Here is a 106,910-nt window from a genome sequence, read left to right as displayed (position 1 = left end):
AGGTGTAATATACTAGGGGTGTCTAATCTTCAGGTGTAATATACTTGGGGTGTCTAATCTCCAGGTGTTCCTATGTGTTTTCTTTTCAATTTGGAATGGGTGGGGGGGGGGTATGACGTCAGAATGCTTGAGAATACGTCATTGTGTGTCAGTGAGAAAAGGTAGACAAGTTCTCTCACCTGGTGTATAAAGGTGAGGCTTCCACGTAAGAGTGTGTGCTGGTGGCTACTGACGGAGGTATGTGGCGTAAGGGCAGGTCGCTCTTGAAGGTGGTGAGGGAGGTGGTAGTGGCGGCGGCCTACTGACCTTCTCCTCATGAATTGTAATAGTTGTAGTAGTGGTGGTGGTGGTGGTGGGACTAGTAGTAATAGTAATGGTAGTAATAGTGGTGATAGTGGTAGTAGTTGTTGTTATAGTTGTTGTAAGAATGCTGATGAAAGTAATATTTGTAGTTGTAATTGTGGTAGTGGTGATGATGATACTGGTAGTAATAGTAGTTGGGAATTGTGGTCGTAGTAGTAACAGTAATTGTCTTTGTGGTAATAGTGTTGTAGGAACAGTTATAGAAGTTGTTTTTATAATAATTGTGGTAGTAGTAGTAGTAGTAACAGAACGAGAGCATCGGCCCCAAAGCCGACAACAGCTGCAGATATTGACTATGGGACAACAGTCACTGAATGCCGCATAGATCTGCGGCTCAATTAACTCAACACAGCTAGGGTAGCTACTTATGTATTAGGATATTTAATTTTAAGGTAATAAAATGGTGGCGAAGGTGTGGCTGTTGGGGGAGGCTGGAGGCCATTTAAAAAAAGCAAGTAGCGACAGTAGTAGTAGCCTTAATACCACTCGTAATAGTAGCGGTGATAATAATAACGGTAGTAATAGTAGCAATAGTAGTAATAATAGTAATAGTAGCATTAATACCACTCGTAATAGTAGCGGTAATAATAATAACGGTAGTAATAGTAGCAATAGTAGTAATAATAGTAATAGTAGCCTTAATAGCACTCGTAATAGTAGCGGTGATAATAATAACTAGTAATAGTAGCAATAATAATAGTAATAACAGCAGCATCAGTCAGGTAACAAGATAAAACACTACCTGCTTGTAAACTCCCGGATGCTCTGTATCACACGAGCCTCCTGGAGGTGGGTCTTGACTTATTGGTAAACGGAAGCTGCTCTAACTGGTCCGGGTGTGCCCTATGAACCTCGGAAGGTGAACGGGACGAGGTATTTGTAGTGGTGGGGGGGTAGGGGATGGAGGGGGGTTGTGGGCTGCGGAGGGGGGAGGGGTGGGGTCGGTGGGGGTGGCAGAAGGCGATGGTTTGGTAGGGGGGGTTGGTTGACCTCCGTCCACTCCGAGCCTTTCATCTCAACCTTGGTTCAGTACTTCCCTTACCTGGTTTTTGCTGGTGAGTTTTATTATTGATGTTTATGTGAATCATGACAGCCGTCCGTCCGTCCAGCCCCTTCCTTCCCCCCGCTGCTGTCCATGTATGGTGAGGGTAAGGGGATGGTGGTGGTAGTGGTCATCGTAGGGGGGATGGTGGTGGTAGTGGTCATCGTAGGGGGATAGTGGTGGTACTGGTCATCGTAGGGGATGGTGGTGGTAGTGGTCATCGTAGGGTGATAGTGGTGGTATTCTTAGAGGGGTGATGGTGGTAGGGGGATGGTTGTGAGGGAGAGTTATTGAACCAGTTAGATGTTGATATGATGCTCTTACGAACCTAACCTAATTTGAACCTCAACCTCCGCCACTTCCTTGACCTCTGAGCGGCCTTCAGTACCTGCAAGGTCTCATTCCATGTCTTCAACTACCTCCTCGCTTATTCTTGTTACCTCGTGACCTCTCCCAGTAACTCTCTGGGACTCGCTGTGACCTCTCACTCCTTAAATAAGGCCTAGCACTCTCCCTATCACATATCACCCTTCCTACGGCCTCTCACTCTCTCTACGGCCTCTCATTCTCCCTACGGCCTCTTATTCTCCCTACGGCCTCGCACCCTCCCCACGGCACCTCCCTGGGGCCTCGCACACGGCACCAGGGGTTGTGTCTCCCCCGGCGCGGCGTTAAGACGAGGTACACCTATGTGTGTTGTCGGTAATTAACATTCTTGGCGTCACCTGGCCTGGTCCAGTATGGTGTGGCTTGGTTCAGCATGGTGTGGCCTGGTCCAGTATGGTGTGGCCTGGTCCCTGGTCCAGTATGAATGACAACAGTCCCAGCATGGTGTGGCCTGGTCAGTATGGTGTGGCTCAGTCCAGTATGGTGTGGTCCAGATGGTGTAGTCTGGTCCTAGGATGGTGTGGCCTGGTCCAGCATGGTGTGGTCCAGATGGTGTAGTCTGGTCCCAGTATGGTGGCCTGGTCCAGTATGGTGTGGCCTGGTCCAGCATGGTGTGGTCCAGATGGTGTAGTCTGGTCCAGTATGGTGTGGCCTGGTCGGTATGGTGTGGTCCAGATGGTGTAGTCTGGTCTGGGATGGTGTGGCCTGGTCCAGCATGGTGTGGCTGGTCTGATGTGGTCAGATGGTGTAGTCTGGTCTAGGATGGTGTGGCCTGGTGGTATGGTGTGGGGTCCAGATGGTGTAGTCTGGTCAGTATGGTGTGGCCTGGTCAGTATGGTGTGGTCCAGATGGTGTAGTCTGGTCTGGGATGGTGTGGCCTGGTCCAGCATGGTGTGGCCTGGTCTAGTGTGGTCCAGATGGTGTAGTCTGAATGCTGGGATGGTGTGGCCTGGTCTGGCATGGTGTGGCCTGGGTCTAGTGTGGTCCAGATGGTGCTAGTCTGGTCCAGATGGTGTGGCCTGGTCCAGCATGGTGTGGCCTGGTCTAGTGTGGTCCAGATGGTGTAGTCTGGTCTAGGATGGTGTGGCCTGGTCCAGCATGGTGTGGCCTGGTCTAGTGTGGTCCAGATGGTGTAGTCTGGTCCAGATGGTGTGGCCTGGTCCAGCGTGGTGTGGCTTGGTGTTCGTGGGGTTAGTGTGGCCTAGCTTTCTTTGGTCATTGCCTTGGAGGGTGGTGGCGGCGAGCGACAGGTGGCTTGAAGACTTACCTGGGTGAGAGTCTCTACCTGGGTCCCGGTAGTGTGTGAGTCTACCTGGGTCCCGGTAGTGTGTGAGTCTACCTGGTCAGGTTTCTTCACCTCCCAGCTCAGGTATTGATGAGTCTGTTTACTCACTCGCTCACTAACTCACCTTCACTCCCTCACTCATTCACTCTCTCTCACTCACTCACTCACTCACTGACGGAGAAAAACCATGGCTCTTTCCAACGCTGGGGAGATTTACGCGTTGTTATATTATTTCGTGCGTGAGAGTGAGGGAAACTTGACGTGTATTGTACGTGTTGGTGTCACTGACCTTGCCGCGACTTTCTCCACACCCGCTGAAGGTCACATACTGTGGGTTGCCCCCTGGCGTGGGTTTGCCCCCTTAGCGAAAAGTGTAGGGTAGGTCGTGGATCTTGTAGTTGACTGCCCCGCCCCCCACGAGTTACGAGTTTACAGTTCATGTAGTGTCGCTGTGGGTCGCCCATGAGTGTGGGAATGGGTTTCTGTGGGCACCTGGGGAAGACTATGGGTGTTGTGTCTCAGTATGGGCTCCTGAGGGTTGGCGTGGGTGTCTGGTCCCGCCCCTGAACGATTCCTGAGGTCATCTGGTGTCAGTGACCTCCTCTTGAAGGTCAGTGTTGACCCTTGACGACGTGTGTGTGTGTGTGTGTGTGTGTGTGTGAGGGGCGTGGGTCTAGCAACATCGTCATTTGCATTAAGCCGCATCATTGCAGTTGTGGGGGGGCATGTCTGACGTCTGTTGGGTAGTGAGTGAGTGAGTGAGTAAGCGAGTGAGTGAGTGAGTGAGTAAGTACCTGAAGTCAGACCATAACAATATCCCTCTACACCTGTTCTCACCTGTAGCTCATTAACCTACCATACCTTGTTGCTCAGGTGAGTACAGCCAACACCTCACATGTGTACTAAACCCCCTTAACTATCTATTAAACCATCTTCTTAATTATGTAATCCAAACTCCTAATTAACTATGTATCTAACCTTTTTAGCTGTGTGTGTGTGTGTGTGTGTGTGTGTGTGTGTGTGTGTGTGTGTGTGTGTGTGTGTGTGTGTGTGTGTGTGTGTGTGTGTGTGTGTGTGTGTGTGTGTGTGTGTGTATTGATGCTACCGTTACGTGTCTACATCAGCCTGATCGTTCTTGTTTATGTAGCGACGGAGTTATTTATTGTATTGTTTTGTAGATATTCTGTATAAGGACTAATTGGGTGATGGTGATAGTGATGGTGGTAGTTGTGGTAGGTGGTGGTGATGGGAGATGGGTATTGATGGTAGTGGTGCTGGTTGTGGTAGGGAAGGTTGTGATGGGGGGTGGTAATGGTGGTAGTTGGTTGTAGTGGGTGGTGATGCTGGTTGTAGTAGTTGTGGTGAAGATGGTGGTTGTGGTAGTTCTGATTGTGGTAGTGGTTATGGTTGTGACACTAAAATTGGTGGTGTTGGTTGCTGGTTGTGATAATCGTGGTTGTCAATAGTAATGGTGCTGGTGCCAACATGACTACAGTGCCAACATGACCACAGTGCCAACATGACTACAGTGCCAACATGACCACAGTGCCAACATGACTACAGTGCCAACATGATCACAGTGCCAACATCAGCACAGTGCCAACATGACCACAGTGTCAACATGACTACAGTGCCAACATGATCACAGTGCCAACATGACCACAGTGCCAACATGACTACAGTGCCAACATGATCACAGTGCCAACATCAGCACAGTGCCAACATGACCACAGTGTCAACATGACTACAGTGCCAACATGATCACAGTGCCAACATGATCACAGTGCCAACATGATCGCAGTGCCAACATCATCACAGTGTCAACATGATCACAGTGCCAACATCATCACAGTGCCAACATCATCACAGTGCCAACATCATCACAGTGCCAACATCATCACAGTGCTTAACATGATCACCCAGTGCCAACATGATCACGGTGTAACATGATCACAGTACCGCATCATCACAGTTACAACATCTCGTACGCGGTATGCCAACATCATCACAGTGCCAACATCATCACAGTGCCAACATCATCACAGTTACAACATCATCACAGTGCCAACATCATCACAGTGCCAACATCATCACAGTGCCAACATCATCACAGTGCCAACATCAGCACAGTGCCAACATCAGCACAGTGCCAACATCATCACAGTGCCAACATCATCACAGTGCCAACATCATCACAGTGCCAACATCATCACAGTGCCAACATCATCACAGTGCCAACATAGGAAATTTTAGAGTATGATTTAAAGGTCAGATGAAACAGGCAGGTGTTCGGATGTGAGTTATGAACTTATGAGTGTCGCAAGTGCCAGACTGACTCACACACTCACACACACACACACACACACACACACACACACACACTTTTACACACACACACACACACACACACACACGCACACACTCCACACACACACACACACACACACACACACACACACACACACACACACTTTCACACACACACACACACACACACACACACACACTCACACACACTCACACACACACACACACACACACACACACACACACACACACACACACACACACACACCTTGTTTATAGACACGATGACTACGCAGTTTCTTCCCTGATGTTCCTTTTATGTTTTGGTATTGAATGTAGATATTATTATTATTATTATTATTATTATTATTGTTGGTGTTGTTGTTGTTGTTGTTATGTTGTTATTTGTATTATTATTAGTTATTATTATTATTATTATTCTCTCTCAGGTCGTAGGGTATATACAGCTGTCATTAATACACATAGGGACATCATTTGCACCTTTCAACAACACTAATTATCGTCTCTTCTTCCACAGGTAAACCAGGCGACACCTCTCCCTTCTAGACCACATCATCATGAGAGCTAACTCAGGCGCACCAGCCACAGGTACACACACACACACACACACACACACACACACACACACACACACACACACCTGTAACTATTTCTGCCCTTGACACATAAACAGCACTACTTATTTAAATATTAAGACATTTGGTTATATGTTTTTCTGTATTTATCATTTTATTGTGTTGTGTGTGTATGAGAGAAAGAGAGAGAGAGAGTCCTCATCAGCTCAGCGATGTGGGAGTGAGGGGGTGGTGGTGGAGGAGGCAGTGGTGTTGGAGCAGAGTGGAGGGTGCTGGTGGGGGGAGGGGGAGGGAGGCACGGGCCACTGCTCACTGTAATGGTAATAGCAGGTAATCACACACGCGGCCTCGGCGTTACCCACCCCCCTCCTTCCCCTCACCTCACCTGGCCGCCTCCTTATCGGCCTCCTACTTGTCTCCTTCGCCTCCTTTTGGCCTCGTAAACTTCCTTTTTATCTCCTTGTTGGTTGCATCCTTCATTTCTTAATCGCGTCCTCCTGGTCTCCTCCTTCTCCTTCTGTCTTCCCCTTCTCCTTCTAGCCTCCTCCTCCTCCTTAACCCTTGTAGGAGGCCTCTCTTTCACCTCCTCAGTTTGTGTCTTGGTAACTAAATGTATTCCTCCAGCCTCCTCCTCTTGAGTCACCCTCGAGCTCTCACCTGGCGTCCTCCTCCTCGACTTGATGGTCTCCTGGCATCAACTTCCTCGACCTCACCCCGGCCTCCCTTGACGTTACCACCGCCTCCACGGTCTCCCCCCTCCCCCTCCCCCCTCCCCCCATCGGCGTGTTTTCGGGCCAAGCCGTTGCCGTCATGAGGGTCGCGCCTGCCGGAGCTGTAAGTCTAGGTTTAGATCCTCAAAAATTCCCACGTTGAATTTCCCTCATAGTTGAAGAACATACGCGACTCTGACGTAAAGTACATGATTAAGGTCCAACGTGTCATCAGTGTTACAATAAAAATGAACCTTAACGCCACACGTCTGTTTATCACCAGTTAGGAGACAATATTTACTTTGAGTCTTTGTCAACCACACTCCTCGAGTTGAGTTCACAAAGGTTCATACGTGTCTTGTAACTGGACCTGTGAGAACCTCTGGCGAAGCACGACACGAGGCTCACTGCTAAGGTAACCCCGACTTTATACCTTGAAGGAATAGATTTATCTTATCTTCTGCTGCGGGTAAAATAATCTGTGAGTCTGTTAGTTTAGAAAGGCGTTCATAGGGCTGACTAACGTAGCTGACAACCTGAAGGTCTTGGAGACAGGAGACGTAGTGTGGTCGAGGTTCTTCCTGGGGCCACCAGCAGGGCCACACACGTATATGTACTGTATAGGATACGAGTTCCTGGTCACCTGGGCCCCTGTCCTCTCCTAACTTGACCTACGTTAACCGAACCTTTAGTATAGGGACCATTAGGACTGGGGTCCTCTTAACTGGAAGCAATAATAACTAGATCTTAACTAAAGATTAGGTTTGGTTTTTGTTGGGGCCTAACCGTAGTGGTTACAGGGTTAGGTAAGGTTAGGTTAAACTAGATTAGGTTAGATTTGTCCCTCCCAGCAAATCTTTGTGTGTGTGTGGGGGGGGGGGGATATTCTGGAACCGACCGGGGCGAGACGAGCACCTGCCCAGGTATACCTTGTTGGTCCCTCTCTCACCACCACCTTGCTGGACACACCTTGGTCCAGGAGGCGGCAGGTGGTAGGCAACGGCGAAGGCTTTGTTGTGTGTTGGGTCAGCGGATGTCTCCCCATGCATGACCCGAATATTTAATGTTGATGCATTATATTTTTTGGTCCAAACTGAGGATAAGATAATGCAGGTAGTAAGGTAAGGTAGCCTCGGCGGTAAGGTATAGCCTCTGTGTCAGGGCTATCACAATGTACGGGCTATCACGTCTCGTTGTAATGGTCAATGATCTCTCCTGGAACACACATTTACTTCATCTCTTAAAACCATCTCTATATTCACGTCATCTTTCAGAGTATAGCTGTAGTTTACCTCCCGTGTTTAATTACTTATATACACCCGTTCATTCTCACCTCCCTGACAGTCCTACACACAACCATAATCCTTTACCTAGACTGTTGAGGGTGTCTTAGCCTCCTCATTTGTCTCTCTGTGTCGGAGCTGAAGTGAGACAGTTAACTTCGTTCTCACTTCACTTTCACTCGGAATAAAAACTTAACCTAGAAACCTGAGGTAAGAAGGAAAGAGAAGACAAAGGGGGGGGGTGAAGTGAGAGACTTGCCTGGATTTGAAACCTATAGTAAGTGTCTTCTGTGTTGGTGGGGGGAGGGGTAAAGAAGGCAAGAGATTAGGTGTATTGTTTTGTAATAAAGAACTCTCTCTCTCTCTCTCTCTCTCTCTCTCTCTCTCTCTCTCTCTCTCTCTCTCTCTCTCTCTCCGGAACAGTAACAAGGTCCTGGTTCTCCTGTGGTGCAATAATTAGATCCTTCCTTCCTTCCTTCCTTCCTTGCACGGGGCGAGAAAATTGCGCCTTTTACCCAAGTTACCCTTAAAAGCTGCTTCCGGTCCACCACTCCGTTCAGATCACTTCCTTTCCCACCAGTACTGAGAGTGTTGGAGGGTGAGCTTCATCTTCCTCGAGTGAGTGTCACCTGGAGTCCTCCTCGATAAGCCGCTATCTGTAATATATCGAGATCTTCCTGTAGTAGTAGTAGTAGTAGTAGTCGTAGTAGTAGTAGTAGTAGTAGTAGTACCGAAGGACCTTTACCGGACAGGATCATCTCAATCTGGTGCAATCTCTTCCCCCTTCTTTTATGCCCCTTTTACCCCTCTTACCCTTTCTTGCCCTTCCTTCTCACCCCATGCCTTCCCCCCTCCAGGAAGTGACCAGCAGTGGTTCCTTTAGCCCTTCACAGTATTAATACCACGGGGGGGGAGTCTGGAGATGACCACTGTACCTTTCTTACACAGCTACTGCCTGATATCTCTCCCCCCCCTCCTCTCTCTCTGTCTGTAAGGTGACCACGGACGGTCCTCTCCCTTCTTCCTGCGCGTCCGCTCTCCTTCCTCAGCTTATCACGTACAACCTCCTACTTCCCCTCTTCCTCCAGGTGACCACGGACGTTGCCTTCCTGCCTCCCCTGGTCAGTAATCACGGACAACCTCTTCCTGCCTCCTTCCTCAGGTGGAGACAGCCCCCCCTTCAAATCATGAAATAGACAGTACCACAACAACTGATCTAAGAGAGGAAGTTAATGTAAACCTGTTTTAGAGAATTAACAAACAAATACTTCAGGATTTTCGTTATGCAATTTTCTTTTGTCTTTAGAGATTAACTAAAGCCGGGTTATAATACTTTGCTATGCTGTTGTGAGATAAAGGGTAGGAGCACTATGAACCGGTCCTGACGATGTTGAGGTGGTCAGTTTGGGTGGTGGGTTGTGAGTGACCATCCTGCTCCCCCCCCCCCCTCATGTGGCTGGTGACCTGGACAGGGTTGGTGGGGCTCTTTACCTGTGTGTAAGGCGTCGTCCACCTGGCGTCCGTTCGTCCCCGCTGGCGTGTGAGCTTCCGTCGTCAGCGCCTCTTTGTTGACGACTCCGACCTGGCGCCTCACGCTTTGTCTCCTCCTGTTGGGGGTCAGTGTTTTGCCCAGGTTCTTCCTCCTCCTCCTCTTCCTCCTCTTCTATGGTTGTGATGGTTCTTTTACCGGCACAACACCTGCCTCACACCGGCCAAGAGAGCTAGTGTGCTCATAACATCTGCTGTTCCGTGTGTGTGTGTGTGTGTGTTAGGAATTCCGTTGGGTGCTGAGAACACACCTTTCACTTCTGCTGCTGGTGTTGTATTGGTGGGGGTCCCTGTAGACTTTGTTACGTTAAGGGAGGCTGAGGTAGTCTTGGTTGTGCTTGGTGTTGGTGAGGGCCATGGTGGTGAAGGTGATGATGGTGAAGGCCAAGGTGGTGATTGTGAGGGCCAAGGTGATGGTGGTGATGGTGAAGGCCAAGGTGTAGACAGAAGGCCATGTGGTGGTAGATGGTGACAAGGTGGTGATGGTGAAGGCCAAGGTGATGGTGGATGGTGAAGGCTGGAAGGTAGGATTGTGAGGGCCAAGGTGGTGGTGGTGATGGTGAAGGCCAAGGTGATGGTGGTGATGGTGAGGGCCAAGGTGGTGATGGTGAAGGCCAAGGTGACAGTGGTGGGACAGGAGGGCCAAGGTGATGTGGTGATGGTGGAGGGGCCAAGGTGGTGATGGTGGTGGTGTAGGAGGTAGCTGATCCTAGCAGGGTAAAATCTCCCGACACTCAGCACTAGGTCATTATTTGCCAGTTAGCGGTGGCCACCTTCCGATACTGCGCTGCCCAGACGACTTCCGCTGCACCGCTCCCCTACCTCCATGTGACCTGCACCCTCCCTGCCTTCATGTGACCTGCACCCCCTCCCCTGCTTCCATGGCCTGCACTCTCCCCTGTTTCTCCATGTGACCTGCACCCTCCCCCATGCTTCCACAGGACCTGCACCCTCCCCATGCTTCCTGCTGTGACCTGCACCCTCCCCCTGCCTCCATGTGACCTGCTTCTCCCCTGCCTCCATGTGACCTGCACCTCCCCGTTTCCATGTGACCTGCACCCCCTCCCCTGCTTCCCATGTGACCTGCACCCCCTCCCCCTGCCTCCCATGTGACCTGCACCCTTCCCCCCTGCCTCCATGTGACCTGCACCCCATCTCTAAGCCTTTATGTTCCCCCTTCTTACCTTCTCTCATTCTCTCTTCATCCCCTTAGTCATTCCTCCCCCTACCCCGTCCCCCGTCCCCCTGCACCCTCTTCCTCCCCCTCCTCCCACCTCTTCCTCCCTCTCCCATTCCCTTCCACCCTCTTCCTCCCCCTTTCCATGGTTTGAGTCGTTAACGTTTGCACAATTAACCTTTCATATTCTCGCGGGAAGATAAATGCGTGATATTTGTGGTCATGTGTGCGTGAAGCTTCTCTTGAGTGTGTGCGTGAAGCTTCTCTGATGATGATGATAGTACTGGTATTAGTAGAATGGTAGTGATGGTGGTTATGGTGGTGGTGATATGGTGTTATTTTTTATGATTTAGAGAGAGAGAGAGAGAGAGAGAGAGAGAGAGAGAGAGAACACGTGATCAACGAGACTGTGGTGTCTTACTCCTCTCTCTCTCTCTCTCCATTCACCCATCCTCACGTATCTTCTTTCCTTTTCCCTCCCTTCCTTTCTCCTTCCTTCCTTTCCCTCCCTCTCTCCATAGAAGACATGTCCCCGGGAGGAGGGTGGTGAGGTGGTGTTGACTTGACCTTCAACTAGCGAGGTGTTACCTGCCGTCACCAACCGTCACACCTTCAGTCTCCTTACCGTAACACCTCCTCCCTACCCCACGCTTCTGGTCACGGCAACAGTAAAAGGGGGATCTGGAGGGGGAGGTGTCGAGAGGGAGGGGTGGGGGAAGAGGAGGAGGGGGTGTGGAGAGAGAGAGGTGGGTGGGAGAGAATATCAAACTAACAGATAGTTAAGAGTAATATCAACAGTAATACAACAGAAACAAGATTAACGGTAACTACAACAACAGAAACAAGATTAACGGTAACTACAACAACAGAAACAAGATTAATTTAAACAGCAAAGACCAGTTTAAAGGGAGAATGAACAGGGGCAGCAGTAAGAGTATAACAGCAGGAACACCGCAGCTGCACCAGACCATACAACTGTGATGGGTGGCCTGGCTTGGTGGGTGGGTGGCTTGTAGGTGGGTGGCTTGTGGGTGGGTTGAGAAGCAGCAGTCAGCCAAAAACCTCAAGGAGAAGAAAGCTGTGTGTGTGTGTGTGTGTGTGTGTGTGTGTGTGTGTGTGTGTGTGTGTGCGTGCGTGTGGTAGTTCCCGATGGTTTAGTCTCAACCTCAGGGTCATTAACATTCCCCTAATTGGCTTAACTACAGTGACATCTGGTTCTGCACCTTACTGGTTAGACGGATCCCCCCCACAGCCACGTAGGGTTTATTAACTAACCTGTGTTATGGTATGTATAATTGGGAATCTCTTACAAACACGTATACACACATAAGGGTATAACTATATGTATGTATGTATGTATGTATGTATGTATGTATGTATGTATGTTTGTATGTATGCTGATAACCACATAGGCAACAAGAAAACATATACATGGATCACGCGCACCTACAGTGATATATATGTATGTATGTATGTATGTATGTATGTATTCATGGGGTCATCAGCTGTACACACACACCTGGGGTCAGCCACCACCTGCTTCTCTGTCCACCCAACTCACGCCTTCTCTTACGGTGTGTGTGTGTGTGTGTTTCACGGTGTGTTGGTCAAGAGGAACCATACCAACACAACCAACCAGCGGCCACAACAATGACCTGGTTTGGCCCCCCTCCCCTCCCCCACGGTTACCACCCCTTAAGAAAAACATTCATCATTCACTACTACAAACATTTCCTTCCACATCATCAACTTTCTTTAATGTTTTCCCAACACTCATCACTCTTGAGTCATTCACGAGGACTCATTAATTACTCATTGTATTTCTCATTTACCTGTTATTTTTCTCATAAGTACAATGTTTATAATGATTAACCCTAAGTCATTGTAATGTTTAATTGAGTTTATTTCACTACGTGGGAACTCCTTATTACGGCATAATGAAGGAACTATTAGGTTGCATTCCTCTAACAATGGAGCTTAGTGAAAGAACAAGTTAAATATGTTTATCTTTTGTGTTTATGGCTGTTTGAGGGCGTCATTGTGTGCCCGGCCTGGTGAGGTGCTCTTGACCCGCCCCTCTACCTGATTGGTCGCCATGACGAGTCCAGTTCATAGCTAGAGGCACGTGATTGGTCGCTAAAATGAATCCTGTTAAGTGGTGGTGGAACATTATTGGTCTATGAGAAGTGACCTCCCAGGTGACTCGTGGACGTGATTGGTGGAGGTACTCTCAGTTGACCAGCAACAACACGTGATTGGTGGAGGTCCTGAGTCCTCTCTGTTGACCAGCGACAGCACGTGATTGGTGGAAGTCCTCTCAGTTGACCAGCGGTAGCACGTGATTGGTGGAAGTCCTCTCACTTGACCAGCGGCAGCACGTGATTGGTGGAAGTCCTCTCAGTTGACCACGTCATTGGTTGGTGGCCCCGGAGGTTATGTTGACACAGGTTGGCTCGCTTGGCCGGGGTTCCATAGTGGGGTTGTGTGTGTTTTATCAAGTGGAAGGTTTTATCTGTGTGATGTATTACAGAAACACCTTTGTTACCTCAGTACAGACGTGAGGTGAGGCAGTGAAAGGCACCTGCTCCACCCCGGCACGGAAAGCCCCGGCAACGTCCACTCCTATTGGTCCATGGCGCTTCCGGAATGGTGTTTAGTCAGTGAAAGGAAGGTTTTGATTGGTCGACGAAAAACTTTTTGTTTTTTGGATCACCCGAAGATTTAACTTAATTAAATTACCTAAACTAATTAACCTAAACCACCTATAATATTAGTGTATAGGTTTTTATCATCAGGTGAAAATAGTCTGGGGTGCGTAATCTTCAGGTGATTCAAATATTGTAATCGTTGTAGATGGTTGGTAGATGAAAGAACGACGGTGATTGGCTGGTTTGAAGCTTTAGATGTCGTCAATGGCCAACAAGACGAATTACAAGATAGTAAACCAAACCTGTATCCTACACTAAAAAACCGGAGCTGATTGGTAGACAGAAGACGACGCTAATTGGTGGACCAAAGCTAAAGTCTGTTTGGTAGGCAACAGAAGAACGCTGATTGGTGGATCAAAATGAACGCTGATTGGTCAAGTAATGACGAAAGCCGATTGGTCAGAGGCAAACACAAGCCAGCAGTGTTTGATGATCTAACACAAATGTTGTGCAATTGTGACTGCGTTTTCTTTATCTCTGTGATGGAATGAAGAATGATTGATGATTGATTAATAAAGTTTACAGATATAAGAGAGGCGGAACTAATGTAGCGGGTCAGGGCGTTCCTCAAAAAGGAACCTCTCTCTCTCTCTCTCTCTCTCTCTCTCTCTCTCTCTCTCTCTCTCTCTCTCTCTCTCGTGTCGTGTAAGACAGTTGAACGTGTGAGTCCGATATCATCCTCTGTGTTGTTTATTTGATCCCACCGCTGCCACCCACGACCACCAACTACTGCCACCCACCACCGCCAACTACTGCCACACCACCGCCAACTACTTGCCACCATCGCCAACTACCACCGCCAACTACTGCCACCCACGACCACCAACTACTGCCACCCACCGCCAACTACTGCCACCCACGACCACCAACTACCGCACCCACCCGCCAACTACTGACCACCAACCACTGCCACCCACCACCGAACCACCGCTAACCACTACTGCCACCTGCCCCGCCCACTGCTGCCCACCCGCTGCCACCCACCACCGCCGACCACCGCCACCCACCAACGCCAACCACTGCCGCCCACCAACGCCAATCACTGCCACCCACCAACGCCAACCACTGCCACCCACCACCGCCAACCACTGCCGCCCACCAACGCCAACCACTGCCACCACCACCGCCAACCACTGTCACCCACCACAGCCAACCACTGCCACCCACCACCACCACGCCAACCACTGCCACCCACCACCGCCAACTACTGCCATCCACCACCGCCAACCACTGCCCACCAACGCCAACCACTGCCACCCACCACTGCCAACCACTGCCACCCACCACCGCCAACCACTGCCGCCCATTATCCATCTCTAAACATTATATTAACACACCACCTTCGTCTTGTTAACATCAATGACACTTACCTGCACCGTTACCACCCACCCACCCACCCAGCAAGACACCCACCCCGCCCACTGACACCCACCGCCCACTCAGTAAAACATCCATTCACTACCTACTCACCAACACCCACCCACCCACCCAGTAAGACATAGAGCTACCTGCCACCCACCCAGTCAGACACAGAGCTACCTGCCACCCACCCAGTAAGACACAGCCACCCACTCAACACCCACCGCCCAACCACCCACCAGCAGCGCCTCAACAGTGGTCACCCTCGACTACACACTGGTGAGAACAAAGGTGAATCACCAATTTATTTGCTGGCCTCAAACACCGAGTTTAGGCCGGGGCCAACACTCCCGAGGTGCTGCCGACGGTGGTATGGGTGCTGCCGACGGTGGTATGGGTGCTGCTGACGGTGGTGTGGATGCTGCCGACGGTGGTATGGATGCTGCTGACGGTGGTGTGGCTGTAAGTGTTCGTGAGAGTGGTGTTGACGTATATAGCGTGGGTGACGGTGAAGCGGTGTTGGCGATGGTGAGGTTGGTGATGGTGAAATAGTATGAGTGATGGTTAGGTGGTGATGGTGAGGTAGTGTTGATGATGGTGAAATAGTATGAGTGATGGTTAGGTGGTGATGGTGAGGATGGTGGTGAGATAATGTTGGCGATGGTGAGGCCTGGTACCACTGTGTTGGAGAGGCACTTGTGCGGGCAGCCAATAGTGAGCGAGGCTGGAGGTCGGCCGCTTAAGAAACTGTCGGTAATTTTAATGTGTTCAAACAATGTAAATAAAGGCAGAAAAAATCACTTGTTTTGGTTAATTTTTGAAGCTGTGATTGTGGTTGATTGTTGAGATGTGTGGATGGAGAGTTGAGATTGTGGTTGATGGTCGAGGTTAGGTTAGGTTTTATGGTGAAGATGAAGGAATAGTAGAATCAGTCATTATTCTTATGTGATCATTAGGTGATTCTGTCTTCACCGTCCACCAAGGTCACGCCCGTCCAAAGTATGTGTGGCGGGGGGGTTTTTCTCAGGTGTATCAGGAAAACAGAAGAAAATTTTCGGGGGTGAGGACCACTGGTACTGAGACATGTTGCGCTTATCGCTGTTGTTATGTTCTCTCTTGGTGCCCCCCCCCCTTACCCTTAGTCTCAGTGGGTGCAGGAAGTGGCTCCCTCATAACAGTATAACCCACAAGGTGTGTATCCACTATGGTGCTAACACAGTCCTTGCGGGAAGTGCAGGTACCTATTATTCCAATGTGTGTAGAAGGTTGTCTTACTGTGGGGTGCGTGCAGGAGGGGGTGTTGGCTGTGGGGGTGAATGCTTGCAGGAGGAGGTGGTGGTGGTGGGGCGCCACAGCCGAGTGCTCGTCCAATATGAGGAGAGCTTCCTCTTGGTGGCGGCGGGGTGGTCGGGGTCACTTTGGGCAGTCACGGTGAACTAAGCCAACACTGGCCCACCTGGGTCCCGTCCGGCCCTGTTTGTTTCCTGCCGGGCCGAGGAGGGGGGCGGCCACCTGCTGCTCTCACCCTCCCCTCCCTCAGGGCCCTCCTACCTCTTGCTGCCACCTCACCTGAGCTGCTTGAACACTACTCGGGAGCTACCGGTCAAGGGCTTGTATCACCTGAAACAGGGCCAGTGAGGGGACGCAGGAGTGCACGGTGGGTGTTCCCCGGTATGTGCAGATTTGACACATTTGTTTCATGTGTGTGTGTGTGCAGCACTCCTTGCTGCTGGTCCTGGAGACCTTGCGTGCTTCAAGGTTTCCACACGGCACCAGGGGAGATAATCACCAAGTATTACAGACTAGATGAGCGTCAAAATACCTGTGGAAGGAGTTGAGTGTCCTCCACGACTCCTGCAGACCACGGCGGAGCCCAGCACCGCCTCCATCAGGCATCCTCAAGCACGGTGAAGCCCACGCCCGGGGGGAGGGGGGGGGGAGAGAATGTATCTATAGCAGGTGAAGTAGAATACACAGCGGCAGGAATCTCTCACCATACTACTCCCTTCCCGGCACACAGTCACGTCGCGTTAAACAAGATCGAGTTTACCAAGAGCGAATTTTGAGTCCGGACGGGGAGCGGGTCGGTCACGCACACCTGTCCGGCACCTGATGGTTTCACACCTGGTAGTCGCCGCTGTATCAAGGCTTCGCTCGTTCTTCAAGCACAGAAGGTCGACTCTGGGTTCCTGGTTTGCTCCTCCAGTTACCCAGAGCGGAACAGAGAGGAAGCTGTTCAGGGGCGAGGGACCATGTGTGTTAGTCCTTTGTTGTAGTGTCTTAAGTCAGGTCCCTAAATGGTGTTTGTTGTAGTGTCATAAGTGAGGTCCCTAAATGGTGCGTGTTGTAGTGTCTTAAGTGAGGTCCCTAAATGGTGCTTGTTGTAGTGTCATAAGTGAGGTCCCTAAATGGTGCTTGTTGTAGTGTCTTAAGTGAGGTCCCTAAATGGTGCTTGTTGTAGTGTCATAAGTGAGGTCCCTAAATGGTGCTTGTTGTAGTGTCATAAGTGAGGTCCCTAAATGGTGCTTGTTGTAGTGTCATAAGTCAGGTCCCTAAATGGTGCTTGTTGTAGTGTCATAGGTCAGGTCCCTAAATGGTGCTTGTTGTAGTGTCATAAGTGAGGTCCCTAAATGGTGCTTGTTGTAGTGTCATAAGTCAGGTCCCTAAATGATGCTTGTTGTAGTGTCATAAGTCAGGTCCCTAAATGGTGCTTGTTGTAGTGTCATAGTCAGGTCCCTAAATGGTGCTTGTTGTAGTGTCATAAGTGAGGTCCCTAAATGGTGCTTGTTGTAGTGTCATAAGTGAGGTCCCTAAATGGTGCTTGTTGTAGTGTCATAAGTCAGGTCCCTAAATGGTGCGTGTTCTAGCAATACAAGGTCTTATGATAGTAAATTATGCTTGAGTTACTTCGCGTGATAAATTGTAATCTATAGGACCCTCACTGGCTAGAGAGACCCTGGGTGATGGCACTGTTAACAGTGCCACGCCAGACTTACAGTGCCATTCCTTCACTGTACACAAATAAATGTAAACATCTTTGTCATTAGTGAAGAATAAGTTTGAGTTATTCAGTTTCTATGTTACTTAGAAAATTAATGTTTTTCTCCGTCAGTGAATAAACGATTAAGGACACTATCTCCGTCATTTAGTGTGTGAGTTAGTTGAGAAAAAACACATACAGAGCTGCTGACACAACTAATGGAATTATAGTTATTTTCGGCATTTGACAAAAAGTGCCACTGTTGGTAGAAGGCGAGCGATCTTTCGTCTGGCGTAGGTGCCAAGATGGTGGAATTACAAGGAGGGTAACGCCAGACACAGTTGATTGCCGGCGCAGGCGAAATGTGTGTGTGTGTGTGTGTGGAGGACCATTATCTCAAGAGGCGGGAAGACGTTGAGTATTTTTAGTACTGTGTCTCCTGTGAGTTCTTCCTGGCTCTTCTTCTTCTTCTTCTTCTTCTTCTTCTTCTTCTTCTTCTTCTTCTTCTTCTTCTTCTTTCCTCTTCTTCTTCTTCTTCTTCTTCTTCTTCTTCTTCTTCTTCCTCCTCATTGACTACAAAGGATCACTTCCCTTACCTCAATTCACCTGTTCCATTTACCTGTGAAAGCCTATTTTATACGATCTCTCTCTCTCACACACACACACACACACACACACACACACACACACACACACACACACACACACACACACACACACACACACACACACCGTTACTGGAGTCTTTTAAGTGTGTTTGCATGAGTGTTTGTGTGTGTTCTCGGTAGGCATCGTAATTGACCTTGTGTGTGTGTGTGTGTGTGTGTGTGTGTACCTGTTCATTCTTATTGTTTGGGTAATTCATCTTACTAATTAATAGACTCGAGTTGTCTTAAACAATAGCTTGAAGACTTTAATTGACTTGTTAGAATGAGTCGTTATTGGAGACTTTAATTGACTTGTTAGAATGAGTCGTTATTGAAGACTTTAATTGACTTGTTAGAATGAGTCGTTATTGGAGACTTTAATTGACTTGTTAGAATGAGTCGTTATTGAAGACTTTAATTGACTTGTTAGAATGAGTCGTTATTGAAGACTTTAATTGACTTGTTAGAATGAGTCGTTATTGAAGACTTTAATTGACTTGTTAGAATGAGTCGTTATTGGAGACTTTAATTGACTTGTTAGAATGAGTCGTTATTGAAGACTTTAATTGACTTGTTAGAATGAGTCGTTATTGAAGACTTTAATTGACATTAGAATGAGTCATTTGTAGAGGCTTTATTTGACTTGTTAGAATGGAATTGTTGGAGACTTTAATTGACTTGCTGGAATGAGTCTTATTGGAGCTGGTGACTTGAATGAATGGTGACAAGACTTTAATTGACTTGTTGTTAGAATGGTGTTGTGAAGACTTTAAATTGACATTAGAATGAGTCGTTATTGGGAGCTTTAATTGACTTATTAGAATGAGTCGTTGTTGGAACATAGTGACAATAGAATGTAATTCATTATTGAAGACTTTAATTGACTTGTTAGAATGAGTCGTTATTGAAGACTTTAATTGACTTGTTAGAATGAGTCGTTATTGAAGACTTTAATTGACTTGTTAGAATGAGTCGTTATTGGAGACTTTAATTGACTTGTTAGAATGAGTCGTTATTGAAGACTTTAATTGACTTGTTAGAATGAGTCGTTATTGAAGACTTTAATTGACTTGTTAGAAGGAGATGTAACGCTGTGCATCTTGGAGACTTGAGTAATTCTCTCTGTTAAATACAGTGGATTAATTATCGCCTATGGTTGATGTCGTCATGTTTGGTTCTTGTTCATTATGATGGCGTCGCGGTTGCCATGACGACGGTGCAGGTTCAAGAGAAGACGATGTTGCAAAGAGTAAACATTAGTAGAAACGGCCTGTGTGTGTGTGTGTGTGTACAGTAAGTGATACATACATTCATCTTAGATACATTCATGTCTGCACCATCAATTATATAACCCGTATTATCAATGTTATATAAACCGCGACATTATTTTTTTTATATAACCCAGCACGGCCATTCTGTCTCCTCCCCCCCTCCCACCACCAAACACCCACTACACCCCCCTCCCCCGCCTCCCCCGACCCAGCCGCTCCAGATGGAACCGTGACCTTAGTGTGACCTTTCCGGGGGTGACCTTTTGCGCGACGCAGTAACCGGTCACGCCCAACGTGAAGGTCGCAGGTCAATAGTGTGTTTGTCTGCTGCCTCCCTGCTGCTGTGCCTACTACTACTACTTTTTTCTACTACAGTTACTACTACTCCTGCTACTACTTTCACTACTACTTCTACAAATTCTTCCTCCTCCTACGACTACTTTTTTTTTTTACGTGGCCTCCAGCCTCCCCCAATAGCCACATCTTCGCCGCCATTTTATTACCTTAAAATTAAATACTACTACTACTACTACTACTACTACTACTACTACTGATAATATTGATCCATGGTCACGAGGAGTTGAAGTATTTAGTGGTATTGGTCATGAAGAAAGAGACTGTTGTTGGTACCTGGTTGGGTGGAGGTATTGCATGACTTACAACTACTGGTACTTGGGTACGTCTGACTGGTACCTTCCACCTACCTCTCCTTCCCTCTCCCCTCTCCTTCCCTCTCATCTCCCCTTCCCTCTCACCTCTCCTTCCCTCTCACCTACCCTTCCCTCTCACCTCTCCTTCCCTCTCCCCTCTCCTTCCCTCTCACCTCTCCTTCCCTCTCCCCTCTCCTTCCCCTCCCTCTCCTTCCTCTCCTCTCCTTCCCTCTCACCTCCCCTTCCCTCTCACCCTCTCCTTCCCCTCCTCACCTCCTTCCCTCTCCCCCCTCCCTTCCTCCTCACCTCTCCTTCCCTCTCACCTCCTTCCCTCTCCTCACACCTCCCCTTCCCTCTCACCCTCCTCTTTCTCCTCATCTCTCCTTCCCTCTCACGTCCCCTTCCCCCTCCTCACCCTCCCCCTTCCCCTCCTCCCCCTTCCCCCTCACCTCCCCCTTCCCCCTCCTCACCCTCCTTCCCTCTCCCCACCCCCCCTTCCCCTCTCACCTCTCCTTCCCCTCCTCACCTCTCCTTCCCTCCTCACCCTCCTTCCCCCCACCCTCTCCTTCCCTCTCAACTCTCCTTCCCTCCCCACCACCCTTCCCTCTCACCTCTCCTTCCCCTCCCACCCTCTCCTTCCCCCTCCTCACCCTCTCCTTCCCTCTCACCTCCCCCTTCCCTCCTCACCTCCTTCCTCTCACCTCTCCCTTCCTCTCACCTCTCCTTCCCTCTCACCTCTCCTTCCTCATCTCTCCTTCCTCTCACGTCCCCTTCCCTCTCACCTCCCCTTCCCTCTCACCTCCCCTTCCCTCTCCTCACCTCCCCTTCCTCCCTCACCCCCTTCCCCTCTCACCTCTCCCCCTTCCCTCTCACCTCTCCTTCCCCTCACCTCTCCTTCCCTCTCACCTCTCCTTCCCTCTCACCTCCCCTTCCCTCTCCCCTCTCCTTCCCTCTCACCACTCCTTCCCTCTCCCCCCTTCCCTCTCTCCTCTCCTTTTTTCCTACCTCCCCTTCACCCTCTTACCCCTACACGTGTTGATATCTAGACCTAACCTGACCTGACCTGACCTGACCTATATCCGGGTCAATGCTAGAGTTTATGCCAATGTTTATATGAAGGTAATTCTTATGCTTACTTAACGGATTTATACTATGTTAATATAAACACAGATGTTAACACCTAACACTCATGTTTACCTTGTGTTTACTTACAGGTGCGTGGGTGTTTAAGAGGTCTCACATACACCTGTTTCATCGTCTCTGACCCTAGTGAGTGTTCCTGTAGGTGTTTAACAGCTGTCTGTCTACATGTGCTGTAGGTGTTCTTGAGGTGTTGCATATGTGTTTCACAGGTGTTCCACAGGTGTTTCATGGATATTTACATGTGTCTGATACGTATTTAATGGGTGTTTACAGGTGTGTGACAAGTGTTCCACAGGTGTTTCATAGTTGTCTGATTATGTGGTTTCGTGTGCTCATATGTTGCTCAGGCAAGTTTAAAGAGTTGATATACACGTTTCAAGGCCAGACATATGCGGTCTATGACACACCTGTGATGGTCTCGTGTGTGTGTGTGTGTGTGTGTGTGTGTCCTAGAAAAAGGAGGAAATGGGGGAAATTTTAATGGATTGTGTGGTTCCTCTCAGTTAATGGGGAGGTAAGAGGGTAATGGGTAGAGGTATGGGAAAAATGGGAAGGGGTGGTGGTGGAAGTTGGGATACCTGGATATATTAGTGGAGGGGGAATGGAATGATAAAGAAGGAAGGGGAAAGAAGGTGATGGGTGGTGGGTGAGAAGGGTGGTGATGGGTGGTGAGAGAGGGGGTGGTGATGGGAGACCTTGATGTTGGTACTTGGAGGGGCGTGGTCAAGTTTAAGGAGGGGGGAAGGGAGAGGGAAGGAGGGGTGCAAACCGGACAAGGAGACCTAACTGTAAGAATTGCATGGAATCCCTTCTCACCTTCTCCCTCTCACCCCTTCCCCCCCCCTTCCTCAGGTAACAGGAGTCCTCAGATTCAGGGTAAACACATATCAAGGAATGCTTCTTCAGGTGTTGATGTTGATATGGTGTGTGTGTGTGTGTGTGTGTGTGTGTGTGTGTGTGTGTGTGTGTATGTGTGTGTGTATGTGTGTGTGTGTGAGCGTTATTATATCCCGTTTACGGTTAGAGTAGATACAGTTATGAACTATGGGGTGACAAGTAGGGTGTTGACGGAAGACTGGATATAAATTAGGGACGGCGGGGCGGTGATTTCTATATGGGTGAACACTAACAGCTGATAGTAGATGATGATAATTGTGGTGATGGTGGTAGAGGTGCATGGAGTGACAAGAGGCAGGATAATTGGTGGGAGGTATTTCTTAGTGACGGTCTCTATAATGACAGGCCACTTACATGCGATGGTCACACTTAGGTGGTGTTAATGTGGATAGGGTGAAGGAGGTTGTCGACAGGGGTCAGTACTAGGCCCACTCTTGTTCATAATCTACATAAACGATCTAGATACTGGGATCAGTAGTGACATAAGCAAGTTTGCGGATGACACCAAATAGGGCGGCAGATTAATTCAGGGCAGGTTGCAAATGCATTACAGGAGGATCTAAATAAACTGCAGGGGTGGTCTGAAAAATGGCAAATAAAATTCAACACCAGCAAGTGCAGCGTACTTAATATTGGAAGAACAAATACTGTCAATGTATACAGCCTTAACAACATCAACCCAGAGAAGTCGACTTGTGAAAGAGACCCTGGGGTACTTTAGGCCCGGACCTACGGCCAGAAAACAGTGCGTTAATGTTCGAAATAAGGCAAACAGAGTATTGGGTTTTATATCTAGAAGTGTAAGTAATAAGAGTGCAGAGGTCTTATTGCAACTATATCTTGGTACTAGTCAGGCCGCACCTCGATTATGCGGTTCAGTCTGGTGCCCTTATTATAGAATGGATATAAATTCACTGGAGTCGGTGCAGCGAAGAATGACGAAAATGATTCCGGGACTTAGAAACCTTCCATATCAGGATAGGTTAAAGAAACTTAACTTGCATTCCTAGAAAGACGAAGAGTGCGGGGAGATATGATAGAAGTATTTATGGGTGAAAGGAATCATCAAAGGTGATATAGATAAAGTTCTTATAATATCGGAGCAGGATAGGACTCGGAACAACGGATTTAAGTTGGATAAGTTTTGGTTTAGGAGGAGATAGAAGGAATTGGTTTACAAATAGGGTGGTGGACGAGTGAAAGCTTAGCAACTTTGTAGTAAGTGCTGGAACGCTGGAAAGTTCAAAGGAAGCTGGATAGATTCATGGATGATAGAGAGTAGGTATCCCTCGACAGGAGCTGCCATGCACAGGCCAACCGGCCTATTGCAGACTCCTTATTTTCTTATGTTCTTATGTATGCAGAGGGTATATAACCATCTCTCTGTTATGCTTACATTCACCACGATACCCCTCTGTCTCCTGTCTTTGTCTGTCTCCCTGTCTCATGCTGTTTTAGGCCACACCGCAGCTACCATATCACTTGAGAGAGAGTGAGGGAAGGAAGGAAGGAAAGGGCAGGCAGTCAGTCAGTACCTAGTGCAAGTCCACTGACGGAGCTTAGAGTTCATTTGTCATACACTTGTTTAAAGGGTGGGGGGTGTTAGGGAGGGAGGGAGGTTGGAGGGGAGGGAAGATGATGGGTTACTGAGGATGGAGGAGATTCTGGGGTGGTGAAGGGGTGGAGGTAACAGGTGGGGGGTGATGGTGGAGGTAACAGGTGGGGTGGGGGTAGAAGTAACAGGTGGGTGGGGGTGGAGGTAACAGGGGGTGGGGTGGAGGTAACAGGTGGGGGTGATGGGTGGAGGTAACAGGTGGGGGGATGGGTGGAGGAACAGGTGGTGGGGGAAGGTGAAAGAAAAGTGTAGACAGCAGTGCGTGACAGACTGGTGGACGGTCACAGGGAGGAGCCGAGCTGGGGTTAGAACAAGCACCTGTGTGTGTGTGTGTGTGTGTTAATTAATGCACCAGGTGTACTGAGTCTCAATAGGTGAAGAATGCAATCAACTGTGAGTTTACGATAGGTATTGTTATTCACCACTCTCAGATATATATGTATGTCTCTTCCTCCTTGCCTGGGGGCCATTGACCGTCTCGTCTCTCATGGTTCCATCGTCAACCCGCAAGTGACCGCAGTTTAAGCCCCTCCCCTCCTCTTCTCATGGTCTTCATCTTACCTCTTCCTTCCTTATGTTCTACTATGATAATCTCTCTTCCCACCTTTCTACTGTTGCATACCTTTCTTCTTCTTCTTCTTCTTCTTCTTCTTCTTCTTCTTCTTCTTCTTCTTCTTCTTCTTCTCTCCTCTTCCGCCTCCTCCTCCTCCTCCTTCTTCTACTTCTTCTTTCTTTCTTCTTCTTTCTTCTTCTTCTTCTTTCTCTTCCCTACTTCCTCAATGCATTCTGTTTTTCTCTCTCTCTCTCTCTCATATTAATATTTTGTAATACCTACTTTATATACCTGCCTTTATTAAAATTCACTAAAACCGTTTTATCAGAAATTACATATAGATAGATAGAAATTACCATTGTAATAAATATTTTGCCAACTAAACATAATACTGACGGCTCTGTCCTCTTGTTCCACCCGTGTTGTACTGCTTCCCTCCCTTATCATATTATGTACATCAACTCTACTAGTGTGTACATTATATACTTATAATATAAATGTAAAATAAATAAATATTGAAGTGATAACCGTGGTAACATTATGAGATTTACTTATTACCACCATGCTATTGTACTATTCCAGATGATACTAAATGTTTCATAATACTTCCTTGAGATAAATGTACAGTATATATCAGGTGCCTCAAAGAGAGCTCAGGTTCTCAACTGGCTCAGCCATGTTAATATTGTTATTATTATTCACTCTGTATCTGTGTTCTTCTGGCTAAATAAACTGTTTCAAAATCATTATCAAAGACTGACTATCAATGTCATTCAACTTGCATAAGGTGTCAGATTTAGACAACGGTACTTAAGGTGTGTGATCGACTGCCGTTACCATCATCCACCTTATATGTATGAGTACACCTAACTCATTACTTCGTATACTCGGGGGAGAGAGGCAGTTCATCTCGTGTCAGTTGTCTTTAGTTCTGCTTTAGCTGTTTCAGTTTATGAATTATATATTATATATTTCTTAATTTTGCACTTCCAGGGTTCTTGTGATGTGACGTTAATAATGAGCTGTGTGTGTGTGTGTGTGTGTGTGTGTGTGTGTGTCTGTGTGTGTGTGTGTGTGTGTGTGTGTGTCCTTTATTTTCACTTGAGTTGTTCCGTGCAGCCCTCCTCCTCCTCCTCCTCCTCTGGTAGCAGTTTGAGGTCACGCTACAAACGACTTGAAGACCGAAATTGCGGTGAAGCGTCCCTCTACCAGTACACCATCTGGCTCCCTCCCTCCTTCCCTCCCCTTCTCTCTTTCCCTCCCTCTTGCCCTCCTGTCTCTATCTCCTTCCCTCCTTCCTTCTATCCAACTTGTACCTCCCTCCCTCCCTCCCTGACCTCCTTCTCTCTCTCCTACTTGTACCTCTCGATATACTTCCTCACTTCTATCCTCTCCTTCTCTCCCCTCTTCCACTTGCACCTCCTTCCCTATACCTCTTCGCCCCTTCCCTCCCCCTCCTCCCCCCTCCTCCCCCCCTTTTTCACAGTCATTTCTTCACCAAAAGTGTACCAAGGTTGATGTTGTTATAACCATTGTGGTGTTGACCTCCCTCAGTCTCTCACCAGCAAGGGGGGGAGGTGGCCTTAGTTTCCCTGACCTATGACGTGGTGACTTACGTTTCCCCAAGAAGTGACGTGGTGACCTCTAGAAGTGTGACGTGTGACCCCTAGAAGTGTGACGTGGTGACCTCGAGAAGTGTGATGTGGTGACCTCATGTGTGACTTGGTGACCTCAAGAAGTATGACGGGTGACCCTAGTAATGACGTGGTGACCTCTAGAAGTGTGACGGTGACCTCCTAGTACTATGACGTGGTGACCCCGCAGATGACGTGGTGATCTCTAGTACTATGACGTGGTGATCTCAGTACTATGACGTGGTGACCTCTAGTACTATGACGGGTGACCTCTAGAAATGTGACGTGGTGACCTCAAGAAGTATGACGTGGTGATCTCTAGTACTATGACGTGGTGACCTCTAGTACTATGACGTGGTGACCTCTAGTACTATGACGTGGTGATCTCTAGTACTATGACGTGGTGACCTCAAGGTGACGTGGTGACCTCTAAAAGTGTGACGTGACCTCTAGAAGTGTGACGTGGTGACCTCGACCAAGTCATCCAGCTTGACCTCCAGGTTTAGGGAAACTCACTCTCTCTCTCTCTCTCTCTCCAGACTTTGGAAGTGTTGAGTGTCTGACCAAGTTTTCTTCTTCTTTTCTTCTTCTTCTTCTAGGTGCTACTTCGCTAGTTTGACTTGCTGATGAGAGAGAGAAAGACCCTAGTGTTCTTGTTAATCTTATCACACAGTACTGGTCTTATATTAGTGATGGTGATGGTAGTGGTGATAGTGGTGTTGGTGGAGAGGGTGGTGGTGGTGGTGGAGAGGGTGGTGGTGGTGGTGAGAGGGTGGCGGTGTGGTGGTGTGGGGCGGTTTGAAGGTATCTCTCTGCCGGGGTCTTTGACGTCTTAGGCACTCATCCGGAACACTCAGTGGCTCTCTTACTGGCACCTGTGTGTGTGTGTGTTGGTGACCCTGACCGAGAGTTGCTTTGTGTTGAAGACAGTAGAAACGTGTATGACCACTGCCCGCCCAACCACCCACCCACCCACCCACCACCCAGCCATCCAGTGAATGAGAGGACTCTCTGCTGGATGACCGTCAGCCCTCCAGCAACGTCAGGAAGGTTTTCCACCCACCCACCCCTTATCTCCCCCCGGACGCCCACCCACCATTTACTCCCGGCGCCAGATGTTGGGGTGACCGTGAGGTGAGTCATGGTGCCGGCGCCAGGGTGTACTTGCGCCACACACACACACACACACACACACACACACACACACTTACACACACATACATCAAGGCTCTTCACCACCTCCTCACTCTGAAGCCACCACACACCTCACCTCCCCACCTGGAAGCCACCACACACCTCACCCCACTCTGAAGCCACCACACACACCTCACCTCCCCACTCTGAGCCACCACACACCTCACCTCCCCACTTGGAAGCCACCACACACCTCACCTCCCACTCTGGAAACCACCACACACCTCACTTCCCCACTCTGAAGCCACACACCTCCACCTCCCCACTTTTCCACCACACACCTCACCTCCCCCTCTGGAAGCACACACCCCACCTCCTCACTCTGGAAGCCACCACACCCCACCTCCCCACTCTGAAGCCACCACACACCTCACCTCCCCACTCTGGAAGCCACCACACCTCACCTCCCCACTCTGGAAGCCACTACACACCTCACCTCCTCCCCACTCTGAAGCCACCACACACCTCACCTCCCCACTCTGGAAGCCACCACACACCTCACCTTCCCACTCTGAAACCCTCCCATCCCCCCCTACCTCGACCTATTCCTCCTGTAGGGGCCGGTCGGGGGTGGCACTGTAGGCCACCTGGTCCCTGCCGCCGCCCTAGACCACAGGGCTCCATGGGTGTGAATTAGGTTATATTTACAGACCACCTGCCTGCTAGCGGTCTATTGCAGGTATATATAGACCAGCCTCAAGTGTGTTGCATGACGACCTGAGCCACTCCGACCGTCTCCCATCACAAACTGTCCTCTATTATGCTGTGATGTGGTATTGTGGTGTGGTAATGATGTTATGGTGTTATAGTGTTGTGTGGTATTAATGTGGTGTGACAGGCTTGTTATGGTGGTGTAGTGTAGTGTTTTTGTGTGGTAGTTGTGTGGTAGAGGACATGGCATTCCACTTTGGAGGAGTTAGGATTTAGTGTGTGTGTGTGTGTGTGTGTGGATTACGTTAGGGGAGGAGAAATCTTTGATGGTGTGTTAAAGGTAGGGAGGGGGTGATGGGGAGGAGGATGTGAGTCGGGGAGGTATTGGATGTGGGTTGGGGAGGGGGTTTATACGTATGAGAAGGCAGAGATGAATGAAAAAGACGTGCTGGATTTGGGGGAGGAGAGGGGATATTGGGGTTGATGTTGGGGAGGGGTTGGGAGTATGTTTGTAGGTGGACGTAAATGGTGGGGTGAGGGAGGTAGATATTGGGCTGGGGAGGTAAATGTTGAGTTGGGGGAGAAAGGGGAGGTGAGGTGGGGAGTGTACCATGAAGGCCGCCCCAGCTCCAGGTAACACACAGTACAGTATTTACCTTCTAAGCGCTTTACTCTCCTCATGGTGTCGTGGCAAGTTTGGTATAGCGTGTTGTGTGGTGGTGGTGTACGGCTTTACCTGTGTGGTGGTAGGCGAGTCAGGTGAGTGGTGTTCTAGGTGAGTGGTGTTCTAGGTGAGTGGTGTTCTAGGTGAGTGGTGTTCTAGGTGAGTGGTGTTCTAGGTGAGAGGTGTTCTAGGTGAGTGGTGTTCTAGGTTAGTGGTGTTCTAGGTGAGTGGTGTTCTAGGTGAGCGGTGAAGGAACAGTCGCTTTGTTCAGGATGGTTAACACGTGTCGGCCGCCATGCATTATGCGGATCACAAGGACGCTATACTGATTGCCACACTAATCTTCTCCTCCTCTCTTCCTCTTCCTCATTCTTATTTCCTTCTTCTCCCTCGTCCCTTCACGTTACTCTATTCATTCTCTTCCTTCTCATCTTTCTCCTCCTCTTCCTCTTCCTCCTCCTCCTCCTCCTCCTCCTCCTCCTCCTCCTCCTCCTCCTCCTCACCTTACCGGAAAATATATACCTCTGGTCACACCGCTTCCTCCTCTCCTTACTCTCTCTACTTCACTGGAAAATACTTGCTTGTGTCACTCTTTTGTCCAGGGTGACTTGTGCCCACCCGACCGACTACTGTGCTTCAGTGTGGTGGCGATGGTGTGGTGATGGTGGTAGTGTGGTGGCGGTAATTGTGTGGTAATGGTGGTAGTGTGGTGATGGCGGTGATGGTGAGGGTTGGTAAGAGAGTGTGGTCGTGATGGTGGTCGTGGTTATAGTGATGGTGGTCGTGGTGATAGTGATGATGATAATAGTGATGATAGTCATACTGTATCTTGATAAGGAAGTATAATAAATAGTGTTTATTAAGGTTATTGCGAAGGTGAGTTATTTGTGGTAGTTGAAGGTTGTGTTGACAGGTGTGGAGCAGCCTGGCAGAGGTGAAGGTATATCATGTTCCTAATGGGTATATCCTGGTCCTAATGGGTATATCCTGGTCCTAATGGGTATATCCTGGTCCTAATATCACCTTCATGGTACATCATGGTCTAATGGTATATCATGGTCCAATGGGTATATCATGGTCCTAATGGGCACATCATGGTCTAATAGGTATATCCTGGTCTAATGGGTATATCATGGTCTATGGGTATATCCAGTCCTAATCAGGTATATCCTGTCCTAATGGGTATATCCTGGTCCTAATGGGTATATCATGGTCTAATGGGTATATATCCATGGTCCTAATGGGTATATCATGGTCTATGGGTATATCCTGGTCTAATGGGTATATCCTGGTCCAATGGATATCATGGTCTGTCGTTATATCATGGTCCCTGAGAAGTATATCCTGGTCCTAATAGGTATATCCTGGTCTAATGGTATATCATGGTCCTAATGGGTATATCATGGTCAATGGGTATATCTCAATGGTATATCATGGTCTATGAGTATATCCTGGTCTAATGGGTATATCATGTTTCTAATGGGTATCATGTTCCTAATGGGTATATCATGGTCCTAATAGGTATATCCTGGTCTAATGGAATATCATGCTATGGGTATATCCTTGGTTCTAATGGGTATATCATGTTCCTAATGGGTATATCTTTATATCATGGTCCTAATGGGTATATCCTGGTCCTAATGGGTATATCATGTTCCTAATGGGTATATCCTGGTCCTAATGGGTATATCCTGGTCCTAATGGGTATATCCTGGTCTAACCAGTATATCCTGGAGTCCTAATAGGGTATATCATGGTCTAATGGTATATCATGGTCCTAATAGGTATATCCTGGTCTAATAGTATATCCTGGTCTAATGGGTATATCATGGTCTAATGGGTATATCATGGTTCTAATGGGTACATCATGTTCCTAATGGGTATATCATGGTCTAATGGGTATATCCGGTCCCTAATGAGTATATCCAGGCCTAATGGGTATATCATGGTTCTAATGGGTACATCATCCTCAATGGGTATATCATGGTCTAATGGGTATATCATGGTCTAATAGGTATATCCTGGTCTAATGGGTATATCCTGGTCCTAATGGGTATATCATGTTCCTAATGGGTATATCATGTTCCTAATGGGTATATCCCAGTCTAATGGGAATATCCTGGTCCTAATGGGTATATCCTGGTCCCAGTGGGTATATTCTGGTCCTAATGGGTATATCATGTACCTAATGGGTATATCCTGGTCCTAATGGGTTTCAGTCTTAATGGTAAGAGTAGTCCTACAGTTAAGATTAGAGGCCCTTTTAACTTGGCACAGTCACACACACACACACACACACACACACACACACACACACACCTAATTATTATATATCATATTTGTATCACTTATGTTACTTGTACTTCATTTGTAAATCAAGAGAACCATTCCTCAATTATGTAACTGTATATTTTCAGCCTTCTGGCTGCCATATCTCTTTCAATAAACCGTTAATTATTATTATTATTATTATTATTATTAAATACACCGGAAGCCACGCACTTATCTTCAAGAGTCCGTCTGTGATGATAAGTTAGGTTAAACTAGGTTAGGTTAGGTTAGGTTAGGGATAGGTGAGGTTAGAATAGGTTAGTTTAGGCTAGGATAAGGATAGGTTAGGTTAGAATAGGCTAGACTAGACTAGGTTAGGGATAGGTTAGGTTAGGTTAGAATAGGCTAGGCTAGTTTAGGGATAGGTTAGGCCAGGTCAGGTCAGGTCGTAACCATCCTAGCCCTACATTCCTCCTGTACAGTGCTCGCCCGATGGACCGCTTCTACAACACTCATTTTCTCTACGACTGTTACACTTAGTCTTGTGGACGCCTTTATAACTCTCTGTTGTGGAAAGGTTGGTGGTGCCCTCTTGAAACACAATCATCACTCACACTGCTGGAACAACACTACCACCAGCCTATCGTTGACACCTCTAACCCCCCACCCACCTCCCTATCCCTTACACCTTTGCAACTTCTCCATCAGGCGCACCTCAACAGAGCCACGACTCACGTTCAGAGCCCGCCCACCCACCCACCACCCCTGTCAGGCCACTCTACACCCCGAGCTTACACCTATAGGCCAGCCTCCCCCCGGTTGGTTGAGGTGGTTGGAGACTCTACACCAGGTATGAGAAGGGTTAGGTGTAGCGTGAGTCTCCAGGGTTGTTGTGGTTTTTGGTGTTATAAATGGCTTCCGACCCTCAAGACAGACTTATATAGGGCTCAGGCTATGGGCTCTTGGTCACGAGTAGGTGGTGTGTTACTGCTTCCTGTTCCTCCCTAACTACCACTACCTCGTTACCCTCCTTCACTGCCCTCCACCCTCCCACTTTACACTGCCGTTACGAAGACTAGAACGTGGTAACCACCCCCCCACCTCAATAATCAGGGTTCAGGAGTCACAAGGAGAGGTTTGTGTCATACCTGGTGGATAAAGGTGTTCTCATGTCTCCATTTGGAATTTGGTCCGAATCTTTGAGAATGTTAGTCCAGTATATTGCCGTGTGGGTATAATCCCACACACACACACACACACACAGAGTGAGGGTGTGAGAGTGTGAACGTCGATCACGATTAATGTTTCAACAAGTTAAGTCTTGTCGGCTGTTGAACACACTCATCTATTTCACAGTATGTGTGTGTGTGTCATTAAGTCTGCTCCCCCTGTAAACTATATATATATATATATATATATATATATATATATATATATATATATATATATATATATATATATATATATATATGTGTGTGTGTGTGTGTGTTTACGTCCAGAGCCTGTACAAACTTGACGTGTTTTATTTCAGCACTCCGTGGAAACTACCAACACGTCTTTGCTTTATTATACAACTTAAACAACATGTTTTGTTTGCACTTAAAAGTAAAAAATATTTGTTGATAAATATATGAGGAAAACCAGAATCTTTCCTCAGAACACTAAAACATTTATTTGGTCAGTCAGATGAGCGGATGTGCGCCAAAACCCGTGTAAATACCGCCACGTGGAACTTTTATATCGATCATTTTACGTTGTGGTTTGTTGTTGTTTATGTTGAGGAGGTTAGACGCACGAGGTGGCTGGTGTTACATGATAGAAACGTGATAAGGGAAATGAAAACTTACACCCAAACACACACCTTCACGCACACACACACACACACACACTTCACGCACACACACACACACACACACACACACACACACCACACACACACACACACACACACACACACACACCTTCACGCACACACACACACACACACACACACACACACACACACACACACACACACACACACACACACACCCACACACACACACACACACACACACACACAAACACACACCTCACGCGCACACACACACACACACACACACACACACACACACCACACACACACACACACCACACAAACCCACGCACACACACACACACACACACACACCTCACGCACACACACACACACACACACACACACACCTCACCGCACACACACACACACACACACACACACACACCCACGCACACACACACACACACACACCTCACACACGCACACACACACACACAAACACACACCCACCACACACACACACACACACACACCTTCACGCACACACACACACACACACACACACACACCTTCACGCACACACACACACACACACACACACACACACACACACACACACACACACACCTGCACGACACACACACACACACACACACACACACACACCACACACACACACACACACACACACACCTGCACGCACCACAGACCACCAGACCAGAAAAACACTATAATCGATGACCCGGACGACCACTGTTGCTACTATTTATGGTGGTGTTTGTCGGTGGCTGCGGTGACGTTTGGTACCGACGGGTGCCACAACCGCAGGGCGTGGCAGGTTTGGCATGGTACGGTCGGCCAGGGGGTGGCACTAAACCGATCCTGCTGCTGCCCTAACCACAAGAGGGGGGGGTGCACCGCCTGGAGGGTCCCATAACCGCGGGAGGAGGACACTGAAGGTGGGCTTATGGTCTACAGTGAGTAAGTGACACACACACGTCGCGGGCATACTGTGTATTTACAAAGTGAGTTGGCTTAATGTGTGTCGGACATGATGGAATTGTTATAACTGACGAAACTGGATCAAATATATCCTGCCACCTATCACCGCACGGTTCCTCAGCCATTACCAATAAAAATAATATAACCGTGATTGTTTTGTTTCATATAATAATAATAATAATAATAATAACTGTTTATGTGTGTGTTGTTGTCTCTTGTATTTATTTATCTTCACTACTTAAAAAAATAATCATAATTATTTTGGTTCTTTTGTTTCACGGCTGATGTGTCCCCAAGAGCCTTCACCTCCCCACCCCCCTCCTGCTCCCACCCGCTGCCCACCTCGCCCCTCCTGCTCCCACCCGCTGCCCACCCTGTCCACCTGCCCTCCTGCCCACCTCTGGCCCTCTTCCCAACCCCCTGCTGGGAGGTGGTTGCAACAGTGCCACCGTTCCTCACCACAGGCACTCACACTGTGGTCTGTCCTAAAACATGTTGTACTTCCATCATTAGTTCCGGGTAGTGGTAGAACCTTATAAGGGTGACCGTGAGGAGGAGACCGTGGGATAGAGGTGGTGGCCGTGGTGAAGGAGTCCTACAGGATGTTTACAGCTCAACACTGGCAGGATTCTTAGAGGTCTTACATTTAGCCTCCCAGGAGCAGTTGAATCAGGACGCACAGGATGCAAACAGTCAATGCGATACATAAAAAGCAAATATGTTGCCATGCTAAACCATAACGATACAGCAACAAGCAACGTCGTGTTGATAGCAGACAGTAACCAGTAACGTCGTGTTATGTTACAGTAACCAACGCTGTGTTATGCTGCAGGCGGATAACCAGCAAATGCTGTGTTGATGTTGGACAGTAACCAGTAACGTGGCGTGGTGGGCAGTGCCGGCATTACTGGGAGAGGACAGACACTTGAGCTAATGTTATCCATAGCAACGCATTTGTGCACAGTTAGCAGCACCTCTGGGGGTGGAGGGGGATGTTTTGTGGTCACCTGTCACGGGATTGGGAGGGTAGGGTGGGTGTGTAGAGGAGGGGGGGGGTGGGGGATGGAGAGGAGGCGGGGTGGGAGGGAAGAGGGATAGGGGTGCCGAGGAAGAAGAGTGGGGGGTACAGGGGAGGGGGAAGGGTGAGGGGATAGTAGTCGCTGTTAATGACCTGTGGAGTACTAGTGTGCAGGCCAGTGTGTATAAAACCTTTACTCCTCACACTAATGCACCGAGGGTCACATACGTCCTCAAAGACAGGTGATGTAGACAGTAGGGAAGAGACGGGTGTAGAGAGTGACGGGGAAGTTCTCGACAGTGACTCATAACACTCACCGCGTCCTTCACACCTTCATTAATAATCTCTATGTACTTCTTTACGTCATAACAACACCTACTTGCATCTCATAGTTCCCAAGTGTCTTCGTGTAAGGTAGAGGGAAGCCTTTGTAGCCAATCACACGTTCTGAATTTATGACGTCAGTGCAGTGAGGCCTTTCAAGCCAATCACACTCTCTTAGGCTTATGATGTCACTGGATAGACGTTTATTCATCCAATCACAGCCCTGTACAATATGATGTCATCTCCCATCAGTAAGGAGGCGGGGCCAGAGATATACCGGAGCTGTGATTGGCTGCAGTGACCTCCCCTGCATCACCCCGGGAAAATACACAGCCGCTGTAACATGTGACCTGAAGCAATTTGTCAACTCAGGTCATGTGGCAGCGGTCTCTTTGATACTAGATCCAGCGGTAAGTGGCGGTGCCTTTTGAGATTAGGTCAAGCAGGGTGATGGCGTTGACCCCTTTGGAACCAGGTCGGAACAGGAGGACAATACTTGGCGGGTTCCTTTGGCATTTGTTCGAGTGGAATAACGGAATACAGCGGTGGTGTTGATACCGTTGTCAGGAGGATCAACAGAGGCGGCGTCGATACCGTTATCAGGAGATTGTGGCACTGACATGACCTTCCTGCATTAGAGGGCCATCAGTCTTGACCTCGAACGACTCATCGACACTAGGGTCACTCGTCCACCCTGGCTGGACGTGTCGCGCTCACAGCTGCCCTGATTAAACACACATCAAAGACGCCGCCGCCACCACGACCCTTATCTGGCCGGCGGGGGGAAGGAGGGTGGACTAGAAAGTATATAAATCTACAAGAAGCTGACCTGAAAACTCTTTAAAAATATACAAACTACCGAAACCTGAACAAAAAATACAAACGATAAAATTACAACTCAACTTTAAGGTCACCAAAAAGTTATGAATAGTTTTGAATGGTTTGACTGTGTCTTGAAGGCGACGGTGATAACATGAACCAGTGAACACCCAGCCGCCCACACTGACCTACTAATCTACCGCAGTTTATGATACCAAGATGACGCGGGGTGTAGGTTATAGGGGCTTATCTGATCACCTAACCTCCCTTAGCTTATTTCACCTGATGATTAAACACCTTATTATTACCTGGGGAAGAGGTTAGGTTGGATCGGGTTAGGTCGTAGTGGTGGTGACGATAGTGTGGTACTTACCCGTCTCTTCCCCCCTCACCACACGATCACCCCACCACCGCCTGGACAACTCCTCCCCCTCACTCCCCCCTCCTTCCCCCCTCACTTCATCATTAGCCGGAAGTCGTCAGCGGAAACGAGAAGCAACCAACATCGCCTTGTCTACATCCGTCCCCCCCCCCACTCCCTCCCTTCCTCTCCTCCCCTCTCCCTCCTTCCCTCCCCTCCCCCTCCTCCCCCATTATGTCTACCCTAAGAAAAATCGTCAGGTTTTATCTCACACTCGATACTTTGACGCCATTATCAGCACGCCAACATAAAGAGCCTATCTGCACACCTGTTACCTGTCCACAACTGTTACCTGTACTGTACGTCATACCTGTTCCACCATCCACGGTACACACCTGTGACAGCGGAAAGACACCTGTACTTCACACACACACACACGCACACACAGGTCAGTCGTCGGGGGCACACGAGCTGAATACTATGTTTCCATGTCCCTCTCCTCTCTTCCCTGGGGTAATTCACTGTCCTGGGCCACAGACATAATTGGTGATTGACGTCGTAGCAGTGATGGTGGTAGTTGTAGTAGCGATAGTAGTGGTGGTGGTGGTGAGAACTGTCCTTAGTAATGTTTGTGAGGTGTACGTGGAGGTGTACTTGGGGGATGTACAGTACACGTAAAAGTGAAGGTGTACACTTGATCAGATACCCACCTGGAGAGAGTGTACTGTACAGGTGCGTGAGGAACACATATACCAATAAGGGAGATCTGTGTACACCTGTAGGAGAGAGATTGTAATATAACAGGTGTTGAGGGGCGTGGGGACCATGCACACTTGGTAGAGGGCGGAGTGTGTGTGTGTGTGTGTGTGTGTGTGTGTGTGTTGAGACAGGAGAACATTACCTCATCCTTGCAGACATATTATATACTGTGTGTTGTGAAGGTGTCTGTGATCACGGACCGGCGACCACACACACACACACACACACTGGGCCGTAATAGTTCCCCTTCACCACCACCATCGCCTCCGTCAGCATCGTCAGGGAGGAAAAATAAGAGAATGCAATGGTTGGCAGGAGGTGGAGGCGACAAGGGAGAGGCTACGACAACAAGAAAATGACTAAAAAAAACGAGTTATAGTAAAAAAATGACCGTAAATCCCGTGTGTGTGTGTGTGTGTGTGTGTGTGTGTGTGTGTGTGTGTGTGTGTGTGTCCCTCTAGTCACACCTCTTCTATATCTGTTTGATGGCCGTAACGTTTGGATTTATTTCTTCAGTGAATGATACAATTTTTTTTTCACCTGGTCACAGTAAACCTTCGTACGTAATCTTCACTACGTCTTGTTGTTATAATAGATGCTTGAGTTATTGTTTTTGTTATTTGTTTATACGTGTCTGCTTAATCTATGTGTATGTATGTATGTCTGTTTACGCATGTGTGTACCTCATAAAGTAGTTACCTGGAGGACGTCACTTATTTTTCCAAACTACGATCAAGTTTACTCGTACCATTATTCTATAACGTGTGTTCCTACCTGTATGATGCCGCCTTCATTAAGTGTTCCTCTCTCCCCCCCCTACAGGTGTGATGGCGCCCTAGCCTCAAACCTCGACGAGCCTCAACTAGTCATCACCTCCCTGGACGACCCTGCACCACCCTCCCTCTCCACCACCATCATCACCACTCGGGACGGACGCCACTAAGGTGTGTAAGTTGCTAGGGAGGTCAAGGTGGAGTTGACCCTTGACCCCAGAGTGTCACAGTGGGTCCCGGCCCGCCTCAAGTCCTCGCCAGATGACGATGGAAAGCCCCCATCACCCCCTGAAGGAGAGCCCGCCGCCTTCCCCAGGAGACGATAGTAAAGGAAGTGAGTATTGGGTAGGCTTCTGTGTGTGTGCCCTGCTCCTGTCACGGTCCTGTCCGTGTGTGTGCCTTGCCTCTGTCACGGTCCTGTCCGTGTGTGTGCCTTGCCCCTGTCACGGTCCTGCCCGTGTGTGTGCCTTGCTCCTGTCACGGTCCTGCCCGTGTGTGTGCCCTGCCCCTGTCACGGTCCTGCCCGTGTGTGTGCCTTGCCTCTGTCACGGTCCTGCCCGTGTGTGTGCCTTGCCTCTGTCACGGCCTCGCCCGTGTGTGTGCTCTGTCCCTGTCACGGTCCTGCCCGTGTGTGTGCCCTGCCCGTGTATGTACTCTTGCCCTGTCACGGCCCTGCTCGTGTGTGTGCCCTGCCCCTGTCACGGTCCTGCCGTGTATGTACCTTGCCTCTGTCACGGCCCTGCCTGTGTGTGTGTTCTGCCTCTGTCACGGTCCTGCCCGTGTGTGTGCCCTGCCCCTGTCACGGTCCTGCCCGTGTATGTACCTTGCCTCTGTCACGGCCCCGCTCGTGTGTGTGCCTTGCCCCTGTCACGGTCCTGCCCGTGTGTGTGCCCTGCCCCTGTTTGTCCCCTTGTAGGACTGTGAGTGGACCACGTCAGTGTTCCTCTTCCTGAGATACGAAGACGTGGGATAGTGTCTCGGACGCCCTGCTTGCTTCGAACTCTTCACTCCTGTTGTGGAAGAGGAGCAGGAACGAGGGAGGTATTGAGGAAGAGGAGGCAGCACAAGGGGGGGAACTGAGGAACGAGGAAGTGAAGGAAGAGGAAGAGCAAGGATGTGATGAGGAAAAGGTTACAAGAGGCAGGAAGAGGAGCACGAAGGTATAAGGAAGAGGAAGAAGAGGAGGTAGAAGTGAGGAAGGAGGATAAAGAAGAAGGCAGTGTTAAAGAAAAAGGAGGAGGTAGTGTTGAGGAAGAAGGAGGCAGTAGGAGGCGCGGCGGGTCAGTTAGTCCCCGGGGCTGGGTCGGGCCAGACCACTGACCCACCTGACTGGACATGACCAGACTCCCGAGTAGTGACCCGCCCCAGGTCCTACCTGTCTACCCCGCCACCTGCCCGACCTGCTCCCCCACACTGGTCAGGGGGGGAGGGAGTGCCTGGGCCCTGGAATGAGGGGGGGGGGGAACTTGACCCTCAAAATTAAGGGGTTGTTTTTGATCGTGCTGGAGTAGGTGGGCCTGATGTGTGATGGGTTTAGGTGCTGTGGGGGACCTGAACCTGGACTATGTAGGTGTACCTGGGGACATGGTGGCTACGCGGTGGACCATGGAGGTGGACCGCGGACCTGCATGGAGACGCGGAGGTCAGGAATCCCACACTTGATATTTTGTTCCTCGCTGGCTGCAGGGATAGAAGGACGGCAGGTCTCAGGTGGGCTACTGAGCAGGGACCCTCAACTCCTGACTCACTGCTTCAGGAGCGACATCAGTGTGCCCGGGAGACCTTGTGTGTACACACCGCCTTACCTGGAGGAGCAAGAGACCCACTCGGTAATGGTGTCACCAAACCTCTCAAGTACAGTACATCTTGAGAGTTACTTTACACACGTTCGGAAAACAAATATCATAGTCTGGTCTTAACTTGAGAAACAACAGCGCGGTGATTAACGGAGCTGTTGCCGGAGTCTAAGGGCGCCTGTGATGTGTTGTTTCATGTCAACGTCGTCTTCGTTAAAGAACTTCGGTGTGTACGAGCATTGCCTCACCTGATCGGGGTACCTGAGCTGCCAGGAACCATTTGTGATTCATTAAGGTTACGGGTAGCAGCAGCGGTTAGGCGGGGGGGGGGGTGTGGGGAGATAAGGATGTGTTTAGGGAGGATAGTGTTGTGGGTGCAGAGGTGTGTGGGGAGGAGGGCAGGGATATGTGGGGGGAGAGGACAGTGTGGGGGGGGTGAGACAGTAAGGAGGGAGTATGGGTGGAGTGAGAGGCCAGGCCAGGTGGGGACAAAAACCTGGCCCGCTGAAGGTGACCGGCCAGCCGCCCAGGGTCACCGCTGCCACCCCTGGAAGGTCACACTGCCCCACCACCACCTCAATTGGTAACACCGCTACCACCACCACCACAGGTCCAACACTGGTAGCTGGTCTTACTCCACCACCGATAACAACCATCTCTACTACCACTACTGTTCCTCCCATAGTTACTACCACTGGGCATATCACACACACCGGCCCCTCCAGAATACAGGTTAATTAATATTTGAACTCGCCTGTGTCATCTTGGTGCAAAAGTTGTGGTGGAAGAAGGGCGTAAACCCCCAACACCTCTCGTGAAAGTTTTAATTTCTGGCTGAAGTGTAATTTGTTTAAGGGGGGGTAGGAGGTGAGGAGAGGGGCAGTAGAGGGGAGGGGAGAAGGGTGAGGGAGTGAAGAGAGGAGCGAAGGAAAGAGGAGGGAAAGAGGGTAGGGAAGGAAGACACAGAAAAGGGGAGAGAAGGAAGGGGGAGGAGAGAGAGAGAAGATGCAGAAGAGGGGAAAAGAGTGGAGAGGAAGATGCAAGAGAAGGAAGAGAAAATGAAGAAAGAGGGGAAAGGTAAGAGAGCAAGCATTAGAGAGGGGAGGATGAGAGGATAAGTACCACAGAGGGGAGAAGAGAAAGGAGAGGGATTAATAAGAAGGAGGAGAGGTGAATGGGAGATAAAGAGAGGGATGAGGGTGTAGAAATGAGAGGGCAGTTAATAGGAGAAGGGAGAATGAATGGTGAGAGATTAAATAGTAGTAGTAGAGAGGTGAGGAGAAGAAGTGAGAGAGAGGGAAGGAAGGTGAACACACACACACACACACACACACACACACACACACACACGACAGTAATGATCAAGTGTTTATTTACATAGGTGGTGCGGGCCGAGGTGGTGTGGACTCGTCCTGTGGAACCTCCCATAGCCTCCCATTCACCTCCCATAGTCTCCCATACGCCTCCATAGCCTCCCATAATCTCCCATAGCCTCCAATACATCTTCATAGCCTCCCATAGACTTCCATAGCCTCTCGTAGTCTCCCATACTCCTCCATAGCCTCCCATTCACCTACCATACCCTCCAATAACCTCCCATAGCCACTATACACCTCCCATGCACCTCCATAGCCTCCCATATACCCCCCCATAGCCTCCCATACGCCAACATAAGACTCACTTTGCCTGCCATACCCCCTCCCATTGTCTCCCATACCCTCCCATTGTCCGTGTGTCCGTCCGTATCTGATGTGCCCCGAGGCGTCTGTGTTTATTTGTTTTTCTCTTTTGTTTTGACGAGTTTACGAAATTCTCCCAGGATTGTGTAAGGCCTTGGGGCTGTGATACATTTGCTGAGGAATATTTATTTATTTATTTATTTAAAAAGAATAAACTCGTAACACTAATAAAGACAGAATATAGTGAAGATAAGGAACTCTTGTATGTGAATAAAGAAAAATAAATTCATAGAAGGGTTTAATAAGCAAAAGGTGATTGTGAATGTTAGGAAAAGTGTTTGAGTTTGTGTGTTAGGTTAGGTTAGGTTAGGTTGTGTGTCTTAGAGAATAATATTAAGTTAAGAAAGAATTTGAAAAAGAGGAAGACAAAGTGAAGGAGGTGTGAGGGGGGAAGGGAAGAGGTAGGGGTAGGGCGGGAGGGGGAAGGGGTCATATATTGGACTTGTGAGTGTGTGTGAGAGAAGAGGTCACCCGGGGTCACGCCTCCTTGGCTTTTGTTTACATGTGTGACGTCATGAATAATAGGAGGGTGGGGTGGGGGTGTGAGTTGAGGAGGGGGAGGGTGGTCGAGGGGTGAGGTGGGGGGGGTGGAGAATGGATAGAGTGGAGAGGGAGGAGTAGAGATAAGAGGGAAGAAGAGAGATAAGATAGGGAAGAGAATGGATGAGATAGAGAGTTAATTGAAGAGAGGAAAGTGGAATATGTCAGGTTTAATGAGACTGACGTATAAACACACACACACACACACACGACCCAAGTTGACCTGGTTCTTGAGGTCACATCGTCACATCGGTAGAGAACACTCATATGAGAGAGAGAGTGAGACCCGTACGTGAACTTTTCTCCCTAACTAGGCACTAATGACAAGAGTCTATTTACAGTAGACTCTCAATTCAATTATGTCGACATTTTGGCCAACAACTCTGGAGGAAAGACAAAAATATTCAACACAGGAAACAGTTCGTCGATAATTAAAGATTCTTTGTCGTGATAGAAGTAAACAGTCCTGTATATCGCTATTTACCGATTTTTAACTATACCTTCCGTTATATAGCGATAATTACCGATATAGTGGTGTGTGTTACGATTTAGAGTGATATTTACCGATACTTAGGTACACATTCCGATATATAGTGATGTTTACCGATATATTGTTATACATAATATTTACCATGAAGCTATTTTTAGATGAGTTGAACCAGGCCTTACCGCGTCTGTTTATCGTCAATAAAAAACTAATTAGCGATATATACCGAAAGCACGGGCCAGAGGTTGGGGCGTTAGGAGGAATATGGAGAACCAGTGTTTTAGAGACGACAGGTGAAAGTGGCCAAGGTGCCATGGCCCAAGGTGAGACGAAGGTGTATGTCATGACCCGACCTAGCGGTGACCTGACCTTACGTGGGTGCCGTCGCAGTGAAGGTGTGTGTGTGTGTGTGTGTGTGTATGGTGCCATGACCTGGGCTAAAGGGGGTCATCCTAACCTTATCTTGACCTTCCATGGATAACGTTTGTATCTTGACCTTCCCTGGGTGACTTTACACTGGTGACGTCACGGGGGGGGGGTTAAGTGTAGTTCTGAGAGAGAGAGAGAGAGAGAGAGCACCAAAATAATAATGTACTACGGATGTTTTTATCATTCTCTAGGCACCTTCCTGTCCAGCCCAACCACAACATAACCAACGTTCATCTCCTCCTCTTTCTTATATATTATTTGTTTCTTATTTATCTATGTATTCACTTATACATATACGTTCACACAGGCTCAACGCGTACATAGAGGTGATACATATTTATAAATATATTATATATATCATGTTTCTAGGTAGGAATGTAATGATTTCAAACATCTAGCGAGCCGGACGGAAATAATATCATGACCCCTGTAACAAGAAGGTCAAAGAAAGGTCAGAGGTCACTTGTTTGATATTTAATACAGGATTATTTTTTGTTTTGGGAGGGAGGGGAGAGACTGAGAGAGTTCCCCCTCCCCTTGGCCTTTCTGTTCCCCGTTTTCTACAGGGGTGACTATTGTAAGATGACACTCGGTCGGGTATTTGTCACATCTGTTCAAAGTTTAGGGGTCCATATACTGTATTTGTTATCCCCTCAGCTTGTAGAGTGGGTGGATGTAACACTTGTCTTGTTTGTTGACATAGTGTTTCTGTTTACATCATCTATTGTTTGTTGTTTGTTTACATAATGTATTTGTTATTGTTTGTTTACTTTATTTGTATATTGTTATCTAGCTAAGTAATCTACCGCTCGTATCATAACATAAGAACATAAGAATGGAGGAAACTGCAGTGGGCCTATTGACCCATACTGGGCAGTCCCGTTTATACCCAACCCCTATTGCTCATATAAGCATCCAACCTATGTTTGAAGCTATCCAGCGTATTCGAGTTCATGATGATATTTGGTAACTTGTTCCTTTCATCCACTACTCTGTTTCCAAACCAGTGTTTACCTATTTCACACCGAAATCTAAATTTTTCTAATTTAAAACCATTGTTATGAGTTCGCTCCTGGTTGGAAAGTTTGAGTACCTTTGTAATGTCCCCTTTGTTTAACCCTGACTTCCATTTATACACCTCTATCATGTCGCCCCTCACTCTACGTCTCTCGAGGGAGTGCAAATTAAGATGCTTTAACCTGTCTCTGTATTCAAGGTTCCTAATTCCCGGGATTAGTCTTGTCATTCTCCTCTGGATTCTTTCCAATGATTCTATATCCATTCTGTAATACGGTGACCAGAACTGAACTGCGTAATCCAGGTGAGGTCTCACAAGCGCTAGATATAATTTTAAGATGACCTCGCTAGTCTTGTAACTAACACTCCTTTGTATGAACCCAAGTACTTTATTAGCCTTGTTACGAGCAAAAACACATTGTTTACTTGGCTTAAGATTCCTACTTATCATTACTCCTAAATCTCTCTCGCAGTCGGATTCCACAATGGCATCGTTGTTCATCTGGTAACTGGTTTCCCTGTTTACATCTCCTATACTGAGTACTTTACATTTGTCCACATTGAATTTCATCTGCCATTTTTCCGACCATTCGAAAATTTTTTTTAGATCTTCCTGTAGTTTTGCAGAGTCCTCGTCAGATTTAATTACACGTCCTATTTTAGTGTCATCAGCAAATTTACTTATGTTGCTGTCTATGCCGATATCTATGTCGTTTATGTATATAATAAATAATAATGGTCCAAGTACTGAGCCTTGGGGAACTCCACTAGTGACGTTGCTCCAATGTGATTTAGTGCCATTTATGCTCACTCCCTGTTTCCTGTCCCGTAACCACGCCCTAATCCATTTAAGGATATTACCTTTGATGCCATGCGCTTCTACCTTTCTAATTAGTCTTTCGTGGGGGACTCTGTCGAAGGCTTTGCTAAAGTTGAGATATACCACATCATAATTGTGCCTCTCGTCCACCGATTCGAAAACTGATGAAAAGAATGTTAATAGATTAGCTAGACATGAACGCCCGCTTGTGAAGCCATGTTGGGAATCATTGATCAACTTGTGCTTCTCCAGGTGGTTTCGAATAGAGTTTGAAATAATTGATTCTAGTAATTTACCTACTATTGATGTTAGACTGATTGGGCGGTAGTTAGAGGATAGTGATGTATCCCCCTTCTTGAAAATCGGTATTACATTTGCTATCCTCCAGGATTCTGGTACTACACCCGTTTTTAAGGACATGTTAAACAACTTTGCTAAGGGCATACTAAGCTCTTCCTTACATTCCTTTAATACTCTGGCAAATATCTCATCGGGACCAGGTGACTTATTAGGCTTTAGTTTGTCTATTTGCTTATTAACATCGTTACTAGTCACTACTATCACCAAGATAGCGCCACTACGAGCAGAAGTCTGGCGAACATTCGTCGGGTGTCACGCCAAAATACTCCTCGCAGGCGTTGTTGATCTCTTACACTGGCGTTGTTCAATATATATATATATATATATATATATATATATATATATATATATATATATATATATATATATATATATATATATATATATATATATCGCATTATTATTACGTTAAGGTAAGTTGGGTTAGGTTAAGTTTAGTTGGGTTGGGTTAGATTAAGTTGGATAGGGTTAGGATTGGGACCCATTTGCACTTAGGGTTCAGTAGGATTGGGACCTTTTACCATTGGGGCTTATTAGAGCTAGGGATAGGTAGAAAGTGGGACCTCTTTACACCGGGGCCTATTAGAACTGGGACTCAATTGTATAGTGTTTGACATCATTGAATATTTGAACACTGTAGGCAGGTTAGGTTAGGTTATATCAGGTCAGGTCAGGTTAGCTCCTGGTGGCCGCCTCACTCAACACACATGCAGTGGCCAGGCAGGTGGGTCACACTTGTCCATCACTACCACACCTGTGTACCGGTAACACCCACATGTGCCACACCTGTCCATTACTACCACACCAGTGTACCGGCAACACCCAAGACATAAATATAGCAAGAATTCGTGTGCATGTGTACACGTAAACGCAATGCACACAAACACACACACACACACACCAGACTCTCGCTCTCTCTCCCATTACTTCTCTTATGTCTTCCGAAAACAATACCTCTCTCTCTCTCTCTCTCTCTCTCTCTCTCTCTCTCTCTCTCTCCATCCTTTTACCTTACGTGTCTGCCACAGTCACCAGGATAGATCAACAGTCACCAGGATAGATCAACAATCACCAGGATTGATCAACAGTCGCCAGGATAGATCAACAGTCGCCAGGATAGATCAACAGTCACCAGGATTGATCAACAGTCACCAGGATTGATCAACAGTCACCAGGATTGATCAACAGTCACCAGGATAGATCAACAGTCACCAGGATTGATCAACAGTCGCCAGGATAGATCAACAGTCGCCAGGATAGATCAACAGTCACCAGGATAGATCAACAGTCACCAGGATTGATCAACACCAGATAGTCACCAGGATAGATCAACAGTCACCAGGATAGATCAACAGTCACCAGGATAGATCAACAGCAGTCACCAGGATAGATCAACAGTCACCAGGATAGATCAGCAGTCACCAGGATTGATCAGCAGTCACCAGGATCATCCAGGATAGATCAACAGTCACCAGGATAGGGTCAACAGTCACCAGGGATAGATCCACAGTCACCAGGATAGATCAACAGTCAGCCACCAGGATAGATCAAGTCACCAGGTAGATCACAGTCACCAGGATTGATCAACAGTCACCAGGATACCAACAGTCACCAGGATAGATCAGCAGTCACCAGGATAGACAACAGTCATCAGGGATAGATCAACAGTCACCAGGATAGATCAACAGTCACCAGGATTGGATCAACGGTCACCAGGATGAACAGTCAGGACAGGATCAGGTCATAGATCAGCAGTCAGGATAGATCCAGCAGATCAGGATAGATCAGCAGTCACCAGGATGAATCAACAGTCACCAGGATAGATCAACAGTCACCAGGATAGATCAGTCACCAGGATTGATCAACAGGGATTGATCAGCAGTCACCGGATTGATCACGTCACCGGATAGATCAACAGTCACCAGGATTGATCAACAGTCATCAGGATGATCAGCAGTCACCAGGATTGATCAACAGTCACCAGGATTGATCAACAGTCACAGGATTGATCAACAGTCATCAGGATAGATCAACAGTCACCAGGATAGATCAGCATCAACAGTCACCGGATAGATCTCACCAGGATAGATCAGTCACCAGGATAGATCAACAGTCACAGGATAGGATCAACAGTCACCAGGATAGATCAACAGCAACGGATTGATCAACGGTCACCAGGATTGATCAGCAGTCATCAGGATAGATCAGCAGTCACCAGGATAGATCAACAGTCACCAGGATAGATAACAGTCACCAGGATAGATCAGTCACCAGGATGATCAACAGTCTGCCAGGATTGATCAGCAGTCACCAGGATTGATCAGCAGTCACCAGGTCACCAGGATAGACCAGCAGTCACCAGGATAGATCAACAGTCACCAGGATAGATCAACAGTCACCAGGATAGACCAGCAGTCACCAGGGTTGATCAACAGTCACCAGGATAGACCAATAGTTAACACAGTGTGGGGTTCCTTCTGGCAGCTTTCGCTCTCCCAAAACTGTGGCCCAGGGAGAGGTCACCAAGGTCAAGTAGGACGTCAATAATGTCAGGGCCACTGGCCTCGCTGCTGCCGCCCTGACCCTTCCCCATTCCTCCCCCCTGGACGGGAGGGAGGTGAGGGGAGAAGGGGGTGAGGGTTGTCACTGCCAGAGAGGGGAAGGGGTTATGAATGGTGGTACTTGCTATGGGGATGGGGGTGGTATGTACCTGTTTGTGGGGGAGAGGTTGCCTGATGCTGGGGGTTAGAAGGGCTTCTTGGAGGTAGGGGAGGGGTAACTATGGGGATGGTGTAGCGGTAGGGAGTATGCCTGCAAGGGGGAGGGGATAAGGGTTTTACCTGCTGGAGGGGAGGAGGAGGGGGGAGACTATTGATCAGGTCAGGTGTACCTCCAGCCCAGGTCGAGGAAGTCAAGAGCTTCTAGCCTACTTGGAGGTCACGGGAGTTCAACTGAGAGGTCACGGGAGGTTAACTTGGAGGTCATGGGAGGTTAACTTAGAGGTCATTGGAGGTTAAAATTTAGGAATTGGGAAGTAGTGACGTCAGAGTGAGGGAGAGGTTGTGGAGGTCGGGTATTACACACACACACACCTGTCCATCGTAGCCGCCAACACTTACTAACTCGACAGTAGGTTAGGTCAGGTTGGGTTAGGTTAGGTTAGGTTAGGTTAGGTTAGGGTCTAGTAAGATTGTGAGAGAGAGAGAGAGAGAGAGAGAGAGAGAGAGACCGACCGACCATCAATTAACCCTTAGGGGACTTAAACGCCTTAGGGGTAGGGGGGGGGGGCATTCAGGTAAGAGTGATACCAGTTGACTCACCTGTGTGGCCCTCACCTGTCACCTAACCTCCCCTGGTAACCTGACACATACTTCTAGACTCGTAACACCACTAGCATCACCATTAACACCAGTACTAACACTAGCACCATCAACACCATTAACTCCAGTACTAACACTAGCACCATCACCATTAACGCCACCACCAACTAGCACCACCATCACCATTAACACCAGTACTAACACTAGCACCATCAACATAAACGCCAACAACAACACTACCACTACAACAACAACAATTACACTAACGACAGTGCCAACAGTCGCTACATCAAAGCAGTATCTCTCACACCGTCACTGACAACAACAACAACAACAACAACAACATCTTTGGCGCTAGCACAAGTAACACCAGTAGCTCCAGTGGCAGTATTAACAGGTGCAGCAGCAGTAACACCAGTAGTAACAGTAACAACAATAACAGCAGTAACAGTAACGGCAGCGGGAGCGGGCCAGAGCGGTGGCGGCAGCGCCCGGCCGTTTGTTGACCCGACCCGGCCTAGTTCACCGAGACAACGATCGATCCAGCGGGGTCACCGACTCCACCGACTACGCTGCCACTGCCCTCCCCCCTCTCCCCCCTCTCCCTCTCCCCCTCTCCCCCTCCACGCTCCCCCACGGTAATATTTTTGTCTATTTTGATTCAGCATCTCTGGTGAAGACTCTCCTCACCATAGTGACACATGACCTGGCCGCCCGCGACCATAGTGCCTCTCTCCCTCCTCTTGCTGGCACCTACCTACCTACCTCCCTCCTCCTCCTTTTCTTCCTTCTTATCCCACTCTTCATCCTCTACACCTTTCTATGTTTCATTCCTCCTCCTCCCCTTACACATTTTCCTTCCATCATATTCCCCCATACATACCTACTCCCCCTCTCCTCCTTCCTTTCCCCTTCTTCATTCTTCCTCTCCTCGCCTTTGCCATCTCTTTTCAGCCTCGTTATTGGCACTCTTCCCTTTCTTCTCTCACCCCCTCACCCCTCCTCCCTCACCCCCTTGTTGAGCCTCCTTCACTCCCACTTCCTCTCTTATCATGTATCTCTCACAGTTCACCATGTACAGTATAGTATTGCTGCCACGTGACGCCACTACCACGCACATTGTGTTACTAGAGTAGCTCGTCTTCACAAGTGCCACGTGAAAACATTGTATCACCAGAGTGCTACATGGCGTCATTATCGTACTGGAGTGTGCCACGTAACGCCATTTTATTATCAGTGTGTCACGTGATGTCACAGTGCCACGTGAAGTCATTACCAAAGTTCTGTGTGACGTTATCATACACGATTGTCACATGACGTCATTACATTAGTAGAGTGCCACTTGACGTCACCTAGTGCCACTTTAAGACATAATACCGTAAGAGTGGCACATGACGTCATAGCTGAGTGCCAAGCTGAGGTGAGGGGCGGATGTGCGAGGGGGGTCACTAGGCTGGGGTCACGGTAGGGGGGAGTGGGGTCACCAGGGTAGACACGGAAGGGGTTGGTTATGGGGTCAGTAACCTTAGGTCACCAAGAAGGGGTCACGGAGGGCAAAACCCATGACCCTTCAGGCTGCCCTTAATGCATGAGTCATAAGCAAGCATGAACTCCGCATGCTTCCCAGATGGGCGCTGTAAACGCTTCTGCGCTACACCTTGCACAGGATGTAAGGGGGTGCCCAATAAACTAGCCCCCTCGGGGGCAATAAAAAAAAAATCTAATCTTGTAGTACGGTCATCACCAGTGTGGGGTCATGTGGGGTCGCCAGCCTGGGGTCAGCAAGGGCGAGTATAGAACTGCCTGGGTGTTATGCTGACCTGGATCCCTCATCATTAGCAAGGCCGTTCAACCTGGCTGTCACATGTGTGTGTGTGCGGTAAATGTTGCTTGGTGACGCACGGAGGTAAAGTGGTGACCTGCGTGGTGACATACAGTACTTTAATGTGGTGGTGATGAGTAGTGGTGACTGGTTGTTGTTATAATTCTCTGCTTCACCAACTTAGTATAAAAGCAACAGTTGTCATTTAAGAGCAAAGAATCTTTTTGTTTTTTAGTGTTGACGATAATGGTGATGTAGGTTAGTGGTGACGATAATGGTGATGTAGGCTAGTGGTGACGATAATGGTGATGTAGGTTAGTGGTGACGATAATGGTGATGTAGGTTAGTGGTGACGATAATGGTGACGTAGGTTAGTGGTGACGATAATGGTGATGTAGGTTAGTGGTGACGATAATGGTGATGTAAGTTAATGGTGATGTAGGTTAGTGATGACGATAATGGTGATGTAAGTTAATGGTGATGTAGGTTAGTGATGACGATAATGGTGATGTAAGTTAATGGTGATGTAGGTTAGTGGTGATGTTGTCGTCTTTAATATTTGTGTCTGTCTGGAATGGTGACTAAAAATATATATAATTATTTATTTATTTATATATTAGTCATTTCTACTTGTTTCTAAAGATTTACGATCGTCGATTTTTTTAAATTTTCATACACAATTTTTATTATTTTTCTAGACTTTTGTCGTGTGTTTTGTGGCTATTTTAGTAATAAAAATCACCTTGCATCCTCAATACAAGATAACATAAAGATATAAGATCAGTCCTACCCGGGCGAGGATCTAGAGTAGTCCTCCCTCCAACGTTTTCTTTTATCCCTTTGACGTCATCGTGAACAGGATAAACAAAGTTACTAGGAAAGTGAAGTCGCAAGGCAGTGACGATGGGCTCCACGTGTAGATCCAGTTTTGGGAGGATGGCAGTAATTATTGGTATTGTACTTGTGTCATTAATTATTGTAGTACTAGTTGGTGATATATCGCTACAGGTTAAATGGGCCCAGGTCTGATAGGCATACAATGTTCCCTCCCACTGGGCCCCCCTAACCAAACCAAACAAGTAGGATTGGGTGTCATTAGAATTGAACCCCTAATGTGATTGATTTGTTCATTTAAAATTTAGACCTGTTATAATGGGGCCCGTATGATTAATCACGGTGATTTGAAAGAAAATATTGATGCTTTTCGAGTTAGTGATGTGTTGATTACCTGATATGTTGAGGAATTCTTTCACGTGTCAGCCATTTGCAGATATGGATGCAGATTAACCCAGAATATTTCAGGGCAATGTATGTTGAGAGAGAGAGAGGACATTGACACTACGAGTTGGTTGGGCTTATGCGAGGTACACGGCGTTACGTTGTTTCGACAGTGTAGTTGGGCAGTTGGTTAGGTTAGGTAGAACGTTAGCTTTATATTAATTGAAACAGAATAAATCGACTTAAGGGTTAGATTAGTTCAGGTTGTATAGATCAGGCTATATAATCGTGTAGGTTAGATTAGTTAGGTTAGATAATTGTTAGGAAGTTACGTGAGATGGTTAGGTTAGAAAGCCTTCGTTGTTGCTTAGGGGCACAGCTTAAACTCCGTTCATATTAGCTACAATCTGTACTTTAATTGCTACTACTACCTTTTATATGTAACAGCCATTATTATTATTATTATTGTGTGTGTGTGTGTGTGTGTGTGTCTGTGTGTGTGTGTGTGTGTGTGTGTGTGTGTGTGTGTAAGGTTTTAAGCAAGTATGGGATGTTTGAGGATACGGACCGAGGTCACTGACACATTGCCATGACACCCAAGAGTCTCACGTTACAACACGACTGACAAGGCTCTCTCTCTCTCTCTCTCTCTCTCTCTCTCTCTCTCTCTCTCTCTCTCTCTCTCTCTCTCGTCTTCACAACACAAATTAAAGGCTCCGACGCCTCTCCTCTGCCACCCTTATCATTACTTCCACTTTTAACTACAATTTTTGTTATTAGTTCAGTTTATATTACACGCAACACTTCTCTCCTGGGCAAGTAAGATTAACCTGAGGCTTACTGCATTATTTAACCTTTGGCTTAGAGCAGTTTAAGCTTAGTTATGAATGAATTTGTTGATATTTGTGACGATTAGATTATTTTCGTGTTTGGATTAGTTGTAAATGAGTTGATGTTTTATGGTTCAGATTAAGTAAGAATGAGTTTGGTTACTTTTCGCTTTATTTTATTGTGTCTGACCATGGAGCAGTACTGGGTGAATTTGCTGATAAGATTAATTAAAAATAAATTAATTTAGTGTGTGAGGAATTTTAATGATGCATTACTCAAGCATAAATTGTGTAGTTATGAATTAGTTTGTTGATAAGGGAATAAGTTTATAGATTTAGTACCCGCCATTTCAGTTTAGTTATAAATAAGACTGCTGATGTTAATTTCACGATGGGTTTGACTTTTAAGTGAATTTCGGCTGTTTGGATTTCATTTTACACAGAACTTTATTTGGTTGAAGATTTTTTTGTCCCAGACCTTTTACAGTTCATCTTGTTTATGTTCCGATATTTGGGCCTGGGTGGAGGGAAGGAGGGGTGTTGTGTGGTGTAACTCTTCCTACACACAGTGCTCTATGGCCTTTTAACACCAGCACTTCCTACAGTGGTGTGTGTGCGCCCTGATGCATTTCCTGAAGATGGTGTCACTTGCCCTGGGAATCGCTGCTCTCCCTTCAACCTCCATTTGTATGACTCATGTTTTGAATTTATATCGTGCCTTAGATGTTGAGTTATATATTAGTATAAAAAGTAGTAGTGGACGAGGCCAGTGACTGACACCTGAGCCACCAACAGTGTCCCGAGTAGTGGTGTCTGACGGGGTTAGCCAGGTCGGGACGGGCCAGGTGCCAGGTCGGGACGGGCCTGATGCCAGGTCGGGATAGGCCAGGTCAGGTGTGGCCGGGTTGAGACGGGCAACATCGGGTGTGGTTAGGTCTGAAAGGGTTTAGGGATAGGTTGTGTGTGGCTGTCTAGGGATAGGGTGGGTCTGGGAGGAGGAGGTCAGTCCCCAGGTGTAGCAGCAGCAGCAGGTGTCCAGTTCCCACGGTGGCGTGACGCCTCCCCTGCCATCAGGACCCACCCCACCCCTCCCTTCCCCTCTCACTTGGGTCACATCTGGGTATTTTCATTTAATTTGATATATTGTTCTGTAACCAGTGTATCCCCACGAACGTCGAAACAACATTACAGTAGACACGTGGCCTCATGGGTCGATCACAAGAGCTTACCCTATTACAGGTACAGGTCACTTTAACACACTTACACTTTATCTCCTAGCGTTAAGCGGCAGCAGAGAAACAGGTAGAGAGTTTTCCACACTAATCATAGAGTAATGAACTGTATTACGTAGGTGATCACGTCGTACACACAGGTAGAGGCATTACCGTAACACACCTGTAGGAGTTACCAGCTGATATATACCATTCACACACTTATATTTTACCCCAATTAATGAGTCAATGTAGGGAAACGATTTTCTTCAGCAGAGAGAGAGAGAGAGAGATGAACACAAGTGAGGTGGAGGTGAAAGATACTGATGATGAAGTTTGACATAAAGGAATTTACATTAAGTACAGTGGCATGATAAGGAATGAAGTACGTTGTGACTTAGGTTAAAAAAAAAAGAGGCAGGGTCATATAGATTGGATGTCGCTGCCACAATGACCATGACCAAAAAAATAATAATATTGGCAGAAAAGAGAAAGTGAGGAGAGATTGTCTAAGATGTAGGGAAGATATGGAGGAGGTGATGAAGAGGAGGAGGAGAGAGATGATGGACGAGTCTGTGATGAAGTAAATAGAAATTTTTAGTTTGTGTTTTGTCAGTAGAATAATATGAAGGAAAGACACGACTCTTCTAGGGAGTTAAGAGGTCAAGTGCTAAAAATAATATATGGATGAACCCAAAGAAGGAAGTTTGGATTTTACGGTTGAATTCTTTCTTTTGTTGGAGTGTAGTGGATCAAGAAGTTATTGATGATTAATACTGATGGTTTGGTATTATGGTGGTATTACTGAGTGGTTTAAGACTGGTATTATGGTGGTGTTATTGAGTGGTTTAAGACTGGTATTATGGTGGTGTTATTGAGTGGTTTAAGACTGGTATTATGGTGGTGTTACTGAGTGGTTTAAGATTGGTATAATGGTGGGGTTACTGAGTGGTTTAAGACTGGTATTATGGTGGTGTTATTGAGTGGTTTAAGACTGGTATAATGGTGGTGTTACTGAGTGGTTTAAGACTGGTATTATGGTGGTGTTATTGAGTGGTTTAAGACTGGTATTATGGTGGTGTTATTGAGTGGTTTAAGACTGGTATATGGTGGTGTTACTGAGTGGTTTAAGACTGGTATAATGGTGGGGTTACTGAGTGGTTTAAGACTGGTATAATGGTGGTGTTACTGAGTGGGTTTAAACTGGATGGTGGTGTTTGGTGGTTTAAGACTGGTATAATGGTGGTGTTACTGAGTGGTTTAAGACTGGTATTATGGTGGTATTACTGAGTGGTTTAACACTGGTATTATGGTGGTATTACTGAGTGGTTTAAGACTGGTATAATGGTGGTGTTACTGAGTGGTTTAAGACTGGTATAATGGTGGTGTTATTGAGTGGTTTAAGACTGGTATTATGGTGGTGTTATTGAGTGGTTTAAGACTGGTATTATGGTGGTGTTACTGAGTGGTTTAAGACTGGTATTATGGTGGTGTTATTGAGTGGTTTAAGACTGGTATTATGGTGGTGTTATTGAGTGGTTTAAGACTGGTATTATGGTGGTGTTACTGAGTGGTTTAAGACTGGTATTATGGTGGTGTTATTGAGTGGTTTAAGACTGGTATTATGGTGGTGTTATTGAGTGGTTTAAGACTGGTATTATGGTGGTGTTACTGAGTGGTTTAAGACTGGTATTATGGTGGTGTTATTGAGTGGTTTAAGACTGGTATTATGGTGGTGTTACTGAGTGGTTTAAGACTGGTATTATGGTGGTGTTATTGAGTGGTTTAAGACTGGTATTATGGTGGTGTGGTGGTTTATATGGGTGGTTTAAGACTGGTATTATGGTGGTGTTATTGGAGTGGTTTAAGACTGGTATTATGGTGTTATTGAGTGTTTAAGACTATTATGGTGTGTGGTTTAAGACTGGTGGTGGGTGTTATTGAGTGGTTTAAGACTGGTATAATGGTGGTGTGAGTGGGACTGGAGACTGGTTTAAGACTGGTATTATGGTGGTGTTATTGAGTGGTTTAAGACTGGTATTATGGTGGTGTTATTGAGTGGTTTAAGACTGGTATTATGGTGGTGTTACTGAGTGGTTTAAGACTGGTATTATGGTGGTGTTATTGAGTGGTTTAAGACTGGTATTATTAGTGGTTTAAGACTGGTATTATGGTGGTTATTGAGTGGTTTAAGACTGGTATTATGGTGGTGTTACTGAGTGGTTTAAGACTGGTATTATGGTGGTGTTATTGAGTGGTTTAAGACTGGTATTATGGTGGTGTTATTGAGTGGTTTAAGACTGGTATTATGGTGGTGTTACTGAGTGGTTTAAGACTGGTATTATGGTGGTGTTATTGAGTGGTTTAAGACTGGTATTATGGTGGTGTTATTGAGTGGTTTAAGACTGGTGTTACGGGAGTCTCTTTATGATCTTGTTGTGTGAGGCAGGAAGAGTTAACGTTGTGGTAACAGTGACGGTAACAAGGTTATTTGGGTCGTTTGTTCAATGGCTTCGAGAACTGTTGGTGGTCGTGAGTGTTATGGTATAGTGAAGGTTTTTAACTGATTTTAGGCATTATCTAAAGATGTTAGTTATCCTTAGGTAAATTTGACGCCCAGGGGGAAATAAATACTGCAGTGAAAACCCTTAATTTTATCTATGTTGTGGGAATAATGACCGTGAGTTTTTTCCTTTTTTATTTTTAGCCGTAACGCAGCTGTTTGTGACGCTGTTTTGTTAGCTCAGGTCACATGTTGGGTCACGTGAGAGTCCGGAAAGTAGGTTATATTTTTAGGTCATTTATTCTCCGGTCACTTCCCCGTACACATATGACCTGACGTCCAGTAGCGTTAACTTTATGTATTTCTCCGTAGTAAAGGTGACACCCTCACGCTGTGCCATTGTCGGGAATTATCTCTTGGTTATTCGTATTTACAGGCGCAGTGGGGTTATCACATTATGTTTTTGTTGTTTACCTCCCAGGCGGTCAGAGAGAGAGAGAATACTTACACCTTTAACTAATTAACTTATTGTCGACTGCCGCAGATAAGTCCATGGCATTAAAAATATCTAAAAGTCATGGGTGTTGTGAGCTACAGTAACGAGCGTTGTGAGAGCGTACCCAGAAGTGGCGGCAGTGGCTCCTTGAACCCGGCACTGGAGGTAAGGCGGTCCCTCATCCTTCTGGCCCGCTGCTGCCTCATGTTCCCCTCTCAACAGCCGGGTGGCTACTGTGTGACCTTAGGCGACCCCGAATGTAAATGCCACGCCCTTTATCGTAGCCCAGTGGGTGCTATTGATCATTTTTTTGGTCGTCGACTCGTGGCCACACACCCGGGTCGCTCGATTTTCTTCCTGATCGTGGCCAGATGCTGCAAGGTGTTTGCCTCCACTTTACCTGATACTGTTTCAAGAGATCTTGCCTCCTCCACCGAGCTGTGTTACCATTGACGTCTGGCCGATTACACCGAATCAAAAACGCTTCCGCCAGATGAGTCACGACATAGCGGAGGAACTAATGAGGACCTCTCACGCGTCCTCATCACCAGTGTTAAGGATTCTCACGTGTCTGTTACGGAACTATCGTAGGTTCGGTAAGTTTTTGTTACGTAAAGGGCTCTGGTGTGTGTGTGTGTGTGTGTGTGTGTGTGTGTGTGTGTGTTAGTTGTGTATTATGAAATGGGTGCGTTTGGGGAAGGGGCTGCATATATATTGTGGATCCGGACACATGCTTTGTGAGTCGGTGTGTGAGAGAAAGTTGTTTTTATTTTTTAACTATACAACTTACCCCAGTATATTGCAGCACCCCCTCGTGGCCTACAGCGGGGCCTCAGTGGGCTGTATCAAGTAGTTGTGGCGATAAGTTTGGTTGAATAAGTACCAAACACTTGTTATTTACGCAGCTCTCGTGATGACTTAAATCATTCTGAAACACGCACCACACACCGTCCTTTAATAGCAGTAATACAGTAGTCCCTTTTAGCATGGGATAGAATGACCCTCAGCGCATGATTCACACATAGAAGACCAAAGTGTCGACCCCATTACCGGAAGGTCAGAAACATGAAATAGTAAAGTTAGTTGATATAGCTTGGGGGAGAGAGGTGGTGGGTAGGGTAGGGGGTCATAGCACCAGTCCTGACCACACCAATACAGGGGAGACAGCTGACTATACCCTGCACCATCCCCTGTATAGTGTAGCCCATTACCTCTTGTTCATCCTCACTGGTTACCTAACATTAACCCTTCCACAGCGGAGGTTACCCTAAGCTGAATAAAATCGTCCGGCGGTAGCCAGAATAAAATGGCAAGTGCGTGACACGCGGTGAAAGGGGTAAGGTGATCTATGGCCCTTGTTTAGTTCAGTGTTTTGGTTATGGTATGTTAATAATAATAATAATAATCTTTGAAGTCGTCTTCCTCGCCTCACCAACAAAGCTCTCTGCCATTCATTTATTTTAACGATAACAAGTTAACTGCAGGAAGGCGTCCTTATATGGAACACAGGAACATTGCCTCGTAAACATGGAAGGTGACCACCAGACTTACTGTACGTGTTGTTATGTTGGCTAACGACATGTAGCCTAATATGTGGTGTATATAATTTACCTACACATACCGTTTTATATTGTTAGTCTTACTACAAGAACATATAATACGGAAGCTCGACACTACAGCAATGTTTCTGAACCATATTAGAGTCTCTGTATGGTGACGTTATTAAATTGTCTTGTGTGTGTGTAGTGAGTCAGTAAGGGCAGGTGTAGTATATTAAGGGTGACTCACTACAAGGTCACCTGATGAGGCTACACCATGATGTTCAATTGTTTTCTCTTTATGACCAATAAGCCATGTTGTTTATCCTTGACGTGTCATGGTGGGGGGTAAAAGAGGACAGGTTGAAGGTGGGGACGTCATGGTTGATACCGTGTGGTCGACAGGTGAGCCTTGGAAACTCACCTGCGTTGTGTTGTGTGTGTGTGTGCAGTTTTTGAGCGCCCCACTTGACTGGCCTCCACTCCAGTCGCCTTTGAAGGACACAGCAGCTAAACTGAGAAATGTTATACAGTATTTACTATCAGGTTCACAACACTGCTTCATCATCCACTTACCTGTTTTTGTCTTATTTTTTTGTTTTTGTTTTTGTGGCGTGTTTGTGTGGAGGAGGTGGGAGCCGAGTTGGAAATGTTAGTTGTGGTATTAGTGACCCCCGCGAGGCAGTCCCTGGTGAGGCTGGTGGTCCCCTTGTATTGATCACTGTCCACCACTCACCCCACTCCTGCTGGCTGCCTGCATCCCACCCTGACCCCTCCTGACCCCTCTCACCAACACTTGACCCCCTCTCTCCCTCACCAACATCCGTCTCCCTCACCAACACTTCCTGACCCCTATCTCCTCACCAACATCACCTGACCCCTCTCCTTCACCTCCTGACCCTCTCCCTCACTAACAGCTCCTGACCCTCTCCCTCACCAACACCCCCTGACCCCTCTCCTCACCAACACCCCTGACCCCTCTCCCTCTCCTCCCACCCCCTGCACCCCCTGACCCTCTCTCCCCCTGACCTCTCACCAACACCCCTGACCCTCTCCTCACCACACCCTGACCCTCTCCTCACCAACACCCCCTGACCCCTCTCCCTCCCTCTGGCTGCTCTGACTGGCTATGGGTTTTATTAAATGTAATGATATTTTTAATCTTCTGACATAATTACAACACCTGGATGGCTTCTTGTTCCTCATTACCGCAATATAAAACACAGGTGTGTATATTTATAGAGACTCGTTTGATTATATCTTGAGACGCAACCGATGTGTTTACCAATTATGGATAACTGTAATTATTGCTGTCTTGATGGAAATTAGCTCATTGTAGTTTGTTCTTTATTGTTTAGGTTTATTACAAACTGAGATAATTAATGATTACTTAATGAGATAAAATGTAATTATATAATAAGAGAAAGTGAAATGATTGAAGGGTGTGTGGGGGAGGAAGGGGGTGTGGGTCAGGCGGGTCTCCACAAGTCACTTTCAGTTTCCTTTGCTTTTCCGGACATTGGCGGAGTGAAAAAGACTGAAGCACGCCTATCTGATTCTTCCCTCGTTGGGTTTTGTGTGACAAAACCTTCACGGTTGTACAAGAGCGGGACCTCGCTATCTGCAACAACACGCTGTACCACATGGGGTGACGAATGTCAAAACCCCGTAGTCATGACACTCCCTGGTGAACCATCTCGACGCCCACTGGATATATCACCATCATCCCTGCCTTAGATTTCACTAGGGTGTGGCAAGATAGTGCTAGGCGAGTAAAACACGAGGGGCGGTGATCCTTTTTATCAGCGAGGGACTAAAATCCATGTTGAGAGGCGGGAACTGCCTGTGATAGCGTGGCACAGCACGTGAGACACCCCAGTCACTTGTGCTTTTGTCAGGAGCGGGAGAGAGTGTTAATTAACCCGTCCACCGCATTTAACACCAAGAGGGTGGCGATGGTGACGGGGAGGGGAAAGGGGTCCAAATATAACGGATAATTTAGAGTAACAATTAATGTGTTAGTTAACGGAATTTTTATTGGTTGATAACGAGGCGGTGGTGGTGTGAGGTGAGACAGGAAAAGATGGGGTGGCTTATACACTTCAGGACCTTTCGACAAGGGATGATTTAGCCCTGATGTCTCTTAACTCAATCTGGTGTAAGATTATCCGACAAAAACTTGCTTAATGGGAGCAAAGTATGAGTGAAGCTTAATAAACGTGATGTCCCTGACGAATTTTGAGGTCAACCTTGTGTGCAGGAGGGAAACATTAGCTTGGTAAAGTGTATTCGTGTGATGCGTTGTTAGCGGTAATGTGCGGCGAGGGGCCCTGCACGTCAGTGACAGTCACTCAACAGTGGCAGCGGCCCTGCCGATCTGTGTTCCCGGGGGAAAGTGGCCACCAGCGCTACTGAACACTCACCACCCACACATTTGAACACCCACCCTTGTGAACTTCCAATCATGATGCTGTGAAGAATGTGTGTGTGTGTGTGTGTGTGTGTGTGTGTGTGTGTGTGTGTGTGTGTGTGTGTGTGTGTGTGTGTGTGTGTGTGTGTGTGTGTGTGTGTGTGTGTGTGTGTGTGTGTGTGTGTGTGTGTGTGTGTGTGTGTGTGAACCTTGGGGATGCCAAGCGAAGAATAGAAACATCGTAACGTGTGTATGTGTGTGCATGCAAATGATGGTGTCTATAAGATGGAGATGATCGTGATAAGCAGTACAAAGCTGACCTGACTATTCTTTGTAAGGGAAGGTTTTAAGCCTCACGTGGATCCGAGAAGGGAATCCTTAAGATGTTAGTTACCAGGTGTGGGAGTGGACGGATATATCACACTGTTGAGGGATGTTGTTAAGACGCAGCTTGAGCCATCTCTATTATTACCCAGCATGGCTCCTCCTTCCCCTCGGTACTATAGCGTGCCGGGGCTCCTGGTCATGCAGACAGCACACGCCACCAGTCCTTCTCCCCCCACACTGTTGATTGCCTGTTGCACCTCCCTATCCTCTTCCATGCATGTGCCTTGTACATTGTCCTCCCTCACCCCTGGTCACTTTTGTCTCCTGGCTTATAATTCATTCCAGATTGTTTCCGTGTGCCCCCCACCCTCCTCCTGTCTCCGTGCTATCCATTTGGTTGTGTCTGTATTGGTTTGCCTCTGGCTGTACTAGACACTACAGACTGGGGATGGGTGTAACATTGCCTTGCTTAGAGCAGTAGAGTCTGGCTTGGTGGGCTGTAGGTGGTCAGGCTTCTTGATGGTGAGACTTATGTGGTTTTCAAGTCATGCAATATGCACCATGCACTAGCCACCCATGGGAAATTCAAGTTTAAGCTTGGAGGTCCCTGTCTGTTTGGTCCCCCTCACACCAACCAGCCACCCACAGTGACAACTGAGCATCACTGTAACTTACAGGCTCCCCAGGACGACCTCAAGACCAGCATTTCAATAAAGCTTGTTGCAGTTTATTGCAGCTGACGCTGGAGGGAAGGGTTAAACTGTCCTCACTGCCACATTATAAAGTTATGTGGTGATGGTGGCTTGTCAGGCAACTTGACGGAGGCCAAGGGTACAAGTGACCACCCCACCCTTGTGAAACCATCATTTATTAGCTTTGTGAGACAATGACTCATGGTGAGACAGTATTTCATTTCTCTGAGATCATCACTCGCCCTCTTTGTGAGACCGTCACTCATTTCGTCTGTGGGATAATCACTCATCCCTTTGCAAGACAGTCACGCAACCTCCTTTGTGAGATAGTCTATCATCCACCTTTATGAGACAGTCACTCATCTTCTTTGCATTAGTCACTCATCCTCCTTTGCAGGACAGTTACTCAGCCTCCTTTGTGAGAGATGATGACCTGGAGTAAGTCACACTTGGTGTTCTGATGTTTACACAAAGTTTGTCCCCGATAGTTTGTGTTACTGATGGTTCCAGCAACATTAGTATATCTTGGTCAACCTGTAGTGAGGGCTCTGTGAGGCAGTCCTGGGTCACCCTAGGTTTCAGAAAAATCTATCATCCCTGCTTGACCTGTAGATTATCCTCAGTAGCATTGGATATAATTATCTATGTTGACCTGGCCTCCTTCACATCAGGTCATCAGATCTCAAAGTTGAATGTAATTTGACCTCAGATAAACTGTTGTATCATTAGGAATTTTATGCTATGACTTCTCAGTTGAATAACAAACTATAAAAAGAAAAGTTTCACTTTAATAAGAACTGTGAAGGTTCTGTGAATTGGTAAATTTTCTGTATGAATTGATGTACTTTACTTTAATTTTGCACTTGGAAGAACAAAAGAAATAACTGTTTTCTAATTTGATTAGATAATTAAATCATAATATAAATACTGTAACCACTTGTATGTTAGGGATTCAGATTTAACCCACTCTATTATGAAATTGAATTTATAATTTTTTTTTATTTGAGAATGAAAATCATGTTTATATTACAGTGCACATACTATTGTGTAGAGTCCTTATTAAAGTTATGCTAAGCTGTTAGCTCTAACGATCATTATCTTTTCCAGGTGATCTAGTTGACAGCACAAGTGCCCTCTCCAACCCTTTGTTAGTAACTAGTGCGGGTGGCCTAATGGTGACCAACCCTGCCCTCTTCACGCACACTATGCTCAGTGCTGCCCCAACCCTCCTGCTCGGAAACTCTCCAGTCCTCGGGTAAGAAACACCAAAATCAATGAATACAGTACTGTACTGTATGTGAATTTTCTGTCTCGCACTGATTTCTCCATATTGTCACCAATAAATTGAATACTGTACTTGTCTTATATTGCCCTAATTTGTATGCTACTTGAGGCACATTTTCCTGCCATCTCGAGGCAGTCTCCTGACAAAAAGAGTGCAGTACAGGTATCCAACTCCCTTCAAGTTTGTACTTTGGTGACACTTGGTGGTGTTATGGCTCATAACATTATCCTCCTGACTTTATGTAGTTGAAAGTACAACATTCAGTTGAAAAATAACTTATAAAAAATATTGATATAAAAGAATGTTAACAATAATAATGTATTAAAGATTATGATGTCACTTTTCACTATAGTCTATAGCAGGGGTCACCAAACTTTTTTCACAGTGGGCCGGATAACTGAAAGAATGACGAGCGCGGGTCGCATAATCATTCTGTTCAATACTTGCAAGCCAGAATGAAAGCTCTAGTAACGTCAGAGCGTAGGCGGAGCTACCACGAGCCGGGGAAGGACTTGGGATCCTGCCCGCGGGCCGTAGTTTGGTGACCCCTGGTCTATAGGATCATCCTCAAGTCTTGATTTCATTTGAACATATTGTAACTTTTGATACAGACTACTGTTTTTTTTTCCCCAACTGGTTTATTGTTAATTTCCATTCAGGATCATTTTGAAAGTTTCCATTGATACTGACTTTTCATGTTTTGTTGTCAGTGTTTTAGGACAAATTCAATTTTGAGAACGATGATGCTTACTTTCGTAGCTGATACTGCTGGTGATTTTTTGTTTAAGTTGCTTTTTTTTTTTACTGTATTTGTTAACCATTGCAGGAGTGACTGGATGGGGCGTCTAAAAGAACTCCAGGAGCGGGGAGGTCTGGCTGCAGCGGCGGCGGCAGCAGCAGCAGCCAGCTCAGGCAGTGACATTGATAGTAGAGACTTAGATAATTCTCATCAGTATACATCTCGTAACACTGGCCAGCCCGTTGCCATGGACCTTTGTGTTGTCTGTGGTGACCGAGCTTCTGGTGAGTGAAACTTGAGTCACTGCATTAAGTGTTCATATTAAGCTGCAAGTTGCAAAACAATCTTGCAATGCATTAAACTTAAGGTTTTTATTTAAGTTTCATTCTACAGTGGTAGGAATTTGTTTATTTTTTTAGAAACATAACATAATTTTTACTCTACTTCAGATCCCATTCCTTGATATGTGGGATTTAAATACAGGAGAATCACTTTTAATAAATGTATTAACTTTTTCCACCAGGGCGTCACTATGGAGCCATCAGTTGTGAGGGTTGTAAAGGGTTCTTCAAAAGGTCAATCCGGAAACAGCTTGGTTACACTTGCCGGGGGAACAAGACGTGCGAGGTCACTAAACACCATCGGAATAGGTGTCAATACTGCCGGCTGCAAAAGTGTCTGGCGATGGGCATGCGCAGCGACTGTAAGAACGATACTAAGGATTTGTACAAAAGTTTGTGGTGTTTTGTCTTTTGTTTTCTTAGTCTTAGGCACCCTAATATTAAGTTGGTGGCCAGAGCAGGGGGTCAGTTAGAATTTGAGAGCTGCTTAGGAATTACAAATACAGTATATTGCTTATTATCAATTATCAGCCGGACTTACTGCTTGTTTTGTTTCTAATGACAAAATAACCTTTGTGTTTGCTTTCTGTTTTGTTTGTCTCATGTCTCTAGTCCATTCAACTAATAATCTTTAATGTAAATTGTCTTGTAATGGTTTATTAACAAAATAACAAGCTTAAGACAGATAATCCAAGGATGGTTTTTACATACAGTATAAACTCTAACAGAACTCTACCGGGCCTCTTAGACCATTATCTCGTTTAGTTCATACGTATAACAGACGCACCGTTTTTATTTATTTAGTAGAGATTGTTGTGTTTTTTGTTTTGTTTTTATTTTAAAGAAAAACTAAATGGAACATAGTGTAGTTTTTTACATAGTTAAAATTTTTTTAGGTTAAGATTTTGCTTATAAACACAAACTAAGTACTGTATCACTTAGATTAACAATGCAGATAAAGGCTTGGTAATATGTATATTAGAGCCCTCACCCATAGAAGTGACTGACTGTACAGCTGATCTGTCAACAGTAGTTCCTTTTAGAACACCTCATGTTAGCTTCCTTGACCCGACCTAAAGTTCCCAAATACTATTCCCCTTCCCCTCCATGCCCCTCCCCTGTGCTGGCCGCCACACCCCTGTGAGCGCACACGCCTCTGTGCATGATGCGGAGATGCTACAACCGCCCTGGTGTCTTGGCCACAGGAGCCACCTGATCTCTGACCCTACAGGACTGGTACCCTCACGACACACCTTCCTCACATAAACGTAGCCTTGCTTGTTTGTGGTGAGTGCATCCTAGTAAGTCATAATGGATGGATGCACTGTACTGATTAGCTCTCACCTTTTGTGAAAGACATCAGGTTGTAGTAAAAGTGTATTGGACGTAGGTGAAAGCGCTTCTTTCATTGGGCTTCTTGGCCATACTGGTGGTGATTATGGATCAAACTGATACATTTTATGACAGTATAATAATGGCACAGTCAAAGTGGCTTAAGTAGATTTTATATGAGGTAGAAGTCAATCTTGTAATACATTACTAGGAATATATGCCAAACACACAATGGTGTTGTGGTTAGCTACTTTAGTTATAAATTAAATTCAGTAACTATTTATATTATAGAAATACAAAATGTTATCATTACAAGCCAGTATTTTTAAATATAATATTCCAATAATGTACTGTAACCCAAATTAACATTTGCCATTTTATTCATTTGTATATAGATACTTGAAGAAAGAAATTCTTCTGTATTTCAGTATTTACATACACATATTTTAATATTTTGTCATTGTTTAGTACAAACAAGTACAATACAGTACAGTATATGTATAAATACAGGTATACCGTATCGTATACACACAACACAATTTTAACTAACATTTGCCTGGAATAATCCAACTCATGAATAACTTTGTATATAATACTCACATTGTATAGGACAAAACATTGCAGTTATAATTAAACCCTGCCAGCCAGCTACAGCTCCTGGAGTATTAACTAGTGCATGTCTCCATTGAGACACCACAAATATATGGGTAATCAGGTCAGCTGGTGTTGTGGTGGCATGATTATTTAGCATGATTGACCTGTTGTAAAGACATTTGGGTAACCATTATACAAGGTCAGGTATGATCAAGGTCACATGAGTCAGCATGTCATGACTGAGCATTCACATCCTTGCCTCTGCCTCGTGCAAAGTTGCGTGTCGCTACTCAGGCGGTGACCATATAGGTCCTCCAGGGGAGGTGTGAATCTTTTGCTTCATGTTTAGGTCACACTTGGTCCAGGTACTGACTGTGTGATGACCTTTGATGACCCAGGATTATAACTCCCCGGAGGTACTAAGCACTACCCTCTTCCCTGTCCCACTGCTCACTGTAGCTTCCCTTCAGATGATATGCCTCCTCTTTGCTTGTTATTGGATGTGCCATATAGAATTATAATTGGCATGGCATGCACCTAAAAGTATCTCAAACCAGGAATGTTAATTATTGGCAGTCATTGGAAATGGAGGTTTACAGTAGTGCAGTGTTTCAGCATGAGATGTCTCTTAACACTCCTGAAGGGATTAATGGGTTATTTCCACATTAAACCTTTCAGTAGAGATTGTGAGAGAAGAGTCCCATGTTTGGTGCAGGCATCAACTCTGACCAACACGACCCATCATAGTACACATTTGGTGTTTGGCTTTATATGCTGTACATTTCACTACAAAAGTGTCCTGTCTTGAAACATACCGTACTTTTTTTTTCGTTCATGGGTAGATTGATGGGACTGTGTTTGTCACAAGTTGTGACAATGATCTTTCTTTCACATCTGAAAACAACTGGAATCCTGAAAAATTACTTTTTTTTCTGCGTTGGTTCTCAAATCTTACTGAACGATGAGAGGGTGTCACATGTCCAAAACTTACTGTTTGGATCTTGCCTTTTCATACTCGGTTTTCTCTTGTATCCCCGTTTTTCCTCCTCTTGACGTAAATCATTGAGGTTTCGTTGCCCTCGACACCTTTCCAGTTCTGGGATGATGGCACCACCTGTTTCGGATCAAGTGGAGAATGCAGCGGGAAGGCACAGTTTACCAGATTGTAATGATGTGAGGTATCACTACCTCATACTCATTTTGGAATGATCACTTGAGTCACCATTTTTATTATTAAAATTATTTACCTTCATCGCCTTTCTATGCACCAAAATTTCATTCCTCTGCACAGACAAAATCATGACCATTTGGTCTGTTTCTTGAGCTAGAGTCTTGGGGTGCCTTTATTTTAATTTCCATTATTCCTTGTTAGTACAGTATATATAACTTAAAAATTGGATAATTCATTTAAGTTGAGTGCAGATTAAATTAGGTATATATGTATATTGTATAGTACAGTATATCTTGAAAAAAATATATTATTTTCATCATCATTTTCTAGTATTTCCGTTGTGGGTACGATGTGATAGAATATTCATTGTGTAATATAATTGAGACATATTGCAATGTTAAAAATCTGGTTATATCGGTAAGCACAGTACAATAACTTGTTGCTTCGTGTAAGTGTACAAACTGCCACAGCACAGTATAGCAGAGTAAGACATTAATCCTTGGTTCTCCATTTTTATAATATTATTGGCAACACTGTACATATTGATAGTACCATAATTATATTGATGGTAATGGTCATAATTCAATATATTCTAAAAAGGAAATTATCATCATCCTTAAAAAAAAAGTCATTCAATGTTTTAATAAAATGAAATTTGTAAAGTTCAGTTTACATGCCTGAAAATTAACCATGCACTTCTTCCTCCTGAACTCCATGGGTAACCAAACAGCAGTCCAGTCAGAGCGAAAGCCAAATAGCTACTTAGGTGCAGGAGATCGACAAGACAAGGAGGGAAGTCCGCCTCTATCATTAAATCCATTAGCGGGATTTGAGTCTCCTTCTCCCACAATGACCTCAAGCAAGACTCCTGTTGTGGGGAAGGACATTCCCTCACAACCTCCAACCAGTTTGGCTGAACTTCATCTTCAGATGGCAAAGGCCTTTGAAGGAGCCTTCAATATGGAAGCCAAAGAAACAGGTACGTATTATTCATTATTATGAGATAGAACTATGGATTAGTGCTCCTCTACTTAAGAACATTCCACTTACAAATTTTTAGGGATACAAACATCATCATTGACAGGGGTTACCTTCCAGAGCAGGTGTTTAATGTGGATGAGACTGGATTATTTTGAAGAAAATTCCAGATAAGACATGCATTACTTAAGAGAAGAGTGAACCATGTTTTAAGGCTGGACATTATTGTAGGGTATATCTGTACTAAACATCCATTATCTTTTCATTTTTTACAATATGTTTGGTATCTACAAGAGTAAAGTTGGACTTACAAACAGTTGGACTTACGAACAAGCCTCAGGAATGTAACTCTTTGGTAAGTAGAGGAGCACCTGTACTAAGAGTATAAATTTTTTCGAAGCTTATGTAGGGATGAAACCTTGGTTTAAAAAGACTGGAGTAAAAATCTGTTGGGGGGGATAATTTATTAGAATCATGTAAGAATATCTTTACTCTTTATCAGTTTCATGTGTTCGGTGCATTTGTGCCTTTAAGTGGACTCTCATCTGGATGATTCCTGTAGAGAGGAATTCCACTTGTAAACCATCATACAGTGTACTATAATATAGAACCATTTGGATAGGCTCATATAAATGACATTTTAAACAGTACATTTTTTGGAATGACACATAGAGCAGTAAAACCTTCTGCATAGATGAAATATACAGGTGACTGAACACTGCTGCTAGTGGTTTTTTTTACTCTAAGGTAGGGTTTCTTTTTCTAATGTCTCTTATTTGGCTGAACAAAACATCAGCATTAGCTATATGACATTCCAATATTAATCACAACTTCTATTTCAGACTGGAATGAGTCAAGCAATGGTGATGCTCAACGGGAAGACGACTCTCCTGCCACAAACGGTGAAGGAGAGAGACACCATCATGATAGACAAGTTAAACGGGCATTGGAAAATTTATCAAAAGTAAGTAAAATTATTAGTGAGGGAATTTATCACATAACAATACTATGCTCCCTTAACTCCTTAATGTGCAGTGTTACCATTTATTCAGTGGAAAATTATAAATACCTGTATAATTTTTTTTTCTATGGAGCTCTCTTCACTAATATGCTTGTGAGGCAAAAATTCATGTTTACATTTGTCAGCCAAGTGTCCTGGCTGTAATACTGTACAGTGAACACAGGGTTAAATTAAAAAAAAATTACCCTTCTCATTACTATAGTATATGGATTTACCATTACAGTACAGTATATTAAGAAATCAACCCAACATAATAATAAGGGTTTACTTTAGTAGGGACAAGTAGATGTATGCTGTAAATATCATAGGAAGCAAAGGTGTAAATGGAATCTCAAAATATTTTAGATATAGTATGCCCCCAAGTTCGCGGATTTTACTTCGCGGTTATCTGTTATTCGCAGGTAACACCTTGGATGTACCCAAGAATGTCTGTTGGTAGTTTTAAAGTTACTGGCATTTTCGCGGCTGGGACAAGGACTCATTCGTTCTAGAGACAGTAATTTCCTTTACCTGTATTGTAAATATGTGTGTGTGTGTGTAGACACACACACACACACACACGCAATACTACAGGTAAAAGAAATAATTGTCCTAAGGGCAAACACATAAAGGGAATATACATTTCTTTGTACACAAATGGTATTCGTGAATCGCGGCCATTTTGGGAACCTAATCCCCGCAAATTTGGGGGTACCCCTGTACAGTGTATTAATGAACTTTGTATTTGTTATACTGTATGTATAGGTTTTTATTTATGATATTATGTTTTAATATTTATTATTACTATGCAGTTTAATGGCTCAGAAAATGGAGATTGTGATGACAATGAGAGCAACAGTACATATGAATTGGATGGCCCATTGCTGGCTGACAGCCTAGTACCATTCAACTTAACTGCCCCGTCCCCCATGCCTGCCTACCTCAATGTACATTACATCTGTGAGTCGGCATCTAGATTGCTGTTCCTATCTGTCCACTGGGCTCGCAATATCCCCACCTTCCAGTGCCTCAGGTGAGAATTTCCCAAATCATTTTTTGTTTATACTGATGTGTACTTTAAGTAAAGAATGGCTGTCCAAAGCAATAGATAAATTCTGGACAATTATCAACAGTCTATCTACACATATTTCTCTCAAGCACATTTTTGTTCTTGTTAATTTGTTCCTTGCTCGTGTCCAGTTATGTTTCACATATCATCAATGTTTTATGGTAATTTTCCACACTTGAAAGTGTTAGCCAACACCAGCTCAACAGCTCCATCTGTGCTATGGTTTTCTACCTAATTCCATTAATTACTACACCGTTACTGTGGTTCGACTCATTGCTCATTGTTCCATTTACTGACACATCCTCCCCCAGATATAGTATTTGAAACGTGCCACTTCCTGTATTGAAATTGATTTAATTTACTCTGTCTCTGTTTTTTAATTATTTTTATCCATTCAGTATTTTTCATTCACCATGAAATTTGTCCTGGTACAGTAGGCTCTCGCCAATAACGACTTCCACAATAACGTTTTCGATAATAACGGTAAGTTAAAATAGATACCCATTTTCGATAACAACGTCTGGATTCTCTTGAATAACGGAAATTTCGCGGGAAGCGTCCGAGCGCATCAATGATAGCATTTGTTTGCTGCCATGTTGATGACGTAGTTGTCCACTCCGCCTCACTCTCACTGTCACACACGCTCAGTGGAATACAGCGCTGCGCCCACGTGTGAGATTTTCGCCACTATAACCAGTGGTTGTTAGAGTCGGTGATCAATAATGGCTTCCGCATTTTTGCCTGTGGGAGCTAGGGGAGGTGGTGGAGGGAGTCATTTGCCACCTGAATGACTGGGAACATTTAAAGTGAGGAAATTGAACTGTCCTGAGTCTACAGTGTGAAATATTAAGAGGAACTTAGAGGAGACCAAGAAGAGTATTGTGCTGGCTAAAAATATTTCGGTAGTGATGGAAATGCGAGGCGAGCTGTGAATGATAAAGGCGGTAGAAACAGGTTGTTAGTGATAACAGAGCATTTTCTTGTGAAATGGTTAGCTTGTAGAATGAAAGACAGTGCAAGTGTTAGCGGCCCTCAGATACGGAACAATCATCACACCAAGCACCTCAAAAACTAAGCGTTATATTACTCAAACTCTTTATTTTGATGATTGAATAGCAATTCTTTTTATTTCAGCTAACAAAAAGAGTTAGGAGGGCTTCAAGGGGAAAAAATGGGTGAAATTCTTGTGGCAGCGGCACCAATAAACCCTTTTTACATGTATTTTAATGTCACACAAATAACATTTTCGCTAATAACGGTGTTTTTCAGGCACCTATTAAACGTTATTGGTGAGAGCCTACTGTACTTCCTGTACTGTACATACTTCTCCTAAATTATTCTCTATATTTATAACTTGACTTACACAGGCCACTGGTCTCCTTCCTCCTCAAAAGAGAAAAGACGAGTACAATACTCTATTGGCTCGTTTAACTAAGTACATAAAGGGTAGATACCCTGAATCACCTATTAGAATAATGGCATCTGCAAATAACAGCTGCCTTACCACCTATATGTGGTTTATTTTTACAAATAATTATTAAATGTCATATTTACCTGTAGTTATTAAATAATTAATGTACATTCTCTTTCAGCCAAGAGACACAAGTGACGCTGGTTCGGGGTTGTTGGTCTGAACTGTTCACGCTGGGGATGGCTCAGTGTAATCGAATCATGTCCCTCAACACTATTCTCACTGCCATAGTGTCCCATCTTACACAGGCTGCTGCTAGTGAAAAGCTTACGCCATCCCGGTTTAAACAGGTATGTTTGTACAGCAGTACATATAATGATCTCCAGTGATGTTCTCCAAGGGTTGCTCTGAAATTTAAATAGGAATATAGTTGATGTAACTCTTGACATCTTGAGACTACTGTATATACTCGGTAATTTTTTTTTAGTACAGTACTACTGTACAGTATTTGCAAATTATAGAGGAGTTTGGCCAGTATGTATGTTAATCATACTTCATGTCTGATATATTTATCTACTGTATAATAGTGTACTGCATATATGCTGTACTCAACTTTTTTTTTACTGCAAATTCAATTTTTTATTGTTGTTTTCAGGTGTCTGACCACATAAATCGCCTGCAAGACTTTGTCTCTGCCATGTCTAAACTTCAGCCAGATGAACATGAATATGCATACTTAAAGACCATAGTGCTCTTCCAATATGGTGAGAAACAATAAACATTATTGCTAATGTAATCTTTGCCTTACTGAAAGCCAAATGCCAAACTGATATCAGATATATGCACTGTCACTGCAATAGAACATGTTTAATGGAGTTGTTGGAACTTGCAGTAATGAAGAGGTTAATCCATTTCTTTTGTTGGTGTATAGTAAGTTGAGTGTTTTAGACATGACAGTTGTTGCATGTACTGTACAGTACAGTAGTTACCATAATGTTGTTAGTCGAGTTAGGTGAAGAGGTGATCAAAATGGCAGTGTATCACGAAGGCAGTAAAGGATATTGAAGGCTAATGTAAGCAAGCAGAGTTTTTTTTTTTTAACTGAAACTGTTTTGGTATTAATGATGAAGAATTAGAAATTTTGAATGTATTGAAGTACAGGCTGGCACCACTTTACAAATACTTTAGGTTATGTTCCAGAAAAAGATTTTGTGAAACAAAATTTGTCAAATTGTGGTTGGTTTGTAAACACTTAAAAATGTGACACAAAGTCTTCAGAAACACAGCTTGACATGTTGAGGCTCTTTGAAAACCATAGATATACAAAAGAGAATTAAATCTCCCCGCTTCAATAGGTGGCTTAAACAAGACCAACATTTCTGAAGATTCAGGTTTGCCTCATTCATGATGTCTTTGTGGCATCTCTTCTTAACGGTACAGTACTTATTTTTCTAGGTAGCTTTTGTATTTTGGAAGTCACATGATGGTATGAAATTGCTAGAACTGAAGGATTGAGTCAGATGCAGTATCCTGTTTTCTAGTGAAACCCATAACCTGGTAGCTTGGAAACCTGCCTTCTCTAGTTGGTTTAGTGGATAAGTCAGTTGGAACTGAGATGGGAGTGGTAGGTTGGTCTTGGTATGTAACTGTTAGAGGTAGTTAAGACTTGGCATGAAGTTTGTTGATTAGGTAGGCTTGGTGCACTTACAGTAAGACCTCTTGGCCCCCAATGAGCAACTACTACAGTATACCCAGTCACCCAAAATATAGATCATCCAAGTACATACATATACTGTACTGTATGTTATACCTGTAAGTTTTAAATTGCCCTTATATATATTTTCCTTGTAATACTGTATAACTTATCTTTATGCTTTAAATACAGCTCCTCCCCGACTTACGACCTATTCGACTTACGACCTGCCTCAGTCATACCAAAATTTTGTCAAATTACGTATTTTCGAGTCCCAACATCAGTACAGACAAAATTTTCGTTTGTAATTCACTTTAAAATGGCTGGCAAGCTTAAAAGTGAGAGTTTTGTGGTGCTGAGAAGAAAAAGAGACACCCATTTTAGATTTTCTATGTATTATTTAAGCATTTTCATTTTATTACCATTTCGACTTACGACCTGGATTTTGGTCCCTAACCCCGTCGTAAGTCGGGGAGGAGCTGTACATTAGTTTTCAGTGAAAATGACGACTGGACTATATAACCTATTGTTTCGGAATGAGGTCAAAACGTGTAATTTTTAAAAAATTCATACAAAGGTACTCTTTCACATGCTGGTTAAGGATTTGGGTTCCGAATTAAAAAATTAGAGTAAGCAGTGTTAATTAATAAGCTTTGAAATAATTTAATACAAACAGAATATTTAAAACAGGAAATACACAAACAATGGAAAGGTAGTTCCTCCAAAGTGTGTAGTTTGTGTTATGAGAGAAGCCTGGCTTTGGACTCTTCTACAAAACAGAACTTAGGAATAATCATTTATTCCTACAAACTGAGTGGTTGATAGAAAGGGAGAGCTAGGTGGATATAAAATATCACTCTTTCCCAAATAAAAAAATGGTAGATAAATGAAATAATGTACAGTACAGTATACTGTATTACTCATACTGAGAAGCACAAAGAATATACAGTATTCCAATATACCTTTTTACATCCACAGAAAATGTCCTTGGAGTAAAGCGAAACCAGATAGAACGGTTGCAAGAGCGAGCAGCCCAGGAGTTAAGGCATCATGTTGATGATACGTATCCAGAAACGCCCGAAAGATTCTCCAGGCTCCTCCTTAAGTTGCCAACGCTCAAAGCACTCCAGCCGCAGGTAAATACCTTTTCTTGCTATTTTTCTCATACTTGGTCTTTTCTTTTTTTGTGGGCTGTAATGTTATTAAAAGATTACTTTTCCATTATAATCATACTTCTCTGCCACTGAGAGATTGATTGACAAACCTGCTGGTTATAGAACATCTCCATATTGCAGTGAGTTTCAAAATGTATAAAAAGAGAAGGACCTCAATATATAGACACCTTTTAGTTTATTTATGGCTGAACATATTGGATATAAAATTTTATGTACAGTATTTCAAAAGTATATTTATACTGTAATACTAACATTACTGTATTCATCTTAAATGAATGAGGAACTATACATTGACAGTAATTTACACATTGCTCTTATAGTGAAGCAGTGAGGTATTTCTGTATTTTGTTCAGTGTAAATAATATATGTATATATTTTCCTTTTCACAGGTGATGGAGGAATTATTTTTTGCTGGCCTTATAGGGAATGTGCAGATAGATTCTGTTATTCCATATATAATGAAAATGGAGATGGCTGAATAGTTGAGTGGAGTGACAATGGCACAGAATTGTTGGCCAAAGAAAATATAAACTGTTTTTAAGATACTGAGAGTTTGGGAGTGAATTAATCTCCAAAAACAGACAGTGCTCTAGAAAGTATGTGGTCAGCTTCCTGAAGCGTAAAGAAAACAAAAGACATTATCCAAAGTTAAGGTGTGTGGACCTCGGGTGTTGGGGCAAGTCGCACTTGTTCAAATAAATATAAAATAACGTGGTAATGGCCTGCCTGGATGGTGATAGGGTGAGGATAAACACATTCAGAGAAAACCAGTGACTATTGTGCTGTGGATTTGTACTTGATGGGCTTTTCTTAAATAGAAGAGGTCGAGCTTAGAGGTCATTTATTCTCATGTATTTAAAGTTTGCTGCATTTACATTTCTGTCAATGGCTAACTTTGAAATACGTGCTGATTACTGTTTTCTGGTCTCGATTTTTTCACGTTCATCTCCAGTGGATCAGGGTACTTTCATAAGCATTATTTTAAGTATATTTGCAGTTGATGTACAGCATGTTTTTCAACACATACAGCCCATTACTATGTAATAAAATAAGGCTGTTGTTTATTATCAATACAGAAATGTGATTATAGGCCAGTTTTTGCAATTGCTCGTGTTCATGGAAGACATTGACCAGATTACAGATAGGCAACTTTGCTACAACAAGGCTGTGTGTCAGTGAAGCATATTTTTACATTTAAGAATGTAAATATGAGCTTTATTGAGACTTAGTACAAGGTTTACAGTTGTTGATCTCACTACAGTTCATTACTGCGCATGGAAACTCCCGGGGCTTCCATGAATTTAGGCATGACCAGCAATACACATTGATCTAAACAGGTGTTAAAAATCAATACCACTTACTTTACTATACAAATCCTTGTAATTTGGTCAACAGTTGCTGGTCAAGTCGTTATGGTGTGGGATGATGGATGAAAATTGTAACAACACAAACTTGAATAAAGGCACAATTTCATAAATATATACAGCATGTCACCCTTAAACTGAGTTTGGTTACCATTTTCATCAATCAGATCACAAAATTAAAAGATAGGGTCCAGATAACAATCTTAAAAGATTCTCCGAAGAAATTATCATATTTTTGTTTCATACAGGCTGAGAATAAACCCTTCTCAAATTATTATACTACTTGTGATGTTTCTAAAAACAATGTTAACAAAAATGGGCAAAGGGCATACAATATCGTTACTGGTTTAGATATATTCCTGCTCGCATCCTTGTCAAATCATGTGAGTGGAATATTTATTAATATTCAATTTGTGAGAAATGGCATACAGGATGTTAATTTTCACCAAACTCACTTTACTGTCACCAGACTACTGTATTCCCCTACCAAAAAAAGTAAAAGTGGCTTGCAAAGTACAGTACAGTAGTGTTCACTTCCACTTTAGATATGTAAATTGGATGAGAGTGGGAATATGATGTGTTATACATATGAATTATTTTACATCCAAAGTACATGAGGAGATCCTGTTCATTGATTATTTACATATGTTATGCAACTGCAAGGTGTATCTTATTTCTCTTTCACTAATGTTTTTACATATAATAAGGATTTATTATTTTCTTGTAATATTCTGTATATAGGGTGGTGCTTTTTAGTGAACATATTGTCTTCATCTAATTATCTTTTACCAAGATTATTTAGGATTTTTTTTTTAAATAGATGTTACTGTAAGATTATGTCAGTATTATTTGTGACAGTGATGGGTGTAGTTTTATGTAATTTTCCCCCAAAGGAATACTTAAAACACACATTCAGTTACATTGTCACTGTTTAACATCTTTCTGATTTCTGATTTTGGTCTCCTTTTCATGTTACTCAAACAAGTGATGATAATTTCTTCAAAAGCAGTTTTTATCTGTTTATGCAGATATAATTTTTCTTCTAAGTTGCAGTAGAGAATATTTTTTTTTTATTATTAACTGCATGAACAGAAATTTCCTTTTCTTCTTCAATATTGCAATCAAGTTAAAACTTAGTGGAAGTTACTTTATGCAGTTCCTTTAGCTGCAGAACAAATATACAACTGCTCCTGATAATTACTCTAGTCTGGCCTCATCAGATATGTTTGGCATTATAATATTGCTTTAGATTATAATATCTTGCTTTTCTTTTATTTGTCAAGTCAAACTGGTTGTAACGTCAAATGTTACCTATGACTGATTACAATTCAACACCGTTTTAGGAAAAATTACAAAAGTGGTCTGCTATTGTTGTATATATTTGTTAATTGGAACAGCTGTTTCCAATATATTGTTTTTTCCTTCTATTTTTGTGTTCCAAAATTTGGTGTTCTAAGCAAGTCATTAAATGTACAACAGATACAGTAAAATAATGAATACCAGATTTTTTACATTAACAAAGTTAGAGAGTTTGTTTACTCATTTGATAGAATAAAGAAAAATCACTTGCCAGGGACAAAGCCTCAAATCTTGTAGTCATGTCAGGGCCACAGCACACAACAATGATGAATATGATCATTGACTTTGTTTGTCCTGCTGAGTTTCAGTTTAAAAAAAAATGTATTTTTTTATTTACTGTTTAAGAGAGATAACAGCAAAGTGCATTACCATAAAGTTTACACAAATACCTTTCTTACTTTTATAATTCTTGAGCTTTATCCCAGCTTATGGTGGGTCGAGTGTGATACCCCCACCAAGATTGTTAATTTACTAAGGTAAAAAGTTATTAAAATAACATAAAGGCTGCATCATAACTGGTCCTTACACCAGAATCACACATGGGTGAGGTGGCAAAACCCTTGTTAATATGTTCTGAACACTTTTCACCGGTGAAAAAAATGTGCACGTAGTGAGTAAATTTTACAGTTCTGACAGGAGCAGCAATTATTAGTTGTCAGGATAAGGTCTTGTAACCTGCATTCAGTAATTTTGTGAGTGGAGATCATTGCTTGCTGTGGACAATGTGAGGCCTATGCTTTTTAAACATTGTAAATTAATTTAGCCAATCACAATATTTAATGACTAAACTCTGCATAAGGTTCAGTTATTATGATATAATCAAAAATAAATCCATTCAATATCAAACAGTAGATATAAGTTTAATTCTCATGACAGGAGAAGGCAGTGAGCAATGATCATTTTATAGGGAATTTATTGAATGCAATCATGGTTACCTATAAATTATGCCACAAATAAACACTAACAAATGCTAAGAATTGCTGAGTCTGTCCCAAAATATAGATATTATTTTATTCAACAACACGGTGAGAAATAATCCCGGCAATTAAATCATGCAAGGTTCTTCCGTTATATTGAGTGAATTATCAAAAGATAGACTTTCATAATGGAAATGCCTTAAGAAATACAAATCACATTTTTGTATATGAAAGATTGATCATATTTTTGTATGAAATTTTGAGAAAAAAATATAAAAGTTTCTGCTGCTCATGTACTGATACACAATGGAGCTTCTCAGTTGTGGATACATTGTGTTGTGACAATGGAGATTGATCCTTGATGAGGTAATACAAAAGGTTCATGTTCACTTGTCTCATCACATAAAACACGTGAATTTGAAATGGACACAAAAGGTAATGGTAAATAATCTGATACAGTTAAGGTAATCAGGTACAATCTATATTTTATATAGTTGTGATAAACACGTTTACAAAATATTTTGCATTCTGTATATTTTGTGTCTCTTTCAAATGCTCTGTGTTTTTATCAATATATTTTTTTTCATGGGAAACACCCTTGTATATATCATTTAAGAACAACAATCATCAATCGTTTGTCTATTTCATTATTTCTCTATGATGTAATTATGTATTTCTTAACATAAATTTTAAAAGACAGAGTTAACTTTTCTTATCCATTCTTGTACACACACCCAAGCTTAGGCTTAAGATTCCTACATGATGCAAGTTTACAATTCGAAAGCTATACAGTACCACATAAACCATCATATTATGTTTGCTCTCGTAATTTTTCCCCCTACTTTGTGATAAACTTACAGTACAATACTAAGAATGGTACACATGTGACCTATACTTAAGCTAGGCTTCCCATATACACTCAATAAAAAAGTATGTACCACCTTGCCATGAGTAACAATATGAAACCTGGTGCAGAAACTGTAAACATCTACCTGTGGTTACCAGCATCAATTGTATGTTGCTCTTGATTCTGGCTACCCTGTGACAGTAGACACAGTTTGCCAGTGTATAGAGAATGAAATCCCAACTGACATAAGAAATCAATGCTCATTCATATTTCCGAAGTTCCTTCCTGAGTGTTAAACCAAAAACAGTATTATAAGGATGAACAAATTTGGTCTTATTACCATTGCTGTTGATCATATCCCTATCCTCATTTGCCCACTTAAAGATGGACCCCTCCAAGTTGTAAACCTCAACTGGTTTCAGAGAGTTAAAGTTAGCTATATGTTTTGCTACCCTCCTGGCTAAACCTGATGATCTATACCCCACGGAACAATAACAAATAATTTTCAGAGGTTCTTCTGAAGCACCATCAGGTGAAAAGCTGTTAGATGCTGATCCCTCTGCAGTGAGTTTAGTTCCTAAATACTCCATGAGGAGCTCTCTCAGTTTTTCATCACTAATGGAATCACTAATTCTTCTAGCTCCCTGCAAGTGACTTATTTCATATTCAACTTCATCTCGAACATCAAAGAGTATGATAATCTTTCCAGATACATGTTGATTATCTGGTGGTAAACTTTTAACAGCCTCCTCTGAAGTATTGTTCTCACTCAAAACCAGACTGTGGACTTCCTCTACAAGAGAATCACATGCCTTTACAAGTGAATCAGTATGTTGTCTAGTATTGTTAATGTCATCATTTCCCTGGTCACTGCAGCACTCTTGCTTGTGCTGGCCACAAAGAGACTCGCCAGGCACTGATAACCAGTGGGCAAGAGTAGCCGTGTCAATGTGAGTGACGTCACTGTATTTTGTGCGGATAAGCAGAAGAATAGCTTCCATCCTATAAAGTAAAGAAGGCAAGTTAAGGGCCCATAAAAATTATTATAAATATTTACTTACAATCCTATTCTCAGGATGAAGGATGTATCACATAACAAAAAAAAAATGCATTGTTATAAGTGGGGTATGCTATAACGAATCTAATTGGTTCTAGAACCTTGTTCGTTATAGCATTCGTTTGTTATAGGATTAATCCGTTCCAGGCCCCCAAATACAACCACTTAACACTGAAAAATATAATATAAAATTGTAAAAATTGTAAAAAAGTGCATAAATATGCATCTAAACCCCTGAAATAAAGAATATCATTAATATTTGTAATAATAAAACAATAAATTAGAAAAAAAAAATTAAATTATGTTCGTTGTAGGAGTTTCGTTCGTTATAGCATTCTCAATTTTATAGGTAAAACCGTTCGTTATAGGAATATTCGTAGTAGGACCCGTTCGTTATAGCATACCCCACTGTAACATCAACCACTGACTACATACATTGTTATTCATATCTAAAATATGATTATTAATGTTGAACAGTGACACCAGTGATATGTACAGGACTAAAATCACAAATTTACATAGTACAGTTTTACTGGAAATGGTGGATTTATAGAATAAAATTGACTGGGAGATAAAATCTGAATTTGGCATTCAGTAGTTTCAAAATTGGTTGATAAACACAAAATTCAAATTTATTATTGTACGGTAAATACTGTACTGCATAAAGACTTTTTACAATAACTATGGCACGTAAAATAAACCAAACTACGTCCAGAGTTTTGGCAATGCTCAGTGGTCCATTCCAGCTAATATTAGATACAGCTCAGTTATGGTTTCTTTGATTTGCCAGAGCAAAAAGGCAGCAAATTTGCTACCATAAACCTCCATCGTAGAAATAGGAGGGTAATTCTAAATTTTAGGCTAATTTGGTTGACCTAGAGCCTCAAGTATATGGAATTAGAGTGGGTTCCGTATAAAGTAATTTGGAAGCGGTAAGTAGGCCATAGCCTTTGGTAAATTAAAAAAAATCTTCCCTAAACTATGCCTGATATTATGAGACACAATATCTATTTCTCAATGGCTTTTAAAACTAAAATGTGACATACAATAGTTCAGTAAATGTTTGTTTTGATTCACTAAAGAAGCAAATAAATGCAAAGTTAATTGTAAATGACACATTGGATTTGGATTCTATACATTACAGAAACTTGTATTGAAAATCTAGAATAAGCAAATAATTCAGTAATAATTCTAAATCTTCATCAAATCATTAGTTTACTTGCTGCCACTTATCACTTAACATTTATCAAAACAAGAATATCAGTGAAAAATCCCATAAAAAAATAATCATGTCAACTAACAAAGAAACTAAAGGTGCACCCGAGTCTTGCTTTAGTTAATATACAAAAACATAATAAAACAAACCTGTCAAGACACAATACAATTATCTTATCTATAAATTATACGATACACATCTGTATTATCTTTTGATAGTCTGTCTTAAATATGAAAATCTACAGAATAAACAAACTAAAGTAATGTATTGTATTAGACACCTTATCAAAAGACATTAAATAAAACTCAATATTTTCATTTTGAAGTAATACACCTGCTTAAATTTTCCATTACGATTACATAAGAGATTAAAATATTAATGGAATTTATTCACCCATTACGCTTACATCTATTTATTTCCATGACAGATAAAACTAACATAAATCTTCAAATTACATTTAACAAAAAATATATTCTATAAACATAAATAAGAACAAAAGTATTTTAAGTTTTCCTTGAGTCCGGGCCGAGGCTCGAACCCTTGACATATGGGCGAGTTATGCCCGTTACCACTACACCAGGTGATCAGGGGTCACCAACACCACTCCCCGCTACCCTGGAAGCCTCACACCACTACTAAATAGCTATGGAGGTGCCAAGTGAGACATAATGGTAGCAATAAAGGGTAATAAATGAAGGAAGGGTAACAGAGGACAGTACCTGAGGAGACACCCACCACGTCTCCCGCCACCACTGATCATCACACATTTTATAACAACTATATTAATATTCTAATTTTATCTCATTATAAAAATAAAAATATATAATTAAAGAAAATTGGAATAGTTAGGAAAATAAATAAATAAATACTGATTATTAAAATACAAAGGACTAATTATACTGTAGTGTAGAGAGCTGGTGTAGAGGCTCAGTGTATGACAACAACACTGACCATGGCCGAGAAGAGGAAGATCAAGAAGAAGGTTCAGGTAATTCAACAAATTCACTACATACCACCTCTTTTTGCTTCTTAATTTCTGTTTAAATCAAAATAGGGGTTACAGGTCTTCTTATTATGGGTAAAAGTATTGGCTGCCATGTTTGAGTAGGGAGAGGTTAAGGTGTAACAGCTGTTGGTGTGTGGTGCTGGAAGACTAAACTGATACGTCATACGAAGAAGTTCCAGGAAGTTCATTGACTCCTCTCACCCTCTGACGTAACGGTGGTTGCTGTTAGTATGCCTGGTAGCTGCTTGGCTGCTGCTGGGGAGCTGACGTGTATGAGCCACTGTCTGACCTCAGGAAGTTTCATATCTTGTGCTCGAGTTTCAGTTGACCCATATCCCAGATATTTCTCCGGTACTTCACACTGGATCTGAAAGTGTCCGGTAAAGTGTGAAATAGTTTCCCTTCACACCTTTGGTCTTGCATAAGGTGAACTTCATGTCCAAGATTCAGCTCTCGACTGCTGATCAAGTTTAACATCATGTCCAAGAAGAGGCTAAGGGTATAGACTGTTATTTGAGTTTTATTTTAAATCTGTATTTTTAGTAAAGTTTTACTTTTGGATAACACGGGAATCTTGGGACTTAAATCCTTGCAATCAATACTTTTGACAATTTTAAGACACTTTTCTTCTCTGATGTTTCCCTTGCTCAAGACCTAACCTAACCTCCTAACTTGGGGGCTCTGTCCCACTGGACCCTCTGCATATATAATTCGTTTGCGAGGGAAACGTCTTTTTTTTTTATTATAATCTTTGCCACTTATCAGCTTACCAGCCATTTGGGCGCTCTATCCAGTGTTAGTCCAGGAGGAAACCGGGGACCGGGAAACCTGTGATGTTTGGTAGTGAGGGTCACACTGGATAGCACCCTTCTCATGTGTGTCTGGGCCGAGCTCTCAAACCCTTGACATATTGGTGAGAGTTTAGTGTGTTACTTGTAGTAAAGATAAAATTCCAAAGAATCCTCTTTTGTCTGAAAGTATAAAATATCATATTATTTAACATTGATTTTCAGGGAGACTAATTGTTTTTTCCAGCATATTTGGAACTTTTGTACAAGAGCTTATCACTAATGTAAGAAATGCAATACTATATATAAAAATCTGGTAGCAGAGAATAGCTTGTGTTTATGATCAGTACAGTATATATATATCTCACCCAACAGTACTTCAGTATGATGCTATGGAATTTACAGGCTCAAAGTAATAAAGTAAAACATAAAGGTTAACCTAAGGGCACGTATATATTCAAGTATTTTTGGATGGGATTCATACAGGTTTGTTTTTATCAGTACAGGTAAAACATAAATCCCTTGGGAAGTAAAAAAACGTGTAAACTTAGGAAAAGGACATTTTGAATTTCCATTATGTTGTTGTCAAAGTACCACATTTGAGGGAGACTTTGGGGTCATACCATAATGTTGAGCCAAGCAATGCAATTTTCAGTTGATTTTTAGGGTAACTTTCTTGAATTACTCTGTACTGTATAAAGGATTACCTGAAGACTAGCTCCCAACTGTTATTTAACCACCCTAATCTTACCATGGGTGTTAAGTTAGTACAGTATTAGGATGGTTAATCTTAAGGCGACTCCTGTAGATCAAAGAATGTTTTGTTTGGGATTTTTACTTAAAAAAATTGTTGTAGTGTATAAAATCAATATCTTGTGGGAGATCAATTAAACATTTTTTTTATGAATTTACAGAAGCAACAAGCACTTCAGGCTTTTTTTTATTAAGGGGACAGAGGTTATAGTCTAACCCATTTATAAGTACATTATACTACCGGTACTGTACAGAATATCAAATTTATTTATTCCTTGTTTCCTGATAGAGTTTCATGTTGTTTTTTATTAGAACAGATATTAAAAACACGAAATAACAAAACATCATCAAAGTGTAGAGTCATTCAAGACTTAATTTTTTTATTAGGTAAGGATTGATTAGAGTTCATCTTAAAGGTTCAAAAGTGGTACAGTAGTACTTTTAGAACTGTGTGAATGTGCGTGTGCATTAAGAAATAGGCATTGGCTAAATTACCAGTCACGGCAATAGCTGACAGGCTGTTTTGGGATATTTTGGTGGTCCCTAACCTAACATAAATTTTCTGTGCATAAATATCATCATAAGTCATATTTTTCTTTGCATACTACATTAAATACTATTACTTCTATTACATCAATAATGGACCAGTAAAATAGCCCAAAACAGGCTGCCAGTTAATGCCGTGACCGGTAATTTAGCCTAACTGTAAAAAAAACACGTACCCTGTACCAAGGTGTGTGTGTATGGGCCCCATAATCAGTGTCATGCCATCTTTGAATCTAAGAAATTGCTCTTCACCCTTTATGTACAGGGGGTCTCACTGTGCCAAATAAAATTATCTAACATTAGCCAAACAAAATATTAAAAGTGGCATCCCATAGTGAAGGGGTTAAACATGCACTGAAACTCTCATGGATTGGGAGGATTTAAATATACAGTAGTATCTTGTATCTCCCTAACTTACCTGAATCTTTGTTTACTGTATATTTAAGTGTTTGGGCTCAAATTTGGCTTGATACAGGTACACTATACACACTGGTTCTGAAAACACAGCTGTATAATGCCACCTTTGTACCCCTGAAATGGCTTCTTAACTAAGTACTTATGCAGTACTGTACAGTTATTGTTTTATTTATTACTTTTTTTATGGATGAGACACAAGTACAGTATATATTTGTAAGCATGGCTAGAGTATGAAGTGAATGTATGAGATGTTATGTACTGTATACTGTACTTATACTGCGTTGTTTGTATAATAAGTTAAACTCATGTGAATTAAGTTTGGCTATGGTTGGTTGGTTGGTAATTCATTCTTAGGTGCTGTACTGTACATGCTGCTGTTGAAGCAACTTCTTATTTTATCTTTTTCTTACAGAAGTTATTTTTTATAACAGTATCTGAAGATATAGTTAAAGAAATCTGTTGTGACTATTGTTTTATCACAGGATGACCAGGAACGCTCGGGTCCATATATAAAGCGCTGCTCACCAGACAAAAAGGAGGTGATATCTTTATGAAAAGTATTTCAAACATTTTGGAATTACTGAGTACTGTACTCCATACTTGTAGCATTTTGCTTAAATATCTCATGAACAGAGATATTATCTTACTGTTGGCTAAGCACAAGTCTCGGCTTCCGTGGCACGATGTGAATCCCGTCATCACTGATTGCTATGACTTTTTTGTATTTTTTGTGTGTTTAAAGAAAAAAATAATGTGATGTTTCAATATATATATATATATATATATATATATATATATATATATATATATATATATATATATATATATATATATATATATATATATATATATATATATATATATATATATATATATATATATATATATATATATATATATATATATATATATATATATATATATATATATATATATATATATATATATATATATATATATATATATATATATATATATATATATATATATATATATGAGAATGTATTTTATTTTAAGAAATTATCTTTGGCATGCAGCGTGTTATTGCTTGACAATCAGTTCTATAAATGTGGTGTTGAGTCCTGGCACATTGGCAACTATACTACCATACACAAGTGGTGGAATCTCAAGAGTTTTTTTTATTGTACCGTGTATTGTTTTATTTTATTATTTATTTTTTTTTACGTTGTATTAGTGCAATACTTATGATATGACATGGAAATGGAAAATTTGTTGCTCATATAAAAAACAACTTTTCATGACAAAGTTCACCTACTCGTTACTAATAACCCAATGATGTTATGTCTTTAAAAAAGAATTGATGAACAAACTTTACTGATATTTTGTTGTGTTTGTATATGTGTGCGTTAGTCATTGTATCCCTATGTAACAACGTGTAATAATTTCTAGTGAAATATTATCCCATTATCCCTCACTTTATTTGAGTATGTCAAAGGCAAATTCACTTAAAAGAAAGGAAATGTGATTGATTGATAATTAATCTGTGTAGTACGTACAGTATTATTATTATTATATGGTACTGTGATTTGGATATATGCTGGGCTCCTTGTTTGTGGATGTGTTAAGTAGTGGTGCAGATGGTTTTCATGGTACAATAGTGTTATTGGTACAGTACCGGGTATGAGTGTTTGTTATGGCAGTGAAACATACTTCATACAATTATGTACCGTACTGTATTGTATGATTATTAAGGTTTGGAATTTTTTTCAGTGAAGTAGGAATTGCACAAATTAATTTAGAAGTTATTTTATTCAGATGTTTGATATGGCAATGAAGGAGAAAGGGTTCATTCTGTTTGAGCCTTGTACAGTACAGTATATAGAGCACTAGGAGATACAGTACTGTACAGAGAAATTCTTTGCATGTTGACATTAAACAGTAAGGCATACTGTACTGTACAGTATTTGTGGGATATGGGAACAGTGTAGTGTAAAGATTTAGCTTATAAAAATCAAACATTATACAATTTTATTTTGTGGTTTAAACCTTAAATTGTAGCCATGGAAGAATAGGGTAATCTGTGCATGTGTAAGAAATGTGTTTTATTGCAGTTCTTAAACAATATAAAATTTTTGTGAAATTCTAGAGTTACGTACATATAGAATACAGTAACAGAATATGGAGAAAAGAAATCACTGTTTACTGTACAGATTCATTTGGTGGATGATTTTCTTCATGTGTAATTCCATTATAATAACATGCAGTAATGGTTTTGGAACCAAACCCCTGGTGCTTATCACCCCTTGATTTGTGAGATGTAGAATTTCCATTCTCCATGCCTGATAAAGGCTGAGTGCAGATGCTGCTCATGTCTACTTTCTTATACCTAAAACAAAGCATGGAGACATATGCTTTTAAATGTCTCGGTGGGAAATGAGGGTGTCTATTGACGTTGGCTGCGGTTTAAGGGTTAGCTAAAAAAAAGTTATACTGTACCAGGTATGATGGAACTGGATCAATAGATTCCTTCTAAAGTTACAAAGTAAGAAAAAAATAAATTGGTGATTGTGTTTAATAATTGAGTAAATTTGTCATAAATAGGTGTACAGGTAGTTCTGCTATAACGCAATAATTGTGTTCTTGTAAAATATCATGTTATAGAAAATCACGTAATAGAAATAACAGGGCTTATGGAGAAAATAGGGTTAGGTGCAGATTACTCGAAATCGAAAAAATTTAGTAGTTAGCCTAACACAAAGGATAGCACAGTCTAAATAAATGTTACATTCATATTTAATAATGAAATCATACAGTAAATGTAACACTTTACCTTGAAAAAATATGAATGTAACTTGATGGGGGAGAAGGGTGATTTTGAGGTTGATAACATCGAGCTTCTCTTCAAGTGTTATATCCTTTCTTTTACGATCATCACCGGGAATTCTATCACCAGAACGCTTCTTGGAGATATTCTTCTTTACCATATTCACAGTTAATACCACAAAATTGGAGAAATAGTAAGCAAAAATTGCGTTATAGCAAACAAGCGTTCGCGTTATACAAATATCGTTCCTAATTCATAAATCGCGTTAGAGCAAATTCGCGTTATCAAAACACGCGTTATAGCAGAACTCACTGTACAGAATTGGTTAAGAAATTGAAGACACTGTATAGCCATTTCCATAAAAAAAGAAATTGAAGTGGAAAATGAAAAGATTAAATTCAAGTTATTATGGTTATGAAAAATATATATACAGTACAGCTCCTCTCCGACTTACGACCACCTGCACTTACGACCTGCCTCAGTCGTACCAAAATTTTGTCAAATTACGTATTTTTGAGTCCCGTCAGTGATTGCGCTGTGTACTGACAAAATTTTCGTTTGCAATTCACTTTAAAATGGCTGGCAAGCTTAAAAGTGAGAGTTTTGTGGTGCTGAGAAGAAAAAGAGACACCCATTTTAGATTTTCTATGAATTATATAAGCATTTTCGACTTACGACCGTTTCGACTTACGACCTGGATTTGGGTCCCTAACCTCGTCGTAAGTCGGGGAGGAGCTGTACTGTAATTACAATAGGAAAAACCATCAAGTGTAATGAAGTGCTAGTGAACTATGCTCTAATAAATGATTGCAGTGTAAATGATGTATAAAAAAGGATGCAGAGTAAAATTGAAATGTCATGCTTGTGAGAAGTAAGAAGAGCTTGTTTGAGTTGGAAATGTCAAGATGAGAAGTATAAGTGTAGGCAAAGGATTTTGGGTGATTTGTGGTGGCACTAGGAATTAAGATTAGTGAGAGCTTGCTGGAAGGGTGTACAGTACTGTACTGGATGCTACAGTAGTTAGGTTCTTCCTCTTTTTCCTCTCTCCATTAGGATGAGTTGGGTGATAAGCTGACACGATGCCGTGAATAGTAGATTGAAGGTAATTGTGTTGGACACCAAAGTAAATTGATTTAGGAGATTCTATTCCTCATAATATGAGTACAGTACAGTACTACTAAGTTTCCCCACATTACTACTCCTCAGGAATTATTTCATCCTTTTCTTTGCTTCCTCCCTCAGTAACAAAAGATAGAATAGAGTTAGTACAGTAGTTGATGTTTTAACTTGAATTCACATTAATTTGTAAGACAGTTTTGTTTCATTACAATCTATTGTTTTAGCATCTTTGTCAGATAATTTTTTCTCTTGATAACACTTGAGATGTTTGAGTCAGTATTGCCAGTACGATGTACAGTATTGCTTGTGCTAATTGAACTTATCAAACTACCTTATTTTGTTTAATGTTCTCTGCCTTTTGACTGACATTAGATGTGTTTATATGCTTGATGACATTGTGCTTTAACTTCACAATAAGTGAACAAGTCCGTATGTTTTTATTAAGTTTGCATCTTAAAATACCTGTACGTACTTTATTTATGTACGTATTTATATTTTTTATGCAAACTTTTTTATGCATCATCTATAATTGCCACAATGTTTGGAATAAAAAAATTAGTGCATAGTTTGAATTTATTTTTGATTATGTTATTTCATTCTATTTGACTACACTTTACATCAAGGTAATTCCTGGAATTGACTCTTCAAGCACCATTGTCTGCTTATGTTGAGATATTTCTCCACTGGGATATCCTGTTCACACTTACTCACCCTCACCATTGGATATTCCCTTGTGCCTGCTTCTGTGCACCATTGTGGGCATACTTTAAGCCATTCTTCTCATTTTTGCTCCTCCATGTTCAAACTATCCTTAATCACATGGTACAGTAGTTTGTTTGAATAATTTGATGGGTTACTCAGATATACAATAATAATCCACTTCAGTGAAGCCTTTTCTGAAATTGTCTTGTTCATTTTGTTGCTCTTATGATCCTGTATTTCACTAATGTACAACGTAGTGAATTATGACATTCATTTTAGTAAAGTTTAGTTATGGTAACTATGATTTGTATTCCTTATTGTGAAAAATATGATCTAAATTCTTCAGCTTCTGTACCTTCTTGTTTGCTGGGACACTCAAATTTACTTTCTGCTTTGTCTTCTACAGCAAGTTTCTTGTACACCATAATATTGTTGATCTTCACACATCCTGTCTTATGTCATTAGGAACTGTGCTTTAAGTTGTTTGCTGTGCTAGTCACATTGTGCAATTAAGTGGGTCCTGACTATATACTGTACATCTTGATTCTCTCCAAATATGGTGACATCACTGTGCTTAATGGCAGAGTAACATTCATTTGCCACAAGGCAGTGGATACAATTTGGGCTAATAACTGGTAACTGGCAATTTTGCTATCTGTGAGCACCTCAGTCACCATCAACCTATTTTATAATCCTCCAACCATCCTTCTATTTGTTCCTAAGCTTAGTTTGTTTGTGTTATTTATTGACTTAACTAAACAAAAATTGCAGTGTGGTTAAATTTTGCATGTCCCAAGATCTTCATAGGAAGCTAATATCTTTGGCAAAATGCCTCCCCCTCCTCTCCAATCCCTACCAGCTTTGCTCTTTAATATCCAAACTCCATTTGAAAATGAACACCTTGACCACAGCTAGGTTAGGATAGGATAGGTTACAGCTTCAGCATGATAGTGACCAGCTTGTGCTCACTTTAATAAAGAGTGGGTTTAAGATGAATACTGGGTAACCTTGCAGCAGATTGTTGTGTTAGGGTTTAAGAAGTGCGCATGTGAAACAATTTCTGTAGAGGAATTGAAACCACTGTTCATATCTTGAGCATTTTTACCATTTATATTCTAAACTTGATAGCTAATTGATTATTTCCAGCATCTAAATTAAAAGAAATAATAATATCTCAAGTGACTATTTTCAAGCAAATTTCTTTATTATATTTCATGTGTTTATTTCCCTTTACAGTATTATATAATTGTTTAGTTCACTATTGTCGCAACAGTCTGATCAACTGTAGACAATTTTAGTTAAAATTTCAGATAATTTTATTTATAGAATTTAGGATTGTCTGTCTTGTAATTTTCCTTTATGTTCCTCGATTTCCCACATACAGTAATCCGTCTTTGAGTGTAGATGACATCTTTTTAATAAATGTGAGTTGTTATTTCAGGACATTCCAATTCCTGTGGAAGAGAAACCAACAAAGCAGGAATATGCTGTAGCTACCTACTTAAAGAAGAACTGCCCTACAAAGAAGACCAAGTTTCTCAACCACCCTGTTAACTATTTCTATGGTAAAGTATTCTCTGTAAAATCTGGTACATGATGAGTACTTGATCATGATGTTTTCTGGGTAAAATATAAAGATACAATACCCCACTATAATTATTGTGCGTTAGTCATTCTTTAACTGCTGAAGTATTCACCTGTTATACTTTTTTGCTCCGAGGGGTAGACATTTGTTAAGCAGTTCACTTGGTTAGGTTAAGTTAGTTTCTACACCAGCCTTCCAAGTTTCCTGTTTCCCATTTTCGTTAATTTAATTGTGTACAGTATCCTGACATTACATCTGTTCCTGTATGTTTATACTGTATTTTCAAGGCAACATAAATTAAAGTTAAGTGATAAGGTTACCACAGCCATTCTCGGCAGCTTATAGGAAAAGTACTTTATACAATACAGGTTTGAGTTCTGTTTGTTTATTGTGATTAAATTTAGTATTAATGTGTCCCCATGTACATTTCAGCAAACAAGGCTGTTGACACTCTCCTAGACTCTCAATGGGCTACAGGCAAGGACATCCTGTTCACTGACCGTCAGTCTGTTGTTGACTACTGCAACAAGTAAATATTCTTTGTTATTTTAGCTGTACAGTGAAGAAATGATATTACTCGGGCAGGAGGTTGCAAAATTTTATCAGTAAATATTCTGAGAACAACGCTTAGAATAATCCCACCATTACTTGCTGTAACAGTCTAACACTATTGACTGATATGCTCTATCGGGCACTGTCGTGATCTGGCACACTGTAACACTGCTACATTACTCATAATAACTGTCCAGCAGGATATACTGTACACTCTGTAACTGTCCGAGATTATGCACTGTTAACTTCCAGCTTGATACACTAGGTAACAGTCAAACATTAGACATTGTAAAATGTCCAACATTAAACAATGTAACAGTCCAGCATTACAACATTACACTATAACAACCCAAAATTACATATTGTAACTGTCCAACATGACAAAACTATTAAAATCCAATACTACCATTAATTAATATGAAGACTAAGAATACACACTGTAACAGCCCACCATCACTGGCTGTAACTGTCCATGAGTACATCTTGTAATAGTTTAACATTACAAACAATATCAATTGAACAATACACAATGACTTTTCAACATTGCATGTTGTAACTATCCTACATTATACCCTACACTGTAATGATTCAAGAGTAACTGCTGCAGCTGTCAAACATAATACACGCTAGCCATCTAATATTACACAGTGTAACAGATTAATATTACAAACTATAATATGTGTCCTCTTCTTTAACTGCTAATATTTGAGAATACATTTTTGTTAGAATGGTACAGTAAGAGTTCTCTTGATTGTCTGCACATGTATTCTGTATATTAATTGGGAATTACATCAAACATGATTCTTACAAAAGGAAAAGTTTTTGTGCATTAACATGGTATACAATGTGACTGAGCCGATAGGGACAGCCCCTTTTTTTCATCTGATTAAGACTTCAGCTGACTGTCCCTAGGTAATGAGCTAGGGATACCCTGTAGATGGCTGTGACAATTGCAGATGATTAAGGGATGTGGAATCACCCCAAACTGGTGTAACTAATGAATGTACAAATATTACACACTACATTTTGTAACAGTCCAACATTATACACCATAACCCTGACATTGTGTTCTGTAACAGTCCAGTATAGTATTACACTTTGTATTAGTCCATTTTACACAATGCAACAGTGTAGCACTGCATCATCATTATCACCATTTTATGGCCATTTTCTATGCATGCTTGGGTTATCCATGATTATCTGATGGCAGCTCTCCATGCTGTGCAGTTCTCTCTTCAGGTGTTAACGCTTTGTCATTTCATACAACCTTTCCCCTTATCATTCTTGCTATGCATCTCTTGGCCCAATTGGTTTCCATTCTCTCCCTATGGCCAGACCATGTTAGTCTACCTTTACACAAAACTTCACCACTGCTCTTAATACCCAGCTGGCTTTTTAGCTGATAACAGGGTTTCCTATCTTTCCGTGTTACATTGCACATCCACCTCACCATTCTTATTTCAATTCACACAGGCCTGCATATATCATCTGCCCATGTTTTACTGCCATATAACATCACACTTCTCACATCAGTTGTCTACATCTTTCCTTTCATGCAGAGGGAAGGTCTTCTTGCTGTAAATAAAGGTAACAACTCCCTAAATTTCCTCCAACCATTTCTGACTCTTGCAACTGAGCTAGCTTCAGCACCATCTCCAGCACTGATCATATCACCTATGTAGCAGGACTCACTTACACAGTCCAGGGACATGTCCCCAATGTTGAGTTTCTCCACATGTTTATCTGCACATATAGGGCACTTAGTGTCTGCTACATCATGCAATCTGCTATGTACTCCACTGCACTTCTTGTGTATCCTTCCACACTCACTGCACATTATGGAGTTGCTGCTGGAATTGGAGTGATTCTTTGTTTACTCCAAGAACCCTGAACTTCAGTGGTGTAAATCAGGATTTTATTTTATATAAGATGGTAAGATTCAATTGTTTTTAGGATTTTTTTATGTTCACCCATCCAGTGGGTAGTGACCACAAGTGGCCATCAGTGTCCTCAAAGGGTTAACAGTCTTACATCATAAATACTGTAACAGTCAAACATGTCACATTGTAACACCATACTCTATAATTCATAAACAATCCTGAAGTATAATCTGAAACCGGGTTAAGTTGGATATGGTTCGATTAGATTGGGTGTGTGTGTGTGTGCTCCTGTGTGCATGTGAGTGGAAATCTTTTGAGTTTGTGTTAATGAGGAAATTACTTTTATATAAACAAGTTTGAGTTTGTATTTTTGTGTGTTAATAAGGGAAATTACTTTTTATTTACATAGGTTTTTTTAAAGTTGGTTAATTTCTGCTTCTGGCACAATGAAATGAGACAACTTTGAAGCGTTATAAATTTTTACTGAATTATGCAAACAGTGGAATATTCACACAACTCGTAGTCAATATGCTTGAGTTGCATCTGGTGTGTGGGTACAGTACATATCATTCAGGTTTAGACAAGTTTATTGTAGTTTTTGTATTTTGTATTTGAGTTGTTGTTTTTGTATTATTTTTAAGATTAATTGTTTAAATTTTAACATTTATGATTTCCTCTAGGCTTTTGAAACATAAGTTCTTCCACCGTGCCAAGAAAATCCCCATCACTGACCGAGACCTGAAACCCAAGGATTTGAAGAAGAAAAAAGAGAAGGAGAAAGAGGAGAAGAAAAAGAAGGAATCAGAAAAGAAGAAAGACAAGGATGAGAAGAAAGTGAAAGAGGAAGAAAAGAAGAAAGATAAGGATGAAAAGAAAGTGAAGGAGGAAGAAAAGAAAGAGAGCGTCGAAGAAGAGGAGGAGTCCAAGCAGGAAGATACTAACGGAGATAAAGATGAGAAAGACGGAAAGGATAAGGATGAAGAAAAGGAAAAAAAGAAGAAAAAGAAGTCTAAAATCAAGCTGGACATGCATTTGGAACAAGTAAGTTAACGTGTGCATAAGTAGATGCAAAGAGATACATGAAGAGGACATGATTTTAGTTAACTTCTGCCATCTTGGTAGCTGTCACAGTTCATAACAGTTGATGAACTGGTAGTTGCTAAGTCAGTCACACTGCCATGTCAGCATATTTCTTCATAGTAATTACTGAAATGCAAAAATGGACTGTAAATGTGCCACTGTGGCCATGTGGCTCAGCAACCAGCACTCAGTCAACCGTTGTAAATCGTGATGGTTGTTAAAGATCCCAAAAGTGGATGAAGCTTAGAAAGTACATCAAGAAGCTTCTCAAGCCCAGTTGCAAAATTAGCTTTAGTTTGTTGTAAGCAACACAATACCTTGGTGTGAGTGTGTAACAGTAATGAGCTTTTATGGTGAGTGTGTGTCAGTCTGTTATGATGAAAGTTTCACAGTACTGTCGTATATTGAACAAGAAATTGCTAATATGATATTTGTATTTATTTCTTTATTTATTTTTCAGGTGTTTGTTGATGGGAGCGATGCTTATGTATGGATGTATGATCCCATTCCATTTTGGTATTATATTGCCGGTAGCCTCTGTCTGTTCGGCGCCATCGCAGTTTGCTTATTTCCTCTCTGGCCACCAAGTGTTCGGTTAGTTTACGTTTAATCTTGTTCATTGTAGTGTCTGTATGGGTGTAACAGAAGAATATCAACAACTATTATGAATAATTTAAGTGAATATGAATTTTAGAGTCATGGATAAAGTAGCTATTATGAAGGGAGTAGTTAGTACAGGACAAGTATACAAAACTGGTACTGGATTTGATGAGATTGTAAGAGAGATTGGATATGAGAAGATTAGTTAAGAATAGTTGTGGATATATCTTTATCATCATTGTTTTGCAGCCATTGGTGAGTGAAAATATCTGGGTTGGTTCAAACAATAACAAGTTTTGGAAGATTCATAGAATTTTTTAGCCCACGAATACCATAGAAGATTTGGAAATTTTCACTCAAACAATATACAGTACTGTAAAATCATGTTAATTTTGAGGTAAGCATTCTAATATTTTGTCTGTACAGTACATGCAGTAGCAGAGGTGACATGGTGAACAAGGCCGGCTTTCTTTATACACCTTTTTACGAACTATTCACTGATACTAAACTGTCACACACACACACACAATAGTCAATCAGTATATTCAATACCTCAGTTATCCCATCCATCCACCCCCTGTTATATGTTTGATTTATTTTACAGGAAAGGTGTATATTATCTGAGTGTGGCTGCAGCTGGCTTCTTAGGTGTGATTTTGGGGTTGGCAGTGTTGCGGTTCGTTGTGTTTATCGTCATATGGGTATTGACAATGGGTATCCATCACCTCTGGCTGTTACCGAACCTTACTGAAGATGTTGGCTTCTTTGCTTCATTCTGGCCGCTGTATCATGTAAGTTATTTGTACATAAAATTTATAATTGTCATTTATATAGAGTACTGTATGTATGCCTTTTTCCTGAGGTGTTTTCATCTGTTTTTTGTTCTTTATCATCTCTTATTAGGGGGTTTATGTAAACCCAATGTTTGTGTTATATTATTCAGAAGATATGAAGAAGCTTTAATGAAGAAAGGCAGTGATGCTCCTATTTCTCTTCTGTTCTTCATTATTTTTCATATTTTGTTAAAGCACAGTAGACAGCACATTTTTCTGTTATATATCAAAAGTTTTAAGTCACCTTTAAGACAGATAATAAGCAAATCTCACATCACTCTTGCACTTAGCACTGTTAGCAGCAAACTTGCATTTGCAGTATGAGTACCGAGGTGCAGGGTATGAAAAGAAAAAGAAGAAGAAAAAGATTAAAGAGGAGGAAGATGAAAAGGACCAAGATGAGCAAGATAAGAAATCTGATGCAGATGACACACTTGACAGTCCTGACACAGCAGCTGAGACAGATAAACATGAGACAGACATTGACAGGTGAGTGCACTTACAATTAGACAGTGGGGAGTGGGGTTTTCTTTTCTGGCTACAGTGAATAATATAAAGTCATAATTTCTTTTCTTATTTGAGTGTTACTCAAAATGAAAATCAACTTCATCTCTGTTATTCTCTGGAATTTTTAACCTTCAGGGGTGAGAGTTGCAGCGTGTATTGATTTTAATGAGTTGTTAATTTTCCTGTTCTTTACCTGTTGGCTTGGATTTTATATGCATGTTGGAAATGTATTTATATTATGAAATTAGTCTGTAAACTGTACCATGTCCTATTAATTCTTGAATTGATAATTATATTGAGGAAATTCATAACTGTAGATTCAAGTCCTTATTTCAAAGGGCGAGGTCACTGGAGGAGGTTAAATGTAAAATGTTGCTTAACTCTTACATTGGTATTCTGATGAAAGCACAAAAATGCATCGTTGGTACAGTATTGAGGTCGAAGCTTGCAAGAGAAAGTGAGAGGGAGGGGGAATGTGAAAGAAAAGAGGGAGAAGTACTGTATGTGGGAGTGTGGAAGGAATGAGTGAAAGAGAATGAAGTGTTCACTTTTTAGGTGAGAATGAGGGAGAAGTATGAGGAAGAGACTGAGAGAAGAGTACATATGTGGAAGAGAACAAGGTTGTAAATTAATAGTTGACAATATAAACTTTGTACAATTATAAGCCTGAGAGATGAACTCGTATTTCACCTGATTGACAAGGCAATCCCTCAGGTCGTCCCTCTGTAGTTAGGCTATGTGCGCTTCAGCTGTGCCTAAGAAATGCTCAGCTTGTCCAGATTGACTTAACGCTTTAGTTCCTTTTATTTCTTATCCAAGAATCCCCATGGAATATCTTTAAGCCTGTTCACTAAATTTTGTCTCATAACACACTAAAGCTGTTGTGCCCTGAGTCATCTTCCTACCTAAAGTATATTTTATCAACTTTTGCAAATTTTAATGCATTTTGCTTGAACTGTTGTACTGAAATGTAATTTAGAATACAGATAAAAATGTGGAATTTTAAAATATTACAAAAATGTGGATTTATATTGTATGTGATTATTTTTAAAGGAGTAATGATATGTAAAAGAGAAGCTTCTAGAAATGCTATTAGAACTATCTAATATTGACTTTTATAGCTTTACACCAGTATTGTGTAGTTCAGTGTAGTTAGTAAGTCAAAGGTGTTGAAACCTGAGGACTCGGGATTCCTAATGTTCTGACTGAAGTCTTAAACTTGTATAAATTTGAAAATTAGGTTATCCTTCTCTTTAATTCAGATTCCTTATGAAATATTTGTAATGAATGTACCCAAAAAGGAGAATACAGAGACTTTTTGGTGATATCATTATTTATAAGGGGTTCAACAAGCATCGGTAAGATACCGTATACTGTATACTCATCTATAAGCCCCCCTCATTTATAGGTCGACCCTGATTTTTTGATCGAGAAATCGTTAATTTATGATATTCCTCGTTTATAGTTCGACCCACGTTTTTTAGGGTAATGGAACAACAAAATCTTCAGTAAAAACGCTCTACATCCTATAAACTGAGGCTCGCCATGCCTGAAACACGAGTGCCAAAGGCAAATTGTTTACCATTTATTATTACAACACTTTACACTGAAACGCGGGTAGTTTCAACAAAAATATTGTATATTTCCATTCAAATATTTATTCAAGTCAATTACGAGGGAATATTATTGTAATACAATAGTTTTTTAACTAAACCATTGGAAAAGCGATTACGGTAACATGTTTTGAACGAAAGAATGCGAAAGTCATTGTTTTCGTCACGATTTTATCCCACTTTCCACTGTAATATTTACGTAATTTCAGCAAAAATATTACATTTCCGTGAATGTATTATATCAAGCACAGTATGAATAGAATATCATTGTAATATAACAGAATTTTAACCGAAAACTATTAAAAAAACGAGTAACATCTCAAGAACATCGGAAGCTTAGGTAAAGTCTTTTGTTTTCGTCATGTATTCTATCCTATTTTACATTGAAATACATCACGTTTCAGCAAAACTACTATTTATTTCCGAGAATATATTCATTCAGGCGCAGTTTAGGTAAAATATACGTGTGATGTAATAGTTTTTTAACTGAAAACGATTAAAAAAACACGTACCCTCTAGCCCTGTTCAAGGAGAGGACTGGGAGAAGCTGTTTGTTGCTGCAGACGATGACAAGGAAAATGAATTTGATGGATTTTAATGAAAATATTCAGAAATATGGTATCGTAGTATTTATTCAAGTCAATTAGGATAGAATATTATTGTAATACAACAGTTTTTTTTACTGAAAACCATTCGAAAAGTGATTACGGTAACATGTTTTGAACGAAAGAAAGCGAAAGTCATTGTTTTCGTCACGATTTTATCCCACTTTCCACTGTAATACGTACGTCATTTCAGCAAAAATATTACATTTCCGTGAATGCATTATATCAAGCACAGTATGAATAGAATACCATTGTAATATAACAATATTTTAACCAAAAACTATTAAAAAAACGAGTAACTTCTCTTGAACATCGGGAGGTTAGGTAAAATCTTTTGTTTTCGTCATGTATTTTAGCCTATTTTACATTGAAATACATCGTGTTTCAGCAAAACTACTATTTATTTCCGAGAATATATTCATTCAGGCACAGTTAAGGTAAAATATACATGTGATGTAACAGTTTTTTAACTGAAAACGATTCGAAAAACACGTGTACCGTCTAGCTGATACACACAACAGCTGGTGATGCGTCATGCGTCGATGTAAACAATAGGAGGTTGAAGTAGATTACCGAGTATTATATTAAGTGTGAAATATCGAAAAGGTTTTTATTTCCGGTATTTTTTGTAGATCAATGAGAACTGTGGTACCGTATATGATATGATAAGTTAGCCTGTGCTAAGAACTTCAACATAGACTACTGAAAGTACGTTGTAAGGTAATTTAGCCTATTGTAAGTTGGTGAGCTTCATTTGCTGAAGGAACTGCACAACTTTTCATTACTAATTGGTACATATTTTACGTTTCCATTGTTTACTGGCAGTAAATGGTAAATATTTTTCATGTCTGAAGCTAAAATTTGCTCCACGCCCTTCCCATCATGCACGGGTTCAACCTAACAAAACTATTACGCATGTATAGGACGACCCCCAATTTTTTGCCTAAAAATTTGGTCTTAAAAACTCGAACTATACACGAGTATATACGGTATATTAAACCTAATAGACGGACCTCCCTGGTTAAACATGTTCAGTGAGGTGCGGCCATTTTGTCAAGGGTTCAACTTCCTTAGTTACCTCTGTTAGACATTTTCAACTACTGAATTACGCTGTATCATTAGGTTCCACTTTCACTATGACTTCTTAAATGGAGGAAATTGTTGAAACCATTAAAACCTGTATACATATATTAAATAACTTGTAACTAATAGATAGCAGTGGTTCAACACAATTCATAGGCCTAGTTACAAGTCAGCACTGAGGTAACAGCGGTGGGGCAAGGTGACACACACAGCTCACAGCAAATACAATTCACCACCACATACAGCTCACTGCCTAACACAGCTCACTGCTTCACACAGCTCACTGCTTCACACAACTACCCGGCACACAGCTAACCGCCACACATTGCTCCTACACACAGGTCACCAGGCCATAAAGAGCTGTCGAGCCAAAAGTATCTCCTGTAACTTATACAATTATAGTATGGTGGAACAGGACTCAGACAAATATCCTACTTACTGGGAGTCGGTGGTGGAGAAATATATGGGAAAGTGACGAAGGAGTATTTGGGAGAGAATGAAGGAGTAGTGTAGGAGAGAGAGCAAGTGGGGGGGGGGTGTAAGTGTTAGGTGTAGAAAGTATGTATATTAGAAGTCAGTCAGTACTGTATATTGGATAAGTTTCCAGCAAGTTGAATACTTGAGGATTTGAAGATTTGAATTCTGAACATCTCTCTAGCATTAATGAAAGGGATGGTGTATTGAATGCAAGCTATTTTGTTGTCGCTTACTTATTTTCTTATATTTTTAGGGTTGCTGAGGAACAAACTGCTGCAAGTGAGACAGAGTCAGAAAATTCAAACTCGCAGGCGTTTGAAATGGTTGAAAAAGAGGATGTTGACGCTGCAGAGATCGGAGAGAAGGAGGAAGAGGAGGAGTCCGAAAAAGAAAGATGTGTTCAAGAATTGCATGAAGAAAATTTAAAAGATAATATAGAGGAGGAAAAGACCACCACTGATTCTTAGAGAAAATTAGCAGTACTTAAAAAATATTATGCCAGTGGATGTGTGTTCAGCTGGGTTAGTGGTGGTGTGTTCTGTAATGTAGAAATCTCAAGTCTTAGAAGGCATTATATTCTAGTTTCTTGGTTTCCGATATATTTATAACCAGAGAGAAGAATGGCTGTTTAATTATTTTTATATAGGATATAATCGCAAGTGAATTTTATTTTTTGTTAAATCACCTATTAGTTAACGCAGTTTAAGAGTATGTATATGATTATGTAACTCACTCATATTTTAGTTAGTGAAGTCTTAATAAGTTGCTAAATAGGCAGTGTTAATCCATTATTTGATGTGTTGCGGATTCTCTACCAATGGTCAGATGTAAGGCTCGATATGATACTGTATTAAAGCTGTCAATTGTCAGTTAAAGTGGATTCAATTCTTGTGTGTTTTTTAGTTTTGAATATATCATTTACTCTTGTCTGACTATAAAGCCAATCAGAAAATAAAAACACCAGAAATTTATATCTGCTCCAGCTTTCATTAGTGTAAACTTTTTAAATATTTAACCTTATGAAGATGACATGTGGTACTCTCATTACTATTAATTATTCTTGCAATCTAGCTTGTGTGCTTTATCTCTATATATATACTATATAAATTTTTTTAAGTTATTGATGGAAATATGATTCTAATTATTTATCATGGTGTCATTTACACTTTACAAGCCACTTAAGATTGTGACATGACTCGCACAAATTGTGGAAGAATAAGTGAAAGTTTTTCACTTGTTTAAACATGAGAACCATTATCATATATATAATATATATATATATATATATATATATATATATATATATATATATATATATATATATATATATATATATATATATATATATATATATATATATATATATATATATATATATATATATATATATATATATATATATATATATATATATATATATATATATATATATATATATATATATATATATATATATATATATATATATATATATATATATATATATATATATATATATATATATATATATATATATATATATATATATATATTTTTTTTTTTTTCATTGCACCTTATATCACTTGATTCAGACTCCTTGTTTAGTTTCACATGCAGCCAGAGCCCATTGGTGCTTTTCAAGTTGAATAAGAAGACACCATATGGTTTTCTAGTTGAAGCAACAATACTTAACCTTAATGTGATGTAAAAATAATGGAGAAGTTCATTGTAATTGGGAATAATTAGTGTCTGTGTACATTGAACATGAGCTGCTGACAGCAGGTCAATCAAGAAGTAACTGGAACTAATCAACCAAGTTCTGTTATACTGTTGTGGTTGTAAAAGATTATGAGTGGGAACAGGTGGTTGCATCATATTTTATACCAATATGTATGAAGGGTATTATTTTATAATTATTAAAAGGTAATGCTCTCACATATACATTATATGATTATCCTTTGGTCAGTGTGTCGTAGAAGGGAGGACATCACAAAGGAACTGATCTGGAAGTAGGACTAAAAAGAACGAATGAACAGCAAATTTTCTTAATTTTGACCACACACACACACAAGGTAAGGACGTGTGTAGTCGGCGCTGCCCGCTAACGCGGCCGTGGTCTCTTGACCATGGAGACAGCTGCCAGTCTGGTCTGTCGGGCCCTCCCCTGCCCCATCTCCTCCTTCCCATCTGGATTTATCAACATCCTCACACCAACAGTATACTGCCAAGATTGACGATCAACCCACAAGTGATATACAAAATTGACAATTTTAACTCCAAGGAAAAGCACAAAAATACAGCAATACTGATTGTGGCTGGATCTGACCTAACCTGACCTGACCTCGGCTTCACCTGACCTAACCTGAAGGATGGAGCACACCTGCATTACCCCAACCTACTGTCCTGGCCATGTGGCCACACACCTGCCCAACCGCATCCAGCCCATATGAGCACGAACTGATTGCTACAAGAACAGCCCAGTCCCAACCATTGTACAAATTATCAACACCTAATCATTAAATATCATATTTGTATTGTTTATGTTACCTGTATATTACTTGTAAATCAAGAGACCCATTCCCCAATTATGTAACTGTATATTTTCAGCCTTCCGGCTGCCATGCTCTTTCAATAAACCGTTCATTATTATTATCATTACACACACTACCATAGCATGAAACAAGAAATAGAGTGGAATGAACTATTACTTCCCCATATCAGTGGACCTGCACAGTAGATGCCTTGGGGTATGTCACACACTCATATATACAGTATACAGCTCCTCCCTGACTTATGACCTTCTCGACTTACGACCACCCGCACTTACGACCTGCCTCAGTCGTACCAAAATTTGGTCAAATTACGTATTTTCGAGTCCCAAAGTCAGTACACAGACAAAATTTTCGTTTGTAATTCACTTTATAATGGCTGGCAAGCTTAAAAGTGAGTGTTTTGTGCGAAGACGCCCCCAGGGGCCCTGCCAGTAGTGTTGGCACCATCAGGGATTTTCCCAGATGAGGCGGCGCCCTGAGGGGCACTGCCAGGGGCGGAGGATTCTCCCAGGGGCCCTCCCAAGGGTCGTTACGCCCCCAGGTGCCATCCCAGGGTCTGCAGTGCCTGCTGGGGCTATCCCAGGGGCAGCTGCAACCCCTGGGTGCCCTTCCATGGACGGCAGCGTTGCCAGGGGCCCTCACAAGGGCGGCGGCGCCACCAGGGGCATGATCGTAGTATCGTACATATTGCATAATTATGTCCAAGAATCCCTTTCTTAACTGTGATTGGTGGACTAAAATGTAAATACACCAAATTACAGCCAATAGGAGAACAGAGCAATCAGTCAGCACAACACCACCAACTGATGTTTTCCTGTTGGATATGTATTCTCCTTTTCACTGTTCAGGGAGGCGATGATACCTGATGTGCGATGGGCGGTGTATTTATTTAATGTCATATCACCCAGAGTTCTAAATAGTGCAAAAACAACTGGCCCCAGGGCACCTCCAAGGAGCGAAGGCGACACCAGGGGCCCACCGTAGGGGCAGCAGTGCCCTCATGGGGCCATCCCAAGGATGGTGGGACCCCAAGGGACTCTACCAGGGCGACGGCGCCCCCAGGTACCCTCCCAGAATCAGCAGCGCCCACCGGGGCCGTCCCAGGGGCAGCGGCACCCCAGGGGCGGCAACATCCTTAGGGGCCCTCCCTGGGGCGGCAGCGCCTTCAGGGGCCCTTAAAAATGCGGAGGCGCTAGCAGGGGCTTGATCATAGAGTCCTACATAAATCTTACATCCAGGAATCCCTTTCTTAACTGTGATTGGTGGACTAAAATGTAAATCCACCAAATTACAGCCAATAGGAGAACAGCAATCAGTCAGCACAACACCCCCAACTTATGTTTCCCTGTTGGATATTTATTCTCCTTTTCATTGTTCAGGGAGGAGATGATACTGGAAATGCGATGGGCGGTGTATTTATTTAATGTCATATCACCCACAGTTCCAAATAGTGCAAAAACAACTGCTCCCAGGGCACCCACCAGGGGCGAAGACTCCCACCTTAGGGGCAGTGATGCCCCTAAGTCCCCTCCCAGATGTGCTGGCATCCATAGGGATTCTTCCAGGGGTGGCAGCACCACGAGGGGCCCTGCCAGGGGCGGGTGATCTCACAGGGGCCATCCAAAGGGTGGCAGCTCCCCCAGCTGCCCTCATAAGGTCGGCGGCACCCACCGGGGCCGTCCCAGGGGCAGTGGCACCCCGGGAGCCCTCTCAGGGGTAGCAGTGTCCTTAGGGGCCCTCCCAGGGGTGGCAGCGCCTTCAGGGGCCCTTAAAAATGCGGAGGCGCCAGCAGGGGCTTGATCATAGTGTCCTACATATATCTTACGTCCAGGAATCCCTTTCTTAACTGTGATTGGTGGACTAAAATGTAAATCCACCATATTACAGCCAATAGGAGAACAGAGCAATCAGTCAGCACAACACCCCAACTTATGTTTTCCTGTTGGATATATATCCTATTTTTCATTGTTTAGGATGCGAAGATTCTGGAAATGTGACGGGCTGTATGTATTTTTTTAACGTCATATCGCCCAGAGTTCTAAATAGTGCAAAAACAACTGTTCCCAGGGCACCGTCCAGGGCGAAGACTCCCACCTTAGGGGCAGCGATGCCCCCAAGTCCCCTCCCAGATGTGCTGGCATCCCTAGGGATTCTCCCAGGGGTGGCGGCGCCCCAAGGGGCCCTGCCAGGGGCTGGTGATCTCTCAGGGGCCATCCCAAGGGCCATAGCGCCCACAGCTGCCCTCACAGGGTCGGCGGCGCCCACCGGGCCCGTCCCAGGGGCAGCGGCACCCCAGGAGCCCTCTCAGGGGCGGTAACGCCCTTAGGGGCCCTTCCAGGGGCGGTAGCACCTTCAGGGGCCCTTAAAAATGCGGAGGCGCCAGCAGGGGCTTGATCATAGTGTCCTACATAAATCTTACGTCCAGGAATTCCTTTCTTAACTGTGATTGGTGGACTAAAACGTAAATCCACCAAATTACAGCCAATAGGAGAACAGAGCAATCAGTCAGCACAACACCCCAACTTATGTTTTCCTGTTGGATATATATCCTATTTTTCATTGTTTAGGATGCGATGATACTGGAAATGAGATGGGCAGTGTATTTATTTAATGTCATACCACCCAGAGTTCTAAATAGTGCAAAAACAACTGGCCCCAGGGCACCTCCAAGGAGCGAATGCAACGCCAGGGGCCCACCTTAGGGGCAGCAGCACTTTCAGTTGCCTTCCCAGGGATGGTGGGACCACCAGGGACTTTACCAGGGTGGCGGCGCCCCTAGAGGCCCTGCTAGAGACGGAGGATCCCCCAGGGGCACTCCAAGGGACCATGGCGCCCCCAGGTACCCTCCCAACATCGGCGGGGCCCACCGGGGCCGTCCGAGTGGCAGCAGCACCCCAGGAGCCCTCCCAGGGGTAGCAGCGTCCTTAGGGGCCCTCCCAGGGGTGGCAGCGCCTTCAGGGGCCCTTAAAAATGCGGAGGCGCCAGCAGGGGCTTGATCATAGTGTCCTACATATATCTAATGTCAAGGAATCCCTTTCTTAACTGTGATTGGTGGACTAAAATGTAAATCCACCATATTACAGCCAATAGGAGAACAGAGCAATCAGTCAGCACAACACCCCAACTTATGTTTTCCTGTTGGATATATATCCTATTTTTCATTGTTTAGGATGCGAAGATTCTGGAAATGTGACGGGCTGTATGTATTTTTTTAACGTCATATCGCCCAGAGTTCTAAATAGTGCAAAAACAACTGTTCCCAGGGCACCGTCCAGGGGCGAAGACTCCCACCTTAGGGGCAGCGATGCCCCCAAGTCCCCTCCCAGATGTGCTGGCATCACTAGGGATTCTCCCAGGGGTGGCGGTGCCCCAAGGGGCCCTGCCAGGGGCTGGTGATCTCTCAGGGGCCATCCCAAGGGCCATAGCGCCCACAGCTGCCCTCACAGGGTCGGCGGCGCCCACCGGGCCCATCCCAGGGGCAGCGGCACCCCAGGAGCCCTCTCAGGGGCGGTAACGCCCTTAGGGGCCCTTCCAGGGGCGGTAGCACCTTCAGGGGCCCTTAAAAATGCGGAGGCGCCAGCAGGGGCTTGATCATAGTGTCCTACATAAATCTTACGTCCAGGAATTCCTTTCTTAACTGTGATTGGTGGACTAAAACGTAAATCCACCAAATTACAGCCAATAGGAGAACAGAGCAATCAGTCAGCACAACACCCCAACTTATGTTTTCCTGTTGGATATATATCCTATTTTTCATTGTTTAGGATGCGATGATACTGGAAATGTGATGGGCAGTGTATTTATTTCATGTCATATCACCCAGAGTTCTAAATAGTGCAAAAACAACTGGCCCCAGGGCACCTCCAAGGGGCGAAGGCGACCCTAGGTGCCCACCTTAAGGGCAGCAGTGCCCTCAGGGGCCATCCCAGGAATGGTTGGACCCCCAGGGACTCTACCAGGGTGGCGGCACCCCGAGGGGCCCTGCTAGATATGGAGGATCCCCCAGGGGCCCTCCCATGTTCCACAGAGCCCTCCAGGTACCCTCCCAGGATGGGTGGGGCCCACCGGGGCCGTCCCAGGGGCAGCGGCACCGCAGGAGCCCTCTTAGGGCGCGGCAACGCCCTTAGGGGCCCTTCCAGGGGTGGTAGCGCCTTCAGGTGCCCTTAAAAATGCAAAGGCGCCAGGAGGGGCTTGATCATAGAGTCCTACATAAATCATACGTCAAGGAATCCCTTTCTTAACTGTGATTGGTGGACTAAAATGTAAATCCACCAAATTACAGCCAATAGGAGAACAGAGCAATCAGTCAGCACAACACCCCAACTTATGTTTTCCTGTTGGATATTTATTCTCCTTTTCACTGCTCAAGGAGGTGATGATACCGGATATGCGATGGACGGTGTATTTATTTAATGTCATATCACCCAGAGTTCTAAATAGTGCAAAAACAACTGGCCCCAGGGCACCTCCAAGGAGCGAATGCAACGCCAGGGGCCCACCTTAGGGGCAGCAGCGCTTTCAGTTGCCTTCCCAGGGATGGTGGGACCACCAGGGAC

General features: G+C 43.1%; 4 protein-coding genes and 1 long non-coding RNA gene across 11 annotated transcripts; 3 read left to right on the top strand and 2 right to left on the bottom strand.

Annotated features, from left to right (window-relative positions):
- The first annotated feature begins 21,539 nt into the window (after window positions 1–21,539).
- LOC121876220 (orphan steroid hormone receptor 2-like) lies at window positions 21,540–78,473 on the top strand. Of its 3 annotated transcripts, none has more exons than XM_042381208.1 (12): window positions 21,540–21,582; window positions 37,839–38,123; window positions 62,452–62,599; window positions 63,456–63,652; window positions 63,892–64,101; window positions 67,537–67,785; window positions 68,627–68,748; window positions 69,597–69,817; window positions 71,446–71,614; window positions 71,920–72,028; window positions 73,936–74,093; window positions 74,522–78,473. In XM_042381208.1, exons 2-12 carry the CDS (start codon window positions 38,051–38,053, stop codon window positions 74,612–74,614), a joined length of 1,749 nt encoding a protein of 582 aa, XP_042237142.1. In that variant the 5' UTR covers window positions 21,540–21,582; window positions 37,839–38,050; the 3' UTR covers window positions 74,615–78,473. The 3 variants fall into 3 exon arrangements, with proteins under 3 accessions (XP_042237142.1, XP_042237144.1, XP_042237143.1); XM_042381210.1 differs by having other exon boundaries at window positions 21,541–21,582; window positions 37,839–37,960; XM_042381209.1 differs by lacking the exon at window positions 21,540–21,582 and having other exon boundaries at window positions 63,892–64,071.
- Window positions 68,097–74,048, bottom strand: LOC121876223. Its single transcript, XR_006090731.1, has 3 exons — window positions 73,920–74,048; window positions 71,408–71,671; window positions 68,097–68,340 (listed from the first exon to the last, which is right to left on the bottom strand). It is a non-coding gene; the product is annotated as an uncharacterized LOC121876223 (long non-coding RNA).
- On the bottom strand, window positions 76,858–82,008 carry LOC121876222. 2 transcript variants are annotated; one of them, XM_042381217.1, is made up of 2 exons: window positions 81,906–82,008; window positions 76,858–79,621 (listed from the first exon to the last, which is right to left on the bottom strand). In XM_042381217.1, exon 2 carries the CDS (start codon window positions 79,618–79,620, stop codon window positions 78,880–78,882), a length of 741 nt encoding a protein of 246 aa, XP_042237151.1. In that variant the 5' UTR covers window position 79,621; window positions 81,906–82,008; the 3' UTR covers window positions 76,858–78,879. The 2 variants fall into 2 exon arrangements, with proteins under 2 accessions (XP_042237151.1, XP_042237150.1); XM_042381216.1 differs by lacking the exon at window positions 81,906–82,008 and adding an exon at window positions 81,612–81,658.
- On the top strand, window positions 81,750–100,969 carry LOC121876221 (translocation protein SEC62-like). Of its 4 annotated transcripts, none has more exons than XM_042381211.1 (9): window positions 81,813–81,880; window positions 84,885–84,941; window positions 90,450–90,573; window positions 91,026–91,122; window positions 93,706–94,066; window positions 94,566–94,699; window positions 95,310–95,496; window positions 95,858–96,027; window positions 100,077–100,969. In XM_042381211.1, the coding sequence occupies exons 1-9, from the start codon at window positions 81,827–81,829 to the stop codon at window positions 100,288–100,290; spliced, it is 1,398 nt and encodes a 465-aa protein (XP_042237145.1). In that variant the 5' UTR covers window positions 81,813–81,826; the 3' UTR covers window positions 100,291–100,969. The 4 variants fall into 4 exon arrangements, with proteins under 4 accessions (XP_042237147.1, XP_042237145.1, XP_042237146.1 ...); XM_042381212.1 differs by lacking the exon at window positions 81,813–81,880 and adding an exon at window positions 82,091–82,397; XM_042381213.1 differs by lacking the exon at window positions 84,885–84,941 and having other exon boundaries at window positions 81,750–81,880.
- Window positions 100,970–102,816: 1,847 nt separating this feature from the next.
- Window positions 102,817–103,561, top strand: LOC121876150 (elastin-like). Its single transcript, XM_042381087.1, has 2 exons — window positions 102,817–103,018; window positions 103,296–103,561. Exons 1-2 carry the CDS (start codon window positions 102,817–102,819, stop codon window positions 103,559–103,561), a joined length of 468 nt encoding a protein of 155 aa, XP_042237021.1.
- The last annotated feature ends 3,349 nt before the right edge of the window (window positions 103,562–106,910 follow it).

The sequence above is a fragment of the Homarus americanus genome, unplaced genomic scaffold (assembly GCF_018991925.1).
Source record: "Homarus americanus isolate GMGI-L3 unplaced genomic scaffold, GMGI_Hamer_2.0 scaffold34921, whole genome shotgun sequence".
NCBI classification, from domain to species: Eukaryota; Metazoa; Arthropoda; class Malacostraca; order Decapoda; family Nephropidae; genus Homarus; species Homarus americanus.
Note: the sequence above shows the minus strand (reverse complement) of the source record. Positions and strands in the feature narration are given on the sequence as shown.

What these genes read in the sequence shown, in the direction of transcription:
- LOC121876220 (XM_042381208.1), top strand. Translation starts at nt 38,051, where the DNA reads ATGACGATGGAAAGCCCCCATCACCCCCTGAAGGAGAGCCCGCCGCCT. An exon ending in AGGAGACGATAGTAAAGGAA is followed by an intron (nt 38,124 to 62,451) that starts GTGAGTATTGGG and finishes TATCTTTTCCAG; the next exon opens with GTGATCTAGTTGACAGCACA. An exon ending in CGCCATCCCGGTTTAAACAG is followed by an intron (nt 71,615 to 71,919) that starts GTATGTTTGTAC and finishes TGTTGTTTTCAG; the next exon opens with GTGTCTGACCACATAAATCG.
- LOC121876222 (XM_042381216.1), bottom strand. Translation starts at nt 81,652, where the DNA reads ATGATCAGTGGTGGCGGGAGACGTGGTGGGTGTCTCCTCAG. An exon ending in CGTGGTGGGTGTCTCCTCAG is followed by an intron (nt 79,622 to 81,611) that starts GTACTGTCCTCT and finishes TTTACTTTATAG; the next exon opens with GATGGAAGCTATTCTTCTGC.
- LOC121876221 (XM_042381211.1), top strand. Translation starts at nt 81,827, where the DNA reads ATGACAACAACACTGACCATGGCCGAGAAGAGGAAGATCAAGAAGAAG. An exon ending in AGATCAAGAAGAAGGTTCAG is followed by an intron (nt 81,881 to 84,884) that starts GTAATTCAACAA and finishes GTTTTATCACAG; the next exon opens with GATGACCAGGAACGCTCGGG. An exon ending in TGGACATGCATTTGGAACAA is followed by an intron (nt 94,067 to 94,565) that starts GTAAGTTAACGT and finishes TTTATTTTTCAG; the next exon opens with GTGTTTGTTGATGGGAGCGA.
- LOC121876150 (XM_042381087.1), top strand. Translation starts at nt 102,817, where the DNA reads ATGAGGCGGCGCCCTGAGGGGCACTGCCAGGGGCGGAGGATTCTCCCA. An exon ending in GGGCGGCGGCGCCACCAGGG is followed by an intron (nt 103,019 to 103,295) that starts GCATGATCGTAG and finishes AACTGGCCCCAG; the next exon opens with GGCACCTCCAAGGAGCGAAG.